The following is a 144,179-nucleotide window of genomic DNA, read 5'->3' on the forward strand; positions in this document are numbered from 1 at the left end:
AGTTCTAATCAAAATAAAATAATTGGTTTCAATTAGAAAAATATAATGGGCCATCTCTATGTTCTATTTTTAAGATTTGATCAAGAAAATCAAATAGAGTAAGCATTTAAAACATTTTAGCAAATGGTTTTGCCATAAAGAATGGGAGTTTTTCACCATGGAACAGAGATCAAGTGAGATGTGGCGTACTAATAAACTAATTTAAAAATGAATAAATGATAAATTGTTAACTTTTTGGGGGCAAATAAGTTATCTAAGATTTCTTTCGTAGGACATAAGTTATTCGTTTGGTGATTGACGGTCAATACTATTTGAGCGCATGTATTGCTCTTGTTTGAAGCATTTCTTATGTATTCAGATCAATTATTTCATGAAGGAAAAACATAAATTAAAAAAGTAAATTATTGTCTTTATAAGCGGCTCCGTCCCTTAGTACGTTGGAAAGCTGTTCCTATCGCGTTGGTTCGATATTTTGTTGCGTGTTGTTGCTTTCATTGCAGTTTCATTTTCTTTCCGGTGAAACCGTGCTGCAGCGTGATTTATTGTGATCGCTTCGGAAAACCCTTCTCGCAAATGATATATATTTTTTTCTGCGCTGTACATAACGCAAATTAATGCTCGTCTGCTGGCGTGTGCGGGCGTCCCATTAGAAATTGTAGAAGAAAACACTAGAAAGAAAGAAGGAAAGCGAGCGGTAGGTGCGCTTTATGTTTTCCCTTCGGATGCTGAACGTAGCCCTTTACCGCTCCTTACGCTTCCTCCATGTGGATTGTATTTGTGCAGGCATGCATAACACCCACATCGGCGTAACCGGACGATCAGCCGTTCGATGGCTGATGGATTGGGTGCGCGATCGCTGAGCGCAGACGGCCGTGAATTCGTGAAAGTGTTTTTTTTCTTAACAGAAAACACAACAAAAAGGCGGTAAGATGCATCCTGTTAATAGGGAGGCGCATAATCACTTTCGCGCGAAAATAACATCAATAATAAATAAGTTATCCGAAGGTGCGTTGGATAATCGCCTGTGTTTTGTGTGGATTTATCGATCGAAATGTATGGATCTATTATTAATGACTGATATTTTCAATGGAATTCCAACTCTTTTAATATTGTGTGGAAGCAACCCGAAGCAGCTGGACATTTTCACTACGAAAGGCACAAATTTCCACGCCAAGTAATTTGCTAGATAGTTCCAGAGTGTGTGTCTAGATTTCACATCTTTTTACGAGCGATTTTTACGGTCGGCGTCATGCAATTGCGATGAAAGCAGTTCGCGGCTGTCTTGATTTTACGTTGGTTTGGTGCAATCACTTGCGGCTCATTTTGCAAGGTTGTATTGCAACTTTTACCTTGGGAAGATCAAAATAAAGCATATACAAAAAGAGAAGATAGATAACGATGTGCTTTGCGTTAGAAACAATAGTTTCAGTTGGAAGAAAACATTGAGGTTTCAATCAGTCGTGATTTATGCAAACAGCTTGACTCATTGACTATTTTTAGCTACAGAATATTTGTAAGCGTATAGAACGGATAATAAAAAAATCTTACGCGTTTCTTTCCAAGTACAAACTAACAAATTTTTGCAACATAACCGTCCAAGACCCCGTGCGACATAGCGCATCCTTGGATTGCTGAATGTTTTCCCCCAAGAAACCATTTTTACGTAACAGAGCGCGCGGGCATGATCGATCAATCGATCGCGATGCGGCGCCATTCCGCACACAACAATCCACCAACACTGATCCGTCGGATTGTGATACAGTAAAAGCAAAAGGGATACAGTATGAGAGCCGGATCGCGAGTAAGCAAGCCAACGAAAGAAAGCTGACTCGCGTCATAAACGGATTCCTTCCCGGGTGCTCCTCTTCCTCATCGTCTGGCTGGTCAAATGCGCTACGGATGATTCCGTTCACAACGGATTTTGAAAATCGATGCTTTCTGCCCGCTGAAGACCGTTTGTTGTCCCTTTCCTGTGGCGGGAGCCGTGTTGGGCGAGTAACACAGGTCGCATATTGTTTATATGGTGCCGCCCAGCGAGACGACGAGTGATTTTTCCGCGGTGATATATATTTAACGCTCGTCTCTGATCGTTCGGTGAATTTTCCACACCCCACACCGGCACAAACCCCACCAGGCCTAGGGTAATGCTGCCCATATGCATACGTGCATTATTTCGATCACGTCGGAGCTTTCGTTTAATTTACTTTATGTCATCGCTTCGTCACTTGCTCGCTCGCCCCGCGGACGAAGACTGGAGATGAAACAACAGGGGAAAGAAAACCTCACTCACACACACACACCCTTCTTACGCACCTTACCGCGTTTGCATGTTAACGATTGTTTCCTAATTCCATTTCCATCCATTTTTTCTTATTTCTGTTTCAGCCTTTGCTGCACTTCAACGCTTATCCGGCTCCTCCGGAGTAGCCAGAAGGAGACGGTCGCGTATGGAAGATTCGTCCATCATACTGTAGGCATAATTACTGACCGTCGGACTTGAGCGCTAGTGAGGAAAAAGTGCATCGAGTGGGACCTAATGCCGATGGATGCATGATAAGATAATGAACATGGTTTTTCTTTGGTGAAAACGGAAATCGCGCGCGGAAATAGAAGTGTTAAAAAACGAATAAAACTCCCCCCAAAGAGGAAGCGTACGATCCGGCCGTTTGGGGGAGAGATGTGTTTAGTCGGTGCGGCGTGTGTGTTTGCGTGTGTTGAAATTATGATACGTTTGTGACAAGAGTGTTTTATTTAATTTTCTCTTTTCTTTTTCCCTCGCTTGCAGTACTGTGTTTGACAACCGTTTTTGTTTTCCACCTTAAAATTAATTTAACCGTGTTGAAGTGATGAGGTGCATTTGGGTGCGTTAAAACAGGAAACTCGCGTGCTGATGCTGGTGCCGGCAGTGGTGGACGGTGTAAAATGTGCACTGATTAAAAGCGTGAATCGAGTCGAGTGAAAGCCTTTGCAAGCACGTAAAGGTACGCACGCGTTAGTTTTAGCTTGCATCCTAGTGCCCAAAGAAACGTTCCGTAGAGTCCGGTTGGGATTGTAGTTTGGAGTTGTGTGTTTTGGGAAAATTGCCTCCATTTAGAAACGCGACCCAAGAGTCACTTCGGCGGTAGACACATTTGAAGTGAAAAAAAACAACCAACCCTCCTGCTGGTACAGGAGTAGAAATAGATTTTCTCTGCACAGCAAAATAGAGTACTAAAGGTAAGTTTAACTTGCAAATGAAAAGAATCGAGGGCTTTCCTTAATGTCCCATTTATCAGCGTTAAGGCACGCTGTATCGGATGAGAAGGTCGACATTCGCAAACAACCTTCAAGCAGTTCGTGGCGGCAATAAATTAGCATACTTCCCAGCAAAGCAACAAGTCTCGGAAAGGGAAACCGTTCCGGCCGGCGGAAGGAGTGAAAGATTATGGTTGTTTTTCCCCGAGTTGTGACGGTACGATCGAGGACGCCCGGGGTATGCGTCGGGCATTTCCTTGGCCCGGATCGAGCGGAAATCCCGAGTGCAAACCAAAAACAGTGAAAAAAAAAAACAAGATGAAAACACGGAGATGTCCGTTGTCCGTCAGCATTGATAGTCGCATTTATTAACGGGTGCCACGAGCGGTGGAACGATCGCATTCGATGTCAAGGTGTTATTAATTTGTTTCTTGAACTTTATTGCTCATCATTGGGGAAGTACTCCCGATGTTGGCTTGAAGCGATGAAACACTTTGACTCATTTGCACTTTACATTTTCATTATTGAAATAAATGGTGCGGTAATTATTTTCCGATGATTTATTGAAACACAGTTTAAATTTTATGGTTTCCATAAACACACTCTATATTTTTTAAATCTGTATCTACCATTTTGAAGTTTGAAAGTGGAAACTTGTAAACATCAAGGTTAATCGGTGGTATATAACTCATGTGCGTTCGGAAGCTAACGAAAGTAGATTCTTCACTGTTACCTCCACCCACCGTATGCTGCAAGAGAAACTCGTACACACACACACACCCATCCAAGCTTATGAGTTGCCCAATTCAAGCGAGAGTGAAATGATGAAATAATAACCGAATCTAAGCCACGGAAATCGAAAGTGAACACACTCCAAAACGTGGAGCCAGATAAAAACAGGGGGAAAACGAAGCGTTATGTTGCAGACTGAAGCCGAGCAAAGACGAAGATTAACTGTTTCATCTCGTGCATAGTTGGGTTTTCGGATGTTCCCATAAGCCTTCGGTTTACCCTTGTGGTTGTTTTATGGGATAAGTGCGGCGCGCAACAAAATAAATCATGAGATACAATTTTTATCTATTTGTTAACATGTGCGACAGCTTGTTGTAACAGGCTGTCAACGCTCGCTTTGGAAGCGACAGCGGAACAGTGCTCTTCCGGTTGAGTGCGTTGAAGTAATTTCGAGCAAACTAAGTTTCCATTTATCACATCATGTTCGCTTCCTCTTCACATTTCAGCCGTACGAGGTGGAAGAGAAGAAGGCAGCCGTGTGGTGTGTTTGATTTGATGATCGTCAAATCGAGTTTAGGTTTCGATTTTAATTGGCATGCTGGGTGGGTTTTTGAAGGTCGTCTCTCCACGCTTACGTTAGAGCTCGGCAACTATCGAATTTCGATTCGATTCGACGCTCGATTCGTAGCTTTTAATGGTTTTTCGGATTTTGGTTGCTTTTCCAACGACATCGTCGTGCTGCCGAGGAGAGGGAGACAGCTTTGGGCATGCAAATTACACAAACGAAATATTTCATTCCGAGTCCAAATGGAGCCTGAACCATTTGTCCATCGCGCCCGGTTGCGACGGGCGGGTGCTTTTTCCTCAGCGGGAGTTATTAGTTTTCACCGCGCATTTCGACATGATTTTTCGTTATGTTGTTTGCCCCTTTCGACCGACGACAAGATGACGGCAATGGGCAAAACCATTTCGAACCACTTCTGGTGGGTTTCGGAGAGGATTTTAAGTGATGGATTTGGACTCGACCGATGGCTTCGAACCGTTCTGTAAATCACCGAGCGGTCGGTCGCTACGGTTGCAAGCTTCGTTTTCTCGTTCTGTATGAATGGAAGCTGGTGGGTTTTTGTTGGCTCGAAACCAAGTGACAGCCAGGCAATGGACGATTGTGCCATTCACTTTTCTGCTTGCCACACCCGTCGGCAGGCGAGCGCGGAGGTTTGGTTATAAATTACCCTTTCCCGGGGTGGAGCAATGGTGCGTCTTGCTGTTTGGACCCACGTTGATCCTAGGCTCACCGGTTGCCAGGCCAACACACAGGGAGACAATCTAATTCTAATTGCCTGAGCAATCAACAGCATTCCCAGTGCGAGATTTTGTTACGTTTTTTTTATCTTTTTATTTATTCAAGGTACTGAATGCTGGGGAATTATGGAAATGACTGTCGGTTTCGGTGAGATATGCTAATGAAACGGGCGAATGGGTTTTAGGGAAGGGCACCATCGGGAACCGAAATCGACCAAAACAACGTCGTTGAACTGCGTTGCTCGTGAACGGTTTATTAGGGAGTTTAATCTTTTTTTATTTCTAATTTGTTCTGATTTACCATTTAATTGACGATTTTGTACTTTTAAGTTCAACTAAAACTACTCTCGAATGGTTTCCGCGCAAAAAGAAATTAAAATTATCTAAGTTCAATAGTTTCATCATTCTTTGCCTGGAAAAAAAATTCGTTCCCCGTTCGTTCGCATAATCCGACGGGAAGTCTTTTGCATGCCTGCCAGAGTCGCACAACGCTGGACTGCCACTTCCTTATCAAATGTCCTACTTACAGATCGTCACATAAAGCTGCGCCGAAACCCGTTTCGAGCTGCCGACGGCGGTCCACCAACGGCACGGGACGGAAGTGGAAAGTTCAGCGCTAATGTATTCCTAAAATCAACATTCACCGACTCGAATTGAAGGTCGTTTTGCGTAATCGGGTCCCGTCGCCGTGATACGAAAGACAAAAGGTGACGGGAGAGGAAAAAAATCTGCTGCAGTTCCAACAATGCTGACAAAACGTGTCCCTGTCGTGCTTGGTGGGCACTCCTTGTGCCTTTGTTCTGGAACGCAGGAAGAGAACGAGCAGTTCTCGAACCGTGGCGTGTTAGAACACTGGCTCTCTAATGTCTTACCATGTCAACTCATTTAGATCCTTGATAGGCAAGCATTGGCCTCAATGAGACCCCAAGTCCACGAAGAAGGGGTTAAGTGTACTGGCGCCAGGTTAGTAAATCATGTTGCACCAAGGCGTTCTTCTGTGGAGCTTACCACATGAGCTTCGAGAGCATGGGTCTTTTCGTTTGGACCCTTTGGAAGCCCTATTCTGCTTCAAATGAAATCCAGTGCATGGTTGAGTTTCAAACTCCGCCACCGTTTGATCAGTTGGTTTTGCACCAATCACTGGAATAAATGGTTACCGAAGGAACCTAAGATTGTTCATGCGGTCAAACCGCCAGCAAGCAACAGCATAATATCGATCGTTGTAACATGGTCGGTAACATGTAAGCAGACAAAAAAACACCTTCAAGTCCCGTAATAGAACCGGTGGTGAGTTGTTGACGGTTTGTACGTTTTGCTTCTATATTTTTTAACAACTGCTCCTTCGATATCGATACTGTACTAGATCTAGCACGACCGGGCAAGTGTAATCTGGAAGGCCACATCTGTGCTAGTGTGGCTGGCCGAAGTGGTTGGTTAGCAGCGCCACCGCAAACTCACAAGGTTGCACAATCTCTTTGAGCTGCTCCAGTTTGATGTTTTTTCTTCTTCTTTTCCCTTTCCATGCTGGACGGACGTACTAAGCGTTGGTATGAATCACAGGGAGCCGCTTATATGGAGCGGAGCTGGAAAGATTTAATTTCGTTTTCTGTACGAGCTCATGGCTGTACTTACTTTCTTGTTTCGCTTCAAACCTTTCTTAAAACACATTTTGATAGCGTTTAGAAAGGTATCCCGTCAATAGAAAACTATTTAAAAGCTTATATCTCCCAATTGGAACAGAAGATTTCACAGAAAAGAACCTTTTGTACAGTATGATGAAAAATTTGTTTACCAAATTGTTTGCTGCGAGATTGTTGATTTTTTTAATTCAAAAGTGTGCGAGCACATACAAAAAGAAGTTACAAATCAGAGCAAACAAGATTCTAAAAATGAACCTTCACTGGAGGACCCCCCTACAAATCGTGTTCTGGAGCTTGCTGAAGTGGAACGGATCAACATTCAGTTGACCAATACAAATATATCAACAAGAGCTAAATGTCTCCTATCAATACATGAATTGATTCGTAACTTAGTTTCATAAGTAAGTAAACTAGTTTAAGATTAATATAAGTAGCAATAAATTAGTATGTAAAGCGTTTCAAGCTTTAAAGCAACAACCAGTCCATAACACAATCTTGAAACATGATGTAACTAAACTCTTAGTAGTTGCCATCCTGTGAAGGAAAAACTCTACGGAAGTTTTCCCTTTCCTGTTCTTTGTGATTGAATGTTTGCCGAAAATGGACCAGACAAGTATTTTGTTTATTGATCCTCATATTCTTGGTGTTTCTTCTTCTTCAATTAAGGCATCTTTTGCACATTATGTTTTTTGAAGGTTAAAAATAAAGCCGTCTATAATATTGAATATTCGATTTGATCTATCGATCACGCGGTATAATCATCCTGAACTCAATGCACTTCACCTCTGCGTGTGGTAACAATAGAAAGCAATCGTTGGCTGAGGTCTCATAAGGTCATCAACCTCACAACCAACAAAAAAAGAAGAAGATTGGTTGGCGTTAACCAGTGAAGGGAATGCTATGTTTCTAAACATGCCTTGTGTATTAGAACGGAGCAGTGATGCAATGGTGTTGTATCATAAATCTCGAGAACAGATGAACGATCGAAAGTTCGCAACCGGAGCGTGATCTTCTTCATACACTTTGTCACGCTTATGTAAGCCCCTCTCTAATAACCATATGGAAGACTTCAATCTAAACGATCGTATCTTTTTTAATGTTAATGTGGCACGATCTTTTTCTAGTTTGCTTTCGTAATGAGGTTTATTTGTGTTTGCATTGCATTGCTTTGTCGTTGCAATTGTAACTTCGAAATTCTGAAGTAAAATTATAGAAAGGAACGCAATTGATTAAACAGAATATTCTTAAAGAAAAGTGGAAAAACAACCTTATATGTAGCTGTATGTTCAGACCTCGCATATTGTTCAATCCTGTTTGTTCTTGAAGATAGAAAAACAAGATATCTAGTTCTACAGTTTATGTTCCACGGTTCACCAGTTCTCGATACTGTGGGACTGCCTTTCTACTTCACCAACATAAGGCGATTTCATGCTTTCACACGTACTGAAACCACGGCTCTACGGCAAGCCCAAGGTAAACCATTTTCACACTGGATTCGCACAAGGAAATAGTGCACCGAACTCTGTCGGCCGAACACGAACGCAGCGCTGCGTCCGCCTGTAGCCGGTTTTCCATCCGTTAACGTGTAGAAATGGACCCCAAAACGGCCACACTGGACGCTCCGTACCATACCAATCCCAGGCGGTCCGAAACACTCCACAAGCAGTGCGCTCCACTGCGAATGGACAAATAAAAACGCACTTCTGTGCCACTGCCGCTGCCGGTTCGGCTGCCGGGTTTCCTCCCAGCTTGACCATCTGGTAAAGTAATTAAGGAAAAATAAACACCTCACCGCCGAAGAGCCGAAGCGCGCGGGAGGATGAAGCGTCGCGGGGCAGCCGCTCGAAAATGGCAATCCACTTTGCGGGCACTATCGCGACGTCAGACGCATCAGACGATCGTAGGCAGGCAGTGCCGAGATTGGTAAACTAAGACTAGCGTAAGGTAAGAAAACCGAACCGAAGCAGCAACCACTAACCGACCCGACCAGCTGGGTGGGATGGTAAAAGTGAACGTTTCGCTGAAGGACGTCCAGTGTCGACGTATTGGAATGGCTGGAAAAACATGATCGGTGGCATGTCTGGCTGGTTGGACGGAACTGGTTCTTGGCGTTCGTTGTTTTGGGAGGACTGTGATGAGGATATATTTTTCCTTCAGCAGTTGTGTTGGTGTGTTTCGAATAGTCGGTGCATTAGTTGCACGCCTCGTATGCTTTTTGCAAGATCGCACATATTTTTCAATATTACTCGAAATTTAGATCATTTTACCAGGAAAACCGTATAAAGTATTAGATTAAAGAGCATTCATTTATCGTATTGATTAGTCCAATCAAAATTCCACAAAAAATGCCCGGTAGATTGAGAAAAGAACAAAAGACATCAACATGCGAGGAAGCGACGAACCCAAGAATATCACGCGTACATTTTTTGCTTTATATTTCATTTGTTTGTTTAACAGGATTTTTTTTGTATGTGCTACGTATTATTTTTGCTATTTCCTCATTAATACCTTGACTCAAAAATTATGTTTCTCTATGACCTCCTTAACGACCCTCGGGAAAATTTGTTACGTGTAAATTAGTAAACATTAACCTTAACGGTTCCGTCTACACCTGTCATAAATATCTTTATTGACGTATATGTATGATTTATGTCTTAATGGAGCTTTTCACGGGTCGCCAAACGCGTTTCCATTAGCGCCGGAACAACAATTACTCCTGTGGTAGAATGCAGCCTTTAAACCAGGGAGGTGGTTGTTACAACAATATTTCATACGCGAACGAACAGTAGCGAATCGTATTCATTCCCTTTGTGGTGTCGCGTTTGTGAAGTAAGGGGTGGGCGAAGTAACCACTAACAGAAGCCCTTTGGATGTCGTCGGTTACCTTCAACGCGCCACCAACCGGTACGGAAGCACGGCCTGTCGGTGTGAACTTTACCATTTTCCCAGCTTTAGATTTTAACGAGATCCTTGGTTCTATTGTGTGGCCTTTGTGATACGAGTGGTTCGCCTACCAGAAAAGACACGAAGCTCCACTATCCAAACCGTGCGTAGGAACAAAACCATCCACATCGGGAGCCTTCGTGAATGGCGTGCGGAATCGCTGCTGCCGACTTCCAACCGGCAATAAGCTTCCGTGCACAACAGTTCAAGCGTTGGTCGTTTTGTTCCGAACGGTTCCTTGTCCGGCTGCACGGGCTGTCAATTTAATGACCGGTTAAAAGGTGAGACTTGCCATAGTCGCAGACCACAAAGAACCCCACCCGCTACCACACCCGGTTCTTTCAGGGGGGAGGAAAAAAAGCTACACTGTAAATCATCACAGAATTGCTTACGGACGGTGGCTTTTCATAAGGCTCTTAGTGGAGATTGCAGGGAAGGCGCAAGGTTGTCCTCCCCAGCGCTCAATGTGCGCTCTTTGGTGCTTGGAATCACTTCCGCATTGCGCGGTATTTGTCAGCTGCCAGTTAGACCTGGAACGATGCAAATTGCTCCGTAGTTGGGTCAAAAATCTACGTCAAAACTATCCCACGGCTTCTATCGGTGTTTGATGGGAATGATTTGGTCACATCCACTTCCGCGTGGTAAATGTGTTTTAAAGCTTGCATACCTTAAAGGAACGGAACGCCGAAAGCATAGAAGAGAAATCGGTTTAATTGAGAACTATACTGTTTACTGAACGTTGATACTGATTTAGGAACGAATTAATTAGTTTTCTTCTCTTAAAATCTGTAAGATATCCACAATATGTTGTAGAACAAAAATTTTTATATAGTTTAGGTCACAACTATAAAATAAAAGTTTCGCAAAGTGCGCATCCTGAAACGATGCAAAATATTTGATTTCAAAAATGTTATTACATTGTACAAGAAATTGTGTGAACTATTCAATAATATTTTTTTAACTGTGTGAAAAGGTCAACATATTGTCATGTTTTAAAATACACAGTCAGTATGTTTTACAACAGTATTATTATATGTTTGCATGTTTCATTGAAACTCACTAATTATGTTGCTACAGCAAATGCCGAAACGGTTGACGGCATCTCCGTTCGAACGTTTTCCCATTAATCTTCACCTTTGGTGGCATTGAACGATCCGATGTGCTCGTGCACCTAAAGTACCCTTTTCCACGCAAACACTCACACGGCGCAGTGTTGTTAGATGTTGTTAGATGCTGTTGCCGTCACGTCGCCTAACGAAACTGCATGGCCATGTCTTTATCAGCGAAGCCTCGATCATGCCAAAGATCCATCCATCTTGCGATTAAAAAAGGCAACGAAAAGAAAAACCACAAATGAAGACACGCGTGATTGAGGTTACGAATGGCGGGAAGGGCGGCTGGGGGTGGAGTGGCGACCGGCGAAAACGGAGTGCCGTCGTTTTGCTGTGTGTATCGGTGTTTCTTGGTTATCTCGTCCGGTTATCGGACGCGGATAGGCGCGAACCCCGCCATCGGCCGGTCGATCTGCGGCCGGAGTCGGGCCCGGAGGTTTGCCGCTCTCTTGCCACATGGCGCGTGTTTCGTTGCGCTTAATGTGCGCCGCATTGTGTGTACACTTCGCCCCTTTCTCGCGCGCGTCAAGGTCAGCACGGGGCGGTGAACGGTGGTGCAACGATATGTTGCAGAAGTCACTGGAAGCCGCACCAAACCAGCACCGCTGGCCTCCGAAAAGAACGGTCGTAGCACGAGCTGGGTTCGTGTTCGCGTTGGTTCGATTTATTCAAGTCGTGTGTGCGTTTCTTCTTCTCTCTTTAACCATTTCATTTGGCCTTTGCTGCTTTTTATCTTATCAAATCAAACTAATTGCTCTTGTTAATGTTTTATGTTCATACTCTTTCGTTGCAGGAAAAACTATGAAAAAGATACGACGATGGCTGTTACTATTTGCTGGTAAGCATTACTCTTTGTTATCATGTTTGAACGAAGTCGAACATTTATGTGTTCTAGGATCTTTAGGTTAAATAGCAAACAACAATTAACAACGCAATTAAGAAATGGAATGATTTTGTTATCAATTTTATGTTTGTAAATATTGTAATTTAATAAAGAAGAAGCTGATTTTGTAATTAACCTGTTGGCAAGTCTTCCATCAATCCAAGAATTACATTTATTCCAAAAACTACTTTTAAAATATTGGAGCATGGTATCTTACTTGCTTCAAAATATGTACCAGGTTGAACAAAATACATCAACCGGGGAATAAGTGATGAACCTGAAATTAGATTTTTTATGGTGGAATTTGAAATTCATGTATGTTTTCCACTTTACTTCTTAATGTTGAAAGGAATTGTTGTTGATTAGAATTAACTATTATCGAAGAAATTGTGTACATTATATTAATTTGAGGCGAATTTGAGTTGGCCATTAGGTGTCATTTTCTGTGTGAGAGAACTATCCAGTTTAATTCCTTCACTATTGTTAATTATTTTCATTTCCTCATTGCAGTCATAATAGCACTGATGGTGCGAGTGGACGGTTTGAAGGCGACGTCGCTGATCTTCGGCCGCGGTCCGGCCTCCACGACGACGACCACCACCACGAGCACTACCACCGCAGCCACCTCGACCACGGAAGAATCTGTCGAAGCGGAAGATGAGGTGAGTAGACGAGTCACATTTTACTCCAGTTTCATTGTGCCCAGCCAAAGTTTACCAGTTTGACAAGAGTGATGTCTAAAACCATGGGAATGTCGGAAGTTTTACTGTAATTTTCCCACCATCGTTACCTTCGTAAAGGTAGTTTCAGCTAGACCAATCCATCCAGCGGTTGTGGCCCAGTTTGTGCCGCTCAGTTTATGTAACACAATTCGATGGCGCGGCCCACAACTGCGGAAGCCCTCGGCACGGCCATGGCGTGCGGCCAAAATGGCGCGGGTGCATTATGGCTGTGAGGTGTGAGTTATGATGCCATGTACAAAACGGTTCCATGCCAGCTGGATGGAGGGCTTCTGTTTTGAGAATTTGTGTCTTGGCTACGGCCGGCGAGCTAACGAGGCGGAATAGAAGGCATCAATGGTGAATGTACGGCGCACGAGGCCTTTCCCTTTCGTCGAGTGCGCACCGAGACGCCGGCGAGTGTTAGCAAGCAGTAAGCCTCCGATTATTGCCCTCCCCCCGGGTGGGCTGGCCTATCCAGAGACTTTTCCTTTTCTCACTTCCCCATTGTCCTCGATTTGAAAACCCGGCAACCTACAGCCACGGCGCACTAAACCAGGGGGCGAAAAAAGGTCGCTTGCCAACGTTCGGTGGGACCCTCCGAACTCTGTCCGCCTTGCTCCGCGCGAAGGAAAGAAGTTGAAAACCCGCTTCTTTCTCGACGAATGTGTGTCCCGAAAAATGACATTTCGTAGGCTGCGCCATCGAACCGTGTGTGTTTATGCGCACGTGTGACGTAAGATTGCATACATCGACGTAAACCGGCTTTTGGGACCGGCCAGCTTTCCGGTTCCATGCAATAACTGAAGCTCCGAACTGAACCATTGAGAAGTCGGATATTTTGAGTTACCTTTTAAGCCACCAGATGCTTCCAATCTAACTTGCCAAGGCAATAGTTAATTAAGTGGACCATCAACATTTCCTAGATCGTGTTTCGATCAGCGCACGATCATGCAGCATCGAGCCCAACCGTTAACCTACTGAGCCCGTGTCATCCTCACAGTTTTATATCTTTTACGCGCGCGTGTCGCTCGGTAAGGCCCTCACCTGTATGATGTAACGAGCGAACCCACGAAGCCGATGGCTTTTGTCACGCAAATATAAACTGGGTGGAACCACCTCGGCGAAAGCTGTCAATCTCTGGGCACGGTGGGCTCTGGGAGTCTCCGTCTCCGACATGACCTGTCTGCGCGGTGCCATTTTCATTCATCATCACCTTTGCCCAGTCGGAAACCGGTCGGTGATGAATCGAAAAATAAAAATAAAACATGATCCAGGAGGGCAACAACTTGAACAGAAATAAACACATCAGTCAAGAAAGTTGGCAGGATGAGCAAATAAAGTTCAACAGAATCCCTCATCGATAGCCATTCAAAACAAAAAAAAAAAAAAAAACGGTGGCCATTTTTGTTCAAGATTTCTTTTGTTTTCCATTTTGTTCCCTCTTGCTCCGCATCCTCGTAGCCAAACCGGAAGGGCTCCGAACCCTTTAGGTTAGTAGGGTGCATTCGAAAATGGATGAAAATGCTTACGCTATCATTCAAATGGGCGCTGGGCGTGTGCGTGTTTGTGTGTGTACAAGTTATGTGGTAAAACATGGAAAGGGCCCGAACATGTGATGGACGAAAATTGCCCCCGAACGGGAGCGTGCGTGTGTCGCTCGGGGCGTCTTTCGGTGCTCTTAAGTGACTAAATTCGACTCAAGGTCGACCGGTTCCGATTACGTACGCGTGACTGCGGGGAGATGATTCTGCTGCTGGCGTAGTCGGCCGTGAAGTATGGATGATTATCACATCAATCAGCGTCTGCGTTCAACTTTATATTCATCGGAAACGGTGGAGGCGATGATTGGTCTTTCGTTGGGACGTTATAGTTTAATTTGGGTTATTTTTGATTCGCTTGATTTACTCTGAGTTTAAATATAAAATAACGCAATTTATCAAGGAAGAGAAGGCGTTATTGTATGAGGTAAATAAGTAGGATGGATGATTTAAGGATCTCCATTTAAGAATCAAGCAGTTGATTAGATGTTCTCCTACGACTCCCAAGTTCAATGAAGTGTATGGACCTACAAGGCTAAGAAAGAAGCGTGGGATCTTCAAAGCTAAGAAAATAATATGTCTTACTACGAACTTTTGACGTGGTTCAAGTGATAACCGTAATATCCACTATAGTTTTATGTAGCATCTTGTCGGCAAGTATTTTTCTCATCGTTTTTAGTTTTTAATGCATGTAGTTAATTTTTTAAATATTAATACTTGACATGCCTTGAAATACGCAAAATTTAGGGCAACATATGATGATTTTGAACATTCAGTTATTGAAACAGTACTTCTTTTAAATGCTGCGCTCTTTGCAGTGCTAAACATGAAAATTTTAAATTACTTTTGCCATGGCAAAAAAAAAAATTTATGTAAACAAACAAGCGTCATGTTTGGGAACTGACGGACAAAAAATATGTTTGGTAAAAAAAGACTGAATACAATATTTGCACATAATATTTATCTTGACATTCGCAATTGGAATGACTCACACTGTTTACTCCGCGCACCGAGTACGGCCGGATTGCGTAACGCGATAATTAACACCATGCGCACTTATCTAATGTCACGGCTGTGTAAGAATCTTGAGCCAAACCGCGACCAACGGTGCCAATGCCAACCGTACTTCGGTTTTGCACGAATTGGGTCATCGAATCAGGTGCCCGAAAAAAGTGAAACCAATGCACCCACCCCACCCGACCCGCAAACCCCTTCCTCCCCCTGTGGTCTCTAATCGAGCGCTAATTAGGCACGCAAACCAAGCTAAATCCAACCGAACCAGGACAAACGAAGCGCACCTGTATGCTCCTTGGTGGTTCCGTGTCCGCGGGGATGTCCTTCGGGTGATCACAGCCTCTAATACCACAACCACCACTACCGCGGAATACGGTAACCCCCGCGTCGCTGCTAACGATTGGATCGAGTTCTGCAAAAGTGCCGTTTACCGTTTCAATCAACCTGTACTTCTACTGGCCACTTACGCTCGTTACAAGTGCTTGTGCAAGCAGTGCATTATGGAAGTGCACCTTCACTGAACCCAAGTGGTTCATATGGTGGAAATCTACTGGCACTTTTCAGCACTAAACTGTGGTTTTAGTTAGCCATGGTTTATTTTTCTTTAATTGGAAACCAAATGAAATCGCGGAATGGCAAAGGCGTAATGTCTCGCTGTGAGCTTTTTATGTAATGATTAAAAAAAACACGTCTGCGTTATGCGCACTACTTGGGCCTAGCTAATATGTGTTAAAAATAGTAGGGACTGATTCTTTTCAAATATGCTAGAAGCCTTTCAATGTCTTTTTCCTGTTCATGCATAATCTTTTGCCCTAAATTATTCGAAATATTTATAATTAAGAATAACAATGTTTTCACTTTTTTAAGTAGCTTTTTTCATTAATTTCGTATAATTGTTTTGTGCCTTGGTATCCATATTACGAATTATTCGTTAGCCATGAGGAACAGGATTTTATAATTTATTTATTTTGCGCGACGTGAAGGTCAACCTCGGCAGTTGGGGCATGTTTATTGAATGTATGTTTGCAAACTGCTCATGTTTGCGAAATATTTTCCCTCACTACTTCTCGTTACCTTTAAGCGACCATCATTCTTGCGTTAGACAAAACAAAAATAGTGTTATTTAGCGTACATGAGGATGCGCACCATTACTGAGCCCGCTTGCGGTGGAGCGTGGATTATTCGTAGATAATTTATTCGAATGTCAACAGGCAACGTTCACCAGAGGCAGCGTTAGGCAAGGCCAGACGCCATCAAAGGTGACCGGCTGCGAGTGAACGGTGCGGCGGAAAATTTGACCAAAACGCAGGAAGGCAGCCTTCGGATGGGCGTAGGAAAAACGAGAAATGTCAAACGCGGTATGATCTTTCGGTCGGTTTCGTATGTTGGCTCGACCGTTGCCGTTGCAAGTCATGTTGCGATGCCATTACCGCGGACCAGAGCCCCATATGGAGCGATACGGTGCCCTGGGCAACGATTGATCGGTCGCAACTTGCGCAACAGTCAGAATTATGCGCAAACAACGAGCGAGGCATCACCGTGTCCAGCGGAGCGATAAAGCGTCCAAAGCAGGAAGAAGGAAACCTTTCCAAAGGCTGATGGGTTTGCTTGGCAAAGTGGCTCACAAACATACAGACACACACACGCACAAATATACGAGGTGTTGCGCGTTCCTAGACCTGTCCAGCGCGTCGAAGTTGATCGGTAATTAAATGGGCCCGCTCGATAGCTGCCATCATCGCGCAGTTCGGACATCGTGGCTCCTAATGGCTCCAGTACGAAGTGCTTCGCCGCGAATGGATGGAAACATTATTTACCACTCATAACCACCCTTCATCCCTCCCACGGCCGTTGACAGGCGGACGCCTGGGACGGCAGGGTAAAGCCAAACAAATGTCGATTGTAGCATTACTTAACCTTTCAAACAAAATCTTACCGATCACGAGGAACCGATCCTGGTTGCCGTTTGAAACCCTCTGGCCCTCTCTTCTTTCCTCTCCTCTATCTATACCTTTCTCTTCCTCTACACCAGAGTTCGGATCGATGTCACTAAGAGGGGGGGGGGGGGGGGGTTTGCCAGACGATCCGATGATGCGATTTTAGGAGCACGGTTCACTAACCCCGCACGCTCGACAATGCGCCGGGTAATGACATAATTAAGATGCAAATGCCGTCCCCGGGGGTTTCTCCGCCGCGGGAGCTTGTCCGGTTCTTGATGCGTTACTGCCGTTACATGTTTGCTGCTTCCTTTGCTCCTGCCGCGAGATAATCTTGGGCCCGCCGTTGACCAAAGTAGCGACCGTGGGCATTTCCAGAGCTGACGTGCTCACCTTCTACCATTTTTTCCCGCTTAGAAGCCGACTCAGACAGGAATGGAGAGCGAATGTGAATCATGTTTTTACTAACCTTTCGCGGATTCGTACCTACGGGGAACAGGTTCTTTTTCTAAACAGAGTTCTTTCGTATTTAAACTCTTAATCTAAGATCCAGGGGTATTATAAGTACTATCGATTAATTAATGTCGTTTTTCTGTAGATTATATTGTGAATTTTATCTTCAAATCTATTTAATTTTATTTATCTTCCGGACAAAATAAGTACCAACGTCTACAGTAGCTTTTTTTTTAAATAACTGCATATTTGGTAATATTACTATAAACAGTAAATTCATAAGAATAATCTTTATCACATTCTTAAAATGGGGTTTTCACATTTACATTTCATATAACAGATATGCACAATTTCAAAGAAAAACTGTGAAACACAAAAAAATGCAACACATTCGAACAAATATTGTTTTTTTCTTGTTGACGCCCTGAATGAAAACACGGCCAACAAACCTTGGAACGGTTGGCTCCAAATAAAAAAATTACCAGGCTTGTGAAGTTTATCTAAATCTATCTATCTACGTTTACAAGTTACGAATAGAATTAGTGCTTTAATTCTATTCGTAACTTGTAAACGTCAGTAAACCTTGTAAATTAGTTGTTTAAAAGTTAAAAATAACTAGGTTTGTGATCAAAATCATTTGCTTGTGGGTCCACTTTATATAATTTCCATTGTATTTACATATACTAGTTTTTGTGTAGTATGAACAGTATAAAGAACAGTAATTAATATGGAACATGAATTGCTAATTTTGTTATAATGTTCGTTAGGAACAACGATTCGATAAATAAAAAATCGTCGTTTTAAAAGATAAAAATAATGTTGGCTCTAATACTTCCATTTTTCCTATTAACTTAGAAAATATAATAAGAATAAAATTTCTGTCAATAATGTTTCCGCAAATCGGCCGCAAATGGTTCGAAACCTTGAAATAACACGGAACGTTCTACCCACGGTCGGTTGCACCGTGTTGAAAGCTAACCAATTTTGCTAAAATAACTAAGAAAACCCCCAGGCCGCAGGCTATTTCGTAAACGCACGCTGCAGTTTCGTGTTCTTATTGTCTATTGTAAGAAGAGATCGTGTGGCTTTTCTTTTTTTTCTAGACCGTTGCAAAATGTTCCTTCCATTCCGTACGCTCTTTCCATGCGGTTTCATTCTATTCGACCTTTTGGTGCTGCAAAAAAAAAAAAAATGAATAAAGGGCACCTTACGTTTCTTGTGTGGATGCATTTGAAAATGGTGCTGCCAATTTGTCAAGACTTTTGCGTGGTTTCGCGGTTTTTCGCACCAATCTCCGATTGCTGCCGTACGAGTGTTGTATCTGTTCGCTTCGTGAACGATTAAGATTCAAACCGTTTCTCGTTGGGGTCGGTAGAATTTGGCGCATAACGTATGCGTGGGATCAGATAAAGCGGTGGCGCTCTTTTGATTCCGTCAAAAAAATGCGGCCCGAAATGGATACTAAAGATCATTCTAAAGACACGCGAGATCGTTCTAGGGAAACCAAAAACCCCATTCCATGAGTTCACTATACCGACACCAACGGGCGGTCTCACGGTGCGTTTCACCTTTAATACTTGTTCCTCCCAAATGTCAGTCCATCTTTCTTCCCAGGCGCTGCTGATTAGCGTCTTGTTTGGAGCTTGATTGCAGCCATCGACTCACTTGCACAGTTTAGTGATAGAGGGCTCTCGTTGGAGGGCGGGGTCTGCAGTAGCGATAGCCGATCGCTCGGAGGCCACACATTGGAAAAGGGCTACCGCTTGCGTGACTAATGGTGTCGTTGACACACTTTTCCCGTATCGGTTGTCGGGCAGTGGTCGCCTGGGAGGACGGGAGGACAAGGGAGGAGAACAGCCCCGATCAGTTGCATATGTTGTGACCCGTAATGGTGCGGCGTGTTTGCGGAGGCGTGCGCATATCGGCTGTCGCCAGCCGTTAACCTTAACCCATAATGCCGACTTACGAAACCCCACGGCTCGGAAAGATTGGATTTCGCCGAAGATTGAACGGCTCGGTCTGGTCGCACGCCCTCTGCCGGCAACCGTCACGTACCGGGGTTGTCACGATCGGGAACTAACGGAACAGGAGCTACCGTTGATTATTTATTTACCCCGTGTGTGTGTGTGTTTCCACGGGAAGGCGAGGTTGGCGAGCAGTGTTGCGATATGGTTGACTAACATGGGTCGGTTCCGATGGGAAATTGTATGCACGGTAAAATGGTCGGCCGGATCGTGTGTTGCCTTTTAAGGCGTGTCGTGTCCATTGCAGGACGCATGACCCACGAAGCTGCATTCGAAGTGGCAACCGACTCTTAATCGCTACAATGTTGCCGCCCGTTGCAGACATCGGACACCGGAAGTCACAGAAAGCCTAAGTAAAATATAAGTCATATCGTTTTGCTCCCCCAACGGGAAGTCTCGTTAAATAGGTGTTTGGTTTCGCAAGACATTCCTCGGGTAAAGGGGTATAAACGAACGAACTTGATCTTGAATTATGTTGGAAAGGACTGGGTACGTTCGGTCACAAGGTCATGTATCCATATGGAACAAATTTAACTCTGAAGCGACAAAAGTTTTATTCGTAATTTAGTTTGACATAAACGCTTATTTCCGTGTTGAGACACCATATTCTCTATCCCCCATAATTATTTCGAAAATTAAAGTGGTGTTATACACGGGTATTTTGCTGCAGTGTCATTTTTTCTGTAACAAGCCTTGCATAGTTGAAACTGATTTTTTCGTGCAAGATGTATTTGCATTGAACATCATTTGTGAGAAAATGTGTGCAAAAACCGGATGCAAATAAAATAAATATAAAAAACCCTTTACCAATTTAAGAAGATTTAAAATAAATCTAAATAAACTACAAAAAGCGGAGTACAACCATTGATGATAAAATTAAAATTAACTGTTAAACTAGCAGAGAATAAGGTTGATTAAAATATTTTTTTGTTTTTAATAAAATTTGGTAAATTAAACTTTTTTCCATAAACAAATAATCTTCAATAAAAACAACTATCACAAAAAAATAATTTTTTGCTAAAATATGGTAATTTCGATTTCGAACCACTTATTTTTATTTGTTAACGGCTAACACTCTTTATAAATAATGGTGAGAAAATGGAAATGTGCACTAATTGGCGATATACAAACTGGTGCCAAAGTGGTGTCTAAGTCAAAATAAATTAAAGCTTCTCATTAGGTATTATGAATCATTTTGCGAGTATTTTAACTTTGAAGCGGTTTTTATCATAGAAATCAGCGTTGGACACATATTTCAACGAGTGTGTGCCATAAAAAATAAGAGAAGAAAATAATGTCCAAAAAGTGCTTCATGCTAACTGTTTGACCCCACATCCGGATTAATTCCAAAAATGTCAACGATGGCCAAGAAATACAGAAAGTGTGTTACGCCTACGCAGACCTCGCAAGCATCCATTCGTTACGTTCAATGAATACACATCGAAGGCAGTGCGTAGTTAGTTTTATTTAATTCGAATTACAGAACACACACACGCACACACTAGCTACATAATTCGTCCTGTGTGGTGACTACAAAAAATATCGGTTCGGTGTGGTGACTCACCGGAATCGGTCGTTTAGTAGGAAAAACGAAAAGCAACCAAACCAGTCACAGACCAAGGAAGTGGAAACTTTCAACGGAGCTACCCGGCTGAATGCTGATGAGTGCGCAATGAAATAATAAATGAAAACGACCGTTATTGAAAATGGCGATCGATCATGCGAATCGATCCTACCATTGGAATCGGCCGACCTAAAGCGGAAGCATCGCGGGGAGTACAGTTAGCGATCGCACGACAAAACCTCCAAGCGTACGAAAACCGGCCAGGCGGCTCCAAAACGGTAACGTTGTTTCGGTTGGCGTGGAGGGAACGTGCTTGGGGCGACTTAAATCGTGGCGCTTGCGTTTTGAGCTAATTTCTCTCGATTTATTACAAAATCCATTCCGCACCGGCTCGGAATGGTAATGAGCGACGTTGGCCACCCGGTGCCATGCGTTTTGTACCAGCTTTCGTCATTTGTCCACTGGAAATTGGGCGGATGATGAACGGAATAGTGAAAAACAGCAAAAAACCAACAACGACAACTGCTCGAAAGTCATGATCAACTTAGATAATAATAATAATTTCACACGGTTAGATAATTTCACCGTGGTTGTGATTGGAATTTTATATTTTCCATGGCTTCACTGTTTGGGAATGTTAATTGAATGAAAATTCTTTCGTAAAAATATACAACGGGTGGATCGTCTGCATAAATCGGTTCCAATTGTGGTCAAATTACGCTCTGAATTTGCTCTGAAAGTTGCTGATCGTGGTTGCTGAACAGTTGTTGAACAAATTGATTAAAATTTGTCACGCAATCAAGGCACTTTGTTGGTTTGTGAGTGGTTTATGCTCATCGACTTATTGCACAACCCGTTGTATATAATTACCTTACCTTTCGAGGCATCACGTTTATCATCTTAACTTTTATTTATTTATGGTGTGTAGCACTACAATCTGCTTAGCACCGAAATATTAGCTAAAAATCATGTTTGGAAATAACTTATTCTTCTAATAATAAATAATCTTAACGAGTAATTTATTCCCTTTTATGTTTGTTAGTAAAGACTAACCAAATTATTGCGATCGTTTTTCATTGGCGTGTTAAATTAAGTTTTAATTGTTGTTCAATTGTTTATCGGCAAGAAATCGCTGGCCTCTCGGGCGTTATGTAACAGTAAATGTCAAATAGTTTCCAGTTCCGAAGCTTGTTTCGTTTCTTCTGGGCTATTCTGGAACAGAAACAAATTCAAATATTTCCAAGTCCAAAGCGTCTTCGGAAAGAAAAACTCACAAAGCAGCATACTCAATGAGTGCCGCGTTACGAAATAGTTCATCAACCGATGCCGCAAACTGCTGCAGACGGACGTCGGATAATTCTTAACATCGACCTCATCTTCGTCCATCACAATCATTTTCCGCCCCTACCTGCGACCGTCGGCAGTTCCGTCTCTAATTAGTTTGGCCTGCGGCAAACGAGAGAAAGATGCCCTCGAGGGGAGGCTGAAGAAAGCGCTCGTAATAATAATAACATGATAAAAGCCCGAGACAAACACACACACACAAACTCAGCGATCCAAACATGCTTCGAGAAGCGGAAGAAAATCATCGTGCCCCAGCATGAAAAATTGGCATTGGCATTCGGCGATGGGAAACCGATTGCGAGCGATTCGGGAACCGGGTTTCGGACGTTGGGTTGGGGGGGGTTGCACACTAAAACATTAGAAAGAGACCCCACTCTTAACGTCCGCTTTCCTCGGAGTGCAAGAGAAATTTCGCTTTTCATTTTTCATCGACAATGAAGCTGATCGCTATCCACCTGATTTTCAGCGTTTGATGGTTTTTCGCCATTTTTCATCCTCATCATTGCCGTTGTGTGTGTGTGAGTATTTTTTAAAGCGTGCGTATTGGCAGAGAGATGTATTTTTGGTTTCTCAATTCCAGTTTCTCCCCTCCTCTCTTCCTTCGTTGTGTGAATTTGAATGGCCGGTGCATTTAAATTACCCGTTTGTTCGGATTACGTATTTGGCAAAACGTGCCACAGGGTTGGGTGAGGCCGCACGAGTCGCGTGCGCAAGAGATGGTTTTGGTTTGTGGCAGATGCGCCACTAAATAATAATGCGAATCTGTGGCAAGCAAAAAACCGACAAAGCACAAAACAAAACACCAAACAAAACAATGCCGAACGGAAGTGCGAAACTACCCCTTCCCGAGTGCGGCTCGATCGCTTCCGGTGGCTTTTCTTCACGTCTCGAACGGAAATTGACGTTTGTCGTGTGCGAGTGGGGTGAGGTGATCATTTTCGAGCACCCGAAACAACATGATGGACGGATCGGGCCGATAGTTGTGTTTTGCGGCAGATGAGAGAAAGAGCGTCGATTATAGCATGTTTTCATTTTGAACAATTTACATTACAATCCATTATACACGTATCGGAAATATGATTACATAAGATGGGAGAATTATTTTTATCTCTCAAAGTTAATCGTTAATAATGCAATGGATCTTCTAAGTTATCAACCAATGTCGTAATCTAACAGGACTATAAATAAATAAGTAACTAAATAAATAAATAAAAAAGTTGAAAAATAAAGTAAGAAAGGAACAACAAATAAGTGTATAAACATTCGACAATTTTTGTTTAAATTGTTTTAAAAATGATATTCGCCATTTTAGAAATTTGTTCTTTCATAAAACAATGTTCTTCATTTGTTACCAAAAGATTACTTTGATTGAGATTGTTAGAAACAGTTCTCGTTACTAACGCTTGCTGTCAATTCGGCTCAGAAAAGGGAATCTGCTATTTTCCCAAAGTGGCAAAAAAAGATAAATAAGCAAAAAGATCTGGTCGGAGAAGATCATCCTTCTCGGAGAAGATGTCTTCTGGATCAGGTGAGGGCAGGCTAAGTTTGAGCTGTCTGAATAAAAAAACTTATACTGTCAAAAACTTTTTGTACTTAAACTTGAAGAATCATGTCAATAACTTTTTGTTTGACTTATTGAAATCTTTTTGTTCCATCTTATTTTATTTTATGTTTGAATTCCAGTAGAGATCGATAATTTTGGTGGCAATATGTTGGCACTATTTTCCTTTTATATGCCACAGTAAAAGTTATTCCCCACATGGATTAATTTCCTATTTATGTTTACTGCCCCCACCAGCCCGTCGATCAAGGAGAGGATGGGGTCACCAAGGCGCCACTCACCGGCATTCCGCAGATCGATTATGTTTGGGATCCAAATTTACCACGAGAGCTCCGGGGGTAAGTGCTGATGCGGACTTACCGTCCACTTTTCAGGTGAATTTAAAATAAAATGGCCATTACAATGTTTCTCCCCCCAGGGCCAACTTATCCAATTATCCCTTCCTGGACTCGGTACCGGCGGAGGAAGACATCGGTTTCACCTGCGATCCGAAGCTGCACGATGGTTTCTACGCTTCGATCAAGTACAACTGTCAGGTACGAGCGGGTGGCCGGAAGTGATGGTTGGAGCCGACGGCTTGGAGATGATTGTTTATAATTCCGCTGTTGATTCCGTCCACTTTCAGCTGTACCATCACTGCATCCACGGCATACGGTACGATTTCCTGTGCGCCAACTACACGGCCTTCGACCAGAAGACCTTCATCTGCCATTTCGCGTCGGAAGTGGACTGCAAGAACTCGCCCAAGTACTGGTTCAGGTGAGTTTTGGTGAGAATGGTTGGAGAGAACTAGAACTCGACGCGACTGACGCGATGTTTGATTGCAGGAACGAGCCGTTGTATAAGGCGACCACAACTACGACGGTGAAGCCGCCACCGACGACGTCAACCACGGCCGCCCCGACAACGGTCCCGTCGCGGCCGAAGCCACTGCGAAAACCGGTCCGTAGGAGGCGTCCACAGGTGGACTATTACTACTACGACGATGACTACGAGGAGGACTACTACGAAGAGCGCAACAGGCGGCGTAAGAATCGTCCACGCAATCGACGCCCGGTCTACGACGACTACGAGGAGGACGAGCGGTTCGACCGGGTGCGACCGATGACGGCCGATCGCTACCGGGAGCGAGAACGCGATCGCGACGACGAGGAGGACGAATACGAGGATCGCCGACCGTACCGGATGAAGACACGCACCCGTAATGGCGAGCGACGTCCAGCGATGGCGGCGGTGGGGGCCTTGGAAGACGATCGTCGTTACTACGACGACCGTCGGCGTCGCCCACTGGCGGACGAACGCCGTCGCCCGGCTGTTATCGACGAGGAAGAGAAGCGGCCGGTGATGGGAAGCGAAAGGAGACGAGTGCCGGCTGGTGATCGGGAGCGACGTCCTTCGAGTGATCGACGTTCGGTCGGTGGGGCTGGAGACGATCGTCGATCGTTTTCGGGTGACGCGGAAAGCCGCCGGGGTTCGGTGGTGGAAGCCGATCGGAAGCCACTGAAGCGCCCGCTGTACGACGATCGGCGTTATGTGGACGACGAAGAGGACGATTACGATGCGCCTGCGTACGCGGGTCGGCGAGGCTCGGACAAGGGGCGCCAACAGGCGCAACAGAACGATGTCGTCACGGTGAAACCGTCCGGGTCCAGTATCTACGATCGTCCGCGAGCTGCACCACGTATCAATCGGCCAGTTCCACTGAACGAAAAGAGCAAATACGCGTACGGCACCTCGGACGGCCCGGGTGGCCCGAAAACGTCCACGACCGCCGCACCGTCCGATCCGGAGTACTACGACGAGTACGAAGACGAGGAAGCGGCACGTCCCCGTGAGCCGGTCGCCGAAAAGGGTCGCAAAGGGGGACAGACGAGTGGCGGCGAAGCTGCGGAAAAGCCACCGCGTCCGAGCGCCTCATCCGATGTGGTGTACTACGATGATGTGATCGTCGCCAAGGATGATCTCCCGTTCCGTCCGGTGGCGGGTAACGTCCGCAAGCCGGAGGGAACCGAGCGCGTCAACAGCCGGGACAACTCCGAGCTGGCAAACGCCAACGGCAACCGGTACACCGATAAGGGCCGGGGTGCCACCAAACATCAGGCCACTGCGCAGCAGCTTCGGGCATTCTCCAACGCCAAGACGACAACCGCTGCCCCGGTCGTGGTGGACGATGTGGAAGAAGACATCGACGATGAGTACGACGTTCCGGCATCGCGTCCTTCCGTCATTGCCCGGCCGGCCGCCAATCTGTACGCCAACTTCAAGAACAAAAAGCAGCAACAGCCGCCACAGTCGACCAACACGGACACCGTTAGCGCTCGCACGCCGGTTCGGTCCACCAAGCGGCCCTTTCTTCCGAGCCGCGGTGGCAATCCCTACCTAGCTCGGGGGCTTCAACCCGTAGGAGTGGCTAAGCAGCCGTCAAAAACGGCCGCCCCGGAGCAACCGGAGAAACCGGCGCCGTTCCGTATCGATGTCGACAGCTCGACAACAACAACCACGCCGGGGTCGACGGTGGGCAATCGGCGCAATCAGCAGACGACATCGCAGCAGCCCGAGGTGGTCAACGTAAAAACCCTCGACCAGCTGTACGACGACGAGTTCGACGTGACGCTCAACGATGCGCTCAATCCGACGCTCAAACCGCTGACGCGCAGTGCGCCCCAGAACTTCTTCCGTAACCGGTACGTGCACCAGCCGGACGCCGAGTTTGTGCCGTTCGAGCCGAGCTACGCACCGTCCGAGTTCCGCCGGACGGCCGTCCGGCCACCGCCGGTCCTCTACCATCCGGCGCCGGCCGCCGTTGCCATCAACACGTCGCCCCAGCATCGGCAAAGGTACGATGCGTACGCGGCCTACGAGTACTAAACGCGAAGGAGTTCATGGGCTTCTGCTCAACCTGTGGCCAGCAGTCCAGCTGATTTCTATATCCCACTCTTTGTCTCCATCTCTACCTCTATCTCTTTGTTTCCCTCTTTCCCCGTTTCTCCACCCCACCAAAACCCATCGTTTCTTATTTTAAAAGGTCCACGAAGCGAAAGATTGCTTGAAGGCGAACGTGCGCGCGAGGCAACACGGACGGATGGACCCACTGAACGCAGAGAACTAATTTATTTTGAATACCTATCGACAGGCGAAAAAAGACGTAGAGGCAAAACAAACAAGAATGAAGAGAGAATCGGCGCGTTTCCACAGCAAAACGGAGATGGTTCGGGGCAAAACAGAAAAAATGTCATGTAGAAAAACAGAAGAAACAAAAGAAGAAAAAAAGAATGATGTGAAGACTTTCGTAGGGCGGAAGATAAAGGAATTTGTAAATACTATAGCACGAAGCGGTGCACGCATGTAAAGAAGGAAGGGCTTCTCCGCTTCTCCGCGATGGAAAGGATGCGCGAATACTCAACCCATAGATGCAAACGTGATACAAACCGAACACTATCAGTACGGAAAGGCGGTAAAGGAACGAACGTGATGGAATGCAGCACTTTCACGTTTGGAGGTGAAACAAAAACATAATAAAAATAAAACTAAAGCATGCAATCATTTACGTGGAACACAAAATGTGAGAATTAAAGTTGTAAAAAAGTAAGGAGGATAACAAATGACGGGCACAGAAAAGAAACCTAAAGGAAAACATATTACATTAATGGAAAGCATGGAAAAACTGCTTATGCTTAGTGAAGCAAGTGTACTCAAAATTTAACTTTTTCTTCAATGTTGAGAAAAGCAACACCGCACACCCACTAGCAATGTAAACGACAAATGTAAGACGTGTATGTAGATGAGGAAGAAAATAAAATTTTCTTTTATAATTTCACGTTTCTTTTATAATTTGTACTGGCCGAAATTTTTTTTTTGTATAGTATGTATTTTAATGAGTTTTCCATGATCCGCAAATTCTAAAAAGCGTATGTATTACTTAAAAGTTTTCGTTTATCTCTATGACTTTTGGTACACGAATAAAAACCCCATTTGGTAAAAAAGTGAGTAGAAATTTGTGAATTTTAATGAAAAATTGTCGAGTGTGAAAGAAATTGTGAAACTGTTACACAATGTGCAAAAAAACGAACCGCTGTTTGCATCGATATTTATAAAACACTCAATAAGTTTGCGTTTTGCGTAGATGATCCTTATTCGAAATAAACATGATTCGGATGGCTTACCGTTACACACGCAAAAGAGAAATGAAAATGGGTTTCTAGGGTTGGTTTATTTTTATCACAGATTTATTTTATTACCAAAAATGCATTTGAAAAAAGAACAGAAATTTGATATTAGATTACCTTCACGTTGCGCTCTTTTTCAAGCTGTTTTGTTCTTGTAATGATTTCATGCCTTTTTGTTTTTCCTGCTGGCCTAATTTTAGGAGATTGTTTGCAAGTCGAGCGTGGTGTCGCAACCATTTCAAAAATCTACGGCAACATTTCCATTCTTCCCTTTTGGCGGAATGTAGAATTACGAGTGTGGTAATGTACAGTAAAGTAGTAAGATTACGCGCTGGCTTTCATGTTCACTTTGCGTTCACTTATGACTTTTCAACCCCCCTTTCAATAGCTATGAAATCTAAAACCAATAGGCAATTTAAATTCAACAGTAAGCCATGACGCCACGCAGCCTGAACCAGAGTTCCGGGCTTCTTGCCGGTGTTTCGGTCCGGTTGCCGGGTTTGCGATATCGTTAGCGGACAATTTAGGAATGTGTGTTTTTCTGGCCGTTAAGAATGTAATTTTGTTTAAAAGATTGTTTTACCCATTTGTTCTCCCTTTTGCCTCTTCTAATAATAGGATGTTTTGCTATCCACGTTCAAACGTATGGTTCATTGCGTGGATGAGAGGAAAACAAATCAACGTTCCAATTCAGAAGTACCTCGATTAGTTCTTTTACTCCTAATATTTTGTTAATTTTATCTCGTAGCAGCGCAGCGCAGCAACAATTTTCCTGCGCGTTTGCCGATTTGCTGCAAGCTACTCCAAAAACTGCGTCGATTTCGATTGAAAAAGGTTTCGCTTAAATTCAAGTTAGCTTTAATATGTATAAGCATTAGCTACTGCACTTGGTGTGTCTGTGTATGTGTATGTGTGTGTGTGTGTGTGTAACTGGATGCAGTTAATTGGCGTATGATAACACGTTGAATGTGTTTCGTAAACGATGGATAAGCAGTAGAAAACGTTACCCCCGAAGCTCTCGATTTGTACGCCATCGGTAAAGGGTGGGGGTGAGGGAAATTCAATCTGCATTCTTGTATCATACACGGTAACTTTTGCATCTGCGTTCCAATGAGCATCGTACCCTAACCGACTGTGAAAGTATTGACCAATTAAAAAGCATTAATATTTTCGAAAAATGGCATAGCAATGTACGCGCAGTTTTCCGATCGTTTGTTACGTAGACTGTTCTTGCATTTCTAACTTTCGCTTATGATTGAGTATGCAGATTCGAGGCGATTTATGTATGTTGGTTGTCGGTTTAACAATTCGTTAATCATAATTAGAGTGGAATAAAATCTTTCACTAGGTACAACAGAGGTTGAAAACAGTGATGCTCCACCGTATGTTGGGAACACAATCGAACAATCAGATGATAGGAGTACTGGTTGATTATCTAAACGGTAGCAAATTGGGGATGGCGAAGAACATATTTGGCGCCAAAGCACTGTGACCACTTTAAACGCCTTTTTTAACAAACAATGACATAGAGTGAGAGAACAAAACGTTGTGCCCTTTTGAAGAGCTTTACACTTTGAGACGAGAACGAGATGAAATAGCAACAGGGACTTGGTTTTTGTTTGTGTTAAAGAATATCGTCTTTCAATCGTTCGAACCTCCTTTACCTTCACCAGGGCTCGTCAAACATTTGCGCTAGATATACATACGGTCTACGCTCGCGACTAGTTGAATTTTATATCTAGTTTATCCTTTTACTAAGCGGTTCCGGTCCTGCTTCCCTTTCCCTTCCTTGCTGCGAGACCAAACTAAACTAGCAAAACAGACACAACAACCGAAGGCATGCGTCGTACAGTGACTTTAGATATATGATCGTAAGAAAAAGTGCAGAAAAAGTTCGACACAGGCTTACGTGATACTAAATGCAACCACCGGACTGTATCAGCCATCATACGACTGTTTGTTTTTGCTTTTCCTGTTCCTTTCTTTTTTCTATTTTTTTTGTCAATCCTTTTCTCACCGTATAACAAGTAGCTCGTAACTATCTCGCTGCATATCGGGAAAAAATCAGTATGAAGAAATCGTAGGTGCAAATCGTTTCTGTGTGTAGTGATCCGTAGGTTGTTCGAGTTGTTCGTGTTTGGTTATGTATCAATGGTGTCCGCCATTGAGCAGCCTAATTACAGTTTGGTTCAATGGTTCAGTGAACATCGGGAACCCAACAAACGGCAACAACGGTATACCCATTCTACCCCATTTAATCTATGTTGACACTAGATAACGTTATAGAGAGCTAATATAGTGTTGACATCTGACAATAATGTAGATGACTGAAATTCTTTGGGATTCAAAGCAAAATTTACCCAAAGTTTCAATCTTTTTTTCACTAGATTAACAGGATGTGTTTTTTTTTATTTCTAAAACTAAAAACATTCGATATGACATAGAAACAAATTATTAACATTATTCTCTTGGCAGCGGAAAAGGTGTAGGACATTGCAAAAACAAACAATTCTTTATGAAGAGATAAAATATAGGGTTGCAATATTTTACTATAGCAGTCTAAACTTAACGTTACAGAATGGCAATAATAGCATTCATAGGAATACAACTTGTCACCGTTTCCATCTTCAGGATGTATCAATAGTCTTCCTAACAAGTTTACCTCAACATATCTACTTTTCGTTCAAGTTTCCCCGTGCCTAGGAATGTGGCTGCCGTTTGTTGGTTACCCGGTTCACTTTCCTGTATATCGCGTTACTTGATGCGGAGTGGGCATTTTCGTTCGGCTCGTCTTTTCTGCGTCCTGACCGTTTTACGAAACTGATTACTCACGAGACCCCACTTCCGCCGGCCTTAGTCCTTACTCTAACGCTACACTCGTACAGTACGGCAAAGACGAGACGGCTTCCGGCGAGCGCTCTATCAGCTCCCGACGGTGTCTCAGAGGCAAGTGAGAAGGATACCGGAGAAACGTTGCACTACGCACTGTCCGAACACTAGCAGGCTAAGCAGTAAAGCAACATTGTACCTGGGTATGCTTCCGTCTCCGCAGAGCTCGATCACACTTTCCTGTGGGAGAAACGAGACGAATGAGAATGGCTGCTTTCCGATCCTTCCACCAATAGGTTCGGCGGGGCTTACATTTGCATGCTTGTTGATGCAGGTCAGTGGCCTTCGCCTCGGTAGCGGATCGCGCTGGGCCTTGTGGCAGGCGAGCGAGGCGTTGTAGTCGTGCTCCACCGGCCACGTGGATAGCTGTGGCACGTGCGTGGGTAACGGACAGAGCGTGTCCAGCACCAGCAGCAGCAGGTTGCTGGACGGTATTGGCAGCACCACGTACGGTCTGGAATGCAGGTTGGTCAACCAGTGAAAGTTAGTAAGAAACATGGAACGCTTCCGACGGCGGCTCACCGTTCGCACTGGTGCGCTTCCTTCGTGTAAACGGACGGATCGACGTCCATGTTGAGCTCGTACAGGGTGATCACGTGGTCACAAGGCTCCGGCCGGGTCCGGTTGATGAGCACCTTGCCGAACTCGGGCTCCTTGTAGCGGTTCATCGTCGGATCGTCGAGGTCGCCCATGTCGGGCACATTATCGTACGCTCCGGTGTCGTACACTAGAAAACGAAACGAGAGCAAAATAAAGCCAAATAATAATTTCGTTGAGTAACTCCAAAGCCCTCAGGATTTCACATGAATTTTATAAGCTAAGTTTTAAGCGTATTGCAAACCAACGTCAAAATGTTTTTTGTCTACCTAATGATGTTTGAAAATAAAAATGAACATAAAATGTCAAACACATTTTTCTCAACCAAAATGTAGTATATCTCGTTTCTTGTCATACGACATGACCAGAAGCAGCAAAACACCGTATCTCGATTGCGGCGGTATATCTCAACAATACTAGAAAATAAAATTAAGTTGTTGAGATATGCCGCCACAATCGAGATACGACGTTATACTGTTTTTTAAGTGATCAAGCATCGTTTGACAGACTAAGAAATTTGCTCGACTTAAAGGTGTTATCCAGTAGGAAAACTTACTCTCGTCGTAGGCATGGGCCAGGCTGAAGAACAGCTGCATCGCCACCCAGAGCAGGTAGGACAGGGCGTTGGTGATGATCGCCCATAGCAGCCGGAGCGGCGTCTGCAGCGCGTTGCCCAGGTTGAACGAGGCCTTCGCCATGAAGCAGACGGCCTGATAGTCGTACACGGTCACGTTGCGGAAGATGGCGTCGTCCAGCAGGCGCTGCATGAAGGCTGGCTTCACCTCGCCGAAGAACGCGCCCGTCTCCTGAAGCTGCTCGCTGATCACCACGAAGCCGTTGTTATCGATCACATAGCACTGGTAGTCGCCGGTGAAGCAGGTCTTCTCGCACCGCGGATCGCCGTGGCCACACTGGCTGGTGATGTTGCGGAACAGCGTGTACAGGGCCGAGTGGTGGAACTGGAAGCCGACCACCGCCACCGGCGTCTCGCGCGCCCCGTCCGTGTGGAAGATGGCGTGACTCGCCGTGACCAGCGTATCGTTCCGGTTGCCCGCGTCGAACGGCACCGAGTAGACAAAGCTGTCCCGGTCGCTGTCGTCCTTGCCGTTGCTATCGTCGGCGCCCTTCCGGTTCTTGTTGTTATAGTAGAGCTCCACCGCCCGCTTGTACCACACCTCGTCGATCGCACGGTTGTTCGTTTCGCTAAAGTCGGGCCTACGGAATAAAATTGCCAAAATAAACGATTAATAGCACTTAGTGGCCAATGGGTCTGAGCTAACGATTATACATTTATTTTTCATGCTTGTGACATGTTAGTTTTTCATTATTTACTTCAATAGAGACAGCCCAGCAATGTTTAACTCAATAATTTTAGTTCTAGCAGGTAGGTTTTAAATTGATTGTAATTCCAACGCGAATATTTTCATCCAATTTTTTTTCCTATACTCATTGAATATCAAATGCGTTGTAAATTAGATATGCTCCTATCTAGTAACGTTCTGCCACCCTTTCAATATTTGTAATTTGAAATATACAAGGTTTTCTCTAACCGATCGTACAGAGGCCTCGTTCATTTTCCCACTCAGGGCTTCTTAAGCCGTCACTGCGTTTGATAAAATAGCAAATAATAACCGAAGATGAAGGAGACTTACTCAGCCTGTTTCGATTCGTCCGCTCCGCTCGCGTACTCCTGCCATCGCGTTAACCCACTGTGCGTGGCCAGAAAGGATACGGTGATGCCGAACCGTTGTTTGAACTCGTTTCTGAAGGAATGGAAAATAATGTACGTGTGAGAAAAGTTCTTGCATAGGAACGAGTATCGCTGAAAAGCTGCATCCCGCATCACCAGAGCTTTGGGAAGTTAGTGTACAGTAATGTTGCTGCAGTTTGGTAATGTTTGTTGTATACAGATGCAACTCGTTGTAGATGCAGACTAGCTAACCGAATGTTAATTACCTTGGCAGCAGACCCATCAGCACCGCAATGGGGCTTGGGCTGCGAAATGGTCGCGGATTCGTTTTGCGGGAGGAAATTATTTTACAGGAGAGAAAATGCAACGTAAACGACCATATTTGGGATAAGAAAAGTGGTGGTGATGAAACAAAATAGCGGGAGAAAAATGGTTCCGGTTTGGTTTTTGTTTTCGTTTTGATGATACAAGAGAAGAGTTATTTGACATTATATGTACATTACACAACGAAGCATCCCGCACAGAAATGTTACCCATATTTATTTAGTTTTTTGAGAGCGCGTTATGTTTCACACGGTTTGCAGCAGAAAGGGGAATATTAGAGTGGTTTGTTGATGCGTGTGAAAAAAAAAGAATTGACGGTGCAGAGATTAGTATTGAAAAACGGAAAGAAGGGGAAGGAAAATGAAAAAAAAAGTTATTAAATACATGTGCACTAGCGGGCAGATCAGTATCTCTTTTGAAACAAATCATAGCAAACAGAAAAACATAAAATTGGCTTGCAATTTTTACTTGGCATATACAAATAACTGAATCGTATCGGTGAAGAGTTAAAACAAAAGAAAATCTTTCTGTACAAATTTCATAAAACGATAACCGATCAAAGGGCGGCGTCGACCCCGGTTAACTTACCCCTTTTCGTCCTTGTTGCTGCCGCTAACATTTTTCGAAAACCATTCCGTTACCTTGGCGTCATACACGAGCGCCTGCATCAAACCGCGATCGCCTGGAAGATCAAGTGAAGAGATCGGAAAGACGGTCAAGCATAGTTAGTATTGCTTTTATTGCCCACTGCCACCCTAGGTAGGCTAGCCGTGCCTAAGAAAGGGAACATAACAAAACTATACTTCAAAAAACACACGCACAAACACTAGATCTTGGATAACTCTAATGTGGTGAGGTTTTGAGAGTAAAAAAAATGAAAACAACACAACAAAAATGGTTAAAGTTGGTGCGGATTAAAATTTGGTGCCAGAAGAGGAATAAAAACCACCTTCCAAAAAGTCGAGCTCGCTGGCGGTGGGTTAAATTGTTTGTTTCAGTATCGTGAGGTGGTGAGATTGGTGCATCTTAAAACAAACCAACAAAACCCAAACTGTGCCTGTGCTGTTGCACACAAAATACAAAAAAAGGTGGTGGATGCACAGTGAGAATCGAAAACGAACGCATAAAAGGGAGTAAAACCATCGAACCAACATCTAGTAAGGTGGGTGAATGAGGCAAACGAGTTTACGGCACAACATAACGCTCTGAAATACGGGAGAGTGCAACTGGTGCAACATTCAGGTGCCCTACAGGAAGAGTGAGTGGGTGTTCGTGTTGTTCAACTACCATTCCATTTGCAGAGCATTCATTCACACGAGCCGACAGTAACAACCGGGGATTTTCATAAGGGATTTCAGGGGTCACCAGTGTGGAATACGTGGGGGACTAAATGCGAGATGATACGTGATTGGAATATGTGCGCCAGTTTGAGTGGATTTGATCATTCTGCATTGAACAACGTTAACCGCATGGGACCACATGCCAACAAAGAGTGAACATCACGGTAGGGATATACTAAAGGGGGGAAATGTGCATGATCTTGTCTCTCTAAGGAGTTGTCCGATACAATTTTTGATCTAGCTTTCAAACTGCTTAAATTACGGATAAAATTGGTTGATATTAATTTTTATCTTTCCAGTAACCTTTCTTCAAATAATATTCATATCCGAAAAATTAAACAACATACATGGAGGCGCCTGGTGTTCCATAACTTTGAGAAGCGTTTCGTATAGGGAAGTACAAACTAAGCCAGAGTGAGTAAGTGAGTGACCAAGTTGATTCTTCTTGGTAAGTGAGTTGATTACATTTATCATGATGATACATTTTGGCACATGTGTGATTGAACTTAATCAGATATATTTGTCTGGCTCAGAATGGGTTGGCTCCCAACAAATTATTTATGGCTCAGTAAAGTCCAAAGTGTCAGATAGATTGGAGAAGAAAGACCGTTTTTCGTCGCTGTGCACGTCAAACAATCGTATCCTACAACACAAGAAAGAATCGAATCATTGTCAGTGCGCCAAATCATTCTAAGTTAATCAAAGAATTAAGCCTCCATTCTAACTCACTCTCTGACTCCTTTTACTGCATTGAATCCATTTACTGAATCAATCCATTTACTGAAATCAAATTTCACCACTAACTAGTCCACTAAACTTGTCATTTGATTTGGAAATTCTTTCTTACAAGTGACCGGGCGCCTCCATTAAAATAAAACTTCTATTAAAAAATCCAGTATAAATCCTGACATCATTTCAGGTGGAAAAAACAACTGATCAATTTTTAAAGGAAACAAAGATTTTTTTCAATTCTGAAACACTACGCAAACCTTCTTTACGTTGACGGTAGATAAATAATACTCAATTCAAAATGTTCGATCAAATTAAAGCAACTTCATGTGTCTACAGTGGCCCGTATGTGTTCGGGGAGCAAGTGACATTACGCAAAACGGGGTGAACTTTTACTGTTACGTGTCTGATCATAGCTAAACAGAGATCATGATCAAGTGAACCTAGTGTGGTCGACTACGTTATCGCAGATGATTGCTTTACTCACAGTAGTAGTAGTCCTTTTCTGGCAATTTCCCCGTTATATTAGCTGCACGGATGTATCGTTCGTTTGTAAAATATATGTGTGTATGAAATGTTAACGGTATTAACAAAAATGTGTAAATGGATTTTTGAATACACATGACCAAAGCGTTTGGAATGGAGAGAAAAGAGAAAAGGAAAGATACAGATAGTTTTGAAGAAGAGCACACAGAAGAGTGTTGATGAAGCAATTCGATTGCAAAGTGAAAGTAGATAAGAACAAGAAATAGCATCACGCGACCGTTGAAAAGTATTTGTGCAAATGCATTAATCGTGACGGCGCATTTTTATGTAGTTATCAAACATGGAAAAATATCGATCGCAAACACAAATTCGCGAGTCAGAAGAAGCGAGAGAGTGGCGGTATTTTATGTTAGTGGAAGCACATTTTCACAACAAGTAACAACCGGATGAGTCCACGGCAAACGGGCAAAGGTTGAGGTAATTCGAACAGCATAACAGTGACAACAACAGGCAGCAAGAGGGTAGGGTGACAACATCGAATGAGTGTTGAGTATGTTTCGTTAGTTTCGTTGGAGGAGACCGACACGATGATGGCGATGATGGCGTTGGTGGTGAGGAGAAGGCATCACCAGGTGTCAAGTTGGCAACCCGATTTTCATGGCCCATGAAAATGTGAGTAAACAGAATGGCGAAACAGGTGTGGAAGAGAAGAGAATGGGAAAAAAGAAAAAACAGTTTTAATAACACTATCGAGGGGAAGCTGCTGTCGATCAGTCAAGAAACGAAAAAGTAACACAGCGTGAGACAGCTAGATATAGAGCGAGAGGGGAGCGATGGAGGAAAGGGGACGATCGGGAAGACCAGCACGACACGAAAGGATAACGCTTACAGGATCCGGTGAAGAAACGATAGGATACTGAAGACCGAAATCGACGAAATTGATACAACATTCAAATAACCAGCATTAGATGTAAAACCATATGTTTGAATAATAAAAAAAATTACCAAACAAGGGGAATATCATGGGATCATGGATCATACAACGCAAGAATAAGCGATTAATAATTTCCCACTGAAAGTTGCAACCAATTACACTGAGTGTTGTTAAATTTCAAAACAAAATGAGCGCGTCACACCGCGAGACTGAGTTTATTTTCGGTTAAACGAAGAAAGGAAACGAACAACAAAGAGAAAGTCAGAGAAGAAGAACGCAATAAACAGAATACAAAATCTACACGATCAGCGCACATGAACCGAGGGTAGAAAAGTATAAATCAGAAAACCATGAAACAATGGAAAATATAGGGCACGACGAACAGTCGCGAGTACATATGATTAATGATCTGACATCGATTGGATGAGTATTTAATATTGAACAAAACTAATATGGTTCCGCTCGAAAACGGGTCTTTTGAACATGTTTGGAGCGCCGAAACGCCAAGGCACACTTACAGAACATGGCATGTTCGGGTGGCGGAGGCGTGCGGTTCGATGGCCACTTCCAACCTCCGAGTTTCATGCGCTCGAGGAAGTGTTTAAGTTCCAGCTCCGGTGTGGCAAACGTTTCGTTCGGATGCTCGTTTAAATATTTACAATACACCCTGTTGAAGATGCGGAGAAAAAAGAGAAAGACCATAAATCAATAAATATCTAATGGTAAGACAAAAACAAAAATTTGAACTTTCTTATCGGCGTTCAAATATAAGATAAATTTATAATATATTTACAATATAAGATGAATTTATAAAACAATTGCAGCAATAAAGATGCAATGTACGCCCTTAAAGGAGTCTATTTTTGACTGGAACTCACCAATCCGGATGGATCTTCCAGTTGTTGCCGCTGAAAAAATTGGCCACGTTGTTGCCCTTGGCGTGAATGCGGTGGATCTCGTCCTCCGTGCGAATCTGAAGCCGATTGACGCCATACGTTTCGGGATACGTGACCACCAGCGTGAAAGGTGTGTTTTTGATTGGAGTCCAGTAGTACTGTCGCTTCGTGCGAGACACCCGTTTCTAGGGAGAGTGTATTCGAGGAGAGGGATACGTTATTATAGCACGATCCATAGAATGGGAATGAAAAGTAGCCTACCATCTCATCGAAGTGGTACTTCACACGTATCCACTTGGCCCCAGTCGACTGATTTATAATAGATTCGCGCATCTACGAGGAAAAAGGATGTTAAATAAAATCATTGAATTCTTTGAATGTTTTGTGGACAGCAAAAGTTGATACTTACATTTAGCAGCATATTGTTAAACTCTCGTGGCCCTTGGTCGTCATCGGTCAACTCGACCTCGATCATGTCGACCGTGTTGTAGGCAGGCTTGAGAATATCTTGGAACTGTGGAGAATGTGTAAAGTGGCAGTTTAATCTTAAACCAGATTTATTTCTCACTCCGATACTCACCACTGGACGGAAGTCAGGATGCGTTAGGATATAGCCATTGTTCGTTACAATGAAAGCATATCCATTCACACCAAGCTGTTAAAATATAAAATTATCAGCAATTTTTTTTTGAATTATATTGCATTTTTTTGTTGTTATCTCTAGCTCGCCATTCCATTTACTTACCAGGTGTGGTTTAAGGTATTTTTTAATTTCCGATATTGGCACATCGGCGCCAGCAACACCAAGAATGTTGGCCACTCGTGTCTGAAACCAGCATGCGGAATTGTGTGGACGTATATGTGTTCCGCAAAGTAGAGTGGAGTATTGAACGAACAATGTTAATTTAGCGATTGAAACAAATCTACCACTACAAATTCAAGATGATATAGTTGATGTTGGGATTTTAATAGTATAACTAGCAACGTTTTTCTTACGGTCGTTATGTTTTTTTTTGCTAACGATCATCAGATGAAACGTAATAATTACTCTTAACTATCTAAGTAACTAAATTAAAACTAAATGAACTTGATATCAATTGTTTTAGCACAAGTGTACTAAAAATCTGTAAGAGAAACGCTACAAAACTAAACGCTATGCAAAACTGGAACCGTAACAAAACGAGCTAGTTTTTCTGAGACGAAACATATTTAGTTACATGGCATGATAGATGAAAATGGGCAAATCAACGAACACAATAAAACAACTCGTTAATAAAAACTTGCAAAAAGTGATAAGCTATAAAACGAGAAAATTCAACTACAGCAAAGTATTTTGCTAAAAGTAAAACAAAAAGGATCACAACATAATAAAACGGGTAGTAGCACTTGATTTGCTTCGATTCAAGTAGATCTTCGTAGAGTGCACGTTGGATACACCTCCGAATGTAATGTGCCACTTATGACGTCCATGTGAGGCCTTGGTTTCATTCACGTTGACGGATGTCACTAGACGAACCGATTTCATTTAACTTGGCTGTACAGTTAATGCTGTTTCGTTGTAGTTCTACGAGCATTTTACTATGCAAGAATTTATACGCTAAATGTGGATAGTTTACTAGTAGACGAGTTCCCGTCGTCCATTTAGTACAACCGAAATGACGCAACGTGGGCAGGATTCGGTGGTGGTGCGTTGCGTTGTCACAACGGTCGCAGCGTCAATCGAAACACACAAAGTAACAGAAAACGTAGCACGCAGGCATGATAGGGCATGACAATCACTGAAAACTACTCGAAGAATGGAAACATTCAACTTTGCGTAACGTTTGGCTTACTCACTATCGAACGTGCCACTATATTTAATGGTACAAGAGTTAAGAAGGGTCGTTAGTTTACCAGGTACTCTAGGGATATGGATTTAATCAGACCAACACCACCGGCTATGTGAATTAGTCTATGTATAGTATTAGTTTGTTAATGTAGGCTAACACACTAAGTGAGGATAACTGTGAAACACTCTAGTAGCCGATACAGCTCTAACGTAACCGCTGCAACAGCAGCGTTAACAGGGGTCAGGGTGCTGCCCACCAGCAACACAAATAATTGATTCTATCACCCTCGGACCGTGTGTACGATTACATGTCCTAAGATACGAACTGCCTTTGAACAATGCGCTAGGGTTTAGGTAGGAAGTATATAAGGAAGGCTCGAAACTCAACGATACTGTATCTGATAGCTGCAATACGGCAAACACTGGCAACTCGTAACGAATCGATACACAAGTCTGAAACTCGCTAGTTTTTCTCATGATGATCGTCTAAGATGTGTATCTGTATCTGTGTGTGTGTGTCTAGAGACTAGGTGTAGTGTATTATATTTCCATCGGTAAGTACCTCTCGTGTGATCGTCACCCAGTAAGCCTCATTCATCAGTATATCTTCGGTGATGTTCTTTTTTTGTTAGGTTTGTTTGGTATTCAGTTCGCACGACGAGCAAATTGCACACACAAAAGAAACATTTCATTCCGGAGCGTTGAAAAGCGTTCAACCAGTGAAGAGTAAAGTAAAATTTGCATAAAAAAGCAATTAAACAACAACTAAATAAAAAGAAGAACCACTCCTCAACTGCAAACGCAAAGCGAACAATATTCGAACGGAAATATGTAGGAACGAAAATATTGTAGTTTGTCTCTTTGCTTCAGAGATGCGTGCGCCACGAGTGGCACCAGTGGGCAAATGAGTGAAAGATCAAATAATACGTCGAAAACTTGTGATGATGATGATGATAGTAAAATCGAGGAAACACCGGTAAAGTTCTGCAATAGTGAAACATTATTCGATCTGCTTCGCCAGCAAACACATTTACCGTCACCCCGGCATCAGGTCACAGCGGATAGAAGTGACGACCTGCAAGAAACACTTGATCCGCGATGCTATACTTACCGCGTTCTCGCGCCGATCGAACACCGGCACCGACACGGTCGTCATGAAGTTGTACTTTTGCGTGTTCGAGTATGGGTCTTGATTCTGCAATGAAATGGAATGGACAAGAGTTTCGTGACAAATCACAACAAATCATCCGTACATCCAAAAACGATCATAAAAACCCTTATGGGCGTGCTTACAAAATAAGATGATTACAGTAAAAACTGGAAGTTAAAAGTACACGACAACAAATCAGAAACTATTGTTTTCTCTAGATATACCAGTCCTCGTAAACTACCTATTAGCCAACTCGCAATTCAAGAGAAGAGAATACTCTGGAAAAACTTCATCAATTAGCTAAAACGCATATTGAGAATTTGCTCAACAAATGTGAAACAATATTTGAAACTCTAAATTTTTCAAAAATAAAATTTTACTTTAAAAAGCACTAGTTTGGCCAATTATAACCTATGTTCACCAGTATGGTCCAAAAACAAAGAATTCAAATCTTGTTGGAAGCTTCGATCGTGTTGGAAGCAAAACACTTACCATCCTTTGCTTCATGATCATGCGACGGTGTTGCTCCTCGGGTGAATAGAATAGCACTCGGTTCTTGCGATAGTCGATGAAGCGCTCCTTCTGCTCGGCCCGTTCCTTGATCTCCCACAGCCAGTCCGTCATCTTCGGATCCTGTGGGGGCAGCATGGAAAAGAAGCACTCGCTGAGGTGTCTGCACTCTTTCATGGCGATGAACTCCTCCCTATTCGTACCTCGACATCGGCGTAGATCTCCGACCAGACGACCGGATGTTCGCGCTTGTTCAGCACGAGCGGGCGGGCAATGACCGGGATGTAGTTGAGGACCTCCTCGCGCACCTCGGCCATCGTGCTCAGGTGCACGTAGTAGCCCTGGTTGCGGCAGGCCATCTCCTTGATCTCCTTGACGTCGGCGACCTCGCGCCCGATCAGATAGGTGAACACGCGCACCGGAATGAAGGGCAGCTCCTTCCAGTTGAACTGCTCGAACACCTCGTCGAAGCTGTATGGAACACCATCCGAGACCAACATGATCGCTTGGTTGCACCGGGCACCGTTGCGGGTCTCCCGGAACTGCTCGAGCAGCTCGAACGCCCTGGTGAGGGCGGCGGACACGTTAGCGATCTCATTGGTCTCTATGCTGTCCATACCAAGCTTCAGCTCGCGAATGTTGCCCATGTTCGCCTGCACGAGCGTATCGCGAAAGCACGGCACCACTTCCGCCACCTCTTCCGAGAAGGTGAAAATGTTGACGTAGTCGTTCGGGCCGAGCGTGTCGAGGATGTTCGAGACGACGTGTTTGGCGATGTCCTTGCGCTGGCCGGTCATCGAGCCGGAGCTGTCGACGAGGATCAGCATGTCCTTCGGGCTGTTGGCCGCCTCGATGTACCACGACCGCAGCCGGCAGTCGTACAGGTCGACCGGATCCTGCTCCCACTTGGTCGCCGGGAACTGGCGCAGGAAGCCGCTGGCGCTGCCGAAGTACTGCCACGTGAGCGTCGGATCGCCGATGTAGTTGTTGTAGAAGATCGAGTCGAGCGCCTCGGACCACTTGATCGCGCGGATCACCTCGGTCGCCCGGTCGTACACGTTCGTCGGCACGTGCACCGAGCTGACCGTCGTGTTGACGGCCTCGTTGAAGAAGTGGCGCTTCTTCGTCAGCACGATCTCCTTCGGCGGGATCGGCGTGGTGATGTCCGCCGGGTCGTCGTCGAGCATCGGGATCGGCGTGGTGATGATCTCGCCCGGTTCGATCATCTGCTTCGCGTTGTAGTACTGGAAGCTTTGGTTCACCGGCTCCTCGTCGAACGAGATGGCCGTGTTTTCCGCCGTGTCCATGATGCGCTGGAAAACAGGGTGTTGTTAGTATGAAATACCAAATAGAAGAAACCAACTAAGTAGTAGGACACTTGAAATTGAAAAAGTGTTACCTAAAACAAAGAAAGAACGATAAAAATGGGTTTTGTCAAGCAACATTTTATAACATAAGAGAAAAAAATGATAGGAGAATTGAAAAAGAAACTAAACATGGTGGAGTGACTGATCACGCTAATATCTGAAAAACATGTTCATGAGTTTGAAAATTCCATCAGGACCATATAACCGCAAGCTTCAATGTGCGTAAATAATTAGAAATTCCTGCAGGAACCTAATGAACTCTTGGGAGTTGGTGACAACATGAAGGAAGCTGTTAAATAACAAATTGGATAAATTTATTCAATCAGAAAGGTCCAAAAAAGCAAACAAACATGAGCCATTCGTAACGCAATGAAAACATTCTTAAACCCCTACACTTCTTTTCTTCGGACGCACGTTCAGCATCATCAACATACAGAGCACGGGCCGGTTGTTGGAATCCCTCCCGGTGATTTTGATCTCCCAAAAGGTACTGCCAGCGCCGGGCAGAAACCGGCTCACACCGTCGTCCACCAGCATCTCCGACACGGTGTAAACGCCCTTCCGGAACGGGCAGTACGGTTTGGGCCGGATCGTGGCCAAGTACTTCAAGTAGACAGCGTCGCTTGCCGTCATCAGCGAACAAATGTCGGTGTTGGCAATGTTGTTGAGAAACGGCCGGCAGCTGCCAGACTGTTGTTGGGGACTGTCGCACCGTTTGACCGTTGTCCCAGCCGTCCAGCCGGTGGGAAAGTCCTCTCGAAAAATCACCTCACCGGCGATGATCGAGTGGGTTCGGTTGTGCGCGGCGATGCGCATTTCGGGCATGTAGATGGGTAGATGCTTCTGGCCCGGACACTGGCCGACCCGTTTAACGATAAGCTTTCGTGAGCCAAGTGCGCCTATGTCGAACATTTGGAATAGGTCGCCGCAGACGAGTGGGGCGACGATCGAAACGCTTAGCATCACTGTCAACGGTTGGATGCGCATGCTGGAGCTCGCGGAACTGGCTCTTATTGTACGCCAGTGTAATAGATTACCGTTAGCGAGATCCACTTATTGGCAGTAATTATAATTGGAGCATCATTTCAGTATCTCGATCGGCAGTCTACTGCTCAATTAGATATGAGTTGAACCGGCAACAAAATGTAGCGTGCAACCAATTAAAAACATTTTTTTGTTCGGTCAATGTTTTTTGTTTAATTACCGAATTTGCGTATTTTTAGGACCACGCGTTGTCAAACATATTATTGCTTTCAAAAATAAATTTGTTTTGAAGTTTGAATTCCAATCTCCCCATCAGTTGAAACTATTATTTTCGCCGAGGGTTTCTTTTCAACAAATACGACTAACAGAATATTTCCGAAGAACAACTTAAAGAACGCCAAATTATTAAGAAAAATACAACTCTATAGCTCTATCGAGATAGATGTTTTTTTGAAAATTTTTTCCTTCAGGAAAGTAAATCAGAAACGAAAATATTATGTATGTTAAATTCAAAACAATAAATTTGAGATGATATAAAAAAGCAACGCTTTGTGTGTAAAAAATTCGAACCTGTTAAATAGCGAGTCCGATATTATGTTATCTTATACAGGGTTCTCGCAAATTGTTCTTCTTTTAAGGCACTTCCTTGATAAAACAGCATTGAAATGCCTTTTTTACATTTAAAAAACGATCCGCCGTAATCAAGCTTTTCCTAAATCCAAAATCATTGGATCAGACCGCAAATTAAGTTATACTGAGGATAACTTATTCAAATCGCTTTCAAATTTGAATTGATTTCAGGTTTGTCAATAATTAAACCTGAAATCAATTTATAATTGGAAGTGGTTTACAATAGAATCCTATAAAGCGGATAAAACTGTCGCATATCTGGACTAATTTGATCTTTCACCGGTAATCATAATGAATAGCCGGTATCATAACGGATTTTCAAAAAACTTTTACAGATCTTCATGATGTTTCTAGGTTTTGTAGGTTTCCTCGTTACGCTAGTGTTGGTGACCCCGCGGAGCCAGTGTTTCTAATAAAATCAACCATTTGATTTGTATAATGTTTAATTTGTGTATCAATTGTTTACACAGTTTTGTCCGCATGAAACCATGTTCGAACAAATTAGCATCAAATGCACCTATTTAAATATTTACCGTTGAATGTTCCAACTAATCCTATACTTTTCATTCAAACTCAAAAGGAGCAAATCATGCTTATGGTGGGTACACACAAAGGGTTTCAAATTCCCAGCACGTAAGCAACATCCCATTTCTTATATTTTAATGCCGAAAACGCTGCAGGCTACCCTAACAACCGAACTTCAGTCGAACTCCAGCAGTTCCGCTCGCTTCGCTTGCATTAGCAGATTAAAATCAATTACGGACAGTCACGACCGTCGAGAGTATGTCGGAATCGGGACGCGAAGAGTGTCGCAGAGAAATTATGGGAGGGATGGTAAAATTGGTGGAGGTTGTGAGTCAACAACGAAAAGGCGAAAACAACTGTTCTCCACTTACCTTCACGGCGCTCACTTTCGCATCCATCATGTACTTGAGATCTTTGGCCATCTCTTCCACAATTTTCTGTCCATTTTTGCTAACTACTTGTGCTTGTTTAAAACTCTGCCGGAGCGTCGCGCGTGGCCCAGGGTGTGGAAGGAGTGGAGAAAAAAAGAAGCCTGTAGTTAGTAGCACGCTTGAGACCAAACCCACCGCGAGATGGATGTTTGCGAGATCGAAGATAGTGGATGTACGGGGAACTTCTTATGCTGCCGCTTGCGAGCCCGACCGGTGCAGACACTCGTGTCCGGGCGCGTGTTTGTACTCGGGAGCACGTCTCTTCCCGTCGCTCCGTTCGACCAAGGGAGGGGGGGAAAATCGATTTCCATGATGTGTCAGTTTTCCCCCGTCAACCGGAGGTAGACATGTCCCGTGGGCCACAGGGATGCGAGTGTCTGCATCCCGGAGCCAAGCAGGAGTTAGAAGGACCCCAACATCGGTCGTCCACGGTTTGAAGTGTTCGGTACGTACCTCCTCTACCTCCTTTCTTCTAGTTATAAAGTCCCCCAAATGCCACAGCTCACCGCCGAGTTTGGCCGCCCAGCCTTGGACACTGCAAAAACACACAAACACACACACACACACACATACACACAAGACAAAACACAGCGAACGCCGTTAGAATGGTTTGCACGAGGAAGTTTCGAAGCGCGTCTTCCTAATTTCTCCAGCGCACTACTTACACGTTGTACTTGATGGTGGTCGTTGGCTCATCGGCACTGCGTGTTATCGAGATGGCAAAGAACAGTAGAAAGGTGCACGCAAGAATGCCACAGCTGCTCCTGCTGCCTATGTACATCATCGTCGGGGCTTCGGAAGGGAGGAGCTTTCGGACGTTCCGCAATTAGCCGTTGTACACTCGACGCACAGCACGCCACCGCCGCCACCCGTACCACACACCACTTAAAGCAACCTCCCCGGGAACAAGGACAAGCACGTACCACTAGCAAGGGCTGGCAGGGAAAGTGGTCCAGCTACGTCCGCAGTGCATCGGCGATGTGCCGTGGCACTTTTGTGCAGCGCGTGTCGTGCCAGTAGAAAGGAGAGGCGAAGACTACTACGGGCGCGGGGCAGTGGTGATTGAACGAAACTTCCCTTCAACTTTATGCAACAAAGGTAATCCCGATAACAAGGGAAAAATAAAGCAATTAAAACAACGGGACAGAGGCAAGGAAATCAGTTTCACACACGCACAGTCAGTCACTTTTCTTTGGCTGCACCACACACTGTTTGCAACGAAAATCGGTGTTACAAAACAATAGGAAACTGAAGAATTTTCCCACTGGCTGCTGCTGCTGCTGCTCCTGCCCACTGCTGAAGGCTCCACACTCCACAAAACAATAGACAATTCGAGTTTCCACTAGTCTTTTCCTCTAGCTCGCAGGCAACTCTGGACCGTTCGCAACGCGCTGCTCTACCATGACGTGTTTCACTTTTTCACCAGCGGAAAAATCGCACCCATGATGATTCAACCCGAGCAGCAGCAGCCAACTTCAACAATGGCGTCCATCTTTTTTTCTCCAGTGCGAGCCCGTTTTTTGACAGTTGCCTGACACCGTTGCGGGAATGTGTGTGATGAAATTTCTCGATTCTCGGTCGGTCCTGCGCAGTACGCCACCCTGGCCCGGGATGGGTTTTTCCGTCCCCCGCCCAAGGAGGGAGCTTGCCAGTGACGAGGGCGAGTAGACGCATGGTAAACAATCAACACGTGTGACAGCGACAGTTTCGTGCAGCCACGTGCGTTTTTCAAATAGCCACGGTGAGGGGTGGAGTACTTTGAGCGGCTTGGTGGGGTGGAGTGGGGCTGCCATGCAGGACATGGCATTTGTTTACATTCCACTGACAGCCAGTAGGTGGCCCGGTGCGTGACCTGCGCCGTTGAATTCAGGTTAGTAGGGTTGCAATTCGGTTTGGTGAAGGTTCGGGATTTTTTGCGGGCACCACTTTTCCAGCAGATTTTTCCTGGGTTTGGTAAACAGACGAAACTTGTTGCTTCGCGTTTGCCAAGGGTTGCTTAAATCCTTGAGAGAAGAGTTCGAGCAGCGGTACAAATCGATCCATGCGTAACGATCGAACAAAAAGGATGTTTCAAAACTTCCAATTAAAACCGTTTTGCATAAAGTTGCCGTTATTTGGTACGAAAACGTAACAAATGTCGCGGAAAGCCTAATAATCATACCTTTTTGTTTCACTTTCAATGCGATAATTTGGTTTAAACTTGGTGTTTCATCAAACACTCTCTGTTTCACTGGTTACCGATAAGTGTGCCTTGAGTTTAGAGAACCGTAAAGCATTGAACAAGGTGAAATAATTTTATATCTGTACGTTGTGAAATTTGTTCGTCAAAATGCCCGTGGCTGTGCGTTTGGTGGAGTTTTCCCTAGCATTCATGTTGTTTTTGTTAGTGACCAGCGCGGCTTTTCTGCTCTATTGTGTCGAAAACATTGTCAACATCTTAATTCTGATCTCTTCGGTAAGTAAAGTAGTTAAGGGGGAACTTTAATATACATAATTAAGCTATAACTTAGATTTGTTCATTATCTAACTGTATTTGCAGCCTTTGCTCAAGCTAATCAGGTTGGTGCTACATAGTTCACATAGCTTCGCTTTGTGGTTCGCCGATATGCTGTTTGTTATTGTATCGTACTTATCCGGAAATGGAGAGGAATTTTAAGCGAACGTGAAGTGAATATAACCATGAAAACACAGTAGAAAAGGCATTTGTTTAGAAATAAATTTTATTATACACATTTTATAAACGCATGTTTTCAACTATAATTATTCTGGTGCTCAGCGTCATAGTTTTTGAAAGTTGCATCCGTTATCCGAAGAAGACCATCCGAAAGCTTTGCAGCGAATGTTTCATTTTGAAAAAACTTGAAAAGAAACGAAAATCAAATACATTTCAATAACATTTTTTAGTGTTTGGGATCGCCCACGTACCTACCAGCAATCCTACAATTATTGCGGTAGGCCAGAACAGCATAGATATTACTCGGAGGGCCATGGTCATGATGAGGTAAAACAACAGCATACCGCACACGAAAAATATCATCGACACAACATCGGCCGACTGAAGCCATTCTGGAATTATGGTGGTGTCTAATATATTCTCCATTATTGCCTATAGAAGAGATTTAAGCAATTTCAGAAAATCTAATTAATTTCATCAAACATCTTTGCAAAACTTACCCAAAATCGATTTACTTCCATGTTTAAAATTGGAATTAACTTGGTATTTAGAATACGGGAAGTGTTTTTCTATGAATAAATCAAAGTCTACTGAGTTCGAACAAAACACAAGTTGGAACAATGAAAATCATGGGCCAATTGATTGATATTTTTCTCATACAGAGTAATCGAATGTGTATTGAAGTGAAACATGTTGCTATAGAAAACTAACTCATCTGACTTAAAATTTTTGAGATTGATAAAAAAAATCAGAGGTGCGCAGTAGGAAAATTACATTTTATGATGTAGTTTTTAATTAATTTAATAAACTCTTTACCATCATCAGTTTTTTTAGAACAATCCGACGTTAGACGTGTTTTTTCTTCGGTCTCACGTTAAGCTGCATCACAACGCAAAACATCATGCGTTCTTTAATCCGGCCAGTCATCCGCACTTCCCAAAAGGTCCTTCCAGACCCGGGTAAGTATCTGAAAGAGAAAATGTTTTTAAGAAGTGATTCCTGCTGTAGACGTTTGCAAGCGTGAACGTAAACTCACTTAATTAAACCATCGTCCACTAGCGTTTCGCTCATGACATACGTTCCATTATGAAACGGACACTGTAGCTCCGGACGAAAATTCCTCAGGTAGACGTGATACATGGCTCCCGAAGCACTCAGCAGTGCGCATCCATCGGTGTTGGCAATGTTGTTCAGAAACGGCCGGCATCCGATCGTCGCGCGGATATCGTCGCACTTCCTAACCGTCACCGACAGCCGGTACCCGTTGAGAATGTCCTCTCGAAAGTGTACCTCACCACTTACGACGTAGGCCGTCCGGTTGTAAGCGGCTATACGCATGTCGGGAACGTACACCGGCAAGTTTTTCTTACCCACGCACTGACCAACACGCGATATGAAGAGTTTCTTGTGTCCGATTGGCCCGATTGGGCCTTGGGGAAGAATACCGAAAATATCCTGTCCCAAGCCACCAGAGTTTAGATATAGCAGCGCTAGCACCACGAAACTTGTAGCTCGTGCCATGATGGTGGTTGGTAAGCCACACATGTTCGTGGGCTTTCGCATGCTGATATAGAGTTCATAGACGGTCAATTTAAATTGTTTCAACAAACAGCGATCAGATAGGCATAACGAGATCGTGATAATCAGTTCTCATCCAACCATGACAATAGATTTTGGCCCCTCTTCCTTCTCGTGGGCTCACACTGTCCCACATAACCGAAATTATGTTCCGTACAAGCACAACACTTTTTATGGTGGCAGTCGTTCATCTCATCATCATCCAACCGAGTGGGCAGTACTTTTTTAACGGCATTAAATCCGGACTCGATGAAGACCTGAAGCACTCGCTTTTTCTAAGCCACATCGGACAGTGCCGTTGGCAGCAGGATCTGTCGGTCTTTCTTGGTGATATGCGTATCGTGCAGCGAAGCAACACACAGTACGTCGTTAGTGGAGTGTTTGTGGTCCGCCGGAACCTGACGGCTCCAATTGCCACGAGGGTAATGATCGAGATCTGTCAGAACGAGACACAGTGCCGCCCGTTCGTGGAACCACCGGTCGCCGTTGGTGATGTGTGTGATTTTCTACGCAATAAACAAAACACTTCACTGGGAGCTATTATGTCCTACAGCATCCCTCCGCTTGCATGTCCGCTGCAGAAAGGCTTGTACCGGATCAACGATGCACTCGTGGACTACAAACCGTTCCGGTAATGGCACAGCAGAATAACTGATTTTCACACGCACATTTATGATGTCGTTTCTTGTATCATTTTAGTTACTTTTCACCACATGTAAGTAAATTCTGGCGCATCGATTTGATTGGGGAAATTGAAAATCGGCGGGTTTTTTGTATCAGAATAGAATTTTATGTGTACAGCTGGGAAGATATGCTTCCGAGGTATTAAAATAACAAAAGGATTTTGGGATAGCAACACAATCCCAGTTCAAGTCATTAAAAGCTTTTGAAGAATGTAACAATAAAATCGAAAATTGCATACGTTTTCTTCTAAATAATCTTTCATAGTTGTAGCAATGTACAAAACGTCAAGTATTTACTTACATATTATATATATTTATTTTCATATGAATTTGAGAAAATCCTTCAGAAACTTTGAACGCACTGCAACAGAAGATCGCGCAACTTCAACCGCAAGCTCTGCTTTCCGCCACACACAATCTCCGTACTCTTTTCGCTCACTTTAATGACCGTGTCTTCTCTCGGAAGTATCAGCGTAACCTCTTCAGCACTGCCCTGTTCCACCTTGATATCGGTAAACCCGTCCTGAGCGAGCTTTTTCAGCAGCAGATTGATGTCTAGCGTACCCCATTCGTACTTAATATTTCGCAGCTGACTATTCGGTTGCGGTGGCCCAGACTTGGATTTTTGCTCTTCCAGCTCCTCCTTGGACGGTTCCAGTGGGAGGAGATCATGAATGTTGTCCTTCACCTGGAGCACGCCGGTTAAAGTCGATATCGTGACACCCGGCTGAACCTCCTGCGGGACGATTGTTTTAGCCATCTTCGGATTAAGAAATACCCGGCCACGCTTGCGCTTCAGCGGAAGCTTGATCACCTCGCCCCGCTTGAACTTTATGATCATCTTATCCGGCACCTGATCGATGACGAGGTCGAGTTTTTGCGGTGCGATCGGTGGCGGGTGGGTATAGTTCTCTGGTATCACTAGTACACCCGGTTTGAGCTCCTTGATCAGTTTGTTTGCCTGCTGAAAATTGAGCGACGTTTCGATCGGACAGTAGACTGTCTTGATCGCGAGTGGTTGGTAGGGGGCTAACGCTTGCATATGCGGAAAGTCCGGTTCGGTGAAGATGATCGTATGCAGCGGATTTGAACCCCACAGTTCCACAAAGTGTACCGCGTCGCCGAAGCGCAGACTAGGATGACCGCAAAACACAACGCACGGCTGGCGAAACTCGGTACTGAACCCTTCGGAGTCGATATGCTTAAAGTGCTTTAGTTTGGCATTCTTCACCAGATTCGCGTGAGGAAACGGTTCGTCTGGAATGTACACTTTGTTCTGCTTCGACGTCGAAAGCCACTCGGCAAGGATATTCGAGTACGCTAGTGAACTATCCGCCACCGGGGAAATGAAGAACATCGGTATCTGTGTGAAGCCCTGATTATCCAGGCTCACCGAGAGACACTCGAACAGATCGTACACCACACCGGACGGGTAACAGGGTATAAGCACCGATCCACCATTGCGCAGGGTCATCATCACGTTCATGCACAGCTCACCGAGCATTGCGTCGGGATTCACATGTGGAGCCTGCGTTAAACCTGTCATTATTACCACATCCGAGTACTTCAGGGCGGTCTGGTTAATCGGCCGTGGATGCGTGGTCAACGTGGACGAACCGCTAATATAGGAGATTTTCTCCTGTCCCGACACGATCGTCCAATTGCTCGATCCCAGGCAGAATCCCGAGCTGATTGGAGTAACCTGCAGTGCACCGAAAATGTCCAGCTTTTGGTCGTATCCGGTCATCTGTACGCGGGCCAAACTCTTGTTCACGGCGTCCATACTGAACAGGTGGCGCCAGTTTTTCGGCTTAAACACATCGTTCAGCGGTACCGGTAGCTGATGCTGAATTTCTTTCCACATTCGCGCGGTGCTCTCTTTCGGCGACGCCTCTATGTACTCGACCAGTTCCTCGAGAAAGAATCGACCGATCTGTAGCGTCGGTTCAGTTGCGTACACCGTCCCGCAGAAACCCGTTCCTTCGGTGATGTACGGTAGGGCGAGCATGTTTGTGTAGTTCGATATAAGAATTACGTCAATCTCCGAGAAGTCGATTAACTTTTCGAGAGGCGGAACAAACTCCGGTGCCGAATTGACGAACGCACATCCGCAGCATTCTTTAATTTCCTACACGCAAGGGATGAATAAAATCGACATTTAGTTAGCACTGTTATTTCGTGATGGTTTTTTTCACATGTTACCCCATCTTCCAACTGGATATCGGAATCGCGGCAGTTCCAGTTAGGTAGACACTGGAATTTGGAGCTTTGCACAAGCGGTAAAGGAAGAAAATTCAACACCGAACTGATCGATAAGCCGCAGTCCAACATAATCATGAGTCCTTTGTAGCTTAGAACGTAACATGGTTTTGCCGGATCTCCACTTAACGCGTACTACAATGACAAAAAAGAAAGACATAAATAAACTTATTATCATAAGAAAAAACGCAAGAAACAAATTAACTTACCAGTTTCATTTCGGTAAATAGCGTCTAATGCCGAGCAAACGTAAATAAACTGTTTAGGCCGGCAAGATGTAAACAAACAACTGTCATTTGACGTCTATGTTTACCGAGGTTTTTATGGTATGGTAAGCAACGTAAAATTCATAGTTGTTTTATCTATGAGTCAACATGCTTGATTTTCAAATCAACCACGTTTCTGAAGAAAAATTATGATTTAGAAAATTTGATACCGATTCTTAGACGACAAAAGAACATTCAGAACTCTTTGAGAAAAAAGGGATAATGAAAAAGCAGCATTTATGAAAAGTATATAAAAACTATGGTTTCAGATACAGTCGGACGTCGATTATCCGGGGCCGGATTAACCGGGGGACAGATTATCCAGGTATCTTGCAACTGACAACTGCACAACCGGGTTGAATTGTTTCCATGAATATCAGGTTGGTTCACAACATTTTTTTAGGAATGGTGTCAAATAAAATTTGTCGGATCGAAATTAGCAATAAAAATTATCATAAAAAATAATCAAACATTTTTTATGACTAACCAACTAACTGGAACTGGTCAAAAGTGAACTAGCCTCAAACCAGGTATTATAAATGTATTTTAATATATGTTCGATTATCCGTGGAATTCGATTATCCGGGGACCTACCGGTCCCGATACCCCCGGATAATCGACGTTCACCTGTATTTTCAATTGAATCCAACATTGAGTAATCGCAATATGGTGCGAAACAGGTATGGTTCGGTGGTCTTCTTTTCTTCTTTTTGGCGTAACGATCTCTTGGTCATGACTGCCCGTTGAGGGCTTACGAGACTTGTTTCCCTGTTGTACGTGGATAGTTAGCCCTCTCGTACAGGGGAGGGTCCCGGTCTCGGTTGGGATTCGAACCCACGCCGTCGAGGTGGTGAGCCCCGGCGCTCATGGGCCGATTTTCTAACCGGCGCTACCGCTCGGCTGTCTCGGACCCCCAATGGTTCGGTGGTCTTGGTTTGTTTAATCCACAAATAACAATAAGCACCCGATCATACAGTTGTATTTGTTGAATTTAGATGATGTACTAAGAAGTGCCAAATCATGGTTTGCCAGTTGCTGTGTGGAATTTTATATCCACATTGTTGATCGGTTATTGTTTGCTAGCTGTTCATAATCGGGCTATGAGTGACTTCCATTTCCAACTAAGGCATTAAAAACTAATTTTGACGTAATAAGCGCGTGACTAAAAATCCAAAACGAATCCATACGTTACGTTTTCGAATGATAAGAGAGTCGAAAGCTTGCACACAACTCATTGACTATCTTTGATGGTGGTCAACGATCGGCTTCCTAATTCGCGCACGAACGCCCTTGCCCCGTTGGATGGTATCTTTTTGGATGTTTATATAAAATGTACCACTGCCATGGCTCTCGTTAATTTATTAACCATAATCCAGCATCATTTATTTATTTCAATGATATATTAATTATGGGTAAAGCGTTATGTGCATCTGATTTGTGTTTAAATTGTACTCATTTATAGAATGTTGCACTTCTATATTGCCGAGTGGATAAATAGTGCGTCTATCGCAAACAGTGTTGACCCTACAATAGTGCAAACCTAACGTGCGTCAGCGATACCGTGCGTCACGACAGAAGGCCAATCAATCTCCGGTCCGGTCGCCGGTGATCTGATCAAATAGAAACCCCACGAAGGGGGAGACAACACTGATTCCCGACTTAATGCTATTGTTAATTAAAGTGACCTGCAAATCAGGGTCCCCTATACACGATTTAAAGCCAGCAAATTATGCCAGGCTATCTTTTGCTCCGTTTCGTTCACACCTGTTCCTGGGATCAGTTCGTAAGCCTATGTGATTCGCAAACAATTATCTTTTTCTTTTTCACTGATCGTCACAATCGGAACTGACTACCTGCCGCGAGCGACGTTGGTTTCTTCGGATGAGCTGGTGAACGATAACGAGGACGTGTACTGCGCTAACTACATGACCTATGCGACTGAAGCGCGTGATGTTCGCTCATCGCTGGACCTTATCACCGTCGCTAACGGACCTGTGCCGGTGTGTACTTTGGTCTACCTTTACCCGTTCCGAAAACTGCATCAAACCGGTCCCAGCGCGTGCCCTCGGTCCAGGGGCTCGACACTGCGCATTGCGCACTGCGAGTTTCGGCCACTGACTACTGCTCTGCCAGCGTCTGCAGTACGGTAAAGTAGGAGGCCGCACTTCGGATTATCTGTAGGGGAGTTTTGGGGGTCGATAAGCGATCGCTAGATACGACGACGAGGGCACGAGCACCTGCGGAGGTGTGGCACCGGCGTGTCGAAATACTTACCGTTGAAAACGTCTCGAGCGACATGCCGGAGAAGCTCCAGGCGCGTATGTCAATCTGGCGTTGGCTGGACATCAGCAGAATATGATACGAGCTCTTGAACGTTTGAGCGCACGACTCCCAGCGCGCGTCATACACCGCCAAGGGCAACCGGATGCTCTACGGAAATTGCATCGAAACATTTTACACACCTCACGAGAAACACACACCACCCAAACATGCAATCAATAACATTCGGTAGCGAAGGACGAAGGTAGTATATGATCGAGAAGGGAAGAACAGTTGGCATGCGAATTGGAGCATACTGTTCCCATTCTGCCTGCATTGACCTAGTTGGATCTGTGTCCGGACAGGGGGGAAAAGACTTACCGGACGCGATAAGCCTTACGTACCTCGTTCTGGAGCCGCTGCCCGTACCAGCAGAATTGGAACAGTTGATAGATGGCCGCTATCAGGTAGAGTACCATTAGTGCCTTCTGCGATTCACCTTCGTCCTTCCGGAGTTGTTGGGAAAGGTGTAATAGAAAAGATGACTTTCATTAGGCTCTATGTAGCTGAATCGTGCGAAATTTCTTACCGTGCTGAAGCTTGCAGCGAAGGCAATGACACAGATGATAGAAGTGCTGGTCAATAGCTGAACCAACAGGACCGGAGCGAACAGATCGTTAATTTTTTTGATCAATCTAAAACATATGAAACAAGTTACTAGATTTATCAGCGCCATTTTTAGTCACCAATGGATTGCAAAGGTGAGAAGTCTCACTTTCAAAGACCGTTACTTAACTCAATCGTTTGTATATGCTGTTGTAGACATTCGCGGAGAAAAAATGCGCGCTCGTCATCCGAAAAGTCCGGATTCGTCGTCTCCTGCAACAGTTCACCCAACATACGCATCAGCGAGGTCGCGTACAAAACCAGCACGACATAGAGCCCATCGAAGGCAACCACACCAGCCCAGGTGGTAAAACCCGATAAGGATTCGGAACAGAACAACACCTCGAACAGAGGTGAGCGCTGTACGTATTTCTGTATTAGTGGATAGTATGTGTTGTAGACTGCGTGGTAGCAAGAAAGAAGAGCGGATTCCATCAGTACGTAATGGACCATATAAATTTACTCGATCCTCAACTGTACCAAAACTTCTGTTAAACTCATTCCCCAGAAACTGATTGAAGAGATTGCTACAAGCGGGAATGATCGAGTAAGTGAACGCTACCGCTCCAACCACCAGGCAGTAGAAGCGCAGGTTCAGATGTACTTCCTTCCACTGTCGATCGACATTTTTGTCGATCCGCTCGAAAATTGGTTTGTTGTCACCTGTAAGAGGAATAGCATTGTCGAGGGCTATTTGTTTCCGCCATCGATGTATCGATGGAAGTGTCTACATACCTTTGCGCAGGAATTGCATCTTGGTGAAAAATGATGCATTCTCCATCGCCTTCCAGATATCCCAGATCTCAGCCTCATATGCGTGCATTCGCATCGCCTTTATGCCGGTGGTACAAATACTCCCGAACGTGCATAGACCCTTAAAATGTTCCATGTGAAGACTTTTATGAAGACTTTTCTCTTTTGATGAACAAGTACCCCGAGCATTTTAGGCAAAGTTTTAGCTACTGCCAAGAAGGCGACGACACGCTGTAGCACCGCTCACCTGGATGATCAAGCTTAGATTTCCCAAGTTGCGAAAAAAGTATTCCAGCTGCACGTAAGTGTTGAACCAGTGCGATGATAGCATTAAGTAGTACAGCATCCTATACCATCGCACATGTAGCTCTACGTCCTCGTGCGGCCAAATACCTATCAACGAGGCCATTTTTCGGGCCCAATAAGTACTGCGGCGCACACGAAGGATGAAACCGTCCTCGGGTTGGTAGTGAAGCGTATCCGGAGCCATTACTGATTTGAGACTAGAAGCGACTGAACAATGATTGTCCTTTCTGCACTTATTTATACCGTTGTATTCGCATTGTCCTTTCAGCTAAGCTGTTAGAAAAGATGTTGTTTAATATTCCGTTTGAAAGGTGTGAATTGTCTGAGCAAGTTGGTTAGAGTAGTGGACGGTAATACTTACTGTTAATTCTTTAGCACTCCCATTAGTGTTGCTTCAAGATCTTGGGTACAAAATAACCATGAGAAAAAGAACACCTCGTGCTTATTGATCTGATGAATACTAAAACGTCGAAAACACTACTGGAAGGAAATTTTACTTGAATTGATTTGATTGTGTGTAATCGATAGAAAAAAGCACTAAAAGGTTGAAATTCATTAGTTTGGGAAGTAGTATCAGTTTGTGTTATGTTTTATATTTCAAACATTAAAAATAGTACAATTTCCTACCCATACAATTCCAGGGTGAAAAAATATAGTTCTAGTGTTCTTTGAATAACGTATTTTGGCGTGTATCTTTTTATCATCTTTGCTATATTTTTAGCAAAGAAAATTATTATCTTCATTGAACATTTTGTTTTCAAAAGCTTGTAAATAATTTTACACTACTGCACTCATATTCAGAGAATATAAAAAAAACAATTGAAACTGAATTTTGTTTTTTGTTTTTTTTTTTTTAATAATTTTGATGATTCTAAATTAACTAGGGGGTCTGCGACAGCCGAGCGGTAGCGCCGGTTAGAAAATCGGACCATGAGCGCCGGGGCTCCTCACCTCGACGGCGTGGGTTCGAATCCCAACCGAGACCGGACCCTCCCCTGCACGAGAGGACTGGCTATCCACGTACAACAGGGAAACAAGTCTCGTAAGCCCTTGCGGGCAGGCATGACCAAGAGGTCGTTACGCCAAGAAGAAGAAATTAACTGTATATTAATTCCATTGCGATGAAAGTTGCGATATGAACAAGAAGAAATAAAAGATATTTTATAAATCGGATGCGTTTTTATAGCAAACGAATAAAAAATATTGGAATGTTGTTATACATGGGTGGTGTTAATAACGTGGAAATACAGTATTTTATAACTAGACTAATTTAAAACTTTTCAAAAATATTTAAAAAAAATCCCACGTTACTTAAACATAGGTTAAAAAATGAGACTAATGCCAACGAACATCACAATGCCAATCAGCTCGTGGGAGATTTTAAGTACAATTCATCACCCCAGTACCAACGGTGTACACACGCGTGGCCGCAAGCGTAACGACAAACACTGGCAACTTCATTCATAAACTCCATCAGTTCCGGTTCAGCGTGAAACGCCCCGGACAAGGGGCCACCGTAATAGAAGTGTCAACAGAATGCATCGAAGCCTGCAGAAGTGCGTGTCTCCGCTGGCAGCGAAAACCGGCTACCACATCGACCGCACACCGGTGGTCATCCGCAAGGCGTTAGGCCGGTAATTGGTTTGGCACTTTGAGGATGATGGAAGCCTCGTACTCGTCGATGACGTACACGAAGGCCGTCCGGGCCTCCCAAAGACGCCGTCAAAGCTCTTGAACTAAATTAAAAATAACCTCGACGTGTCATCGGATCACTCTGATTTGCGTCAATCCCGTTGATGAGGATGACCGGTTGCTAGTTGCATTGGATATGTTCTGTAATAACTACACCTTGCGGTATGTTTCTACAACTGGGTTGAATCATCGGCAAGATCCTTGTTTGTTTTCGAGATGCCATCATAGCTGAATGGAATGTTTTCGACTTTTCAACATCATAACACCCACATCACAAAGTAAAGAACCCCTCTCTTTTCATGTGCAGCGGAGATGCGTAAATTTCACGCTTCAAGCTTATAAGTAATTTATTTAAACTTTTTCTATTTCTATTTTCTTTAGTAAATTAATAAAAAATCCAGTAAAAATTTACTTTAAACTCGAAGCTAGCGATTTTTTAAAACAATTTTCAAAACATATATTAATTTTTCCAGTAATTGTTAAGCGAAAGATTCAATTAAAAACCGAATTATATAAAAATGGGACAAGTAATTTTATACAATTCATGTAAAAGAACTAAGTGGCACCCGTAAGGTTAGATTTTTAGAGAGAATCGAAAAAGTAATGGCTCAATTGACCCTTTCTTCATATGCAAACGTAACTGCTCGAAAAAAACCCCCGCGATGCTAGATAGTGTCTCTAATGACAACAAATTATGTGCGAAAAAGAATAAGTGTGCCACCTGGTATGCGGCTGATAAGTCGCCAATGTGTGAGGTAACGTGCCACAAATGTCTTCCACATTGGCAAGCGATAATGGAACCCGCTGAGGTGATACGTGAACTTGCCTCGGATAGTTATGCGATCAAATGTTGTCTATGGCGGTTCGAACCAAGCTAGACATGATGAGAATCTGCGTTCCCGCAAGATAACATTGAACAAAACATGCTCATCTCCGATCTGTTTGTGTCACTGTGACAAGTGGAAAACCTTTGCACCAGCCATCCGCTAGGCTCATGGTACGCTGCTGGGACTTTTGTTGTTGTCCTTCGCTTGCGGACTTTTTCAACCTGGAAGTGGGTCGGCGCCAGGATGCAATTACAGGCCGGACCACTTGCGCGAATCGTTGTAGGCTCCATGCTCGGTGTGACCTATAAATAATCCAAATCCGTCACGATTATGTCGCGTTTAGGCAGAGTTCAAAGTACATATTTGATTATCGCGAACCAGGGCGTCCGAACACTGACGTTCGCAAACGTTCTTATCAGATTTTCTGCATGTGCGAATAGGTCGACCGTCATCGGTGCGTCCAAAAGGTGTGACAACATGGGGGTGCTGCCAGTGGAGGTGTAATTATCCAAACGAGATGCGAATTTGTTCAACCCACGCGAACCGACGTTCTCGCAACGGGACCACGCCGTTCGTCTGGAGAAAGGCACAACCTTTCCCTGTCATGGTGCTCGGATACTCGATGGGACGTTTTTGATATTTACCGCAAATTGTGGGGTGTGATGAGACGCAATTCACTCGTCCCTAGGGCGGGGGTTCAGAACTAATGACGACACAAGAGTACCCCGAGGTGAAAATTGCACGCCACGCTTGGTTATTGTCGGCCGGCGAACCGTTGAGAGGATTCATCGGATTTCGGGAAAACGATTCACTTCTGACGCACGCTTCTAATTAGCACTACTCTGTCGTAGGTTGGCCACGCAAAGTAGATAGTGATAGTTGTTTCTCACATCGTTATTCTTTATTGGCACAGAGCATCCAAAAGTCAATACCTAAGTGTCTATAGAGACTGCAAAAAATGACACTCCCGAGTTAGCTTGCATTTGTTGCTACGGTTAACTTCACAAGATCCAGAACAGCACAGAAAATAGATATTCATACACAGAAACATGTTACTATAATAAAATTGATGATGTCATTGTCGCAATTACACATGAGAAAAAAAAGAGAAATTTCAAAAGAAGGAACAAAACGGTAAGCATATCGCTTGTGTTCATTAACTGCGAATTCTTATTCCATGCAGAGGTGGGCAACCCAAGGTGTATTAAACATACAAAATCGTGTTCACAGTTTGCAGCATTTCGATTTGGAGATTTTTATCATCAATAATGTGTTGTATAATTTAATTTTTTTATTATAGTTGACTCCTTATGTTGATACCAGGGCAATTTTCTTTTAAAATAAAAATATGAAATATAAAAATGGGTATAATCACTGGTTCATTCCGTTGTAAATTCATTAGAATTTTCATGTATTTCTAGTTTAAATTTTTGTATGACTTATTTAGTTTATTGTCATTTCGCATTGGTGACCAGGCCATGTCAGCACGACGTGCTCAACTGTGAGCGGGCCATTGAAGAAGAAGTCATTTCGCAAATCAGGGGTTTTTATCTAAATTAAATCAAATTTTAAGTTAAAAAATGTAATTTTTGATAGCCAATTGTCATTAATTCTGAAAAGTTTTTCATCCATACGTCAACAAAAAGGCATAAAAAAAAGCTATAGTAATTACAAAAACCAATTCTTTGGGAAGCTTAATTTAAAAAATCGTCGTTTAGATAAACTTTATAAATCAATTTTATCAGACAGTTTAGGACATTAGCGTGAGCATTTTCTCGCTTTCATAGAAAGCATAATTTATTTTAATGCAGCACTTTTTCCGACACGATTAAAAATTAACTCTTTAGAGTAACGCGTTATGTACAAATGGGATCACTTTTGTTTGATCGCCTTTAATAGTTTTGTTGAATTATTTTTCGTTCAGGGCTTTGCGTCACATAATGCCACACTAGAAAATAAATTAACGTAAATGTTGAAATGATACCAAATGTTTCAATTTGGTTAGATGAAGATGTTGAACTGGAATGTTTAATCTAAATTACAATTCCCTTATTACCGTTCATCAATCAATTCATAAAATCAATCACCATGTGACTAGAAAATGATTATGATGTGGTGAATTATTTTTTAAGAGATAAAAATTTAGTGGAAATTCTTAGCCCTTATGACATACAAATCAATATTTTGCAACTCAATTGTATAACATTGAAGTTGTTTGACGACATCCATTGTTTAACAACACAATAGCGTTGGTCAACTTGCGATTTTGGAACTCCCAAATTATCGCCCCCTACCTTTTCTCACCCACCTAAGCCTACGTTCACCTTACTCACACAAACCCTACTTACCCTCCGTGGGAGGTCCTCGGGTTCATACCGGGGAATCCTTTCGAGGAAGCTCCGGTTCCGCGCCATGATTGGTCGGAGCTGGCGTTGCGATTCGGTTTCGTCATCTGTACACGAGTGCTTATCGCGCACTTTGGCGAACACGCCTACCCCTTTCGGCCCCAGAGGGGGTTAAGCTCCCCGGTCACCCCGTTCAGCACCCGGGGATGGGTAAATCCAATCAAATCACGTGGAAAGAGGGCGTGCGAAAGAGCGAGATAGACCAAACACGGTGGGGAAGAGACGGCTAACAGTGGCAAAAAGCTGGCCAACAACGGGGTGGCCCGGTTTATAAAAGCTTTCCGCCGTTGCGCTATCAACGCAGTTGCCGTTCGAATCTTCAGCTGGTCTGACAGATTGAGCCAAGAAATCGACATAGTCGACAGATCGAAACGAGTCGCAAACGCGTATAAGTTCCCCTTAGTAGACAGTGGTGCGGTTCCGAACGTGTCATCGAAGAAGCTGACCTTTGGCCCAAGAATCATGCAGAAGTGAATGTCAAAAAAATTCGGAAAAACGTGAGCCAGAGCTTCTAGCCACCAGGAAAAATTGGCGATGGATGAAGTATTTCCCAAGTCGAACTCGGTGTGTGCTTTCTTTGTGAGTGATTGTGAAGTACGGTGCAATAGCACACCGTTGTCAAAACAGTTGATGGAAATCTGAAATTACAAATATAGAAAGCAAAACGTTATCGCTTGAAAGAAAGAAGGAATAGTATTGAAAGTGAAGGTGTAATTGAAAGTAAATAAATATATAAACAACTTAATCACTAATTCGTGTGGTGTGGTGTGGTACACTTTGTACAGAACTTCGTAAAAATGCACTTCGGAATAACGGATATACCGTAAGTTGCTCTTCCTGAGTGCTTGGAACAGGAAACGGGGAAACGTTTACTAACGAGCCATTACTATTATCCTTTCTCTCACAGTGTGTTACTAGTGTTGGTGGTGATGCGATTAGAGCTGTGCACCTGCATGAAGTACACCTGCCTGATGGGCTCGGACGGGTTCTGCGTCTTTCAGGGGGTGCACATCGAGAGTGTGGAGCAGGCGCAGGACGTCCAGCTCGAGGCGCCGCCTGCAACAGCGGCCGAGGTGACACGCGTCAAGTTCCGCGATTCGAACATGTACGTTCTGCCACCGCGTCTATACGCCGCCTTCCGGCAGCTGCAGGAACTGCGCGTCTGGTGGATGCACCTGCACAGTATTCACGTCGATCCCCGGTTGCTGACGCTGGACGCGGAGAAGAACCGCATCAGCACTATCACGACCGATCCGGACACGATTCCGGCCCTGCGCAAGCTCGAGCTCAACCAGAATCGGCTGCGCAACATCGACAACATCTCGCAGTTCGAAAACCTGGAAGTGCTGGAGCTGGCGCACAACGATCTTCGCACGCTGGACATGTGCGTGTTTGGTCGTATGTCCAAGCTGCGATTGCTCGATCTGTCCAGCAACAATCTGGCGCTAGTGCGTAGCTCGCTGCAATCGCACGAGAAGCTACCGGCGCTGACAGTATTATACTTGAACGACAATCGGCTCTCTTATCTCGATCTCGGCGTACTACGATCGTTCCCGGCGCTGGAGAAGGTGCACCTGGCAAACAATGCGCTCGTGTACGTCGACTACGACAGCCTGCCGGCGACTGCACTGCCCAGACTACGCATCTTCCACCTGCAGACTAACGACTGGCACTGCGAGGCTCTCTCGGACCTGGTGGCGTACCTGCGCAAGATGGGTGTACAGGACTTTAAGACGTTCAGTGCGTTCAACTGCAAGGAACGCTCAGTCGAGGGTATCTGCTGTACGGAGAACCGTCCGTTCGCGCTGGTACGCAAGTCCAGCCGATATCTGGCACACTACGCCTCCGAACTGAACGGTCACACGCGCCACCTAATGCGCGAACTTCAGCATACACGCCACGAGCTGGTCCGGTTGAGCGTCAACGACAACTTCACCCAGACATCCCTGCGGAACCTTGGGGACGAAGTGGAAGACTTGCGCAATCAGCTGACGGACGTAATCTCCTCATCCTCGGGTGACGCACAGCCCCCGACCACCTTATCCCCCGGTAGTGGGCGTTCGAAAAACATTGCCCACCAGGGTGTTGGCATCGATCCGGAACGGCTTTCAGCGGAGGTTGCTAAAATGCGGCGCGACATGCAGAAAGTGCTGCGGGACAACGAAACCCTGCGCCAGCAGGCTCGCCAGCACGACAAGCTAAGGCAGGAGCTGGACGCCCTGCGCAACGACACGGAAGAGACCAAGATGGCGTTCCAGCTGCTAAAGGAGGAGAACTCGCTGCTCAAGCAGGACCTTCAGCAGTTGCAGCAGAAGTTTCTGCAGCTCTTCAACCGTGGACCCAACGTCTGACGTCAGTCTCTGTTTCAGCAGCAGTGGACTTCCGCGTCCTCGCCGTAGTGTAGGCTCTTGGGGAAGATGCATTGCTTGGAAGGTGCACCGTAGGCCTGCACTACCGTCTACTATCTCTTGGCATAACTCTCTACTTTCACATGCCCAGCACCTCGTCCTCTTCCACTTTCTGCCTTCCTCCCTCTCTCCGCCAGCAAAGAGAAAGAGAGCAGGAGAGACGCATGAAAGTAGGGCATAAGACCAATAGGAATGCGAACAATCGCGCCCAGCATCGTAGGCTAGAGTTTTCGTCCGACGCAAAGCCGCTTATCGGACTGCGGAGTCTGGCTCCCGATTAACAGCTTCATCCACTACTTGCAAGGATGGACGAGGTGTACGCGTGCGCGCGTGTGTGTGAATGAGTTTGTGCTATCTCAGGATCGTGTTGCTCGAATTGTACCAAAGAGTGTCGGCTAGTCGCGTCGGAAATGGACGTTTGCGGATGCTAGCGCGAAACCTTAGATGATAGGATATATCAGTCTCCATGTTTATATGTGTATGTCTGTGTTTGTATTTGCTTGTTGTCCTCGTATAACTCTTTCTAGTGCTTAGTCCCGCGATTCACGTATCAATCAGATTAAAAAAAGTTATATGGTGGAGTACCTAAACTCATAGATCTGATTCAATAACTCCTTACCATCAAAATGTCAACGATTATAGTTTAACGAGAGGATTTACGATTAGTAAAACTAACTCCCAATTAATAGATACTAATAGTTTGTACCGGTCCAGAACTCCATTAGCAGGTTTGCAGTTCAAACGTGTGCACGTTTAGTACAATTTTAAAAGTGAACGATCAGCAGGCAAGGGGAAGAAAATTGCGCGCCAAATTAAACGTCATTATCGCTGCGTCACAACCCCCGGAAGAATGCACCCGGCACGTGATTGAGGTGTGGCTTGCAGACTACCGAGCTAGTGACTAGCCGTGACTAACTTGATGTGAGTGTATGTGTGTGTGTGTGTGTTTGGGTATAAGCGTGTTCATAACCATTTCTTTCTTCATCAAACGGCATCGTCAGCGAGTGAATGAAATGTTATTGCAAACAAAGTTCCCTTTTCAATGTGCATCCAGCGCAGCGTCCAGCGCTGCTGTTATTTGCACTTTCTTGTCTCACTTCGTAATGCATCTGCGGGACGATGGCGGTTGCAATAGCGGCGCTTCTGGAAGATTTTCAGTTTGCTCGTCGACCAAGCCTATCATCGTGACGACGTAACTTTTCGCAGGCGAGTCGCCGTTGGATGGGCTGGTAGACTTAGGGTTAATCGCCACACTAACGTAAGCTGATCCAGACACTTATGTTATTTTAGTATAGAAGAGGTGAAGCCATCGACTGGCAGTGGGAATCATTTGGGCTTTGTAAGCTTCCGTTTTATTAGTTTTATGCTTAAGCTATTTATTTACCATAAACATACTAAACGCTACCCGAGGCTGCTCGTTGTTGATTGATGGGCACCGAGGACACTAAACTTACTCTCTTATTGTCGATGTGTGAGTTATGTATCATAGTTAAACTATAATATGATACAAGATCAAAATATAAAAGAACCTATATGATAATGTGCTGCCACCCGTAGTGTGTTGTACTAGTCTGTAAGATGAAATTGAATAAACAAAACAGTGCAAATGAAGAAACAATGTTGTTTTAAAAAGAGTTTACTTTTTATAAAGTTCAACTTCTAGACTATTTAAAAATCATACAAACAGAGTAACCGCTGATTGCTAAAACGTTTGCAAATTTGTCGTCTAATCGTCACTAGGGAGTCTAGAGAGTACATTCGTTTGGCGCTGTGGATATTTTATTTCATAGAAACGGTAAGAATTTAGCATTAAAAGGCTTCACTCGTAAGTTAATTTAATTTCTTCTATAGATCGTGTGAACAAATGGATAATTTTAGGACCCTTTCCAACCGGCTCTTTGAAGCTCTAAATGACTACCTGTACTGCCTGGTAAGCATACTGATGGTGTTGGGCTATCTGTTCGCCATCAGTGTTATCGTTTTGGTTGACTGGTCCACCCAAGTTACTCGATTTTTAATGTCTGGTATACAAAGTCCATAAAGGAACAGAACAAAATTGAGTGTGAAATAAATCCGTGTTACGTAATAGCTGCTCCCGAATGTTGACTGTGGCAATGCTAGTAAATAATTGAACTTATTGAAATCAAGAACAAGTAATTAAAATTTTTAATTTAAAGTAAAAATTGTTTATCAAAAGAAGTTTGTTATTTATATCACAGAATATTATACAATTATTAAAATCCAGAAAGTAGTATTTGATCTTTCACTGGTTTGACCTCATATGATATTAGCAAATTCAGCCTGAGAAAATGGTGCGAACATTTTTTAAACCGTTAAAATTCTCTAGAATGCCATGGTTTGAGAAGATTTCATGGTCATATCTAATAATGCTCACGCTGGTAGTTTTTCACAAATGCTAACAGCTCACGATTTTGAAGGTGTATCTTTTAAAAACAGGGCGTCGTTCCATAACAACAAACTGTTTACTTTTCTCATTCAAATTGTGTTTCAATAGAGTTTGACATCAAGGGTTAAAGCACCTAGTTTGCACACCGGGTACCATGCGCCTCCATGAGTGCTACCGGCAGCAAATCCAATCAAATGTCAAAACGATGCAGATGTCCCGCTTCTAATCGGAACAATTAGTTTTGTCATTTCTAATGACCCGCACGCAAACAATGGCTTTTCACGAGCGTGATCGATGCACGATGTGCGGCCGGGTACGTTCCCGGGGAGCAAAGTTCACTCCGTACGGCCCCGGCAGAGGGCGCCAAGAAAATGTAGGACCGCGTGCAGTCCTTGCGCCTAGATCACGCCTTAAGCGACGGATGCGTTGCCATTTTTGTTTACCCATCACTTCAAACAATGTGAGCGTGAGAGAGGTATGGGGAATACGAGAGGAATTAACGCCTGGTAATCGTCGCGCTTGCTTGCCGTTGCGGCGTAAACTGTTCTGCTGATAAGCAGCCCACCCAAACGAATGGTGAGGACACATCAAAGGCCTCACTGTTGTACCCTATGCAACACCCTCACGATCCATCTGGCGGCATCCTGTAGTGGTTTACGGAATGCGAAAGAAATGTTCAGCAATGTAGCGCTGCATCCGATCGTGCAAAGTGATTAAATACGATCAGAAAGACAAGTAGTAAGGTGTTGCGAGGATTGTTTGTTTGGAATCGTAAGCGGCAGCGGGTAAGTATGAAATACAAACAAACTGAAACTCGTGTCGTCACCACCGTTACGAGTGTGCCGTAACTCCGAAGGAAGGAGGGTGGGTTTCTACCGGCAATTAGCGATGCAATCGGTGTAATCGCTTTGTAATCGCGGCGAACTATTAAATCATCCATTTCAGAGCTGTGGAAGTACCGTGCTAAGGCAGCACTGAACTCGTTATCAGCCGTTGGGAAGGTAGAGCATACAGGCATATAGGAAAGTATGTTCAACGAATCCCCTTATGGTTCACGCCTGATCCCCATAAAGGTTCCTGAACTGGGCCGGTAAGGGAGTGCAGTTGCATCAGATTATTTTAAGCACGTGGTTCCGTTTAGGAATTTACTTTTCAAAAGGAATCGCGAGGATGTTTTGTAAATTCACTTACCATGGGTAAGCTATTTCTGCAAGGAATATACACATCGACTTGTTTTTTTCTTGAATGCTTCAAGGTATTTATTTTCATGCAAAGCCATGTTTGATTATTTTTTTAAATGAATTACATTACAGTCTGCAAAAATAGTGGCTTTTGATGGAACATAAATTTGAATAATTGGATTAATTATACAAATTAGTTTCAATAAATTAATCCCTGTTTGGATTTGATTTTTTAGTAGGAGAGGGGCAACAAAATATGTTTGGGCAAACCAATCAATTCAAAATGTAGAAAAAAGAAACAAAATCTAGAATCTATCGCGCAACTACTCTTCCTCACTTGGCAGAATTTTCAGAAATCATTGATTGTTCATACTTGAATCCGTCATCGGATTTTTTGAATGTTTTAAAATAACACTTCATTTCTGATTGAACTGCGACTCTCATTTTGTAAAAAAGATCAGCTTAAAACATACTCTTCCCCCCATGGGATAGAAGGAGATAGAAATGCGAAAATTCTTGTCCAAGATCATAGTTTTGGTTTCATTGAGCAATAGTCCGAGGGTAGTAAATAAATTGAAATTTTAAATTACGCTGTTAAGATTCACAACATTTTCGGCTAGGGTCCAACTCCTAAACAAAATGACTAAACTCATCTACAATTCCTTTCGCTCAATTCCCGCCAAAACACTAACAACCATTTGTTTCAGAGCTTATCGCTTTTAGTACATCTGTGAAATATTTCTCCGACGGATGAAACTTTGCACGCGCGCTCAAATTTGAAACCGTGGGAAGATTAAGGAAGATTACACTTACAGGGTTTGACAGGCCAACATACAACTGGGGCAACGTTCCTTCTAAATCGCACCTTCTTTCAAAACAACAACAAAATTGAAGATCTAACGTCAACTGGGTTATCGATCAGCATCACGCTGTAACTTGACACGGAGGGCGTAACCGATCAGTGTCAAAAAGGAACTTGTCAATGAAATGAGCGTTCTAGACACGGCAGAAAATCATCACGCTTCTGATGTTTCATATTGTTGTACTTTTTTCATTGGAGTTTACCGCTGTAAATATTTTAAAAATCGCGCGCTTTTTTGTACGTCTGGTTTCACATACCTGGTGAATTTTATATCTCAAGGAACACGTTGAATTCGTTCTCACCCTCCATTGTTCAATACACAATGTAATTTCTCACTTGAATCTTCACAAGACTCTTTTGCTACACTTTGTAATTCACCAGGTATGTGAAACCAAACGTACAAAAAAGCGCGCGATTTTTAAAATATTTACAGCGGTAAACTCCAATGAAAAAAGTACAACAATATGAAACATCAGAAGCGTGATGATTTTCTGCCGTGTCTAGAACGCTCATTTCATTGACAAGTTCCTTTTTGACACTGATCGGTTACGCCCTCCGTGTCAAGTTACAGCGTGATGCTGATCGATAACCCAGTTGACGTTAGAACTTCAATTTTGTTGTTGTTTTGAAAGAAGGTGCGATTTAGAAGGAACGTTGCCCCAGTTGTATGTTGGCCTGTCAAACCCTGTAACACGTTTCGTACCAAGCGTTTTAGCACAATTTTTAGTACAAGTTTTTAAATTACAATTTGTTTATAATATTTGTTAAACCGATTGTTTTCGAAGGCCAAGCAAAAACTTAGCTTCCCAAAAATTTATATAAAATATAACAATAACTTTTATGTTGCATTTTCATTTATTTATGGGTCAAAAACTTTTTAGAACTAGAACTGCTGTCACCCATATTTGGGTGACGCGGTACGGAACGTGTTATTAAAAAACACTGTAATCTTTCAAATTTAAAACGAGTGATGAAGTATGGGGACAGTATTTAAAATAACTTCAAAAATAACGCCAAACTGATGCTCGTACATGTTAATTTAATTCTGAATAATACAAGAATTTTGAGGCGATGATGGGTGATGGTGAGGGCAGGAAAATCAAAAGACGGTTCTTAAAAGAAGATGCCGAAGGAGAAAACGACGAATAAAAAGAAGAACACAGAAGAAGCAGAAGAATAAGGAATTGCTTTAACACGTTGCGTACCAAGCGTTTTAGCACAATTTTTAGTACAATTTTTCTAATTACAATTTGTTTATAATATTTGTTAAACCGATTGTTTTCGAAGGCCAAGCAAAAACTTAGCTTCCCAAAATATTTATATAAAATATTACAATAATTTTTATGTTGCATTTTCATTTATTTATAGGTCAAAAACTTTTTTGTACTAAAACTGCCGTCACCCATATTTGGGTGACGCGGTACGCAACGTGTTAATACACATTGCATACGCATTAGTTCTTCAGGATGATAGGAATTATAGTGAAATTACGCATGCGATGCAACTCTTAAAGTTTATTTGTCATTAATGTATTTATATATACTTAAACTGGCACAGTTCAGAAGTTATCATATCGTGACAGAATGTTGCATATTGAGTATTGTTCATATTACCATAATGAACTTTCATATGCTGCATATTGAGTATTGTTCATATGACCATAATAAACTTTTATATCTAAAAACTAAAAAAAACATTCATATCTATTCTCGCTGTACAGCTATCTTCAACACTACGTCTTGCAGAGTCCCGGATAGTTCGGATTCATACCGGCTTGACATTTGGATCCTGCGGGACCCACAGTGTACACCGGACGGCCGATAATGTTCGTGTACGAATAGTTGCAGACGAGATAGACCTTCTTCTCGGCGCCTTCGTTCCAGTGCTGCATGGCGCAACCGAGCTTCCAGGCACCATCGTGGACAAGCATTGTAAAGTGACCGATCGCTTTTCTGCAAAAGAAACCAAAATTAGGATGAACACTCCTTCTCCACGCCGTACCATTTTGAGGAGTAGTCAAACATACGTTTTGGACCGCGGGAACGACTTCAGGTATGATGGTTTCGTGTAGCGATACTCGTTCCACCACGTGTTCACCAAGGACGTCATGATGTCCTTGATGTCGTAGCTGGCACCGGTGAATCCGAATATCGCCAGGTTCTGTCCGGAGTGGCGAAATTCGGGCGTGTTGCGGCACGTATCGTGGGCGAACAGACACGAGCGGGCATTGTGTCCGGCTTGAGCCGCCAGCTCGTCGTCCCAGACCATCGTGTACATGCGGGCAGCCTGCGAGAACGGGGGCTGCCGACCGGACGCCACCTTCGCCCGGTAGTAGTTATGGAGGTGCAGCAGGTGTGACTTCAGTGATTTAGTCATTTGCACTGACTTCGCCGATTTTCCATAGCAATAGTAACCGCCGCCGGCCGAAGGAGGGTTGCAGCCTACATTTGGGCCGCCGAACGGGCAGAGGTTCACCGAGCAGTAGTAGTTGGAGCTGTAGCCATCGCCAAGCGAGACAAGCACGAGAAACGTCAATGCTACAGTGAGAAATGTTGTGGAAAAGTGGCACTGGTAAGTGACGAACAGTTTGGTAAATTGTTTCTACAAATACCTACCATAAATGGCGGGATGCATGGTGAATTTTAATTGAAGTTTTTAATGCAATTAAAGGCGACTAAAATTCCAACTATGTAAAGGCAACTAAAATTCTGTAAGAGTCAGGAAAATTTAAAATTTTATTCATCACATTCAAATCACAATTAAAACTGTAGCAACAAATTCAGAACATTTTTGCTACTTTGTGCTGTTCTGTGGTAGCACACACAGTTTACTGCGCTGTACCTATATGGTAATTCAGCAAACTATCATACAACTTCAAAATTAGCTCAATGAAACAAAAAAGTAATGTGTCATAAAACATCTCTATTTGTGTATGTAGGAATGGAAGACAGCTAAACTATTTTAAGCAACATCACAGATAAGGTAATTTTGCTTGATATTAGTTTCTCAACATGAGGTCATTATTCACTTGAATAATTATTATTGAATGAGTTTATTTAGAAGATTGGTATTTATTTAGAAGGTAGGTAATCTATCATTAAATTAGATGTCCGCGACAGCCGAGCAGTTTGTCGGTTAGAAAATCGACCCACGAGCGCTGAGTGCCTCGACAGCGTACGTTCGAATTGACTATCCACGTACACAAAAGGAACAGATCTAGTAAGCCCTTAACGGACAGGTATGACGAAAAAAAGAGGTTACGCAATGCAAAAAAAGGTAAACCCAGCCAGTAGTGCAAATGCGATCGTTAAAAAGTATAGTTCCATTAAAAAGCAATTTCTCTAGAAATTTTGATTTTTACTTCAATTCACGTTTTTTTTTCATTTTTATGTCACGTAAACCTGACATGTGTAACATCAGCTTAAAGATGTAGTTTTTTGCTGATTTATACTCCTAGGTTATTAGGTCACTCTTTCCGAACGATACCAATTTTAATATTCAAGCAATGATTCGTAATAACGTATAACAAAAGTCCAAAGCAAGTTTCTAAGCCTGATGCGACATTTTATTGTGCTACCACACATTTTAATATCGAAAATTTCATATAGAAATTAGAATTTCAAAAGGAAAGCATACGGGTATAGCGAAATGGAGTTTTAGAGGGACAAATATGAACCATACAGATGTTAGATATGTCCATGAAAAGAATAAAATCTACCTCTCTATTAGGGAGCCTACAGGATTACTTTCCAATTAGCAAAGATTTTCTGCACAACCATAGTATGTATATCCTATTCGATTTGTACTGTATTAAAGTAATGGTATGTTATGCTGTTAATGGCAAAAGATTAGAATGTTTTTAAGTTTAGACATTTTCGATGAAAATAGAGCAACTGTTTGGTTACAAATCTGTCAGGTTGCTTAAACCATCTTGTGAAATAGATAGAATTTGGAAAATGTAACAAATCCCTTTATTTATGATAGCAGTTTGCTTCTGCTTACGAATGTCTATCACAATTTGCATACACATTTCGAACCAACGAATTCAAAATGAACCCTTTCACACTTTTATCACTGTGATAAGCGGAGCTATTATTCCCAGATTATTTCACTGCACTGTTAGCGCTAACGATGATGGTAAGCTCAGTAATGTCGGTCAATAGAACACACTTCGGGAGCCATCAAATTTAACGATCAATTAACTCTAGCTGTTAATGCAAAAACAGGTTATAATGGCACAGCTGTGTGACGTAAAACTTGGCGCCGTTGGATAAAATTAAAACATAATTTTCGAAGCAAACGACAGAAGATGCTTTTGTTAAAATTGAGCAGAGATCCGGACACAACAACGAACAAGCCTGCACATCTAATCCGTATCGTACCATCATGGGCACCATCCGTTCCACTTTTCTCACCTAAGCAGGAGCTCCGCGCTGATAGTGCGAAAACTTTCCTTCCGCTTACCCTCGACGCAAGAACTCGCGAGACGCACGCGACTGCTTCGAAGACCGGTGCGCGACTGAGCCGTGCCAGCGACCTGCCGTTAAAACTGTTCAGCTCTCCGGCATCTATATCGGAACGGTGGCGACCGGAACCTGCCTCCACCACCGGCATGTCGATCTCGATCTGATCGTCACATGGGCTGAACCGAATAGACGCAGATTAGCCGCGCGCAGTAAAGTCCAGCACCGGTTTCGGGCACAGCGTGGATCTGCTTTTCCTGTTGTTGTATTTTTTCCCTTTTCTAAGTCTTCTACTGTGCTTTCTGCATGTTTTTTTTAGTTTAGGCTATGTTGTCCCTCTCGTCTATCGATTTAGCGCCATTTGAATGTTCATCGTTTGTTCATCGTCCCCTTCTTTGCTGCTGTCCAACTTCTTTATCGACGCACCGCTAGTCGTGAAGGGGCATTGGCATAAATTTAAGGTAGCGCCGACGGTCCCACGAGTTGTTGCGATAACGGTCTCGGAAAGGCTTTGGACCCTTTCAAGGCCGACCGGGGCTGGAGCATCGCGGGAAGCGTTCTAAGGGCTCTCGCACTTGGCAGCATCCCGAAGGTACGCGGATTAGCCTAAGTCGTAAAATCTCAATAGAACAGTAGAACTGGTATGCTTTTTTTCCCAAATCTGCGGAAAGAAGCGGAAGCGATATTTTAGCAGGTGTACTAGTACCCGATGGTCTCTGTTTTGTGATCGAGTTACTGATCGATGGTTTCAACAAAGATTTAGAACCAGCTTCTTCTAGAATAGCTGATACTGTGATGTCACGATGGTAAGTTCTACTTCTTGCCGGCCCGAGCGACCGACCTTTTGGTATTTTTAGTCCAGAATTTTCCACTGAACCAGTTTTCGAAGGTCAATGAAAGTGGCAGGGACCGAATAATTGAATTATGTCTCTGTTAGCCCCAGTTTGGTCGTAATATAAAACCGAAAAAGACCTTGGGGTGCCCGGGTTCGCTTCCTCATTTGCTTGCGGGCTTATCGGTGGGCTCAGTTGCGCTTGTTAGCTCCCATTGGCAGGTGATAAATTGTCGCTCGGGGGCGATTTATGAGCTAACCCGATATGGTGACCGATTGCCCCCCGCACGGGCGCATGCGCAGGATGCAGGATAATTTTGTCCCCAACCGTTTTTGGGCTTTTTTTATATTTCCCCCGACGATGACGAACTTCCACCGGCTGCTCGAATCGGTCGCTCGGTGCGGAACCCACTGAGAAGCCTTCGCCGTGCGTTCAATCGCCCCAGGAAATCGGCAGCATTGCGTTGATTTTATGTGGTTTGCAGCGTAAAACCCGCGGTCCGTGGCAAGCACCGACCGCTGGCCTCCCCGGCGGCGACGGCGATGGCGGTGGCGGCGGTCAAAGTGTGCCAAAGCGCTGCCGAAAGCCGACGGGGAAGTTCGATTCGAATCTATTTTATCTCCGTCCGGCCCGAGGACATCGTCACATCGATTTGATGAGTTCCGAGATGCGCGCGCTGGGTAACCATCAATCATTCGCCGATGATCGGCGCTTATCGCACTCAGCTTCACTCTTCTTTTGGGGTGCTTTTTTGCTTCGTGCTGATTTAGCCGTCCATTCGTTCGTCATTTCTCATTGCCATGATTTTTATACGCACCATTACGAGCTTTTCCGAGCAACCGGAGTGCGACCGGGATGGTGCTACGAGGGCTTACCGAGAGTGAAGGCGACAGGATAAAACAAGAAAGGCCCAAAGGTGAACTACCGATCTCCTCCGGGGAGGTCTTCGAAGGGAATTTAATAGCGAGTTTTGCTAGTTTCGGTTTTATTTACAGCATCCCGCCCGGCTTCGACGGAAGCCTCCGATGCAGGTCAGATCAGTTGTCGACTGAAAAAATCGAATCGTTCCCGTTTAAATTCATTCATTCAGCATCAGACGAGAGGTTTGCTAGAATGTCTTAAGAGTGAATTGAATACAATGCGCCGAAATATCATCCAAAACACTTGACTCGTCAGGAATACACCTGTACTTGGGTACACATTGGATAAACTTAGCACCAGAGTTGATAATTTAAACACTTTCGATTGGTGATGACTTACCCATCGTTTCTAGCTATTGTTGGATGATTCTTGAATAGTGTGGAAATTAGCACATTAGATCAAACCGGGTTAGTTGGCCTTATGGTTGGTGAATTCTTCAACTTTTATGAAACTCATCGGTATATTTTTATTTGTATACGACCACTATAACGTTGTGTAATGTTTTGTAATGAATTAATTTGAACATCGTTAAATATATGGCGTGGAATGAAATACCGAGTTAAAATTGGGAACTGTCCTTAAAAACCACCGCTTGACGAATATTTTTTAACTGAGCATATTGGCCACCACGTGTTTGCAGCACACGAAAACATCAAATATCTTTTGTTGTTTATCTTGGCCCGCGGCTCTGCATTCGTAGTCTAGCTACGATATACTTACCTTTCCAAATCAGGCTATGTCATTCGATAGTATACTTTCAGGGGAGTGTGGGATGCTCACAGAATTTTAACGTCTTACAACGTAATACAATAATGAAATTAGAGGATACATAAAACTTAAATCAAAACTGAAACTTGTTTCATTAAACCCTTTCGCATAGCATATTTGAAACAGGTCAAATGACAAGTTTTTAACAATTTTAGTGACATAGTTGAGCTGATAGTACTACCCCAAAAATTATCCAAAATGGGAAATTTTTATCTCAGAATTAACAAAATATGAAACAGAATTCTTAAACTCTACATCGGGTTTTCGATTTTTATGAGAATATGACAATGTTATATTCTGACCTGATTATCTGATTTAATGATCAATATGCATAGAAATTCCTCATGTTGTACGGCACGAACGATAAACCATCAGTTGCCAGTGACTTCTTAAGTTGGTTTCAAGCTTAAAGGCTAGCTTACAGACAGAGATGCCGGGAACTCCTTGGGCTATTTTCCTCGAAGTACATATAATGCTACAAAGAACACCAAATTGTAGGAAAGGAAAAATGTGGGCCAAAAATGTATCTACCAGTTGGGAATACTTACAAGCATAAACAATGCGCCCAGCAAGGTAGCCATCCAGATCCAACGGGAATTTGATGCTGAATTCTTCTTCATGGTCATACTTTTTAGTTACTTTATCAATCTCCGTGCCGTCCATTCCGAAGATCTACGGTGCGATTGTATCCCGTATTTAGTGCGGTGCTGCAGAACCGACTGAGATCCTAATATTACTCACATAAAATATGGGACCATTCACATTTTTTTTTATGTGGCACGACATCCCCAAGTGAGACAAGGCCTCTCTCCGAAGAGAGTTTTCGGTGACCGAAAGACGGTATATTATACATCGGTGATCAGCCGTTCGTAATACCGGGGCACGATGGAGCGAAGCCGGGATAAAAATCAAAAATTCATTTTATGATTTCAGAAAAATGAGATATGTTTTCTTAAACTACAAGATGAAACTAAGAAATGACCCAAAAACTAGAGCCTCTGTTCTTCCAGGTTCTGAGAAACAGCCCGTCAAAGTCAGGATTTGTGAAAATATTGCGTGAAAAATTGAAAAAAATCCATCAACTTTGAAGGTCTGCAACTCCTATAATAATGGCCGGAATCGAATTTCAAGCACAGTTTTGGAAAGGTATATTATCATGCTTTAAAATTGTTGACAGTTTAATCAAATTGAAATAGAATGTCACAAAATATTAAGCATTGTTTCGCAAAACTCCTGGGAAATGTTTCAATTTTCTGTTTTTAACCTTACGCCATCGCTAAGGATTGTGAAAGATTGTAATATGATGCATACCCACTTATAGTCTAGAATGTTTTGTAACAATAAATGATAGTTTTTTTTGCGCATACGCGCGCATCTTTACGTTATTCCGTACTTTATATGTGAAGCTTATACTTTATCACCTACTAGGCGTCTCCATCATGCCATATGTAGCATCATGTGTAGTAAGAAATATATGAAATTCTCATTCAATGAAATGTAGGTCGATGATCGTATCGTAAAAATGTGAAGCAGGGTAGTGGTTGAACATCACGTAAAAGGGGAAAGACAAGCCAAGTCAATAACAAAGAATGAAATTTGGTTTGGTTTGCTTTGAATGCATTAGGTCGCTTTTTCTTGTTCTACAGTTCACAAACCCATCTATTTATACCCAAAATTCCTATTAATAATGTACCCTACACTAACATTTAGTTCTGTTCTGTACAGGTAAGGGTACATACCTGTAAAAGTTGAAGTTAATCTTCAAGAGTTGGTGAATCACACTGCGTGTAGAATAATTGAAATGCAAAAAGCAGAAATCTTGCGGCACCTTTCATCTTCTTTGTGTGATTCACTAAGCGTCGTATTATTGCGCTCGTGAGGCATTGACGGATCTAGTGAACACAGCATTTACAATCAACTGTTTCATGGTTCCAGAGAAAATACTGCACCAGACAGTGATTTACTAGTATCGGCATTAACTCCTATCTGTCTTTCGTTCATTAGTGACAATTCAGATATCATCTGGATAAACTTGATGCCCCAAAATGTTGGTTCTGCAGGCCAATTGTGATCAAGTTTGCGAAAGATTGAAAAGAAAAAGTTATACAAATAGTCCTTCCTTCTTCTTGGCGTAACGACCTCTTGGTCATGCCTGCCCGTTAAGGGCTTACGAGACTTGTTTCCCTGTTGTACGTGGATAGTCAGTCCTCTCGTACAGGGGAGGGTCCGGTCTCGGTTGGGATTCGAACCCACGCCGTCGAGGTGGTGAGCCCCCTTCGCTCATGGGCCGATTTTCTAACCGGCGCTACCGCTCGGCTGTCGCGGACCCCCCCAGTACAAACAAATAGACAAATAGTATAGTATGAAATCAAAAGCCAAATAACCAGGTTAGTTCCTTATACAATCCAGCTAAAAGAAACAAGTTATGTGACGGTAAATTATTCATTTTACATGAGTTGAATTGATGGAAAAATGTTGGCATATTTAACCGACGCTATGTATACGCAAAAATGTTGTGTATGTATGGAGCAAAACTAACAGAAATGAACAGTGTAGAGCACTTAGAAAATGGATTTATTTCAAATCCTGAGAATTTATCTTATGTTGGATGAGATTTTTCGAATGCTTGCTTCACATTTCGTACAGAATTGAATTTAAAAAACGGAAGGTTACTAAAAATTATAAAAACATGTACAATGGTCAAAAAACATTGTATTGTAAAAGATGTACAAGGAATTTGGTGTTAAAGTAGACGAACCAAGGTGAATGGGTGGAAATAGTACGACGGGAAATGTTTGTCGTCGGGCTTTTTCAAATATAGAAAAATTGAGCGATATTTTGCAAATAGAAACAGAACTTATAGAAAGAATTCGAAATATTTTAATAGCCATAAACTGTAAATGACCAAGGTCCATTGGGATCCTTAGGAGAGGAAGCAGCAGATGGTGGAAATAAAATATACAGAAGGGATAGAAGAGAACACGTCCGTAAAATGTAACGAGAATTCAATGTTAAAGACATTTTTATGAGAGCACACAAACATTCTTCGTAGATTACAGCTCATCAAATAGTAACAGACCCTTGCCAATTCAAAACCAAGAATATAATGGTACAAGCTCACAATAGTTCAGAAGTTATCTCCACGTTAGATGCTTTAAATATCAATTATTTTCCAGATAACAATATTTGGAATGAAAGTTTTTTGTAAATTTAGTTTGTTTTATATCAAACTAAATAAAATCTTTAAGTAAATATAAAAAAAAAGATTGAAAAAATAATGCACCCAAAGAAAAATCCAAAAATATGAGGTTTTTGCAGCGCCACCAGGCGGGATTGTCCAGAAACATCATATTTCCGTGTAATATATTAGTATTACACGATATTACAATGAAAAAATTGCAAAACATTTGATTCTGAATTTTATCCCGGCAATTTGCTCTTTTCGCTCCATAGTGCACTGACAGGAGGCTGTCAGTGGAGAAGTGTCCTGCGTTGTGAGGAGATGAAAAGAAGATCTCTTCTGATCGGCATCTCGAGCGGAGCCGACGCATCGTCGTGACGGTCCGCCAGTTTTAATCTGTAACTTACAGCATTTCCCGGGTTTTTATTCCAAAGTCTCATCAAAACAATAACAAGCAGCAGGTTTCATCTGACAAGTTGTGCTCTATAATGGCAACAACGCATCATCAATGGCATGACAACATTACCGTTCTAAAAAGCCACATTCAATATCTAACATGTTAACCTAACTTAAATTATCATTTGTTTTATTATTTTGTATGAAAAACATTATTTGAATCTAAGGAACCGATTTTCGCATTTTTTTATGGGACATACTGTATGTGAAGTGAAAGATGTGCAAAGGATCAATTGGTTGATCACATCATGTCAAATGGGCTTGTGAATATTTAATCGTTGAAATCGGTTATATTATCCGTTGGAAATCAATCAATTGATTTGAAAAATTTATGGCTGCCGTTGGCAAAGCTTTGCAACAATGAAAGCGAATTGCCGGAGGGAACATTCGATGGACCGGTTGTGGAGCCTGAAGCGACGGTGTTGAGGTGAGGTGGGGAATCGGCAAGCTTTAAAACGACGACAATTCTACCACCTCGTTAGCCCGACTGCGTTGATAGACACGGTAATGAAAGGAGGTGGAGAGGATCCTCTATCGGGTCTGGGGAAGTAAAAATGGGTGACTCGGAAGAATTCGAATTGATGGACGATTGAACGCCATACAAAGAGCTTGAGGTAACTCATGAGTTTAATGAGCAAGATTAATCTTGCGGGCTGAGCGGGTCTGGGGAAGTAAAAATGGGTGACTCGGAAGAATTGATGGACGAGGGAAGTGGAGCAAGGTGAAGAGGGGTAAATCCGAAGATTTGTAGGCTGCTTTCTAGTGGACAGAAGGGAGATAGCGCCATACAAAGTGCTTGAGATAACTAAATCTCGCGCTCAATCTATTTAAAAAATCGAATACAAATGGATGAGACGTCGTGCCCAATCGTGTACACCAGGGCTCGACATACAATTATTAAAAAGGGCCGAATTAGTAAAAGGAAACCGAAAGCGCGGGCCGGATATCTTAAACGATGATTAAATGTTTTCAAAGTAGTACCCTGTTGAATGGAGTATCAACCTTTATAATAGTAGTTATATAAAAGTGGTACAAGATAAAAGAAGATTTTTATACATATTCTCGATGAATTGTGTGCCCATATCGCACGCGTATGGGCCCAATCTCTTGCTAATTATAGGCACGAAACTGGACTCTGGTCACGTAAGACACGGTGTGCTCCGGTCTATCTTTTAGGGAATTTACGAGCAGGACATTTAGGGCGGATGGATGAACCATAACCTAACTGAGGTGGATGACGAACTGGATATCCTGTCGGTGGAGAAAGCCGGCTTAAAGGAACCCAGCGAACTCGAGTGGAGCAAACCTACGAAACCTCGGATGTGCCTGGAGATTGGTTGGGAAACATGCCTTATCAGCACGACGTGCTCCACTATGAGGGGGCCAGAAAAGAAAAAAAAAACGATCCGAGGAAGATTATTCCTAATTGTTGTTGTTGTTGTTGTTGAGAAAATAAAGATCGTTTGAGGCTGGGTGAATGCGATAAGGCTGTAGTATTATAGACCACTTTCATTACTCTACTAGTAATCATAAGAATAGGAGGCATCTTTGACGTGGACCATCGTGGATTTTTGTGGAACTTGAAACAGCTAAAGATTCAAGGCGAGAATTTGTGGAGTTAAATACGTAAATGATGCTATCGTTTGGAGTAAACAACCAAGTTTGTATAGTGTTCAGAAAGCGTGATAAGTGAAAGGTATGTTCAATTAGTCACACTCAATTATTTTCGTTGACGTGTCGCGAACGTGTTCTTGATTGCCTTTCGGCGAGGAATGGGAGATCTAGAAAATGGTACCATTCTGCAGAACCGAATTGATTTTTTAATTTAAATCAAATAGATTCTATTAGTCATTGTGCAACGTTAACCATTTACAACGATGATCAAGTAAACCCGCAACGAAAATACCATACCCATCTCAAGTGTGATGAACCATTTTGAATAAAATGTGGGTAGTATGAAGGAGGTTAATGTGTATGTGTGATCTTTAATGCATAAGCGTGAGAAGTGATTATGAGATGTGAGAATCTGTGCGAGTCGGTATAAACTTTATTGGACCTGAATGTGAGAACGAAACATAATAAACTTTTTTTTATTTTGTTATGGTATTACGGGCGTTGCCGTATTGTAAAAGCCAACATGCTCTAAGTGACAAAATAAAACGTAAAATGTTAAAATATCGGGTAATGCTAAGAACAGTGGCGCATCTAGTCCTGTAGCTATAAATATGACGTAATTTATTAGTGTCAAGAACACAAAATTGTACCCATTTATACTAATTATGATCGAAACACCATTGTTTATAACGAAACGGCTTATTTGAATGTTGTAACGCGTTACGTTACGCGTTTCGTGGAATGCGTTTCTCGAAGCAAGCCGACCGTGCGTTTTTTAAGTGTGCGTTCTTCGGAAAGTGCAGCAGCCTTGGTTTTTTTCCGGTTCGCGTTTTTATTGTGCAAAAACGTTTTTCCATTTTCTCTTTGAAGAAACACAACGTAGAATCCAAATAAATTATTGCAGTTGTTGAGTTTTAGAGGCAGAATCCAGCGTATTAGTACAACCTGTTTGGAAAATATTAATTTTGGAGCCTTCTCCATCAGGCTGTCTCGTTTTGTTGGCAACAATTGTCAATTAGACAATTGATGATCTTTTTTTTGGGTTAAATTACAACGAAGTGGGAAACTTTATCTTGTATTTATTTCTCCGTAGAGCTAGGATTTTATTCCACTACAACTACTGAAGGTGCATGCACTGCTGTTGGAGCACTTATCCGAGGTGAAATTAAAAACACTTTTGCCGGATTTTCGTTGGGAGTAGAATACCAAAATAAACTTTTTATTATGAATTGTTTAACCACCCAACTTTTGAGACATTTTTTACATCGTAATGGTTGCTGCATGTTCAGCAAATGTCGACAGCCACTGTTGCATCCTGTTCGATATTTTTGATCTTCCTCCATCTTCCGGCATCGGTGTGATACGACCTAGCAGTTTCTCTCGATGTTGTAGTAAAGCCAATCTTATTGCTTTTAATTTTTTCTTTTTTAATCCTCCAGTTTTGTAGAACGATTTACACTTGACCGTGCAAAGGAGATCATCCTTGGCGTAGAAGTCCTTGAACGCCAGGACAGTAGCAGGATCACCATCCACATTTTTACGGGATATTTCGCCAAGGACGATTAAAATGGTCTTGCTTCTATGCTCACGGTGGTGTTCTGTAGTTAGCGTAGCAACTAACTTGGAATCCTTAACTGCATCCAAAGTAGATACCACTGCAATATAGACATGCTTATCGCCTGAAAGGATGGGCTCCGTAGTGTCGTAAGAAATAACGGAAGATGTGAAAAATACGTTGTTTCCAAATGTTGACTTCACAATCTTCTCGAGGGCATTTTCGACCTCTGGCACTTTTTTATCGTAGCGAAAATGCACAGTAAAAGACATGTTTGTGTACAATACAGTGTAGAAATACGACTACTTCCAGCCGGCTTCGTTTCTCTTCAGCGAATGGAACTTTGACAGAGACGAAAAGTGAGGTTGGCAAACAATAGTTTATGTCAAATCTCTATCTACGTTTATAATACATAGTCAACGTTTAACAGGTGCAGAATAAACATTACTTATGTTCATTCATCTCATATGAATTTTCAGCGATAGGTATGATGGTGTTCTTCAAACAAAAACAGTTTGTGTGTTTTGTAGTTAAATCAATGGCCATCAATCGTTGTATACTCGGATTTTGTTTCTTGGTTTCCATGCCTTGTAGGATTATAATAAATCATTCAGTGGTTCAGTTGAAAGACATTTCTGATTGAGTAAAGTTGTGAAGTGGGAAACCTGCACCAATTCTTTTACAATTACAAAATGCATTAAATTGTATGAGTAAAGAACAAAGCACGTTACTATAAACAAGCTTCGATCTTTTTGTCATAGCCTTATCACACTGATCACCAATAGCGCCTTTTCGTAGATACTGAACTGTCTAACTCAGGGATCGGCATGCATTGCTTAAAAAGGGCCAGATGGTTAATAGAAAACAAAATCCACGGGCCGGATACCTCAAACAATGACTTAATGTTTTTAAAAGTAGTACCCTTTTTAATTGAGTATCATCTTTCTAAATAGTAAAGTTACATAAAAAGTGGTAAGATAAACTATTTGAAATTTTATCATTTAACTGTTTTTAGACATTTTCATTCTTATTTTCGTTGTATTTTGCTGTTTTTTTCAACATATATCAGGAACAATTCGTTGAACAATATTAATCTTCATTTTTGGGACGAAAACAAACCTGACATCGTGGACAAATCTTATAAAAATTGGGTTGGATTTTTTGTATGAAACACTAAGTTTTATTTCGGGCCGGATAAAATCAGTTGGTGGGCCGGATTTGGCCCGCAGGCCAGACTTTGCCGACCCGTGGTCTAACTGGTGATTTGTTCAAGCTCATTGCACCGACGAGCCCCTTGTTTGGCAGTTCAGTGGCTCTCTAGTTTTAGTTTTTGATCATATAAATGAAATCTTGTTTTATCCATGTATTGCATCAATTTGTGTTTTTTTGAAAAGGCACGAGTTCCAGTAATTGGCTGATTACTTCTGCTCTCCGCCACTCATCTTCGCATTCTACTACAAGTTGTGCTGGTTCGAAATGCACTGCTCGATGAAACGCTGGCCTACCTGATGATTAGTTAAATATGGGTTTCTAAAACTGAAGCTATTATGCCATGGACAAAAAGAACTTTTTTTTCAGATGCTGCAATAACATCGGAGAATGTAGTTCTTCTGCTGGAAAACTAGAGCGAATGCTATTGAATCGAATAAGCGGTGCTGAGGAAGGCCGACGCACCTGTTGTCAATTTTAAATGAAACTAGTTTTTGAAAACAGTTTTAAATTAAACTATTTTTATTGTAGGTTGTGAATGGGATAGGATCTGACGCTTCCTGAAAGCTACATGCCTGAACGTCTGGGGGGCAACAAGGCACAACCAAAGCTGCCACAAAGTCGCAGGGCTAGTCAACCGGCCCGAGCATAATCGACTACAGAAACACGCAAGAACTTCAAACGGAATGAATTAAATGATAACGGACTCTTGCAACGCCACCGAGCAACGATCACCATAGGCTCATAGAACGTACTCAAATTGTATAGAACTGGAACCTTGAAACAACTAGGTGACGAACTAGCCAAGCTAAATATCGACCTCGTCGCGCTACAAGAGATACGCTGGCTAGGTGTGTAGAACAGGCGTGGCAGCAACCACGACATCTACTATAACTGCATCGACCGCAACCACATTTTTGGCAAGGGCTTCACCGTAGGTCAAACCACATAGTTGGCAGTCATTGATTTCAAGGCTATAAACGACAGACTATGCTACCTGCGCATGCGAGGAAAATTGTACAACATAAACTCCTACCGAAAACAAAGATGAATAGGAGAAGGACCTTTTCTATGGCTGCTTTGCAAAACTCTACGAAAGTTGTCCCAGGTTTGACCTCAAAATCATCCTGGGGGACTTCAATGCAAAAGTCGGTAAGGAGTCGATGTACTGCCAGTACATCGGAACCCACAGTCTATACGAGCACAGTAAAGAAAACGGTATTAGATTGGTCCAGCTCGCAGCAACCAGGACGACCGGGTGTTGATAAATCGCCACCACCAATCGAGTATATTAAACGTCATAACTTATAGAGGGGCCAACATCGATTCTGATCATTACCTGGTTGGCTTAATTCCTGGTCACAGCTTTACGTAAAGTGATGCGTTTGCGTTTTTCATCTGTCAAACGAAAGTTTTCTGCTGCAAATGATACTTTATATTTGAATATACCACTTGTATGAGCATACAATCACATTAAAATCTACAAGAAATAATGTTTACTATTGACACATAAAAACGAAAGTCTGCGGCAAGAATCAAAATCGTTTGATTTTTAGTACAGAAAACGGAAGGTATGCTGTCACCGGTAACAGCTCTATCTCTCCCATGGGAACAATGCAAACGTATGACCTTGCGTAAAGTTATGACCAGGGATGATGGTAAGATCTTAATGATAGAGTAAAAACTGCCTTATACCGAGCAATACAGTAGAAGCAAAGAATACAACCATGCGCAGAAGAATACCGCCGGTTGAGACGATAAGAGAAGCGGGATTTCCAGAGAAAAAACAATTGTGGAAGGATGCTAACTTTCGAAATCTCGAGGAAACCAGAGTGCGTGACGGATCCAATACAGTTTTACCAAGCGATAGCAGGCCACCGAAGCACCTTTACTCCGAAGTTGACCTGCTGTCGCAGCAAGGATAGAGATCTCGTGGTGGGCTAGGTACTTCAATGGATAAATGATCTGCAGATTCCATCACCAGATGAAGTCATGCTTCAGCCACCTAGCCGTCGCCTCAAGACAAGTCGCCTGCCACGGACGGAATAACAGTCGAACTGATCAAAAACGGAATTGGTGGTATTACGGTGTTGAATACCGCCTACAAAATATTATCCCTCGTTCTTTAAGAACTGCTTTACCCATACACTGAAGAGATAGTTGGAAACTATCAGAAAGGATTCCGAAGAGATAGTAGGAAACTATCAGAAAGTAACCACTGATCAGATCTTCACCATGTTGTAGCCAGTCTTGGAGAAGATGGCAGAGTAGCAACAAAATACTTTCCATCTTTTTATTGAGTTTATAGCCGCATTTGATAGCATAGTCAGGGTAAAACTGTATCGAGCAATGATCTCGTTTGGAATCCCGGCTAAATTAATCAGACTTGTTAGAATGACCATGACCAACGTCACTTGTCAGGCGAAGGTGGATGGAAACACGTCATCCCTCAAAGTAAAAAACTCTTGTGTAAATGTAGGCTTGATGGCGAATGTCTGCTACCCATCATTCAAATAATACTATGACTATCACGGGCACCTGAACGAAACGGAACTAGGGGAGTCCAATAGCGGCGCAGGTAGAATGGAGCAGAGCATTAACCAGTAGATGACGATGTGCTCCCACAATCTGTGGACGAAATCACTAGAGCCATCAAGCAGCTGGCAGTAATGGGCTGGTGGCTGAACTATTCAAGATGAGCTCGGTAGAGCTGGCCATCAGTATGCACCGGCTAATTATTAAAATTTGGAAGCATGAAAGGAAACCGGAGGCCTGGAAGCTGAGTTTCATCCAGCCAATTTACGAGAAGGATGACAAAATGGACTATGCCAACTTTCAAGCCATCACTGGGCAGCCTCAATGCTGCCTTAAAAATCCCATCCCAAATATCCTTCTGCAGACTCGCGCCTCTTGCTACAGATTTCGTCGGAAGCTACTAAGCTGGGTTTTTTTAAGGCAAATCCACCACCGAGCTGATGTTCGCTCTACGACAGATCTTCTAGAAGTGCCGAGAGCACCAGATACCGACGCACCACCTGCAGGAACAAATTTTTAACAAAATTGTTTATTTTTTAAACGTTTTCGTCCGTTTTTTAAGTTGGTGGGCGCCCAAAACGACGTTGGCCTCAGTTCTACTTGGCCATCTCACATAATCGACGATAACGATGGTAAGATGGTAAGAACAGGCTTGCCGCACAACCCACGCGGGTTGCTCAGTCAACGAGATAAAAAGCGCAAGCAACGTGCACGCGTTCTCTTTTCTCTTTGCTTTTTTACGCGCCAACCTTTCGTGGTCGATTCTGAAAACCGATAGTGTGATATTCTTTTGGCAATCAATAAAATAAAAAGGTGGTGAAACATACAGTGATCAATTCTTCGTGTTACCCCACATACAGTATAAGTAATTTACTTATTGCGTCATGACTATTCAACGTTGTTTGATATCCGTTGAAAATATGACGAATAAGAAAGAATTTGTTGACCAGTCACCAATCAGAATGATTATTTTTAAACAAGCGTTAAAACCAGAGGTACGAGATAAAAGTAAAATAGGAGCTCGAGAATTCGATAGGGAGGATTTACTCCCCTGAACGAGAGGACTGACTATCCACGTACAACAGGGAAACAAGTCTCGTAAGCCCTTCATGGGACAGGCATGACCAAGAGGTCGTTACGCCAAGAAGAAGAAGAGAAAAAGAAGAAGATCTTGTTTTTATTCTAGCTCACATTCATTTTGGTAGAATGTACATAAAATTACTAATAATTTAATTCGTATAGGGCCTAAGGGGGTGTACTAGGGTCCAATTAAAAAAGAAAAGTATACTATGCACTACACTACTGTACAGCAGCTAAATGCGATCCATTTTCAATGTACACGCCAAGGCATCAGCTCCATTTGCAAGTTTACCTTCCGTGGTAAACTATGCTTATCAAATGGATTAAAGTCGACTGTCTGATATAGTGCCCGGATTGACCAAGGCTTCCTTTCGCTCCTGTATCGCGTTGCAAAGCCTCCGGTACGGCCCGAGTGGCAGACCGAGCGATTTGATATCATTCTCCGTGAGGATCATCAGTGTTTAGATTTCGTTCTTTTGGAATCTAAAAGGTAATAAAGAGAATTCCGAAATGTTATTTTGAGTACGACATGTTTACCGAGGCGGAGGATTGAGTGACTTACACTGGATAGTAATCTTCTAGCTTGAAGGCAGCCAAAAACCGCAAAATCGCTAACGAGTCGTTCTCTTCGTTGTCGAAGCTTTCGACGTCCGAGTCCGAATCCGGGATGAACAGCTGCGAGCGGGGCTTGATCGCTTCCCTTCGTCATCGGTTTGACCGTCATCGAGCCGTGCGAGGACGCACTGGACGACTGTTCGTTGCTGAGCTGGGCGCGTACCTTCGAAACGGATCGACTGTGGAAAATGCAGGTTAGGTGAGGTGTGATTGTTGAGAGATGCGGCGATCGTCTTACGACGTTGTTCACTTACGGGAAGGCCAAGTTACTGAACGATGGCCGACTAAACAGTCCCGACGGTCGCTGCAGGAGGACGTCCGTTGTCACCTCATTGGTAGCGCCGGCTAACAGAAAGTCGGGCTGACTGTGCGTCCGGAAAATTGTTCCAAATTTCCCGCTAGCCCCACTGCCACTGTCCTCGTACGCATCGTCATTGTCATCGCCGTTCGAGTGAACGTCGAACATGTCCTTCAGCTTACCCCGCCGGTCCGAGGCATTGAAGTCATCGTTCGAACGGTAGGTTCCCACGTACAGCACCTGCGAGTCTCGCCGTAAACCCTGTATCGATTGTACGATCCTTTTACTGTTCGCCTCCATTTCGCCAATTTCAAAATCTTAAACGACAAATAAAGCATTACGATGAGTTTCAAGCACATTTTGTTGTAATAATACATTGCGAATGAAAGATCTACCTCCATTTTCCATTGTCCATTGGCTGTCGGGTTTTCATGCCATTCGTTCGCTTCTTAACTGCCCCTCCACCTCGCGCAACCGATCCACCCACCAGAGCACTGAACGTAGTCGTTGACGTCGTTGTCGTCATCTGTGACTGTGTCTGGCTACCGGACCACAGCTTTTGCTTTAGCGTTTGCAGCAAGTTCGAAGGCCGGTGCGGCATCGGACGGCGGGACAGACTCGGATCGAGCTCCCGTTCGATCTTCTGCTGCCGGCCCAGGAACTCGCGGGCCCTTTTCTCGCTCTTCTTTTTGGCATGTTCTTTCAACCTATTTTCTGTGACGGAAGAAAGAAATTCAAACATGAGATTCCAGCCACAGGCCCCTCCATCCAGCCGCTTTTCCATACCTGTCCGTTACCAGGAAGTCCACGCACTTTGATAAATCCCAAATCTAACCCAGTGTACCAACCGGAGTGTAAGTATGAAAAGATTGGGCTGCCGACATAATTATCAACAAACTAAAAAACTCTTTCCATTTTCAGCCGACTTACCACTACACCCATTACAGACTAGCCTTTGGTTGCAGCTGGCAGGGGGCGGAAGGGGCGGAAGTGTTCATTGCGATATTGGCCACATAAATCCAACGCGAAGCGACATTGTCTGCAAACAAATGGCGAAACACTTCACTCCACTTCCTGTGTGCGAATCAAACTTCTCAAAAGTTCTGGCGCAATCAAGTTCCGAGATGCGTCCGTTCCCAGTATAAAATTGAGGCACATGAAAATTGTCTCATGAACTTCTTCTTGTTAATTGTCCTAATCCGTGGCACGAGAGATGAATCATCAAAATTATGCCCTTGAGGGATAGATTTTCTTAGGTACAAAGGAATAGCTTGGAAAACGGGCCACCTTAGGCAGACTTTCATTCCACAGTTCAGAGCCCCATGGGGCCATCGTGCGTAGGAGAACCAGAAAGGCACATTAGTTACTTTGAGGCTGAGAGAAAAGGTGAAAAATGTCACTTACCGGGGGATTCTATCCGATGACATCGTTTAAGCTTTTTCCGGGGAAACACTTTCTTCGAAGATCGGAAAAGAAACGGTTCAGTAGATCACATTAAAAACGGGAAATCTAGCTTCGCATAATCCAGGTAAACTCATTTACATATAACATTTGTTTCGAGTTAGTTTAAATTGTGAGATGAAGAGTTTTTTTTGTGACTGATACAGAAGAGCAGAAAAGAAAGAGGAAACTAACCTAGCATAAACAGCAAAAAGCAGTTACATGTACTCTCCTTTTTCCAGTTCAATGTGTTTTGACTCTATGACATATTAATGTCACTTTTTGCAGTAAATCGCTCCATTTAAAAATGGATTAAGCCTACACCGCAAGATCTGTTGGGTTGGCTGATTAGGGAAAGTGAAATGTGAGCACGTTGAAATGTGATCTAGATCTAACAAAAGCGCGTTGAAGTGATCGTTTCTCTTAGCTATGCGTTTTTATGACTTTTTCGTTAAGGCATATTGTAATTTCCCGGTGTATTTTCCCACGAAAGCTAGTTAGTGCCGCGCTCGGTACGAAAGGGACAAGGAAACTGTTTGGCTTAATGTTTTGCATGTTAACATACATACTATCGTATGGGTATGATCGAATGATGAGTGTTCCGACCAAAATGAAAGAGGGTACTAGGGAAAGGATATGCCGGAAGAGCATGAAAGGAACCGGCACCACTTCGTACGTATAGTTTGTGTTTGCGAATGAGCGAGAAATAAATCCGACATCGTGATTTATAGCAACAAGTTTATTTCTCTGAAAACCCTTCGGGCCGATCGTGTTCAGAATATTAATGGTAGAAAATGGTTACCATTTGCGGACTACAGTGTAAAATTGTGGACTGAACGAACGATTTTATCTGTCATGGCTATCGATCGGTCAGCGCACGAATACCAAACACGTGACTCGATGACGATCCTTTTCCAAATTGAACTTGACACAAACAATGGTAAAAACTCAACAATTGAACCTTCTTATTGTGATTCAAATGTTGTGAAATGTTGTCAAAAACAAGAACACAGCCCTTGAGCGGGGGATGAATCTTTGACCTCCGCCAAAAAATCGTACGCTCGGCCGTAATTTATGCCCCACTCTCAGCTCATAATTGTTTTTTCTGTTCTTTTTTTTACTTTCGAAGGGAGGAAACGTTATGATGTTGCTGTGTGTGGAATTTGGAGCACTTACGGTTCTTCTGCCTACTGGTGCACACAAAGGCACAGCATAAAATAAATGAATCATTTGCTCCGCATGCCGCCATTGTTGCGGCTCAAGCAATTATTGGCCAAATTTTCAAGGCGCTTCAAATTGCCCACCATTGGAGGCATTTCTCGATTGCGTGGTCGAGAGTGGATTGGATGTTAACGCTGGTTTAGTGTTTCAAACTCTTTGAAAACTACTGGAACATTGGAAGTAACCCAATCAAGAACCACCACCATCAAACAGCAATCTTTCGATGGGGTTCGAAAACTAGCGAAACATTTTGTACAAGCCTGGTAAAGGAAGTCACTGATTCATTAAAATTAGAGATCAAAATAGCAATTTTTTGTTTGACAACTGTAACATCGTCTACTAACACCCACCCAAACGCCCACTAATTCCTTCCCTCCTCGTTACGCCAATGCTCGTGGAATCCAAATTGAGATATGAAAATTGCGTGTGCTTTGCATTTTCCCTGGGTAACGCTCAGTTCAAAGCAAAGGGATCCACATTTGCGCAGGTTAATCTATGACAAAGTGAAAAAAAAACAATTTTAGCCGCAAAAGGAAAACAGTGAATGTTGCTTCTCGACTTCACCAATGTTCTGAGCGTATTGAAAAAAACAACCAGGGAGGGGGAAAACATTAGCGTCATTGCAAAATGTTCAAAGAATGCAGTTGTGTTGTATGAAAAGTATTTAAAATACAAACGCTTCGATTGTTCTTTTTAAGAATGCTACTATGGTATTATGTTTTGAATTAATTAAGTACTAATTAAGCATTAACTGACAGTCAAACGGCTTATTGAAAGATCCGTGACAAGCAACTGTCACGAAATAGTGGAGGCATAACTGAGTTGATATTATACCGTAGATGTACCATATTTGGCGCAGTTAAGGAAATTCTGCATAAAAAGTTGAATAACAAAATCAATGTTCGGTCAAATCATACCATTTTTTGCACAGTGCTAGCCTAACTACCATAGAATATAAGAAAAATAAGTGAGAAACTCTTAAATTGTTATTTCTTCAAGTTTCAGAAACTCTTTGTGTGGCACATTATGTTCCTAACTTGGCGCATGGTTTTTGCAATGTTCCTTAGGCAGCGCTCTGTGAGCTATCGAACAAGACAAACACGACAAACACGACAAAAAAAAAACGATCAAACCCATGCAATCATATGGAGGTGCTCTGTCAACCTGCATCGAACATGTCAGACTACTTGGCGCGATGTGTTCCTAATTTGGCGCACTTAACCTTCAGGTCTACGACCAAAAATACCTACGTTAACATACGACCGCCTACCCGGGTAGGCCATACGTTTTGTATGGGGGTTTGCATTTTGCTGTGCTTCAAAGCTAATATCTTTTGTTCTAGATGCCGTAGTGAGTTGAAATTTTCAGTAATGATACTTAAGAATGTTTTCTAACACATCCCATTCAAATAATATTATTAAAAATTCAATAAGTAAGTAATTTTTTCATTCAAATATATTTTAACCCATAGATCTACAATCGCCAACTCTGTAAACCATACATTTTCAATAAGTTATTGTGTTTGTTTATACTTCTTAAGTTTCTGGTGAAGTAACTTCTTGGTGCCTTCAACATTTTTGCTTATAAATTGAAATTTCAACGATGTAGAAATATTTTTCTATTAAATTTTACGTTTTGGAAATGTTCATGTTCCTCAGTAAATTCAGTGGCATATCTGGAGGAAATTCTTCATTATACATTGTTACAACTGATATTTAAGCCTTAACATTTTAAAACTTAGCTCATATACATAAATTCGATCGTTTTGTTTCAAACGATAACAGTTTCTTTTGTATTTAATTCAACCCGTTGCATCATGATTTTTTTGCAATTAATAAATTATTATTTTGTGTAGCAAATTATGAAAGTTCACCTAGAATGCTTTCGTTGCCGCTGTGTGGTCCAAAATGTAGCATAATTTGCATATTTGTACATCGTCTTCGAGTTTATCTCATTACTAATTGTTCGAGGAGTTCGAGGAGTAAAACAGTCTTTCATAGTGTGTCTTAGATAAATTTGGATTGTTTTCAATATAAATATAAAAAGAAAAACCCGAGGGGCACCTCCTTTCACCTACTGGTGGTTTGTCTTGGTACAGAAAAATATAAACTCTCGTACAAAACGTATGACTTACCCGGGTAGGCGGTTGTAGATTTAAGGGGTATAAATAGAAAAATGGTGTAAAAAAATACTTAGAATAAAAATAAAAAGTCGGTTTTCGGCAGAATGATAGAGAACATGTTGCTTGAGGCATTCCAGGAATTTCGAGTCGATATAACTGTTCAATTCGAAGTAATTGCAAAATAAAAGGGCAAAACTTACCCAGGTAGGCGGTTGTAGATCTGAAGGTTAAAACAAAATGGATGTAGTTAATTGAATTCAACAGCTATATTCAAAAGTCAACTTAAAACAATAGAAACACTTTTCAACACCTATTTAAAAAACAATTTAGCTGTTTTTGCAGCGGACTTTGGCTTCTCTCGTGAAAATAAAACTATCTCATCACTAACTTTTATAATCTCATTCATCAAAGCCTTCTATGATTCAAAAATATCTAGTAGCGCAAACAGTCATATTCTCCACGGTGAATAATTAGGAACACTGTGAGCCAAACTTGGCGCAAAATTGTTCACTTCAAAATTAGCATAATAATCTCAAAAAGCGCCAAATCTAACCACGATTCATTGAAAATACTTACTTTTTTACAGTTTCTGATAAATAAAATCCCCAATGATTTTTCCTTTGCGTATAAATTATTGGAAACAGTTGAACCCATTCCTTAGCAGCGTTGCTAACGCGAGTAAAAATTGGCGCACTTGTGAGATGGAATTTTTCATTTAATTATATATACATTCAATAACTAAAAACCAATAACATGTTTTGATGCGGATGTATTGTACAAACATAAACAAATATTTAACTCCCTATTTTAGGCTGAAATGATTTGGAAATAGTCTAATATCGAACAAAATATTAGAAAGTGCGCCAAGTTTGGACCCGCGCCAAGTATGGTGCTTCTACGGTACTCAGATTGTAGCATTCATTGATCAATGAATACTGATTCATCACACAACACGTATCAGTTAGTTATTTATTTCATTACCATAGCATAGTGTATAAAAGAATAAGTGGCGCCAGTAGCTGTCTGTGAGAGAAGGAAATGTCGATGTTTAGTCTGGGTTGCACTTGGTTGACTTGCTGGTCATACAAGTAGTCGAAGAGGGTTGCATCAATGAATCCGATTCATTGGTAGATGGATGCATTTGTCATTATTTGTCTTAAGTGTATGCATCAGTTTGAAGTGTTTTCCAATGAAAGACTAATTGGAAAGGGGGCTTCGCTTCTACAGCAACACAGCAGCTAAGCGAATTTTGATAATTCGTTCAATATGGAAACAAACTTCCTTAAGTGGATACGAGCTGCATTTGATCGTTTTAAATCGTCCTCTAGACTTTTCAATCTCCAGTAGCATATACTTCCGACTCGAAGATGCTTAATGAAAGAAAAAGGCGGCTATTGTGCTGTCCGCGACACGGCTCAACTTTTCAATTTCTTGAAAAAACGTCATCTGAACGCGACTGAAAAGGAACGGAACTTGCTCCATAATATTGCTACAAATAAGCTAAAAAAGCGTCTTCATTACATTACATTCCCAGTCACTTGAATCTCGATCCGGTGGGATCCGGTAAGATTTCGTTGATGAGCTTTTCACTTTCCATTTCATGTCGTAATGTTTGCCAAGCAAAGATTAGCAAATGACTGCTATACAACTTTCTTGTGTTTACTGTTGTCCATTTATGTTTAGTTTTTGAAAGGCAATAAGCCATTCCCTCGGATAAGATCAGGTAGTTAAGAGAGTAGAAAACATTTTACGTGCAGTCATAATTGGCTTTAAAGTGCATAAGGAGTTATGCTATTAAGCAATTAAGCTCCAAGTTTATTTATAAACGTGAGACACACAATTGGTTTCTCCGAATTTTTTTAAGAAACTCTCAATCGATTTGAGAAAAATTACTCTGCTCAAACAAATCTGCTCTCCATTTAATCGCCTAAACTGCCAATCTTGATGCTATAAATCTGTCCTTTCGTTTGGATTGAGTTAGGGACGCAAAGTTTCGTTACGTAGATAAAGGCATGCAAAAGCAACGATGCAAAAGCACTATTATAGATATTGGTGTTGGTGAAGGTAGCCGAAGATGCCACTTGAAGATTTTGCCGAGAGATTGTTCAATGTTCACATGCACTTCATACAGCTACTCAAAAAAGTCTCTACGTATTCAAACTCGTATCTAAAGACGCTAGGCAACTAGATATCATACCCGCTTGTGTATCCCTTAGGAGTAGTCCCTTAGAAAGTATCACATGTGTACACAGCATCCGTCAATCATAGATGATGATGATGATGATTAAGAATACAACTTAACGAAATTTTTACTTTTGATTGTTTTCTTATTGTAAGAGGCTGCACAGAATTGAGACACGCGCGTCAAATGGATTTGTTTGTCACTCATCTTGTAAGAATTTGTTTTGAGTTGATCGCTACAGGCGGGCAACCTGTCATCCTTATGAGGACTTTGTAGTGTGATTCTCAAATTATCCGTTCGTAAAATGTTATTTTGTTTTTAAAATTTAAATTAATTAAAAAAATAAATTTAAGAACGTCTCATCTCAATCCTGTGCAGGGGTATGAGGTGGGCCATCATCATCATCTCATCTCATCCCAAACATTTCGTGTACAAAATCGGGTGTACAGATGAGCACTAATTTTACGTTCTTACCTATCTTCCTGTTGTCCCTTACTGTCCTTCCTATCTTCCTGTTGTCCTGTTCGTAAAAAACAGTGACAAGATAAAGTGCCCACTGTGAAATTTTGAGTGCAGAGGAAGATTTCCACTCCTTCCAATTATCGTGGAATTTCCCTGATCTGTGCCGTGTCTAAAGTCCTAGAATCTATTGTACATTCCTCCTTCCTCGACGTTCCACTGTTTCGAACCTTATGTCCTTGATGCTCGACCTGTACCCGCACATTGCTGCCGAGAGACAGGTCGATGTAATTTACACCGACTTTAAGGCAGCCTTTAACTGCTTATCACATAGGCTGCTCCTCACCAAGCTTAAGCGGATGGGTTGCGGGGGTTCTCTGCTTCTCTGGCTTGAGTCCTTTCTGGCTAATCTGACTCATAGGGTTAGGGTTGACGGGGCTCTCTCTGATCCGTCGGGAAATCGGGTGTTCCTCAGGGGAGATTCTTCCACCTGGTGGATGTCTGATGCACGCGGATGATGGCAATCTTTTCCTTCCTGTATCCTCATCTAATGATCTCCTCTCCCTTAAACGTTTTGCTAATAAATACACAATTATTCTTTGAATAATTTATTATTTTGTGGCTTGATGACCGGATGTGTTTTAAGCCGAATTTCGACCCAATCTTTTCATACTTACACTCCGGTTGGTACACTGGGTTAGATTTATCAAAGTGTTTCTTCATTTCTGTTTACGCGTTTGCCATCACAACATTGAGCTCGATAAATTCACTATAGGATGGGAACGTTACGCTAAATGTTGCTGTAATAAATAGAAAAAAGAGTTGAATAAATTGAGTTGAATGAAAAAACAACTGTAGCTCTCTGTATAATTTAGTTTTTAAATTCGACCAAAATTAAAAACAATCGAAGCTATGAAAATAACCATTTTTTGCCTTTTTAAAGTACCGTGGTAAGATGAAAGTCGTCTTGTTCTGTAGGCATCGCTCCGAGGCCAATGCCAAAGATGTGGACGGTATGACGCCCGTGCTGAGGGCTGGCTTCGAGGGACATTTCGAGGCTTTAAAGCTGCTAGTCGCCCGGGGGTAAGTAAGGGCCGGTTAGAACGGTCCCGTAACAGATTCCTAAAACGTTTTACGTATAATTTTCGTCCGTTCCGTCCAGGAGAGATCCGGACAAGGCCGATCTGTTTGGCAACACCGCCTTGCATCTGGCATCCGCCAAAAGTCACATGACGTGCGTGGACTTCCTGGTAACGGACAGGTATGGAAAAGCGGCTGGATGGAGGGGCCTGTGGCTGGAATCTCATGTTTGAATTTCTTTCTTCCGTCACAGAAAATAGGTTGAAAGAACATGCCAAAAAGAAGAGCGAGAAAAGGGCCCGCGAGTTCCTGGGCCGGCAGCAGAAGATCGAACGGGAGCTCGATCCGAGTCTGTCCCGCCGTCCGATGCCGCACCGGCCTTCGAACTTGCTGCAAACGCTAAAGCAAAAGCTGTGGTCCGGTAGCCAGACACAGTCACAGATGACGACAACGACGTCAACGACTACGTTCAGTGCTCTGGTGGGTGGATCGGTTGCGCGAGGTGGAGGGGCAGTTAAGAAGCGAACGAATGGCATGAAAACCCGACAGTCAATGGACAATGGAAAATGGAGGTAGATCTTTCATTCGCAATGTATTATTACAACAAAATGTGCTTGAAACTCATCGTAATGCTTTATTTGTCGTTTAAGATTTTGAAATTGGCGAAATGGAGGCGAACAGTAAAAGGATCGTACAATCGATACAGGGTTTACGGCGAGACTCGCAGGTGCTGTACGTGGGAACCTACCGTTCGAACGATGACTTCAATGCCTCGGACCGGCGGGGTAAGCTGAAGGACATGTTCGACGTTCACTCGAACGGCGATGACAATGACGATGCGTACGAGGACAGTGGCAGTGGGGCTAGCGGGAAATTTGGAACAATTTTCCGGACGCACAGTCAGCCCGACTTTCTGTTAGCCGGCGCTACCAATGAGGTGACAACGGACGTCCTCCTGCAGCGACCGTCGGGACTGTTTAGTCGGCCATCGTTCAGTAACTTGGCCTTCCCGTAAGTGAACAACGTCGTAAGACGATCGCCGCATCTCTCAACAATCACACCTCACCTAACCTGCATTTTCCACAGTCGATCCGTTTCGATGGTACGCGCCCAGCTCAGCAACGAACAGTCGTCCAGTGCGTCCTCGCACGGCTCGATGACGGTCAAACCGATGACGAAGGGAAGCGATCAAGCCCCGCTCGCAGCTGTTCATCCCGGATTCGGACTCGGACGTCGAAAGCTTCGACAACGAAGAGAACGACTCGTTAGCGATTTTGCGGTTTTTGGCTGCCTTCAAGCTAGAAGATTACTATCCAGTGTAAGTCACTCAATCCTCCGCCTCGGTAAACATGTCGTACTCAAAATAACATTTCGGAATTCTCTTTATTACCTTTTAGATTCCAAAAGAACGAAATCTAAACATTGATGATCCTCACGGAGAATGATATCAAATCGCTCGGTCTGCCACTCGGGCCGTACCGGAGGCTTTGCAACGCGATACAGGAGCGAAAGGAAGCCTTGGTCAATCCGGGCACTATATCAGACAGTCGACTTTAATCCATTTGATAAGCATAGTTTACCACGGAAGGTAAACTTGCAAATGGAGCTGATGCCTTGGCGTGTACATTGAAAATGGATCGCATTTAGCTGCTGTACAGTAGTGTAGTGCATAGTATACTTTTCTTTTTTAATTGGACCCTAGTACACCCCCTTAGGCCCTATACGAATTAAATTATTAGTAATTTTATGTACATTCTACCAAAATGAATGTGAGCTAGAATAAAAACAAGATGCAATACGTAAATATCAGTTAATTCAGTTAATCCCCATTCACAAGAGTTTAGAGTAACGTCCACTCGGTTAGATGCTCGTAAAATGAAATCTTTTTGTAGTTCTTCCCGAAACACAGTACCGATTAGAATAACTGGTGCTGACCATACTCAATAAAATTGATTTGGACAGACCGGTGCAGTTTCTGGTCAGAACAAGCACGAAACTTTGCTCGGTTCAGAGTCAAGGCTGAGTGCCTGTCTATCAACTGGTGATTAAACGATGCAGTAACCGTTCTTCGATTTCTTTTTCTTCCAACTAAACTGCGTACGTATTACTCCAGCATAAAGCGCATGCTATCTAGTGATTTTTTAATTTTGTTATTTTGTTCGAGTGTTTCGTATTTTTTTAACTTTTATATATGTGCTGCGTTTTGCGAAAGGCGTTTCTTTGGTAACCTTCATGAGGACTTTTCTTGAAAATGATCCATCTAGAGCAGTGATGTCAAACTCAGTTGACCTCGGGGACCGCATTTCCTCCCAAAATAGGTTTGCGGGGAAAAAATGTAGCATTGGTTGGATTCATGGAAATAGATTTTTATCAGCCAATTATGAATTCACACACTGGTCCCTGTAGAGATCGAGTATAGGGTAACAGAAACATAAGGAATAGTTCAAGTAAAAAGAAAGAAGAGCGTAATGGAATTATAGTATACCCAACGGCATGCATATCAGGCAAGATCGCAAACGAAATCAGGCGAAAAGCAGGGTGACAGAAAATGCGAATCAGGCGAATCAGCGAGAGAAGTGAGAAAGAAAGAGAGAGATTAGGAACACGCGAGCCCCACTTGGGCTCGTCAGTCTTGTGGTTAGCTTTGAAGAGTACAGTTGTGCAAAAGCAAAAAAAAGGAAGAGATAAAGAGTTAAAATAAAAGAAATAATGGCAAGCGATCACGACAGTCCCTAATGGGGGCGTGGCAATGTGGACTGCCATTGGTGAATAGTGTGATAAGGGTATTATACATTTGTTATGAATCATATCCAGAGCAATGACGTACGGAGGCCAACCTGAAGCTGTCAGTGAAAATATTCTAACAGTTGTCTCTCGAGCGTCAAACAGCGAACATTAAAAAAAACCAACATTCAATTCACAAATCGCAATCAATACTACATTTCAGGAAGCCGATAGAGTGACCGAAAAAACTTCATATGAGGCAGCAAAGACGGAATCGGAAGTTCCGGCGCAACCGGTGTCGCGGGATTGGCGGCCTTGTTAGAGAGGGTAGGCACAATCATGTCGATACCAGGTTTTGTGTAGTGTAATGAAATCTCGCTCCATTTTTAGGCGATTAAAGTACCCGTGGAAAAAATATTCAACGAGAATAAAAATGCCTTCCATTTCTCGTTTGGAACACCCACCGATTGTTACTGTTCACATCCGCCATGAGGTAAAAGTACCGGAAGTGGAAGAAAAGATCAAAAAACTGGTGCAGCTCACTTTCGGAAAGGAGGTAGTTGTGTTTACTTCATCTGTAATATCTCACGAAACGACTGAGCCTATAATTCCGGGCGAAAGTCATGTTTACGTTGTGGTGGTATCTACTTTGGATGTTGTCAAAGATCCCAGGCTTTTCGCTACGCTGACAAAAGAGCACCACAGCAGTGAGATAAAGAGCAACACCATTTTGATTATTCTTGGGGAGATTGCCCGTAAAAATCTGAATGGTGATCCTGTTGCTGTTCGCGCGTTTAAGGATTTCTACGACAAGGATGATCTCCTTTGCACGGTCAAGTGTAAATCGTTCTACAAAACAGGAGGTTTAAAAAAGAAGAAGTTAAAAGCAATAAGATTGGCTTTACTACAACATCGAGAGAAACTGCTAGGTCGTATCACACCAATGCCGGAAGATGGAGGAAGATCAAAAATATCGAACAGGATGCAACAGTGGCTGTCGACATTTGCTGAACATGCAGCAACCATTACGATGTAAAAAATGTCTCAAAAGTTGGGTGGTTAAACAATTCATAATAAAAAGTTTATTTTGGTATTCTACTCCCAAAAAAAAAGATCATCAATTGTCTAATTGACAATTGTTGCCAACAAAACGAGACAGCCTGATGGAGAAGGCTCCAAAATTAATATTTTCCAAACAGGTTGTACTAATACGCTGGATTCTGCCTCTAAAACTCAACAACTGCAATAATTTATTTGGATTCTACGTTGTGTTTCTTCAAAGAGAAAATGGAAAAACGTTTTTGCACAATAAAAACGCGAACCGGAAAAAAACCAAGGCTGCTGCACTTTCCGAAGAACGCACACTTAAAAAACGCACGGTCGGCTTGCTTCGAGAAACGCATTCCACGAAACGCGTAACGTAACGCGTTACAACATTCAAATAAGCCGTTTCGTTATAAACAATGGTGTTTCGATCATAATTAGTATAAATGGGTACAATTTTGTGTTCTTGACACTAATAAATTACGTCATATTGATAGCTACAGGACTAGATGCGCCACTGTTCTTACCACTACCCGATATTTTAACATTTTACGTTTATTATTTTGTCACTTGGAGCATGTTGGCTTTTACAATACGGCAACGCCCGTAATACCATAAAAAAATAAAAAAAAAGTTTATTATGTTTCGTTCTCACATTCAGCTCCAATAAAGTTTATACCGACTCGCACAGATTCTCACATCTCATAATCACTTCTCACGCTTATGCATTAAAGATCACACATACACATTAACCTCCTTCATACTACCCACATTTTATTCAAAATGGTTCATCACACTTGAGATGGGTATGGTATTTTCGTTGCGGGTTTACTTGATCATCGTTGTAAATGGTTAACGTTGCACAATGACTAATAGAATCTATTTGATTTAAATTAAAAAATCAATTCGATTCTGCAGAATGGTACCATTTTCTAGATCTCCCATTCCTCGCCGAAAGGCAATCAAGAACACGTTCGCGACACGTCAACGAAAATAATTGAGTGTGACTAATTGAACATACCTTTCACTTATCACGCTTTCTGAACACTATACAAACTTGGTTGTTTTACTCCAAACGATAGCATCATTTACGTATTTAACTCCACAAATTCTCACCTTGAATCTTTAGCTGTTTCAAGTTCCACAAAAATCCACGATGGTCCACGTCAAAGATGCCTCCTATTCTTATGATTACTAGTAGAGTAATGAAAGTGGTCTATAATACTACAGCCTTATCGCATTCACCCAGCCTCAAACGATCTTTATTTTCTCAACAACAACAACAACAACAATTAGGAATAATCTTCCTCGGATCGTTTTTTTTCTTTTCTGGCCCCCTCATAGTGGAGCACGTCGTGCTGATAAGGCATGTTTCCCAACCAATCTCCAGGCACATCCGAGGTTTCGTAGGTTTGCTCCACTCGAGTTCGCTGGGTTCCTTTAAGCCGGCTTTCTCCACCGACAGGATATCCAGTTCGTCATCCACCTCAGTTAGGTTATGGTTCATCCATCTGCCCTAAATGTCCTGCTCGTAAATTCCCTAAAAGATAGACCGGAGCACACGCAGCTCGAATACGAGCGGCCGCGAGCCAAATTCGGCCCGCCAACTGATTTTATATAGCCCATAAGAATGCTTTAGTGCTTCATACTTCTTCTTCTTTTTCTTCTTCTTGGCGTAACGGCCTCTTGGTCATGCCTGCCCGTTGAGGGCTTACGAGACTTCCCTACTAGCAAAAATGAGTGACTTTCCTATTGGATTCTCACTCTCTCCAATAAGAATGAACCCTACTAGCAAAAATGAGTGACTTTCCTATTGGATTCTCACTCTCTCCAATAAGAATGAAGCAAATCTTCGAACGCGGCAGACCGTTCGAAGTTTTTTTCCCGAATGGTCGCCGAGCGCGGCTGTGTCCCCCGAAACACTGCACGAAGTAAAGCCAGCCAAATTGTGGCTCAATCGGGACACGAATAGTCAGAAAGATTTGGTTGGAAATTGCCGAAGCAAAACCGAAGTTGCCGCAGCAAAAACGAAAAATGGAGGCCCCGCCCCTTTCGGGGCCTTTGCTCTTTTTCTCTTCTCTTCCTTCTACACATTCTCATGTCTCGAGCTGTTTACGCGGACTTGAACCGCGTTGTTTCCACTCCGGTCTCTGCGCACCTACCGCAAGACCGTCGCTCTTTGTTGAGAACGGTGTGCTAAAGGCCCAATATATATCTACTGCGTAGCCGTTTGTATGGACTGTAAGGGAATGCATCGGTGTAATTATAATTAAATGCCCTGCGCGATCGAGTCTTCGAAGACCCAGCGCGAGCGATCGAAAACCCAGCGCGAGCAATCGTAGACCAGTCGAATACCCAGCGCGGTCGAATACGGACGTACGGGTACCCGTACGGGTATACCCAGCGCGAGCGGTCTTTCATTCATACGTACGCAGCGCAAGCGATCGCTAAATGAAGAGCAAAAACCGAAACGCGGTGGCCATATGAATTCGCTCCGCGAGAAGTTTAAATGGCTAGAGCGGGTTGAGCGTATACCGATGCATTCCCATACAGTCCATACAAACGGCTACGCAGTAGATATATATTGGGCCTTTAGCACACCGTTCTCAACAAAGAGCGACGGTCTTGCGGTAGGTGCGCAGAGACCGGAGTGGAAACAACGCGGTTCAAGTCCGCGTAAACAGCTCGAGACATGAGAATGTGTAGAAGGAAGAGAAGAGAAAAAGAGCAAAGGCCCCGAAAGGGGCGGGGCCTCCATTTTTCGTTTTTGCTGCGGCAACTTCGGTTTTGCTTCGGCAATTTCCAACCAAATCTTTCTGACTATTCGTGTCCCGATTGAGCCACAATTTGGCTGGCTTTACTTCGTGCAGTGTTTCGGGGGACACAGCCGCGCTCGGCGACCATTCGGGAAAAAAACTTCGAACGGTCTGCCGCGTTCGAAGATTTGCTTCATTCTTATTGGAGAGAGTGAGAATCCAATAGGAAAGTCACTCATTTTTGCTAGTAGGGTAGTCAGTCCTCTCGTACAGGGAAGGGTCCGGTCTCGGTTGGGATTCGAACCCACGCCGTCGAGGTGCTTCATACAAAAAGTATTTAGTTTGTTTTCTAGCCGTAAAAAAAGATTAAAGTTGCTCAATGAGGTGTTTCTGTTACATGTAGAAAAAACATCGAAATTCATCGAGAATATGAAATCATCGAAATTCATCGAAAAAGGTTTAAAAAAGTTGTACGATAAAATTTCTAATATTTTATCTTGTACCACTTTTATATAACTACTATTATAAAGGTTGATACTCCATTCAACAGGGTACCACTTTGAAAACATTTAATCATCGTTTAAGATATCCGGCCCGCGCTTTCGGTTTCCTTTTACTAATTCGGCCCTTTTTAATAATTGTATGTCGAGCCCTGGTGTACACGACATCTCATCCATTTGTATTCGATTTTTTAAATAGATTGAGCGCGAGATTTAGTTACCTCAAGCACTTTGTATGGCGCTATCTCCCATCTGTCCACTAGAAAGCAGCCTACAAATCTTCGGTTTTTACCCCTCTTCGCCTTGCTCCACTTCCCTCGTCCATCAATTCTTCCGAGTCACCCATTTTTACTTCCCCAGACCCGCTCAGCCCGCAAGATTAATCTTGCTCATTAAACTCATGAGTTACCTCAAGCTCTTTGTATGGTGTTCAATCGTCCATCAATTCGAATTCTTCCGAGTCTCCCATTTTTACTTCCCCAGACCCGATAGAGGATCCTCTCCACCTCCTTTCATTACCTACCGGGCTAACGAGGTGGTAGAATTGTCGTCGTTTTAAAGCTTGCCGATTCCCCACCTCACCTCAACACCGTCGCTTCAGGCTCCACAACCGGTCCATCGAATGTTCCCTCCGGCAATTCGCTTTCATTGTTGCAAAGCTTTGCCAACGGCAGCCATAGATTTTTCAAATCAATTGATTGATTTCCAACGGATAATATAACCGATTTCAACGTTATTCAAATATCCACAAGCACATTTGACATGATGTGATCAACCAATTGATCCTTTGCACATCTTTCACTTCACATACAGTATGTCCCATAAAACATGCGAAAATCGGTTCCATATATTCAAATTTTTTTTTTCGTACAAAATAATAAAACAAATTATAATTTAAGTTAGGAAATTGTGTTTTAAGCCTTTAATGATTAATAGGTATACCATTTTTCTCGATCGCCTCCTCCGTACGGGGACAGAACATATCTTCTCAATGTATGAGTCAGTTTTTGAGATCCATGCCTTGACAATTGAAGCTGTCAGGGATCCAACGATGGTGCTAGAACGTTCACAGGCCTTAACCTGAGCATGTGCCCATGTTGTTTAATCCAAAGGATTCAAATCCGGGCTGACGGAGTTATGAAGATACACCCAAAGTAACATTCTTTTGATATGCATTACACAGCGCGTTTGTTACAGGCGAGTCTATCATTCGTTGAAACTGTTATTTGTAAAAATTGTCCACTGTTCAAGGTCAATACAATCAACAAGTCACATGATAGATATTAGTAATATAACCTATTCATAACGGCACCAATGCACGACAATAACACTATCGAGTGTTTGATCAAACGTAACTATTCGTTTGGAAGTAAAGTTGATGATTTTAAACTTATCTGACTGCGTTCAACAACAAAATCCACTTACGCACTTTCACGTTTTAAAGCTGTTCTTGTAATGAACAGAAACCATAGAAACAAATCACAACTATATCAGACGCTAGGTCAAGGTACCTTCTAATAAGGGCGAAAGAAATATGAGATCACACTGCGTACATTTTCTATTTTTAAAGGTAATCTATAAAATAACGGTAATCTATGTCCCGCCGTGATCACTGCTCGCGCACATTTGCTACATTCGACAGTGTAAAAACTAATCCGTATGAAGCAAACAAAATTTTAGGAGCTATTTACAATTGTATTGTATTGTATACTTCATGTGCCTATCTATTGGTAAAATCATTGAAAACAACAACTCACATAACAGATGGTTGTAGTTAAAGCTATTTGTAATGATAACAATGCACAACAAAGTTGATGATTTTAAATTTATCCGACTGCGTTCAAATTTTTATCCACCCACACAATTGCACATTTTACTGACGCTGAACAAATAAATCACAACTATGCCAGAGGCTGGCGAAAAGGACCTTCTTAGCACTAGTTTGCAAACTCTTATCTAAAATGTTGAAGCTACACAGGTTTGGGTCATAGATGTGAAGGGTTATATTTTTTGGAACCTCAAATTAACATACTTAATGAATTTTTAAAATCATAAAAAATATATAATAATTTGGAAAACACCTTCAAGTTTCTTCACTGAAAATTTCTAATCGATCCGACATCTCAATAAAAAGTTATTTGGTCTGAAGTACAGGAAAACCTAATCTCCCATACAAAATGTATGGACTACCCGGGTAGTCCGGTTGAACGTTTGAGGGGTATCAACCGAAAAACGCAAATAAAAATTATTTAAATTCCTTGGAATTATTTTTTTCTTTAGCAAAACGATAGAAAATGAGTTTTTCAGGGCATTCTAAAAGTTTCATGCCGATACGTCAATCCAATCAAAAGTTAAAACAAAACAAAATTCCAAAAACTACCCGGGTAGGCGGTTGAACGGGTAACGGTTGCGAAGCGCGACTTTGTGAATAAAAATAGCTTCCTGAGAAGATCTAGATCCGATGTGGAAGCCCAGATGTAGGAGATAAGCGAACACGATGCAATAACTTTTAACTTCTATTTGACATGGCCCATTGTTGTAAAGTTTATTTACTATCTGCTACATTTCGGAAACTAGGTACGAAGCAATGTTCCTTCTGGTGAAAAAAAAAAAGCTATGAAAGTTTGAATCGCGGATTGCACCGTAGTCAGAGGCATTTACGTTATGAATGTTCTTTACACAAACAAAAACTAGGAGATTTCATAGACGTATAGATCTGTTGTACAAGAGAGTTTTTTTTATCACACCACAGTGGAGTGTGGTCGACCTTCAAGGTGAAGCAAGAGCTGTTTTATGTTTTCAATGGTTTGTTGCAATTTTTATGTTTTATGTCGTATCGCTTATTACTTCAGATATAATAGCGCAATTGACATGCTAGAATATGTTTTGAAAAGATAGCAAGTAAAGCTAAGTGATCGAGTTTGCCGTCAGGTCGGTCGCAATCGCTTGTGACCGGAGTGTGCGCGTCTGAGTTGGTACGCACGGTACCAACACTCAGTGTGGAGTATTAGCCAGACTGGGACCGATGGGCATGCCAACAGGTCACAGCTCCCAATCTCCAAAACTAATACGATAGAAAACTTGGCGTGCTAGAAGGTGTCCTACAAGAGATACCGTGGGTCGGTCTCTTTACAGGATCTTAAAGCTTGTAAAGTATAACACACAAAACGGATGTTTTTCTTTTCCAAGTAATCCATATATTTTCAAATTTTTGAATGAAACGACCCTAATCGGCGACGAGTTGCATTAGTGATGTCTAACTGCGATTCCCTTGGCAAAAGGCCTGAATGGACTACTCCGTTCAATTCAATACTTTTTTTGCTATACCTCTTCGCCATTCGTTCTGTCCCATTCATGTATCGTTGCCATTCATACGTACGTGGATCAATGCCACTTCGAACTTCGAAGTGCCAATTCGAACTTCGAAACTAATCTAACTAATTCTGGGATTGCCTACATTTCGGCGCAACCCAATTTGAATACGCAACATCCTGCCACCTAAAATTCTACGAATTTTACTAATTCACTAATTTGCTTTCTCTTCAAACATTGGCAACGAACAAAGTTTTACTATTGGTCGAACCATTTGATTTCCCTGTCCTGTCTTTAATGTGACGACGCGAGTCACTCCATCCTTTCCCGGGTGGATCTCCATTACACGTGCTAAAGGCCATCTCGTCGATGGTATATTTTCCTCTCTAACTAATACCAGCGCTCCTGGTTGAATCTGCGCTGTTCCTGGTTTAAGCCATTTTGTCCGGGGCTGCAATTGCTGCAGGTACTCTCGATGCCATCGATCCCAAAAACGCCGTGTCAGTTGCTGAACGTGCCGCCAATGCGATAAACGATTCGCAGGGAGCTGTGACAAGTCGATGTCCGGAATCTGGAGAGGACGTGTGCCCATCAAGAAGTGTCCCGGAGTCAGCGCCTCGACATCAGAAGGGTCATCCGTCAGGGGTGTGATGGGCCGGGAGTTGAGGCAGCATTCGATCTCATGAAGAACGGTTGTCATATCCTCGAAAGTTAGAGATGAGTCCCCAAGCACTCGCACCAGATGATACTTCGCTGATCGAACCGCAGCCTCCCAGAGACCGCCAAAGTGAGGGGAGCGTGGAGGGATGAACTTCCAGGTGATGCCTTTCTCCAGAACCCACGAATTTACGCTGCGTTGATGCTCTGTAGAATTAAATAACTTGTAAATTGCATTAAGCTGGTTCGCTGCACCCTTAAAGTTGGTCCCGTTGTCCGAGTGAAGTTCCGCTGGTAGACCTCGCTTTGAGACAAAGCGTCGAAGAGCGGATAGAAACGCCGCGGTGCTTAAGTCGGAAACCAATTCGATGTGCACTGCGCGCGTGACGAAACAGATGAAGATCGCCACAAACGCCTTTGTAGCCGATGCGCGCCGATGAGCTCCTTTCACGTACACAGGACCGCAGTAATCAATACCGGCGATGGAGAACGGTCGTGCTGCGGTTACTCGCGTTGCTGGTAGATCTGCCATTAACGTCTCGGTCATCGGGGGACGGCAGCGAAAGCATGTATGGCACTGACGATATATTTTTCGTGCCAAATTTCTGCCACCGGTGATCCAATATTTCTGTCGAAGTGTGCTGAGCATTAACTGCGGGCCAGCATGCATCAATGTTAGATGATAGTGCCACATTATGAGTATGGCCAATGGATGATTGCCTGAAATAACCATCGGATGTTTGGATTCTATCGGCAGCGTTGAATTTGCTAGACGACCGCCAACTCGGATGATGCCATCGCTGGACACTTGCGGGTGCAACCATTTCAGTGGTGATGATGCGGATACAAACGAGTTGCCCCTTAACGCCTTCAATTCCGCCTTGAAGGATTCACGTTGCGCCAATCTGCACAAGATTTTTTCTGCTTCTTGTATATCCGTGGTTGTCAGTCCAGGTTGTTCGTAGTTCACTTTGCCAGATTTTTTATTCAGAAACTGAACCCAGTAACTGATCATTTTTCTCAACCTTGAAAATGATGAATACAGCGTAAATATACGATGGTTCGGTTCCTCAACCGCGTGAAGAATCGTGAGTTTCTTTTCTTCTGTGATGATGTCTGGATCAGTGTCCTGATCCGATGCTCGATCAAGTGTTGGAACTGGCCATTCTGATTCTGGCTGCACAAGCCAGTTTGGTCCCTGCCACCATTGGTTATTGTTGATCAAATCTTTGCCGTAGCATCCTCTTGAAACCAAATCTGCAGGGTTGTCCTTACCAGGAACGTGTCGCCAGTTACAGCCGATCGTAGCTTGTTGGATGGTTGTCACTCTATTGGCAACAAAGGTTTTCCACCGATGTGGAGATGATTGCAGCCACTGTACAACTATCATGGAATCAGTCCACAAAGTTGTATCCACCTTGAATTCTGTCGACTTGGTAACGATGTTTAATAGATCCGACGCTAAAACCGCTCCACATAACTCCAAACGAGCTATGGAATGCTTTGAAGACAATGGTGATACCTTTGATTTTGACGCTAGTAACCTGGAGGTTATCATTCCCGATGATGTTATTGATCTCACGTAGCAACATGCTCCGTAACCTGCTTCAGATGCATCGCAGAAGAAATGTAACTGAAGTCCATTTATTCCTTCATTGATCGTGACTCGTGGAACCTGGATGTATTGCAGATACTTCAGCTGACAACAAATCTTACTCCATTCTTGATGAATTAAGGGGGGTACTTCATCATCCCAGCCCCATCTCTTCTTTTCTGTTGTCTTCAAACTCCATACTTTCTGCATCAATTGCTTAGCTAGTGCCTTCACTGGGTCTAACAGTCCCAACGGATCAAAAATACGAGCGATTTGTGATAATATCGATCGCTTCGTGTTGCCAGTTTCGGAGATGTTTATTTTAACACGAAATGTATCCGCATTTGGTTCCCAGATCATCCCGAGTGTAGAAAGCGCTGCTTCGGATTCATCTTGTAGCAAGGGACTGGCCAAAGATTCTTCGCTTATGCCTTGTAGAACATTCGGATTGTTCGATGCCCATTTTCGCAAACAGAAGCCAGCCTTAGCAACCATATCAATAACTTCCCGCTTTAGTGTCTTGGCGGCTTCAACAGTGGTCTCTCCCGAAATAAAATCGTCGACGTAAAAATCGGACATTTTGGCTGCTGCTTGAGGGAATTGGGCACCATGGTCTACGGCGGTTTGCTGCAGCGATTTTATTGCAAGATATGGTGCCGCTGCAGTGCCATAGGTTACCGTATTCAGTTCATACTCTTGAGTAGGCATGTCTCTCGATGGTCGCCACAATATTCTCTGCAGATGTCGATCTGACGGATGTACCCAAATCTGCCGATACATTTTAGCTATGTCGGCTGTGAGAGCTATTGGCTTCGTCCGAAAACGAATTAAAATTGTTGTTGCTTCTTGCTGAAGAGTTGGAGCTACCATGAGTGTGTCATTCAGTGATATACCGCTTGACGATTTGGCTGAAGCGTCGAAAACCACACGACACTTGGTGGTGCTGCTATCTGCCTTAAACACTGGATGATGTGGCATATAATACGCGGTGCTGTGCCCATCACCTTCCTTTGATACAACACTCATGTGTCCCAGCTCTTCGTACTCCTTCATGAATGTGGTATATGCCTCACGAGTACCAGGTTCTTTATCCAATCGTTTTTCAATTGCTAACAAACGTTTAGTTGCCATTGATTTTGACTCACCCAATGAATTTATCATGTCGGACTTTTGTGGCAAGCGAACCACAAACTTCCCATCGTCGTGGCGTGTTGTCGTCTCTCTGTAGAAGTTCTCACACGCTGTTTCCTCGATGGTCAAGTTGTTGTTGGTGTCTGCATCCTCAATCGCGAAGAACCTCTCCATTAGCGTTTCGATGCTGGTCAAGACGACTGCGTTGTTGGCTTGGACTGGTGGTGATGGGTCGACCTTGCCGCTGACGATCCAACCAAAGACGGAATTGATTAATGTTGGTTGGTTCTCACCTAGCTGGATCTTCCCTGTCTGCAGCAACTCAGCGAATAGTTCCGCTCCCAGGATCATGTCGACTCGCCGACTGTGGAAGAATGTAGGATCTGCTAACGCAATTCCTTCCGGAATTTTCCACAAACCAGGAACGGTCACTACTGGTAGCTCAGCCGTGGGTTTAGGCAACACCATGCATTCGATGGTTGCCGTATAGTCCGAGCATCTTGATTTGACTATGGCTACCACTTTCTGCTTTGCTGTAGTCACAGGTTCAGCGCCGACTCCAACGAGTGAAACATGAGCCGATTTTATTGGCAATCGAAGCAGTTGGGCCATGCTTGCCGAAATAAAGTTTAACTGCGAGCCGCTGTCTATTAGGGCTCTTGCTTCATGAGCCTTGCCCGATCGGTCGATCACTAAAATAACTGCTGTGGACAACAATACTGTCGCGTTCGCCGTATTTGAACACTGCATGCTTACCGAACCTTGGTCCACACTAGTTGTTGGTTGGAGCTGCTTTTCCACTCGAACAAGGTGCAGCAAATAATGATGGTCCTTTCTGCATTCCTTGCAGAACCACTTAGATTTGCATTCTCGCTTGTTGTGCCCTTTAGCGAGACATCTGAGGCAACGCTTGAGGCTGGTTACCTTGTCGATCCGCTGCTGTGCGTCCATCTCCAAGAACTTGCTGCATTTGTATAATGGATGTTGTTCTTCGTGGCAAACCTCACAACCATTTTCCGCAACTGTACACACTCTCGCACTCTTCACTCGTATATTGCTGGGTCCTCCAATTGAGCATCTTTCTAACACTTCACTTTGGGTCTGGATGAATTGCAGCGTTTCCGTCAGATTTGGAAATTCGCCGTGGTTTAGTCCATCCGCCGTTTCAAGGCGAGCAATCCCGCAATGTGAGATTCCACAATCACACGGGGATTTTCGTACCGGTTGGTCAGGAGCTGCCAGGCAGTCTCAAAGTTGTTATTACATATCATACTGGCATTTAATATGCCTGCCGCTTCTCCAACCAATGCTCCATTGAGGTTGTGCAGTTTCACTGCATCTGAATGGTTTGTGCGAGCCAGAAGATCGCTGAACAACTGTTTAAATTTGGGCCAATTTTTATATTGCCCATCAAATGTGGGTATTGGCATTGGTAAGTGCACACTCTGTGTAGGAGGCACATCGCACTTTTTCTCCGGATTGCTTGCGAGCAATGTTAATTGGATTCCCTCTACGAGAGCTTCGAACGCAATAAGCCGATCGTCGTGCTTCTCGTATTCATCCACTGTTGCTAACTCCAACCTCTCGACGTGAAGCTCCTCGTACTGCACTCTGCAACGCTCCAAGATGCTGCTGCGTAATTTGATGACTGCTTCCGTAGGGCGGGTGCCAGCTGCCTTTTCGTCGTCCATTTCTGCACTCAATTTCTCCACCTTACGCTGAACGTAGTTCATGCGATGCCGCAGAGAATCCGATGACTTTGCCTTGGGCATTTTGAAGCCTTGAACTGTGCTTCACACTACACACACACTATATTCGCGGTATTCGAACGACGCGTTTTACTTTCGACCCGATTTACTCGAATGTTCGCGGATGATCCCACGTGGGATCAGGATCCGGTTCGAAGGACCAAATGATCGAGCTTGCCGTCAGGTCGGTCGCAATCGCTTGTGACCGGAGTGTGCGCGTCTGAGTTGGTACGCACGGTACCAACACTCAGTGTGGAGTATTAGCCAGACTGGGACCGATGGGCATGCCAACAGGTCACAGCTCCCAATCTCCAAAACTAATACGATAGAAAACTTGGCGTGGTAGAAGGTGTCCTACAAGAGATACCGTGGGTCGGTCTCTTTACAGGATCTTAAAGCTTGTAAAGTATAACACACAAAACGGATGTTTTTCTTTTCCAAGTAATCCATATATTTTCAAATTTTTGAATGAAACGACCCTAATCGGCGACGAGTTGCATTAGTGATGTCTAACTGCGATTCCCTTGGCAAAAGGCCTGAATGGACTACTCCGTTCAATTCAATACTTTTTTTGCTATACCTCTTCGCCATTCGTTCTGTCCCATTCATGTATCGTTGCCATTCATACGTACGTGGATCAATGCCACTTCGAACTTCGAAACTAATCTAACTAATTCTGGGATTGCCTACATTTCGGCGCAACCAAATTTGAATACGCAACACTAAGCATACATTGTTCTCAAGTTGCAATAAAACTTCAATGGAAGCATAAACAGTTTAAAGTCGAACGGCGAAGCAAATCCCGACATTTATATTTGGGTCGAATTTACTGGCAGAAGGAAAGGTCTGAGCGGTTTTTCGTGGAACTTTGAAAGATGCGTTTTAATACGAACTGAAACTTTGCCGAAGACCCCGAGCCGCTATGTACCGCCGTTTGGATGCTAGAGCCAAAAAACATGATCCCAAGGAATCCCAGAGGAGTCATCGACATCAGCACGTTATGAGATAACGCGCAATCGATTTCTTGAATAAAAATTTTTTGGTCAAAAACTTAATATGTATAATTAAAAAATTATCGACCATTGAATACGTTACTGGTGCTACCGTGAATACACCATTGACCGTGCGTCTCCATTGTTACGATTTTGTTTCAATTTTGAAATTCCGTCCGTTAGGTGTGCGAACGGCACATGACAAACCCATCGATATATATTAGGTACACAACGTGTCGGATTTGAGGTTGCGAATAGCCTATCTTGTTTTCAGTATTTCTTTCAGATTCAGCCATGCTTCTTTAAGATTCAGACGACAATGCATGGACGAGCGGAATGGATAACAACATATGTCTGCGGCATGAGAACAGCAAAGACGCATGACAAGTCCGTTCCGCAGGAGCATCGTGATCGCGTTTATAAACGAAGGTAAAATAAACAAATCCGTATGCGATTCCACCTAATGTTTTTTAAATTTACGTCTGTGTGTACGCGGTTGGCAGGCAAGTCTCATGATAAAAAATCTAATTTTAAGGTAAAAACAAACCGCTCCAAATGTATTAAACGAAAATTTGCAACCGTAGAAGCATCATCACTGACGAATAACAGATGGCTTTGACAAATGAAATGTATTGAAGTAGAAAAAATCATAGTTTTGAATTTATATAAAAAAGTTTACATAGATTATGAAAGAAAACATTCTTGAGTATCGTCGCCGACCTGACCCGTGTAAAATAAAAAAAAAGACAGAAAAACTCCCATACAAAACGTATGGCTTACACGGGTAGGCGGTTGCGTCGGTATTTTTGGTCGTAGACCTGAAGATTAAGGGTTATAAAGAGAAAAATGCTATAAAAAAACTTAGAATAAAAATAAAAACTCGGTTTTCGGAAGAACAAAAGAAAACATGTTCCTAGAGCCAATGTCAAGTCGACCCGACTATTCAAGTTATTGCAAAACAAAGGGGTAAAACTTACCGGGTAGGCGGTTGTAGACTTGAGGGTTAAATCGGCCAGTACATTGAGGCACGAATTCGGTTTATTGATATCCAGTGTGTGTTATTCGCGTTTCGCGTGTTGGCAGCTTCAAGATTTGTTTTCGTTGTAAACACCTCTGCCAATGTATAATATGTTTTATTTTTTAATTATCGGTAAAACTAACACAAAAATGTTCAAACAACTTAATGAAACAGTAGACTAATAGTACTATCTCAAGAATTATCCTAAACTGAAAATTTGTTATCGGGCTTTACGAAATATGACGAAGAAAATTTTGAATTCTACATCGGGTGTTTGCTTTTTACGAGAACGTCGCAATGTTATACATATTTTGATCCGATCATCCAGTTTACTGACCAATATAAGTAGAAACTCCCCATGTTGTATGGTACGAACGATAAAGCATCAGTTTATAGCTACTTATTAAGTTGTTTTCAAGCTTGTCTGCTAGCTTACAGACAGAGAGGCCGGATTTCTCTCGGTTTGCCATGTTCTATCTCGGAGAGCATATAATGCTACAAAGAAAAACAAATTGTAGGAAAGGAAAAACAAAAATTCCAAAAATATATCTATCGATTGGGAATACTAACAAGCATAAACAAGGCACCCAGCAAGGTAGCTTTCACCCTGACATCCAGATCCAACGGGAAGGTAATGCTGAAGCTATGGCATTCGTCATATTTTTTGGATAACTTACCAATCTCCGTGTCATCCATGTCGAAAATCTGCGATTAGATTTTACACCGTATTTAGTGCAATGCTGCAGAACCGGCTGAGATCCCAACATCACTCACATAATATATGACATCACCAGTCAGCTTACAAGTTCCAATAGAATGAAACAGAGTCTTCCTCTCCTCGATAGTCCCGATCACCGTACCGGACGTTAATAATACCTCAAATTTCTGCAAGGCACACGTGCACCAGCAACAATTGCAGCACATGGAATCACGTAGTCAATATAGTGGAACGGACCTTCTCGATGGTTTCAAGGTTCACAACAAGTCTACCAACTCCATACAGGTTTTCCAAGCCGGGAGGACAGTGAGGTATGGCTGAAAACAGCCGGCAACTATTGTAAATAATACTTTCTGAGATGCATGTCCCTACCCGGTTGCATTTGCGTGCCCGGCTGCGTCGTGATCGGCAAACTCATACCGTCCATCTGTAGAAAGCATCCAGGAATGATAAGTTTTTACTAAGACAAGAGGTAATTTTTGCTTAAGAAAGGGGAAATGCAGCTTACCACGGGCGCCGATGGCGGAACCGGAGAGGTCGGTTGCGCCAGTGGATCCACTTCGATCGAAGGATTTTGGTGAATGTCTCCTGGAGGAAGCTGCTTTTCTTCGAGGGCTATTTCTTCGGGGTTAGTCGACATGCTGGTAGCTTCCTAACGTTAGCTGATCTGAAAAGTCATTATCATCATCAAAGAGAAGACGCGATGATAAATTTACTCCAATCAGTCAGTTGCCGATGCTTAACAGTGGAGTATTTTTAAATAATAGTAATCAAACATTCAAAAAACGATTATGTGAAGCGAAATTCACAAGCGAATATCGTATCTCACAAAGTATGAGAACATACTGTCTACCAAGGATTTTTTTCGTTTCCGTTAACCTGATGGCGGCACGTCTAACTTTTTTTTCATAAACCACCTATAAATAGTCCCGCAAAATCTTAACACTAGAATCCAAACTGGGGTCATTTTGACCCCAACGCAGTTTTCGATTTTAATAATAACGGCTGAATATTTTTACAAAAAAAATAAGGCTTTTCTTAAAATCCAAAGCTGTATCTAAAACAAAAATTTTAGATTTTTCTGTTTGACCAGTTCCGAGAACCTACGTGACTATACCTAGAATGCTTTTTATGGGTCATTTTGACCCCTACTTGTAAAACGGTATAACTTCACTATTTTTGAAAATTTTTCAAATCCGAAACTGGTACTTTTTAGTATATTTGTTAACTATCTTTTGACGTTTTTGGTTTTTCGATGAATTTCTCCATAATTCCGCTAGCTCGGTGTATAGCAAAAAAGGTCGAAATTGCGTTTTTTTAAACTTTTATTCATTCAAAATCTTTGATGTCAATCTAGAAAAAAAGTGTGCGCTAGAAAGCTAGTATGTTGAGCAACATTTCAAAACTAAATTGGTATTTTTGCCATTACAAATGACTCCATCAATTGGCCGCAAAGATTGAAAATAACGCCAATTCCCATAGTAACGCATCGCGCATAACGCTTCGAAACGCTCGCGTACGGAATAACAGAACAAAGCGCAGAACGGAAACTTCCTATGGAAAATGTTAAAATCCACATCTTCAAGATCAATTTGTGGCGTTATTTGTTAAGTTAAAAATATGAAATTATTTTTAAAAGGTGGCCTAACATATCAACATCATAGAGCCCACCTTTTTTTTTGGAATTTACATGATACGTTTTCAAAGAATAAAAGTTGAAAAGGATTAAAATTCGACTCATAACGATCTTTTTTGTTATACACCGAGCTAGCGAAATGGTGAAGTGGTATATCAAAAAATTAAAAACGTAAAAAGATAGTCAATAAATATACTAAAACGTAACAGTTTACGGATTTGAAAAATCTTCAAAAATAGTGAAGTTATAGCGTTTTCAAAATAACGGTCAAAATGACCCCTAAAAAGCATTCGGGCAAGTTTCCAAAGCAATGTATTCTAGTGTTAAACAAACTCACACAAACGTAATCCGTGCACTACCACCAATCCATGGACCAGGCACCCAACACTTGAACATGCGGTTTTTGGATACTAAATCGGGTACAACACGCGTGTTGTTCGTGAACTTGCGTCGTTCGTTTTACTACTCAATTCTCCATGCCCCGCGCATAATTTCCAGCGTCTACCTTCTTTCTCTTTTTGTGCCTATTTTTGGCTACGCGCACCTCACGCACTATGAAGTGGCTATATGACGTCACGTTTGTTTACTTCGAAGATTTGTTATCATTTGTGGTAGATGGTAGAAGTAAAAAAACAGCGATATGGTGGATTCGAACTGTATCAAAGCTATCCAGTTTTATTGAAGTAAAAAATTTAAATTGTTCCAAAATGCCTGAACTCGAAAAATAAGAAAATTTGCAATATTAGTCGACGGCTTATGAAGTATCTAAACAAGGATTTACGAGTCGATGTAGAAGCAGGATCAAGTGGATTGTGAGAGTATAAACAGTTGGTTTACTGCACTGCTGTAGTGTTAAAGTTGTATTTCATAGTGTCACAACAGTCAAATGCCTTGGTCTGATGGATCGCTCCGATAGGCCATTTGTATCTAGAGTTGGATCAACCATTTCAAGGCCACAAGCGTTCCCCCTCCCCCAACATATGTTCAAGTGATTGGGATGTTCAAGTGCCATGTTTATAGCCAGCAGAAGATTTTGGTGTGTGCACGTTCGTACTCTCCCCAATCCCAGATATAAAGTCCTAGAGAAATTCATGATAGATCTGACGATGTTACTTCTGTAGGAGAATTAGAAAAGACGCTAGAATAATTATTTGCTTCTTTTAGTTTCTTCACTTGACTAGGTCCTAAAGGTTAGGTTGAAAATCTATGAGAAACGTTTATCGTTAAACAATATTTAAAAGCTTCCAAAATAACATGTTTAGGGGTTTTTTTTTATGTGGCACAACATCCCCTAGTGGGATAAAGCTTCTCTCAGAAGATAATTTCGGTGACCAAAAGTCGGTATATTATAGATCGGTGGTCAACCGTTCGTAAAACTGAAGGTTCCATACTCGAGATTCGATCCCACAATTGCGGCGTGGTGTTTCCTCGCGCTACCGCTGAGCCATGAGCCTTGTTTAGCGCTTACTTGTTGCACTTTTTTTTTGGACGAGGGTTCACATTGGCGTGGCCCCGAGAGACCACAACCAACATTACTCCCTCCTCTTGTCTTTCGCCTTCCATCACGCTATGCACCTACACGGTAGACGCAATGACGGAAAGAGGCATCTGTCCTTAGGTTAAAATCTCACTTTACGAACGCTGTGGCACGCAACTAACTCCAGAAGGGTGAAAGCGCGTGTTGCTAAAGGGCTAACTGGTACCCCCTGCCTACCAGGGTCATGTTTCCCACGCCTAAAGCAACGGACTCGGTGCAGTGCAACTTAAGCGGCTCAGGAGATCGATCCGACAGCTGACTTATCTGACACCAATACCTCCTAAAATCCTTCTTGTGGACTTGCACATTGGTTCTGACACCACCCGGATTCGACGGCCCGCAAAACTAAGCTACTGCCTAGTCTACGTGCCGGTCTCCAGTATCTGACACCTCAGATGTTAATTGCTGGCCCGCAAAACCAAGCTCCTGCTCGGTCTACGTGCCGTCCACTTTGGCCTGTTTGGAATGGTACAAGGCCCTGAACACGACCGTACTTGTTGCACTTTTAATGTTCCTTTCTGCCGGGAGTTTCTGCGACTCTTTTGATGCAAGATGGCCGACTTGGGTCCCTTTTTGATTACTTTGACACTTTCGGTGAGCACAAATCTTTTGCGGGAGTGTCGCACGGCCGTGTAGACGTGCGGTCATATTCGATTAATATTCACCAAGAAATATAAGATTTTTCGTTTTACTATTTATTTTTCTCTCCACAAATACAATTCAGTTATAAAACTCCGTCCTAATCGATATTATTACCAACGTTTTTCCTGATGTCGAAACGTTGAAACAAACTGTACTTCGAAAAGAAGGAGATGGCGGGGAAATATATACCTCCTAGGGGCTGCTCCCGGAAGTATAAGCACGATTGAAAAAATTGGAAAAAACCTGTTCTAGTAACTGATTGTTTATTTGATAAACTGTGATTGTATTGTGTTTTGGACCATATTCTATTTTCGATTTTAATTTTGAAGAATTAAAAAAAAAATTAAACGTATGCTAACGATCGCACTTTAGATCTAACGCCTCCGATCAGGTTCAGCACAGACTTGTCCTGAATGATTTTCTTCCAGTCCACTTTCTTCCAGTCCAGTTAGCGCCCAAAATATCTCAATAGGTCTGGCTTCAAGGCAGTTCGGGGGATTTAAATCCCATGCATTAACATGCATGTTCTTCATACCATGCAATCGTGTCTTTGGCAAGAGTCAAATTAGGCCAAAACAACACTGGACCAGTATGTTTTGGTATCGTGGGCAGCAAACGTCAATTCAAACACTCTCGGATGTATGCATCAGTCCTCATCGTCTCCATTGTCACAAATGGTTCGGACATCATCCCGCATTCGCAAATGGCTTGCCACACTATCACCTTTTATCAAAATTATTTAGAAATATGGATCTATTGACTACCCGGAAGCGTTTTGTAGTCAAAATTTACGTACGAATCATCATCGATTACGATGCATGAGGATTGGAGACATAGCAGCTTGTCGTACAGCTTGTGAACCCGATACTTATCGCATCCGGCCTGCTTTGCACTCCGTTTTTGTTTCTTTTGTTTTTTGTACGTTTTTAAATTCAATTTTTGGCGAGCCACATCGCGAATTGAACATTCCTTTGTTTGTTTTAACGCTTTTGCTATTTCCCGGTCCAACTGTTGATCGATAGGACCAGGTTTTCGATCACTTTTCGGCTACATCATCGAAGCTGGACTCGAAACCGAAACATTCGGATGGCGGTTTGTACGGCTGCGATACTCCCACCTTCCGATTTCGTCAATTGCCTTAGCGAAATTTTAGGAGTCGAGCACCATAAGTGCACAATGCTTTTGCGCCTTACGACGGAAATGCCTCGCATTTCAACAGAAATTGTTGAAAAGTATGATAGTTTCAATGCATTGACTAGTAGCTTGGAATGAAAACAATGAAGTACAAGAAGAATCAACTGTTTTGAGTCATCCGTTTACTAGAAACATAATTTAGAAATCCTGCTTATACTTTCGGGGGGTACCCTATATGGTGGGTCAACATATCGTCGTTGTCTGTTTTAGTTTGTTTTGAAGCGCCAAACTCACTTAGAGTCCATACAATATGTAACTAAACTAATTTAATGGGAAGTTTGTTCTCAGACTTAACAAAATATGAAACAGAATTCATGAATTCTATATCGGGTTCTTGCTTTTTACGAGAACATCACTGTTAGCGGGCAGACTTGGGCCAGACCACGCGAAGGATGGGCCTTCCGAGTCCCTCGTCTTTCCGCTAGCCGTGAAATAAGGAGACCGCCCGAGCAAGGGCCTTTACCTTCAGATTCCTGATGTACCTTTTCGCTAGTTGCTCCAGTCACCAAATAATTTGGGGAGCCTATGCCGCAAAAGGGGGAATCGTCGTGAAAAGGCGTTTCGGATAGGGCTGACCCTTCGGATTGAGACACCATAGAATCTTTTTTCAGAGGCCAAGGAAGTTTAATAAAACATCGAGACGTTCTCCGTTTAAGTGTGGTTGACGTGGAAAACGATGGGAGAAGGCCGCCGAGAGTGAGGAGTGAGCTGCTACTGCTGGATCAGTCAGGAAAATAAACTTAGACTCGTCTGTTCGTTTTTACTCGACAAACGTCCTCCGAGTCTGACTCTGATTCTGACTCTGACTCTTCAGTGCTCTACTTCTCGACTGCACTGTCATTTGTCATATTTCTTAATTTTATATTCATTATTACTACGTTGGTACAATGGGGTTAGTTGACATCATTTCGTCTTCTGATTGGTTAGTTCTGTTGTTCCTTATTTACGTTCCGTTGGTGAAAGTTTAACTTCCTACTTTGTGTTCCTGCCCTCTGAATATTTATTAAATGGTTTTCCTATCTTGTCTGAAGAATGTATCTTTCTTGTCGCATCGTTATGCGCTCGATTTCGCTTGGCGGTTCTTCCGCTTTGTGTTTATGTTATTGAAAGTTCTTCCGCTTGAAGCGTTCGCGGTGATCACGCTGTTTGTTATTGTTTTCGCGTGGCTGTGCCTTTACGCGTCGCGATGCGCTTGCGAGTTGCGCTGTTTCGGTTTCATGCATTGGCCAAAATCTGCTTGCGTTTCGTCTTTGAATATATAGGTCAGTTGGTTCGAGTATGGTTGAATTGACAATGTGATACAAAGTATGTTCGGATTGAATCGTTCCGATTCTTCTTGTGACATTGTCATCATTTTGAGGCTGTATAGCATAAGCATGCTACATAAGGTTTCAATTGAATCTAAACTTTATTAATGATTTCACATGATTTTTCAATGTAGGCCAAAACAACACTGGACCAGTATGTTTTGGTATCGTGGGCAGCAAACGTCAATTCAAACACTCTCGGATGTATGCATCAGTCCTCATCGTCTCCATTGTCACAAATGGTTCGGACATCATCCCGCATTCGCAAATGGCTTGCCACACTATCACCTTTTATCAAAATTATTTAGAAATATGGATCTATTGACTACCCGGAAGCGTTTTGTAGTCAAAATTTACGTACGAATCATCATCGATTACGATGCATGAGGATTGGAGACATAGCAGCTTGTCGTACAGCTTGTGAACCCGATACTTATCGCATCCGGCCTGCTTTGCACTCCGTTTTTGTTTCTTTTGTTTTTTGTACGTTTTTAAATTCAATTTTTGGCGAGCCACATCGCGAATTGAACATTCCTTTGTTTGTTTTAACGCTTTTGCTATTTCCCGGTCCAACTGTTGATCGATAGGACCAGGTTTTCGATCACTTTTCGGCTACATCATCGAAGCTGGACTCGAAACCGAAACATTCGGATGGCGGTTTGTACGGCTGCGATACTCCCACCTTCCGATTTCGTCAATTGCCTTAGCGAAATTTTAGGAGTCGAGCACCATAAGTGCACAATGCTTTTGCGCCTTACGACGGAAATGCCTCGCATTTCAACAGAAATTGTTGAAAAGTATGATAGTTTCAATGCATTGACTAGTAGCTTGGAATGAAAACAATGAAGTACAAGAAGAATCAACTGTTTTGAGTCATCCGTTTACTAGAAACATAATTTAGAAATCCTGCTTATACTTTCGGGGGGTACCCTATATGGTGGGTCAACATATCGTCGTTGTCTGTTTTAGTTTGTTTTGAAGCGCCAAACTCACTTAGAGTCCATACAATATGTAACTAAACTAATTTAATGGGAAGTTTGTTCTCAGACTTAACAAAATATGAAACAGAATTCATGAATTCTATATCGGGTTCTTGCTTTTTACGAGAACATCACTGTTAGCGGGCAGACTTGGGCCAGACCACGCGAAGGATGGGCCTTCCGAGTCCCTCGTCTTTCCGCTAGCCGTGAAATAAGGAGACCGCCCGAGCAAGGGCCTTTACCTTCAGATTCCTGATGTACCTTTTCGCTAGTTGCTCCAGTCACCAAATAATTTGGGGAGCCTATGCCGCAAAAGGGGGAATCGTCGTGAAAAGGCGTTTCGGATAGGGCTGACCCTTCGGATTGAGACACCATAGAATCTTTTTTCAGAGGCCAAGGAAGTTTAATAAAACATCGAGACGTTCTCCGTTTAAGTGTGGTTGACGTGGAAAACGATGGGAGAAGGCCGCCGAGAGTGAGGAGTGAGCTGCTACTGCTGGATCAGTCAGGAAAATAAACTTAGACTCGTCTGTTCGTTTTTACTCGACAAACGTCCTCCGAGTCTGACTCTGATTCTGACTCTGACTCTTCAGTGCTCTACTTCTCGACTGCACTGTCATTTGTCATATTTCTTAATTTTATATTCATTATTACTACGTTGGTACAATGGGGTTAGTTGACATCATTTCGTCTTCTGATTGGTTAGTTCTGTTGTTCCTTATTTACGTTCCGTTGGTGAAAGTTTAACTTCCTACTTTGTGTTCCTGCCCTCTGAATATTTATTAAATGGTTTTCCTATCTTGTCTGAAGAATGTATCTTTCTTGTCGCATCGTTATGCGCTCGATTTCGCTTGGCGGTTCTTCCGCTTTGTGTTTATGTTATTGAAAGTTCTTCCGCTTGAAGCGTTCGCGGTGATCACGCTGTTTGTTATTGTTTTCGCGTGGCTGTGCCTTTACGCGTCGCGATGCGCTTGCGAGTTGCGCTGTTTCGGTTTCATGCATTGGCCAAAATCTGCTTGCGTTTCGTCTTTGAATATATAGGTCAGTTGGTTCGAGTATGGTTGAATTGACAATGTGATACAAAGTATGTTCGGATTGAATCGTTCCGATTCTTCTTGTGACATTGTCATCATTTTGAGGCTGTATAGCATAAGCATGCTACATAAGGTTTCAATTGAATCTAAACTTTATTAATGATTTCACACTGCTTATATACTAACAATGTTTGTTGATATGTGTTAGAATCGGTACACGTGGTTTACATGTGTTGGATATGCAGTGCGTGGGATGATGGGTATTTTCGTCCTCCGCGTTGGTCCTAACCAAATAACTATCGGTCCCTTTCTAATATTTCCCACGAACCGCTCGTTCGAGGCACTTGAGATTCATTACTGGCTGGGTCGATCTTGTCGCTTGGTGCAATAAAATATGCTACGCGTTTGGTCTTTCGGTACGTTTACATAATTATCTTCAATGCATTCCATTTTCCTACACGCACATGCAATTTCGAACCTAACCTTTTTTTTTACCAACGGTGGTACGCTCTCCTAATGCGATGATATTTTTACGACTAACGCTCATTGCTGGCTTCGCTTATCGGGCCGTTCCAAATGCATATGTTTATTTAGGCCAACGACGTCGATTCCAGACGATAAGTTACAAAAAGAAACAAACCTATCCGTTGCGTACGCAACAATCACAATGTTGTATTCTGATCTGACCATTTAATCTACTACATATTGAATGATTGATTTCAATCCTAATGGATAGTTTTTGATACTCATTTTGTTGGAAAAGTTTGCTTCGATTACAATTTCTTGTAACTTTATTTTACTCTAAAAACCGTGCTACGCGGCATTACAAAATTAAAAATGTTTTAATCACTTTTCCAACAGAATGAGGACGATGGCTTTCTGTGATTCCCTTTTATCACTTTCCTCCGCTCCTTCTGATGGACTTATTCGCGATCCTATTATTCTAACTCCGAACCATCACTAATTACTCTAATCAATCGGTCGCCTGTTGCGTCATCTACCTCGTGATCAAGTTTGTAAACAAGTGCGCGATCACGTTTGTAAACAAAGTTTACACATATTTTATTTAAATCGTTCAAGGGATTCAAACCGCTAAGGAGTGAATGAACGATTAAAAGAGATGCTAGTCGTCATAAAGATTCGAATCCCAAGAAGATATTAGAATCACAAGTAAGGATTCGAATGCAAAGAGTGAGTAAAAGAGTTATTAGTCGCCACATAGAGTGGAATCTCAAATTGGGATTCGAATCAAAGTGGGCACGAACAATAAAGTATCAGCTGACTTCTTACGTTGTTTTCAAGATTGTTTGCTAGCTTAAAGACAGAGAGGCCGAGATCTTCTTGGGTCATTTTCCTCGAAGAACATATAATGCTACAAAGAACAACAAATTTTAGGAAAGGAAAAATGTAGGCCAAAAATATATCCATCAGTTTTAAATACTTACAAGCATAAACAATGCGCCCAGCAAGGTAGCCTTCACCCTGACATCGAGATCCCTCGGGAAAGTGATGCTGAATTCTTCCTTATCGTCATACTTTTTAGTTAACTTACCAATCTCCGTGCCGTCCATTCCGAAGATCTGCGGCGAGATTATATTCCGTATTTAGTGCGGTGCTGCAGAACGTACTGCGATCCCAACATCACTCACATAAAATATGGGACCATTCAGATTACAGGTGCCAAATGGGGTGGTGTGGCGGACCATCAGTACCGTCTGACCGTGCTGGTTCTTAATGTTAAACTCGGGATGAAACAGAGTCTTCCTCTGCTCGATAGTGCCGATCACCGTACCGGACGTTAATAATACCTCAAACTTCTGCAATTCACATGTGCAACAGCCCATGGAATCGCGTTGGAAGAGCAGCACTTCGTTCTGGGAGCTGTCCTGTACTCTGATATCGAGTTGACGAAAATTTTCTTCCCAACACCGAGTACATGAATCGAAGTTTTCCTCAGCATAGTAAACTAGATGGCCAAGTGTGTTCCTGATCTTGTACTTGTTTATGGACACGCCAAAACTGCCCTCCTCGAGTGTCACAACAAGCCTGTTTTCTCTGTACAGGTTTTCCAAGCCGGGAGGACAGTGAGGTATGGTTTGTGAAATAGGCACACGACCAGCTGTAGTTAGACGACGAGAAACTACCATTAGAATTACATATTGACAACAAAACAAATCTCTTTGCTGAATTAGTTTCTGACGGCCTCGCTTAAAGCCTGCGTTGTGGAAACGCTACTTAATACAATCACGTGCACATCTGTAGGGAAACTGAACAACTAAACCGAAATACTATAAAGCGCAAAGCGGTTGCGCAAAGCTGTGACCAGGGGTTTAGTATACCAATTCCATAGGTTCCATCGTGTAGTAATAAAAAGTAAGATTCAGTCTTTGGAATTTTGAACATCGTTATCACATAATCTGTATATTATTATTTGTATAAAATTATATAAATATAATTTGTATAAAAATCTGCCATATGAAAAAAAAATACTATTACTCAAGCGCGATAGGAAAAAATCCAAGAAAAAAAGCAATCACCAGGGGTTATCATGAAATCGTCGTTTCGTTTTAGCGGTCGCTAAAGGTGCTCATTTGTTCATTTTAGTCGCTAAAAGTTCATTATAATGAACAAATGAGCACCCTTAGCGACGAATGAGCGCCTTTAGCGACCGCTAAAACGAAACGACGATTTCATGATAACCCCTACCGTGCAATAAAAATATAACGCATGTACTTGAAATAAAAACACTACGGAGCTAAAATTCCACAAACAGGTTTTTTGAAAAGATGAGCTTTCAACGACTAACGGTTTCCTACAAGGATCACATTTTTAACACTGGCTCGAATTGCATATTTTATATTAAAGTGTTGAATGGAAGTGTGAAGGCCTAAGGCCCTTATCGAGCAAACATAATATCAATCCAAATTATGCACCATATCCGAGTTTTTCCTTAGAAACTGTTTACCAATTTTATATTGTTCTATTCTGGGATACTTTCGCATCCTTTTATTTATATTTTTGTGTGCAGAGATACAACATTCTGTTGTTGAATCGAACGCTTTGCACGTATTGACCATTTTGAATCGAAAAGGTGTTCCTGCACAAATGGAGACGGTATCTGTGCTATAACAAATGCACAGCATAGTAAACTGTGTGTGGTAACACGGTACGGCACATCAAAAAGTGTTACTTGAACCAACACTACTCTTCTTTCGTTCTTTTCAATTTAGGGACGAATGTCGCCCTTACGGCGCAAAGTCTTTCTAATAAATAAAAAAAAGAAAGAAAAATCTTCCGTTTTTCTCGCTTCATTCGTTCCGTGGAAGACTATATGAGCTGTAAATGCACGAATGTGACGAACTAATTTCAAAATAAAAAAGATGGTTTAGAATAAAATCGCCATCCAACTTAAACATTTACAAGGTGAATTTCAACATACCCATTTTTAGACTTCAAATGGTTATGGCATGCATCACGGTTTAGGTTTCTATTATGCTAAACAATTCACGGAACTGTTCCAATTGCCTTTTTACAACCATTCTCGGTTAGTAACGTCGTTCATGCGCTGCCTCATCTTTAGCACGCTAGAAGTTCTTCTTTAGCACCGATTGGCTCGTCTTGTTCGTTGACGAGTATGGTAACGCAACCAAGGATCGTATGCTTTTTCCACTATTGTTTTGTTGCTAAATCTTGCTACATTAGTCGTTGGTATTATAGCTAAACTTCTGGGTTCTAAGGGCGGTACTGAACGGAGGCGGCTGTTTAAACAAATCAACTGTGTTAACTGCTGAAAACAGCCGGCAACTATTGTAAATAATACTTTCTGAGATGCATGTCCCTACCCGGTTGCATTTGCGTGCCCGGCTGCGTCGTGATCGGCAAACTCATACCGTCCATCTGTAGAAAGCATCCAGGAATGATGAGTTTTTACTAAGACAAGAGATAATTTTTGCTTAAGAAAGGGGAAAAGCAGCTTACCACGGGTTCGGCCGATGGCGGAACCGGTAAGGTCGGTTGCGTCAATGGATCCACTTCGATCGAAGGATCTTGGTGAATGCCTTCTGGTGAGAGCTGCTTTTCGTCGAGGGCCATTTCTTTGGGGCTAGTCGACATGCTTGTAGCTTCCTTCCTGATCTGAAAGGACATGAGCAAAGAAAAGATGCGATGATAAATTTACACCAATTCAAATTAATTTGACTTCGTGAGACCGTACTAAACATATGCCAAACGGTATACAGTATATTATAGTCCGCAGCAAAAACTTAGTAACGCAAACAACATTTTATGCAAATTCTTTGCAATTCACCAGATTTGGCCAGGGACGAACAAGGGGAATATGTACATATGTAGTATCTCACAAACAAATCATATCTCTTATCCGGATGGATATTTCGACATGAAACATCCCGCAGAAGTCAAAAACACAACTATCAACACTAAAAAATAACAATCCATCAATTCCTTTAACGCGCGCAGTTTAACCCCTTACTTTTTAGACACAACGCCTTCGATCAAACCCAATTTCGATTCAATCTGATTAAAACAAACTGAAAGAGCCATAAAAAAAAAAGAAATTTTCGAAGACGAGGTACAAGGACGCTGAAAATGCTCCGATAATCGCAATGAGTCGGGCAGTTAATAGGTTCAGTAATGTAGTTGATTTTAACCGAGCCTCTGTTACTGTCAAAGACTCTTTAATACAATTTTGGCTTAATAACTAAGGTTATCTGTGTTTTAATCGATGGTTTGAATTGTACAGTGACCGGCAGGAAAAAGTGCCCACTTCGAATTTTGTTGATTTTCGCTCAATATTTTTTTCTCAATCCAACTAAATATTCTGCAAGTATTTTTCGTATATTGATTTACATATTTCATATAAGATCCACTAATGAGTAAGCGAAAACAAACATATTTTGATTTTGAGAAAAAAATAATAAAAAAAGTATCTAATAAAGTATAAGTAAAAAGTGACAAGAAAAAGTGCCCACTTTGAAATTTCGAGTTTTGCATAAAGTGAAGAGGCCCGAGTGGCCAAGGCTGAATGGCTTCTACCAATTTCCTTAAACTTTACTGATAGATACGTAGCGGACTTCCAAACGGCGGGAAACGGACGTTTAATCAAACGCAACAACGATCGGTTCTAGATCTCCCTGGCTCTTCCAGGTCAAAACTGCGGCTTTTATTACAATATTTTGATTCCTTATATACTATTTGGCTAACCCCGCTGGCCCGCTACCTTCCTTCCATTTCCCGCTTATCAGTGCTTATCAAACGTTCCCGAATTCGCCCAATCCGCCACCGCAGCGCTTCCCACGCTTCGAAAGGAAACGAGCTGACGCGGCATTCCTCGATTTGATTTCCATTGCTTATCAGAGCTTATCCAAAACGTTCCCGAATTCGCCCAATCCGCCACCGCAGCGTTTCCCACGCTTCGAAAGGAACGAGCTGACGCGGCATTCCTTGATTTGATTTCCATCGCTTATCAGTGCTTATCAAAACATGTTTCGACAGGAATCAACCTGTCCGGTCAAACTCCCAGTCGTAGCGATGCATTCCTCGATGTAACCCGAAACCCGGGTTCCGGACATTGGGTGCGTACATGCGCGTGTTGATGCATCGCGGAATCATGCGGCGGCCACGCAGGTTGGTGTTCGCGATCTTCAGTGTTCAGTGCGCACACGCTTGTAATCCGAACTCCGCGGCGTATTGGCATGTGCGACCTTCTGCGTTTGCTGACGCGTGGTCCGGCTTCCGTGATGACGATTCTGCCTTACGCACGCGGTTTGCTAGCTGCGTGCTGGTGGGGACACTTGCTGATTCCCAGGGTTGTGCTGACACGGTGTTTTGTGTTTTGGGTTTCGTCTGCCGATGTTTGTGCGGCGCGGGTGGGATTGGCGGTTGCACGGGTTCGGGGTTCGGGGTATTACGATGTACGTTGCGTTTCCCATATTGGTTGAACTGATCCGCGGGCACGGGAATAGCTGGTGTTTGTAGGGTTCGGGCGGGAAGGACTGGAGGCGGCAAGGTGGTGGACCAGCTGGGTCGCTTCAAAAGTTTTGCATTGAGGGCTAACCAATTTATTGCGTTTTAATATTTTTTAGGTTTGTTAGCACTATTTCTGACATTTATACACGTATGATTACGTTTTTATTTTATTCATGTTTGGTTGTAAATATACAATTTGTTTATATTAGGTTTAGGTATCTCATTAATTTGAGTGTTACGAGAAATTAAATAGCATAAAATATTTTTTATGGCACTTATCTACATTAAAGTAACTTATTCAAAGCATAAAATCCACAACACAGCGGTAGGAAAATTCATAGTTACATTTTAAACGCACCGATCGGTGGAGGATCGCCCTCGTAGAGGAGACAAGCGCAAAACAGATGCGCGCATGGACGCTAAAATAATTCGTGAGGTCAAGAAAAATTCAAAAGTAACTGTCAGGGAGATCATGGAAATACTTCAGCCATCAGTTTTTGAAAGAATTATCCGTCGCCGGCTTGTTGCATACGAGTTAAAGAGCAGATTTGATAGGAGGCACCCTTATATCAACAAGCCCAATAAGGCCAAGCGTCTTAAGCTCGCTGAGGAACATGCTGCTATGCCTCTAGAGTACTGGAAAACGGTTCTGTGGTCTAACGAATCAAAATTTGAACGTTTTAATCGAATATGGCATGAACGTATACAGTGCAGATCGAAGGAGGCAATGCTGCAGGTTCGCCACATCCAGGGCACAATATGCCATGAAGGAGGCAATATGGTGGTCTGGGGTTGTTTTTCGTCCAGTGGAGTTGGGAGCCTTGGGAACATTAACGGTGTTAAGACTGCAGATTACAACATAAACATAAACATCCTGTAACAAAATCTGGAGATTTCACTGATTCTGACGGGCCTTGAAGAGAAGTTAGTTCTCCCGGCGGGGGCAAGTTCGACGCAGCCCGGCGGGGCCAAGTTCGACGTCTTGTCGGACAAAACTGTTGAAATGGCCGCCTCAGAGCCCGGAAATTAATAATTTGTGGGCAATTCTCGATGCCAGGGTGGACAAAACTGATGTATCGAATAAAAACGACAATTTTGAAGCTCTAATGCGCGCTTGAGAAAAATAAAATCCCCAAAAATAAAAACCCTAGTAGAAAGTATGCCAAAACGCCTTCGGCAGGTTCTAAAAGCTAAAAGAGAACACATAAAATATCATAATGCATTTATTATTTCTTATTTTTATGCATAATAATGAATAACTGAAGTGGGCACTTTTTCTTGTCACTGTTTTTTAGATACTTTTTTTTTATTATTTTTTTCGCAAAATCAAAATATGTTTGTTTTCGCTTACTCATTAGTGGATCTTATATGAAATATGTAAATCAATATACGAAAAATACGTGCAGAATATTTAGTTGGATTGAGAAAAAAATATTGAGCGAAAATAAACAAAATTCGAAGTGGGCACTTTTTCCTGCCGGTCACTGTAAATTAAGGCTTAGTAATAATAATAATAATAATAATAATAATAATAATAATAATAATAATAATAATAATAATAATAATAATAATAATAATAATAATAATAATAATAATAATAATAATAATAATAATAATAATAATAATAATAATAATAATAATAATAATAATAATAATAATAATAATAACACTAATCATAATAAAGAAGTCCCATGCGATCACCTACCTGTTGCAAATATTTCTCCAAATATTTTACCAATTATTTGCAAGAATTCAAATACAAAATAGGCTGAGTGAGGGTATTTTGGCCCACGTATGTAATTTTGGCCCACTTAGAAAGTAGATCAATTATTTCAATGATTTCAAATAAAAATGCCCCCTAACATTTTTTTTAGTGTTGAGGTCAATTTATTCTTGTTTAATACCAAATCTGGAGGCGATTGCATCAATATTTTTCGAGAAAATCGCTTAAAACTACGAAGCTGTCTCTTTTTCAAAAAAACATGCCGTAGGCAGATAGTTCGCCCACCTTGAGATATAAGCAACCACTGCGTAGAAAATTCTGAAGTAATGTTTTTCTAAAGCTTTGAGTGTTTTTAGGAATTCTCAAAACATTACTTGAATTTTTAGAGCACGAGAAATAATTTTAATTTCGATGCAAAAGTGGGCCAAAATAGATGCAAGGAAATCTGGTTTCGATTGAAACGAAATTTGTATGCATTCTGACACTGACAGCTGGCTGTCAGAAATTGTCTAAACGAAAATCCGATGATCTTGGAAAAAAATGGAAATTAAAATATCGAATTAAACATTTTATCTTACTTATTTAACAAAAGTAAAAGTAAATAGCAGATTGTAAATTATTATAAAGATTATTAAAACCATAAAACACATAAAAAAGTCATTTTTCATGTGGGCCAAAACTGGTACACAGGTGGGCCAAAATAGAAGCAAAGCGGGCCAAAATAGCGACAAAAAGCGTGTTCGGAAATCGGTAATTTTTCAGTGAAAATATCAAATAAACTCTAAAATATGAATTTTAATGCATACTTAGATAGTTACTCTACATTATCATACCCAGTTTATCGAAATATGATCGGTACAATTTATGCAACGATTTATTTTGTGGTGACCCTTCCCTAAGTGGGCCAAAATGGGTACTTTTACCCTACAGAGATCTTTAAAGTTGGCCTGAAAAGTGTAGCTTGTGAAATTCGGCAAAAATCCACTAAAAAATAACTTATCCACTGATAACACGTGTAATGACCACCGGAAACCAAACTCCCTTCCTCTGACAGCTATTACTAGCGCTCTTGGTGAATGAAAATTCCCTGATTAAACCACTGACCAAACTTAGGACTGGATACACTGCCTTTCTCAACCGAGGTCTAACACACAACTAAAACGGCCGAAACCAGCTTGCTTTTCCTAACTCATCTAGAAGAGCTGGCGTCAAGCAGTCGCGGCGCGAAAAACGCCTATAAAACCATTTCCACTCCACAATTACCTCCTAGCCAACGTTAGACAAACTCACACAAACGTAATCCGTGCACTACCACCAATCCATGGACCAGGCACCCAACACTTGAACACGCGGTTTTTGGATACTAAATCGGGTACAACACGCGTGTTGTTCGTGAACTTGCATAATTCGTTTTACTACTCAATTTTCCGTACCCCGCGCATAATTTCCAGCGTCTACCTTCTTTCTCTTTTTATGCCTATTTTTGGCTACTCACACCTCACGCACTATGAAGTGACGTCTCTTAGCATTTGTTTACTGCGAAAATTTGCTATCATTCTCGACAAAAGAAAAAAAACCTTTGGTTGATTCGAAATGTATCAAAGCTATCCAGTTTTATTAAAACGATAAATTTGAATTTTGATTGTTCCACAATAGCTAAGAAAACTAGCAATATTAGTCGACGTGTTGCAAATTATTTGAAGTCTCATAAGCCATTTACGGGCATGCCTGCAGGAGCATTAATTTATGCGTCGTGCGACAAATCGCGTACATTAACATACAAAAGAAGAGCGTACATTTAGCGTCTATTAGAAGAGATACAAACGCCTTATTGTACGCTCTCGTAACGTTTCGACCTGGCGGTTGCCTACATGTAGGCGCTAAATTTAAACGGTTTTTTCGGTTTAAATATTGCAAATTCCAATTTACTGTTTAATTTTCGGTTTTATTAATTTTTTTTTGTTCATTTCATTACAACATCCATGTTTTTTCAAATTATGTCATCAAATGAACGGCATTTGTCCTGAACGTATTTACGTTGCTCTCATGATGGTTCTAGGTTGTGAAGTCTGTAAAAAAAATACCCTATTATTGCAAACGTTTCAAATATTTAAATGCATACTTACATTGTTTGTTAATTCAACTGCTGTTAATAAGCAAGCTGGTGGTTTCATCCATCTTTTAGTTGCTTCCCCTTAGCAGGTGCTGTCAGTGAAGATTATTTATTTACATTTATAAAACATGTGGAGAGCGGCAGAAATATTTGATTAGTGAAAAAATAAAAATTCCACTATTCATAAAATGCAACTTACACAAAAAGGAATGAAGGCTTGCGCTGTTTAATACACACAACGCATGTAGTCTATATACAACCAGCCGCATGTTCTACCGGAAGCCGGACGCCTGCGGCAACTTGTGCAGTAAGGAAATTTTCGATCCGGAAATTTCAGAGCCTCTCACACCACCTGAAGATCAATCAATGGGCATGAGAAAAGAAAGATAAAATTGGACAGCAATATGACCTCTACCATATATACCTGAGTTTCGCCGAACATTAAGTTTTTCCCGGGCAGCGACACGATTCCGTTCGGTATACGGGTGATGGTCAGCTAATACGGGTGATGGGGTGATCCTCACAATTTGATTCTTCTTCCAATTTACGTCACACTTACTTGTTTCCAACGCGCAAACACTGTCCGCGTCACTGGTCGAAACAGCGATAACTGGAACAGCAGGGTAACGGTGCTACCTTCTTTGATAAGCTCATCAAACCTGCAATAAGACTTTTATGGGTTTTATTGATTTCGCAGCATACCAACATCAAACTGCATCTAACTTACCAACTGCCTCCTTACTGCTGCCTCAGGATGTAAGAGTGGAGCCGTAATGCACAATGCAGTTTTAATTTGACTGAAATGTAAACAACTACATTCACCTTTAATTCTCGTGCAAGTTTACCATTCGATTTATATTTTCCGTGTAGAGAAATACCTTTACCGTCTTCATTTTTACACTATACATTCACTTTTCACGATGATTCTGCTGTAAAAGCAAAAATATTCTTTCGAATTGAGTCTTCTAAGCGCTGCGCACAAGTTTGTTTTGGTTCGAAGACGTCAAACAACAACAAGACCCAAGAAGAGTTAATACGGAGGTTACCTCATATAGCATCTGATTGAATTTGAATGTGGTACTGAACTTGAGTTTTGCCTACTGAGATGAGACGAAATCAATTTTTCACCATCACAACCAACAACAATTCGTAAGCAGACGACAATGAGTGCATAAAAATACGTTAAATGTTTTCTTTTTCAATCAACGCTTTTTGTTCTAGATGAACCAACCTCCTTTTCATGTGTGTGTATCGCGGAGCACACTAGCGCCCCTTTTGATTGTTCCTGTGCGACGCGGATGGTTTGAGAACCTTTGGGGTTATAGCCGTTATGCTGTGGTGTTATGTTGCCCATCGCATCGATTAACGAATCGTTACTATGGCTATCGTACGATCGCATTATTTAACGTAGCTGGGGATCGTACGATCGCATCATTTAACGTAGCTGGGGTGGGGCAGGCATGACCAAGAGGTCGTTACGCCAAGAAGAAGAAGAAGAAGGTATGATTTGCGATATATATATTGACAATTAATAACCGATCATCAAAGGCACTTAGTTTTATTCCGCTTTCTATTTGAAGGCACTCTCGTGGTTTCTTGCCAAACTATGGAGCGTTATTATAACCACGTGTTTGCAACATCATGGAACACCACGTGGTTTCGTTTACTGTTATAATTTATTCGTTTTCTAGTCGAGCTTCGCTTATGCACCTTTTTAAGATACCTTTTATTCAATAGAAAATGTTTGTGTTACACTTTGGTACCATAAATTCAGTATACATTTCATTTCATCAATCGCTGCATAATTGTTTGAAACGACGTGGACGATAGGCTCTGATAACAATTTTTTTGCTTTTTTCCAGTGTTGTTTACCATTTTTATGGGACAGCGTCGTGAAAAGTGACAGGTATCGTCGACAAATCGCGATACCCTCACTTAGTGGTAGGGATTTTCTGTTATCCTTTCTAAAACTATTATTAATAATTCTTACCTACTACCATGCCCATATCGGGTGGCATTTGCATGTATGACTGACTCGAGATTCTACCATTCGTCTGTCGAAAAACTCCAAGAATTTCCTCAGAGCGATAAGAAAAGTATTATCCCTTTAGCCTTGTGCTGTCGTCCGTGCCATTATCTTCGTCTGTTGACCCGGCGACTTGTTGTTAGAGCAAAATCACTCAGCTTTTACACCGATTGCTTCGTCTTGTTCGTAACTGGATAGTAACACTGAAATTTGTTTGATTAAACCGTTTTGCGTAATTTTCATAAAACAGATGATATTCTATTTTTTATTTTGCCATGCATATATTTCTACACATCACATCAAATTGACAGTACATTGGAAATACATGACGATTAAATCGGTCAGTACATTATGGCACAAATTCAGTTCGTTGATATTCAGTGTGTGCGTTTCGCATGATAAGACTTATCCTAAACGGTAAATTTTTTCTTAAGCTTAACAAAATATGAATAAGAGTTCTTAAATTCTATATCGGGCTCTCGCTTTTTACGAGAACATTACAATTTTATATTCGGATCTGGTCATCTAGTATAATGATCAATATGCGTAGAAACTCCCCATGTTGTATGGCACGAACTTGTCTGCTAGCTTACATGCAGAGAGGCCGGATTTGTCTCGGTTTGCCATGTTCCACCTCGGAGAGCATATAATGCTACAAAGAACACCAAATTGGAAAGGAAAAAAGTGAACTAAAACTCTTTCTATCGGTTAGGAATACTTACTAGCCAAAATAATGCACCCAGCAAAGTAGCCTTCACCATGACATCCAGATCCATCGGGAAGGTGATGCTGAAGCTATGGCATGCGTCATACTTTTTGGATAACTTACCAATCTCCGTGCCATCCATTCCGAAGATCTGTGGCGAGATTATATCCCATATTTAGTGTGGTGCTACAGAACCGACTGCGGTCCCAACATCACTTACATGAAATATGACATCCCCAGTCAGCTTACAGGTGCCAAATGGGGTGGTGTGGCGGACCATCAGTACCGTCTGACCGTGCTGGTTCTTAATGTTAAACTCGGGATGAAACAGAGTCTTCCTCTGCTCGATAGTGCCGATCACCGTACCGGACGTTAATAATACCTCAACCTTATGCAAGTCACACGTGCAGCAACAATTGCTGCAGTCGGAATCACGTTGGATGAGCAGCACTTCGTTCTGGAAGATGTCCTGTACTCTGATATCGAGTTGACGACCAGGTCCGCACCAATACCGAGCACATGAACTGGATTTTTCCTCCGCGCAGTAAACTACACCGCCGAGTGAGCTCTTGATCATATATTTGTTTACGACCATGTCGGAACGTCTCTTCTCGATGGTTTCAAGGTTTACAACAAGCTTACCAGCTCCATATAGGTTTTCCAAGCCTGAAGGACAGTGGGGTATGGATCCAGCTGTAATTAGAAGACGAAAATCTTCCTTTAGAATAACAGCTTTTCATCGAAACAAATCTCTTTGCTGAATTAGTTGAATTTCAGCATACCCATATTTGGGTTTAAAAATTATAGTTTGGGTTTCTATTATGCTACACAGTTCACTATTGTTTGTAGCTAAATCGTGCTAAATTAAGCATCGACATAGCCGAACTTCTGGACATTCAGGGCGGTACTGAACGGAGGAGCAAACAAATCAACTGTGTTTATCTGTTGAAAACAACCGACAACTATTGTATATAATACTTTCTGAGTTATATTTCCCTACCCAGTTGCGTTTGCGTGCCCGGCTGCGTAGTGATCGGCAAACTCATACCGTCCGTCTGTAGAAAGAATCCAGGAATGATGAGTTTTTACTAAGACAAGAGGTTATTTTTTTAGAGAAAGGGGAAAAGCAGCTTACCACGGGCGCCGATTGCGGAACCGGAGAGGTCGGTTGCGCCAGTGGATCCCCTTCGATCGAAGGATCTTGGTGAATGCCTCCTGGTGGGAGCTTGTTTTCTTCGAGGCTTACTTCTTTGGGGCTCGTCGACATGCTGGTAGCTTCCTAACGTTAACTGATCTGAAAGGGCATGATCAAAGAGAAGACGCGATGATAATTTGACACCAATCAGTCGGCGGTCGATGCTTAAAGGTGGAGTGTTTGTGAATAACAGTAATGAAACAATAAAAAACAATTATGTGAAGTGAAACAAGGGCAAAGGATCAATTGGTTGATCATACCTTGTCAAATGTGCTTTAAAATAAAGCAAAGCTTCTTACTTCTTATAGAAAATCAGAATAACGCAACACAACTTCTTACAAATCAAGTTATTACTATTCAACGATTAACAAAGAACAAACCGAAGAAAACGATGTGTTATTTGGGTTGAAAACATAACTGAATTTATGCATTTTAAAAAAATCGTTACTTCCATCAACATTTGCGGGTAGATATTCAAGCCTGATTTAACAAGATTGTGTCTGAATACCAATTGAGGGTCAACTCCACGGTTAATGGAGTTATTTACAGTACTTTTGACCATAGTCAACTCGTTCTGACAGTCAAACGCTGTATCTTTTAGTGGCATGTGTTGTTTACGATGCATGTTTGCCGCCTTGCACATTCAAACGGCGATGTGCTGCACTTCGGTGGATCGGGTTGCAATTACGGGTGGTGTTCGATGGTGAATTATCCTACATTGCATTCCGTTCGTCTTACACTAATCCCTTCAACTATCAACATATGTGTACTTTAAACGTTGGATAATACTTTCAAGAAAGTAAGTGAGAAAAGTGTTGCTGATAAACCAAAAAATCAGTAGCCAGAGTGGTTTAGTAATGATAAAACGAGGACGGTGTTGAAATTTGATACAAACCCGTTATCGTGGCTTTCATTCAGAAAAAATAATAATATTTATTAAATTTTGTTAGAATTGGAAATATTACAGAAACATTCGCGGATCTGACGTCCTGTAAAATATCGTACGAAAAAGCACTGACACCAGCCATACATGCGTATTGCGCATGTGTGTTGCATGTATTTCAACGACTGTCATTTTCAGGAGAAGTGTTTAATTTTATTTCATAGCAGTGAAATATTGCATCCATCTTCTAGCAACGTTTTAGGGGTAAAGTTCCAATTTCGGCCCACTTACAGGAGGCTCCCCACGAAAGAAATCGTTGCACTCATTGTATCGCCCATATAACGATAAACTTGGTATGGTAATGTAGAGTAGCTATCTAAGCATGCACTAGAATGCATTCTAAAGTGCTAAAATGATGTTTCCACTGAAAAATTAGCAATTCCCGAACACGCTTTTTGTCGCTTTTTTGGCCCGCTTTGTTTCTATTTTGGCCCATCTGTGTACCAGTTTTGACCCACTTAAAAAGAGCTCATTTTATGTTTTTAATTGATTTAAATGTTTTCTAGTTTTTTTTAGAAGCAGCTTTTTATTTTACCATTTTTAAATAGGTGACGAATAGGTGTTTTCAATAAATTTGGTATTTAACTAGAATAAATCGATATTACCACTATAAAAAAGGTTGGGCGGATTTTAATTTGCAATCAGTGTGATAATTGATCTGATTTCTAGTGGCCAACATGACATGCATGGGCCAAAAGTCCTGCACTACCCCTACATGTTAATTCCACGACAACAAGTTACGTTGAAAGTGGTCCGATACTCGCTATGAGTCGTGATGTTTATAGTATTAATAATTTTATTGGTTTTAACCGTGCCACTGTTATTGTAAAAGACTTGCTAATACAATGTTGGCGTAATATCTAAGCCGGCAATTCATTTGGCCGATACAACTGGTGAATTGTAGATACTAATAACAATAATAATAAACTAGCCCCATGCGATCACCTACCTGTTGCCCTGAATATTTTATCTATTGTTATTTGCAAGAATCTCGATACGAATACGAACAACAGATTGTATCTTTAAAGTTGACCTGAATAGAGAAGCTTGGGAAATCTTTCAAAAATCCACTAAGAGTGGAACTTATCCACCAGTCAACGAAAAACGAAACTCACATGCTCCTACAGCGGTTAATAGCACTCTTGCTGAATGAAAATTCCCTGATTAAACACTGACCAAACGTAGGACTGGACATACTACCTTTCCCAACTGACATCAAAGGCACAACTGAAACGGCCGAACTAGCGCTTTTCCTAAACCCCTGGTCACAGCTTTGCGCAACCGCATGCGGTTGCGTTTTTTCCCATGGGAGAGATAGGAGCTGTCATGGGCTGTCACCGCAGACGCAAGACCTTGCGGTTTCTGTACTAAAAAATCAAACGAGTTTGATTCTTGCCGCAGACTTTTGCGTTTTGATAAGTCAACAGTAAATTCAATGTTTGCTCTGACCACTTTGATTTCCATCACTCCATTTCTGCCTTCCGCTCTTTCCTTGCAGCACATGCACTTCCCTCCTAGAAGTTTTCCTTCCTTTATCCCCTCACCTCATTCACGCTCTGGCTGACTAGACATATCGAACCTGGCACCTTCCTGGCCACCTCCAATCTGCCTACGTCAATGTAGTTAAGTTTTATTATACTTTTGTTAATCTTAAGCGGCATTTGCATAGCCCTAGAGGCAAGCAATAAGTTGAACAAATAAACAAATAAACAAACAAATATTGTTCCTAGTAGACTTTAATGAGATTGTATGCTCATATAAGTGGTATATTCAAACAATAAAGTATTATTTTTGGCGAAAAGCTGTGCTCGTTTGACAGATCAAAAACGCAACCGCATGCGGTTGCGGAAAGCTGTGACCACAGGTTAACTCTCTGGTAGATGGCGTCAGGCCAGCACACAAACCCAATCGGGACTGTGAACACACTACCACCAATCAATGGACCTGGCAACCCAAGCACAGCACCCAAGATCCATTAAAAGATAGGTCGGGTCAAAGCTATTTTTTGGTCCGCCATTGTTGTGACAGTTAGATTCAAGTAGTATAAAGATGATCTTCGCAAAAATCTCTTAACACGTTGAATGCCAAGTGTTTAATACACTGCGTCCCAAAATGATAGCCTCACCCAGGTTTTTTCATTCATATGGTATTTTAATCTAAAAGAAATGTGTTTTAGTTCTAATTTATTAGAAAAATATTTTTTTATAACATTTTGGTCAAAAATTTAAAAAATTGAGTGTTCAACAATGATAGCCTAACTTCAAAAATCATACAAATTAACAAAGCAAACTTTTTCCTAGCCACGTCACCAGTTGCCAAAAGAAATTTATATGTTCTTTTCTTTTAATTTGTAATTTAATTTGAACATTCGAAGCGAAAAATAACTATAGGAACGAGAAAAAAGTCAAATTGATACTTATCGCTTCAATGGCAAGTCGAATCGTGAGATTGGTGTGCTAATACACCTTTTACCACTGTTTAGCGCGATGGCCAAGGCGTTTAGTGACACCGTCCAAAACATTACTACGATCGCCGTTTAGCAACTCCATCCAAAGCATTAAGAAGATGACAGACCCTTCTAAGATAATGGGAGCACCCTTTGCGCGTTGCCCGCACCTATTAGACCGTTCGCCGCACCTTTTAGCGGCAGTTATTTTTCCGAGCCTTTTGTGAGCGCTTTTGTTCAAAGAGTCGATTGTAGAGGTGGATGCTTCATTTCGTGGTTTGAATTTTCCGTTACGTATCAATATTTTCGAATATTTTTTGTTTAGCTGGAAAGTTCTTTAAAATGTCTTGGGAAATTCTTTCTGAAAATTGTAAATGAAAATATTAATTTCCATAAAGAGCTTTAATATTTATTTTCATAAAGATCGCCTTTTCAAAAACATTCTTATTTACATTTGTACATTGTGTTTGGTGCATATTTACTCCCTAATTGCTTCCTTTCTGAGGCTTTTTGTGTTATATGACCACATATTGCACACATAGCCTGCTCAATCAGATGGAGTAATTAACGAAGCTGCTCCTGCGATGGCGTTCATCAGCTCCGCTTCGTTCTGAGGATTGGACCGTCGAGTAATTTGCTTCCACTGACAAATTCTCAATCGGGTTGAGGAATGGCGAGTACGGACGAAGGAATAACAGCTCATGTCCGCCTTGCTCTACGGCATTCTGCACGGCTTCACCCTTGTGGAATCTTACGTTGTCCATAATGATCACACTGTGGTTCACGTTGTGACTGCTCAGCTTTTCGTTCAGCTCTTCGATGAATTCGAGAAACAATTCTCGATTGAAGGCTCTTGTTTTCGAAAGTCTAACTCGCCTAATTTGGGTGTAAATACAGCGTCTCTTTAGGAAAAAGTGTCATTCAATTGCAGTATTCCATTGATGATGAAGCAAATTACTCGACGGTTCAATCCACAGAACGAAGCGGAGCTGATGATGGCGCAGGGGCAGCTTCGTTAATTACTCCATCTGATTGTGCAGACTATATGTGCAATATGTGGTCATATATCACAAAACGCCTCAGAAAGGAAGCAATTAGGGAGTAAATATGCACCAAACCCAATGTACAAATGTAAATAAGAATGTTTTTGAAAAGGCGACCTTTATGAAAATAAATATTAAAGCTCATTATGGAAATTAATATTTTCATTTACAATTTTCAGAAAGAATTTCCCAAGACATTTTAAAGAACTTTCCAGCTAAACAAAAAATATTCGAAAATATTGATACGTAACGGAAAATTCAAACCACAAAATGAAGCGTCCACCTCTACAATCGACTCTTTGAACAAAAGCGCTCACAAAAGGCTCGGAAAAATGACTGCCGCTAAAAGGTGCGGCGAACGGTCTAATAGGTGCGGTCAACGCGCAAAGGGTGCTCCCATTATCTTAGAAGGGACTGTCATCTTCTTAATGCTTTGGATGGAGTTGCTAAACGGCGCTCGCGCTGTCTTAATAGCTCCGGCGATCGTAGTAATGTTTTGGACGGTGTCACTAAACGCCTTGGCCATCTCGCTAAACAGTGGTAAAAGGTGTAAATAGATCCACAAATGTCATTAACGATTTTGTAAAAGATCCCAGCTTTTATGGGCTTTAGAAGTCTCCTAGTCGTCTTCAAAAACTTTCCTCGCGTGATAAATGGAGAATTTTTTAAGTTGCTTTCAATTCTGCCAAAAGTTGCGCAGGACAAAAAACGATTTGTATATAATATTGTAAGAGAGTCCATGAAGAAAATTTCTGCCCTCAAACTACACCAAAAAGTCGCTAGATTGTAGTTGCTACAGAACATATGACATGGAAGAATGTGTGGACAAACGTTAGTTGTCCGTTTGCAGTCTTGTTCAGATTTTAAATTATTATTTTATGTTAGGTGGATTATATTGATGAAAAAAAGTTCAATATTACACCTTTTACCACTGTTTAGCGCGATGGCCAAGGCCTGTAGTGACACCGTCCAAAACATTAATACGATCGCCGGAGCTATTAAGACAGCGCGAGCGCCGTTTAGCGACTCCGTCCAAACCGTAACGAAGATGGCAGACCCTTCTAAGATAATGGGAGCACCCTTTGCGCGTTGCCCGCACCTATTAGACCGTTCGCCGCACCTTTTAGCGGCAGTCATTTTTCCGAGCCTTTTGTGAGCGCTTTTGTTCAAAGAGTCGATTGTAGAGGTGGACGCTTCATTTTGTGGTTTGAATTTTCCGTTACGTATCAATATTTTCGAATATTTTTTGTTTAGCTGGAAAGTTCTTTAAAATGTCTCGGAAAATTTTTTCTATAAATTGGAAATGAAAATATTAATTTCCATAAAGAGCTTTAATATTTATTTTCATAAAGGGCGCCTTTTCAAAAACATTCTTATTTACATTTGTATTGTGTTTGGTGCATATTTACTCCACAATTGCTTCCTTTCTGATTCTTTTTGTGATATATGACCACATATTGCACATATAGCCTGCACAATCAGATGGAGTAATTAACGAAGCTGCTCCTGCGATGGCGTTCATCAGCTCCGCTTCGTTCTGTGGATTGGACCGTCGAGTAATTTGCTTCCACTGACTGAACAAATTCTCAATCGGGTTGAGGAATGGCGGGTACGGAGAAAGGAATAACAGCTCATGTCCGCCTTGCTCTACGGCATTCTGCACGGCTTCACTCTTGTGAAATCTTACGTTGTCCATAATGCTCACACTGTGGTTCACGTTGTGGCTGCTCAGCTTTTCGTTCAGTTCTTCGATGAATTCGAGAAACAATTCTCGATTGAAGGCTCTTGTTTTCATCGAGTAATGAATGATACTATTACGGTTCATAGCGCAGGCTATCGAGATGTTTCTTGATCTCAAGTGAGGCACTACTTTCCTTTAGGAAAAAGTGTCATTCAAGTGAGTATTCGATTGATGTTGAAGCAAATTACTCGACGGTCCAATCCACAGAACGAAGCGGAGCTGATGAACGCCATCGCAGGAGCAGCTTCGTTAATTACTCCATCTGATTGTGCAGGCTATATGTGCAATATGTGGTCATATATCACAAAATGCCTCAGAAAGGAAGCAATTGTGGAGTAAATATGCACCAAACACAATACAAATGTAAATAAGAATGTTTTTGAAACGACGCCCTTTATGAAAATAAATATTAAAGCTCATTATGGAAATTAATATTTTCATTTCCAATTTATAGAAAAAATTTCCCGAGACATTTTAAAGAACTTTCCAGCTAAACAAAAAATATTCGAAAATATTGATACGTAACGGAAAATTCAAACCACAAAATGAAGCGTCCACCTCTACAATCGACTCTTTGAACAAAAGCGCTCACAAAAGGCTCGGAAAAATGACTGCCGCTAAAAGGTGCGGCGAACGGTCTAATAGGTGCGGGCAACGCGCAAAGGGTGCTCCCATTATCTTAGAAGGGTCTGCCATCTTCGTTACGGTTTGGACGGAGTCGCTAAACGGCGCTCGCGCTGTCTTAATAGCTCCGGCGATCGTATTAATGTTTTGGACGGTGTCACTATAGGCCTTGGCCATCGCGCTAAACAGTGGTAAAAGGTGTAACACGTTGACTGCCAAGCGTTTTTAGCACCCTTTTTTAGAACAATTTTTTTAAATAAAATTTGCTTAAAACATTTATTAAACCAACGATTTTTGAAGGCTAAGCAAAAACTTAGCTTCTCAAAGAATTGACATAAAATATTACTATAATTTTTATGTTGCAGTTTCGTTT

The 144,179-nt window shown here is 42.4% G+C and overlaps 9 protein-coding genes and 1 pseudogene across 9 annotated transcripts; 4 read left to right on the forward strand and 6 right to left on the reverse strand.

Annotated features, from left to right (window-relative positions):
- Positions 1-11,764: 11,764 nt before the first annotated feature.
- LOC131294021 (uncharacterized) lies at positions 11,765-26,871 on the forward strand. Its single transcript, XM_058322069.1, has 6 exons — positions 11,765-11,801; positions 12,357-12,508; positions 24,241-24,341; positions 24,422-24,539; positions 24,629-24,762; positions 24,831-26,871. Exons 1-6 carry the CDS (start codon positions 11,765-11,767, stop codon positions 26,869-26,871), a joined length of 2,583 nt encoding a protein of 860 aa, XP_058178052.1.
- A 4,238-nt stretch (positions 26,872-31,109) lies between these two features.
- On the reverse strand, positions 31,110-46,263 carry LOC131294022 (voltage-dependent calcium channel subunit alpha-2/delta-3). The gene is made up of 21 exons (XM_058322070.1): positions 46,145-46,263; positions 45,933-46,014; positions 45,420-45,524; positions 41,746-42,855; positions 41,525-41,665; positions 40,994-41,077; positions 40,445-40,501; positions 38,800-38,880; positions 38,635-38,709; positions 38,464-38,568; positions 38,316-38,387; positions 38,037-38,239; positions 37,677-37,825; positions 36,226-36,267; positions 34,258-34,351; positions 33,612-33,650; positions 33,308-33,418; positions 32,212-32,870; positions 31,581-31,785; positions 31,311-31,512; positions 31,110-31,238 (listed from the first exon to the last, which is right to left on the reverse strand). The coding sequence occupies exons 1-21, from the start codon at positions 46,261-46,263 to the stop codon at positions 31,110-31,112; spliced, it is 3,864 nt and encodes a 1,287-aa protein (XP_058178053.1).
- A 2,736-nt stretch (positions 46,264-48,999) lies between these two features.
- Positions 49,000-49,674, reverse strand: LOC131294023 (uncharacterized). Its single transcript, XM_058322071.1, has 2 exons — positions 49,190-49,674; positions 49,000-49,120 (listed from the first exon to the last, which is right to left on the reverse strand). The coding sequence occupies exons 1-2, from the start codon at positions 49,672-49,674 to the stop codon at positions 49,000-49,002; spliced, it is 606 nt and encodes a 201-aa protein (XP_058178054.1).
- A 1-nt stretch (position 49,675) lies between these two features.
- On the forward strand, positions 49,676-50,560 carry LOC131294024 (uncharacterized). The gene is made up of 3 exons (XM_058322072.1): positions 49,676-49,681; positions 49,824-50,362; positions 50,431-50,560. The coding sequence occupies exons 1-3, from the start codon at positions 49,676-49,678 to the stop codon at positions 50,558-50,560; spliced, it is 675 nt and encodes a 224-aa protein (XP_058178055.1).
- A 172-nt stretch (positions 50,561-50,732) lies between these two features.
- LOC131295004 (integrator complex subunit 9) lies at positions 50,733-52,891 on the reverse strand. The gene is made up of 3 exons (XM_058323064.1): positions 52,883-52,891; positions 52,617-52,808; positions 50,733-52,542 (listed from the first exon to the last, which is right to left on the reverse strand). Exons 1-3 carry the CDS (start codon positions 52,889-52,891, stop codon positions 50,758-50,760), a joined length of 1,986 nt encoding a protein of 661 aa, XP_058179047.1. The 3' UTR covers positions 50,733-50,757.
- Positions 52,892-55,057: 2,166 nt separating this feature from the next.
- Positions 55,058-57,107, reverse strand: LOC131294025 (odorant receptor 63a-like). Its single transcript, XM_058322073.1, has 8 exons — positions 56,865-57,107; positions 56,600-56,738; positions 56,345-56,527; positions 55,995-56,265; positions 55,788-55,893; positions 55,603-55,704; positions 55,214-55,369; positions 55,058-55,114 (listed from the first exon to the last, which is right to left on the reverse strand). The coding sequence occupies exons 1-8, from the start codon at positions 57,105-57,107 to the stop codon at positions 55,058-55,060; spliced, it is 1,257 nt and encodes a 418-aa protein (XP_058178056.1).
- Positions 57,108-62,644: 5,537 nt separating this feature from the next.
- LOC131294026 (platelet glycoprotein V-like) lies at positions 62,645-64,198 on the forward strand. The gene is made up of 2 exons (XM_058322074.1): positions 62,645-62,670; positions 62,755-64,198. Exons 1-2 carry the CDS (start codon positions 62,645-62,647, stop codon positions 64,196-64,198), a joined length of 1,470 nt encoding a protein of 489 aa, XP_058178057.1.
- Positions 64,199-70,437: 6,239 nt separating this feature from the next.
- Positions 70,438-71,339, reverse strand: LOC131294028 (scoloptoxin SSD976-like). The gene is made up of 3 exons (XM_058322075.1): positions 71,321-71,339; positions 70,732-71,242; positions 70,438-70,657 (listed from the first exon to the last, which is right to left on the reverse strand). The coding sequence occupies exons 1-3, from the start codon at positions 71,337-71,339 to the stop codon at positions 70,438-70,440; spliced, it is 750 nt and encodes a 249-aa protein (XP_058178058.1).
- A 16,304-nt stretch (positions 71,340-87,643) lies between these two features.
- On the reverse strand, positions 87,644-96,076 carry LOC131294029 (pre-mRNA splicing regulator USH1G-like). Its single transcript, XM_058322076.1, is given in 6 exon segments — positions 87,644-87,803; positions 87,883-88,025; positions 88,027-88,114; positions 88,190-88,550; positions 88,636-88,947; positions 96,004-96,076. Coding segments are annotated over 6 exon segments (1,137 nt in total).
- A 536-nt stretch (positions 96,077-96,612) lies between these two features.
- LOC131294030 (pre-mRNA splicing regulator USH1G-like) lies at positions 96,613-98,294 on the forward strand (annotated as a pseudogene).
- The last annotated feature ends 45,885 nt before the right edge of the window (positions 98,295-144,179 follow it).

Source organism: Anopheles ziemanni, chromosome 2, assembly GCF_943734765.1.
Source record: "Anopheles ziemanni chromosome 2, idAnoZiCoDA_A2_x.2, whole genome shotgun sequence".
NCBI classification, from domain to species: domain Eukaryota; kingdom Metazoa; phylum Arthropoda; class Insecta; order Diptera; family Culicidae; genus Anopheles; species Anopheles ziemanni.

Coding starts and splice junctions, on each gene's coding strand:
- LOC131294028 (XM_058322075.1), bottom strand. Junction 70,658..70,731: donor TCGTTCCCGCGGTCCAAAAC/GTATGTTTGACT, acceptor TTTCTTTTGCAG/AAAAGCGATCGGTCACTTTA.
- LOC131294021 (XM_058322069.1), top strand. CDS start 11,765: ATGAAAAAGATACGACGATGGCTGTTACTATTTGCTG. Junction 11,802..12,356: donor ATGGCTGTTACTATTTGCTG/GTAAGCATTACT, acceptor TCCTCATTGCAG/TCATAATAGCACTGATGGTG. Junction 24,342..24,421: donor TTACCACGAGAGCTCCGGGG/GTAAGTGCTGAT, acceptor TTCTCCCCCCAG/GGCCAACTTATCCAATTATC.
- LOC131294022 (XM_058322070.1), bottom strand. CDS start 46,263: ATGATGTACATAGGCAGCAGGAGCAGCTGTGGCATTCTTGCGTGCACC. Junction 31,786..32,211: donor GGCCCATGCCTACGACGAGA/GTAAGTTTTCCT, acceptor TTCGTTTTCTAG/TGTACGACACCGGAGCGTAC. Junction 31,513..31,580: donor GAAGCGCACCAGTGCGAACG/GTGAGCCGCCGT, acceptor CCTGCATTCCAG/ACCGTACGTGGTGCTGCCAA.
- LOC131294024 (XM_058322072.1), top strand. Junction 50,363..50,430: donor GTGGACTACAAACCGTTCCG/GTAATGGCACAG, acceptor GTATCATTTTAG/TTACTTTTCACCACATGTAA.
- LOC131295004 (XM_058323064.1), bottom strand. Junction 52,543..52,616: donor ATATCCAGTTGGAAGATGGG/GTAACATGTGAA, acceptor CCTTGCGTGTAG/GAAATTAAAGAATGCTGCGG.
- LOC131294025 (XM_058322073.1), bottom strand. CDS start 57,107: ATGGCTCCGGATACGCTTCACTACCAACCCGAGGACGGTTTCATCCTT. Junction 55,894..55,994: donor CAGCATATACAAACGATTGA/GTTAAGTAACGG, acceptor CATATGTTTTAG/ATTGATCAAAAAAATTAACG. Junction 55,370..55,602: donor GGCAGCGGCTCCAGAACGAG/GTACGTAAGGCT, acceptor CAATTTCCGTAG/AGCATCCGGTTGCCCTTGGC.
- LOC131294023 (XM_058322071.1), bottom strand. CDS start 49,674: ATGGCACGAGCTACAAGTTTCGTGGTGCTAGCGCTGCTATATCTAAAC. Junction 49,121..49,189: donor GTGGACGATGGTTTAATTAA/GTGAGTTTACGT, acceptor TTTCTCTTTCAG/ATACTTACCCGGGTCTGGAA.
- LOC131294026 (XM_058322074.1), top strand. CDS start 62,645: ATGCACTTCGGAATAACGGATATACC. Junction 62,671..62,754: donor TTCGGAATAACGGATATACC/GTAAGTTGCTCT, acceptor TTTCTCTCACAG/TGTGTTACTAGTGTTGGTGG.